Consider the following 141261-nt stretch of genomic DNA (forward strand, 5'->3'; position numbering starts at 1 on the left):
GGATAGCACCGAGCCGGAGCGTTAACCCCTCGGCCACCCCACCGGAGCCAGCTGGGGAGGGGGTGTCACGGGAGACACCCCCAGCCCCTCCCCAAACCCCTGATCCATGGGCTGGCGGGGGGCAGCGGGGTCTTCCATGGGGTCCCGAAATCCCAAAAAGCCCTTTCCCGGGGTGGGCACCTCCACGCTCCGGCCGGAGGGTCCCCCCCACCCCGTCCCCGTCGGCACAGGGGTCCCCAAAGGGTGACAGCCACCGCGGCGGCTCCCCCGGGACCCCGGCGTCGTGCGCCGTCATGGTCCCCGGGCCCAGCACGTGCTCCCTGACCCCCCCAAAATACCGGCGGGGGGTGCAGGGCCCGGCTCGCCGGGGTCGCTCCAGTCTCCCACCCGAACCCGGAGTGGGAAAAGCCGGGGTGACACCCACATACACCCCCGCCCCCCAAAAATCATCCAGGCTCCAAATCAGCCTGGAAGAGAGCGATAACGCCTCCGAGGCGATTAACGCCTCAGACCCACGGCGGGGGCTGGGGTGCGGGCAGGGGTCCCACGGCAGGGTTGGGGTGCGGGCAGGGGTCCCACGGCGGGGCTGGGGTGCGGGCAGGGGTCCCGTGGCGGGGCTGGGGTGCGGGCAGGGGTCCCACGGCGGGGTTGGGGTGCGGGCAGGGGTCCCACGGCAGGGCTGGGGTGCGGGCAGGGGTCCCGTGGCGGGGTTGGGGTGCGGGCAGGGGTCCCACGGCGGGGCTGGGGTGCGGGCAGGGGTCCCATGGCGGGGTTGGGGTGCGGGCAGGGGTCCCGTGGCGGGGCTGGGGTGCGGGCAGGGGTGCGGGACCTGTTGCCCAAACCTGCACCCCGCGTCCCCCCAGCACCCCGCCAGCCTCAAGGCACCGGCGCTCGGCCGGGCTGCGGGGCGCCGCCTCCCACCTCGCACCCCAGCAGCGAGGGGACCCCGGTGGGCACCCGAGGGACCCCCCGCCGCCCCCCCCCCTCCAGCAGCTGTGGCCAGATGTTGCAGCCCAGCCCTTGGGGAGCACCCCGGAGGGCTGCGCTGCGGGCAGGGAGCAGGCAGCGGTGCAGGCAGCGGTGCAGGCAGCGGTGCAGACACGGGCAGCGGAGGCGTTCCGGGATTCCCCCCCCCCCCGCCCCCCTCCCCAATTCTCCCCGCCGCTGCCACCCCGGGGTGGGGGGGCCCCGCTCCCGGCCCCCCGGCCCCCACTCACCGGGTGCCTTTGTCTCCCATGGCCCCGCCGATCCCGCCGGGAAGCTCAACCGGGAAGAGTCGATCGGGTTTGGAAAATTACTGGCTGGGTGGTGGAGGGGAGAGGCGGTGCTGGGCTCGGGTGGGCTCGGTGCCGGCTCGGGTGGGCTCGGAACGGCTCCGGTGGGCTCGGTGCTGGGCTCGGTGCCGGCTCGGGTGGGCTCGGAACGGCTCCGGTGGGCTCGGTGCTGGGCTCCGGTGGGCTCGGAACGGCTCCGGTGGGCTCGGTGCTGGGCTCCGGTGGGCTCGGTGCTGGGCTCGGGTGGGCTCGGAGCGGCTCCGGTGGGCTCGGTACCGGCTCCGGTGGGCTCGGGTGGGCTCGCAGCGGCTCGGCTGGGCTCGGTGCTGGGCTCGGGTGGGCTCGGAACGGCTCCGGTGGGCTCGGTGCTGGGCTCGGTACCGGCTCGGGTGGGCTCGGTGCTGGGCTCGGGTGGGCTCGGTACCGGCTCGGGTGGGCTCGGAGCGGCTCGGGTGGGCTCCGGTGGGCTCGGTGCTGGGCTTGGTACCGGCTCCGGTGGGCTCGGGTGGGCTCGCAGCGGCTCGGCTGGGCTCGGTGCTGGGCTCGGGTGGGCTCGGAACGGCTCGGGTGGGCTCGGTGCTGGGCTCGGGTGGGCTCGGTTACCGGCTCGGGTGGGCTCAGGTGGGCTCGGTACCGGCTCGGCTCGGGTGGGCTTGGTGCTGGGGTCGGTACCGGCTCGGGTGGGCTCGGCTCGGCTCGGAACGCCCCGGGTGGGCTCGGCTCGGCTCGGGTGGGCTCGGAACGGCTCGGCTCGGCTCGGGTGGGCTCGGCTCGGCTCGGAACGCCCCGGGTGGGCTCGGAACGGCTCGGGTGGGCTCGGAACGGCTCGGGTGGGCTCGGAACGCCTCGGCTCAGCTCGGCCCGGCCCGGCTCGGCTCCGCTGCAGGCGCTGCCGCTGCCGCCTCCTCCGCCCGCCCCCGAGCGGCGCGGCCCCGGGGGGAGGGGGGGGGCGCTGGGGGGGGCACACACGGGCCGCGCCACGCCACGCGCGGGGCCACACGCGCGGGAGGGGGGACACGGGGGGGGGGGGGGGTGCACCGCCCTGCGCGGGTGGGCGGGGAGGTGGGGATTTGGGGGGGGGGGGAGGGGGCGCACACGCGCATGCGCACACAGACACACGTATGTGCACACAGACACACGTCTGTGCACGCACGCCCCACGTGCACACACACACGTATGTGCGCACCCCCCCCCATGCGCGCACACACGTGTGCGCACACAAACACATGCACACACCCCCATGTGCACACACACACGTGCACACACCCCCATGTGTACACACACACCCCGCAGGTGCACACACACCCATGTACATGCAAACCCCGTGTGCACACACACGTGTACACACACACATGTATGTGCACACACCCCAACATGTGCACACAGACGCGTGTAGACGCAAGCATGTGCACCCACACGTGCACAGCCCCCCATGTGCACACACACCCATGTGTACACAAACCTCACATGCATCCACACACGTGTACACACACCCCTGTGTACACAATCCCCCATGTGCACACACACACGTGCACACACACACGTACATGCAAACCCCGTGTGCACACACACACGTGCACACAGATATATGTGCACACACCCCCACATGTGCGCACACAGACACGTGTAGATGCAAGCATGTGCACACACACGTGCACAGCCCCCCATGTGCACACACACCCATGTGCACACAAACCCCACATGCATGCACACATGTGTACACACACCCCTGTGTGCACATCCCCCATGTGCACACACCCACACAGGTGCACACACGTGAACACACACACGTGCACACACACTCCCCGCAGGTGCACACACCCATGTGCATGCAAACCCCATGTGCACACACACACATGTGTACACACACATATGTGCACACACCTGTGCACACACCCCCACATGTGTGCACACAGACATGTGTAGACGCAAGCATGTGCACACACACGTACACACCCACCCATGTGCACACACACACGTGCACACAAACCCCACGTGCATGCACACACGTGCACACACACACCCATGTGCACATCCCCCATGTGCACACACCCACACACGTGCACACACATACATGTGCATGCACACACACACCCATGTGCACACATCCATGTGCACACATCCCCCCACATGCACACACACACATGCGCGCACACACAACCATGTGCACAGGCGTGCACACCCCTCGTGCACACACACATGCGTGCACGCACACACATGTGCATGCACCGCTCTGCACACACACCAACATGCACACCCCCGTGCACACATATCCCACGTGCACACAAACCCCACATGCATGCACACACATGTGCGCACACACACATGTGCACACACTCACGTGCACACTGCCACGTGCACACCCACCCACCCATGTGCACACACATATATGTCCACACGTGCACACACCCCCACGTGTGCGCACAGACACGTGCACACAAAACCATGTGCACCCTCCCATGTGCACACGCACCCCCACGTGCACACACACCCCCATGTGCACACAGATCCCACGTGCATGCACACACATGTGCACACCCCCATGTGCACACACACACCGTGCACACACCCCCCCATGTGCACACACTCACGTGGACACCCCCCATGTGCACACACCCCCGTGCACACACACCCACACGTGCACACACACACGTGCACACACACCCCATGTGCACACACACGTGCACACACCCCCATGTGCACACACATCCCACGTGCATGCACACACATGCGCACACCCCCATGTGCACACACACACCGTGCACACACCCCCCCATGTGCACACACTCACGTGGACACCCCCCATGTGCACACACCCCCGTGCACACACACCCACACGTGCACACACACACGTGCACACACACCCCATGTGCACACACACGTGCACACACCCCCATGTGCACACACATCCCACGTGCATGCACACACATGTGCACACCCCCATGTGCACACACACACCGTGCACACCCCCCCCCATGTGCACACACTCACGTGGACACCCCCCATGTGCACACACCCCCGTGCACACACACCCACACGTGCACACACACACGTGCACACACACCCCATGTGCACACACACGTGCACACACCCCCATGTGCACACACACCCCACGTGCATGCACACACATGTGCACACCGCCCATGTGCACACACACACCGTGCACACACACCCACACATGCACACACCCCCCATGTGCACACACTCACGTGCACACCCCCCATGTGCACACACATCCCACGTGCATGCACACACATGTGCACACCCCCATGTGCACACACACACCGTGCACACACCCCCCATGTGCACACACTCACGTGGACACCCCCCATGTGCACACACCCACACGCACACACACCCCATGTGCACACACACGTGCACACACCCCCATGTGCACACACATCCCACGTGCATGCACACACATGTGCACACCGCCCATGTGCACACACACACCGTGCACACACCCCCACACGTGCACACACCCCCCATGTGCACACACTCACGTGCACACCCCCCATGTGCACACACATCCCACGTGCATGCACACACGTGCACACCGCCCATGTGCACACACACTCCGTGCACACACACCCACACGTGCACACACTCACGTGCACACCGCCCATGTGCACACACCCCGTGCACACACACACACACGTGCACACACACACGTGCACACACACCCCATGTGCACACACACGTGCACACACCCCCATGTGCACACACATCCCACGTGCATGCACACACATGTGCACACCGCCCATGTGCACACACACTCCGTGCACACACACCCACACGTGCACACACTCACGTGCACACACCCCGTGCACACACACCCACACGTGCACACCCACACGTGCACACACACCCCGTGTGCACACACTCACGTGCACACCCCCCCATGTGCACACCCCCCGAGCCCCTGCGTGCCTGCACACACCCACGTGCCGGCCCACGCCCGTGCACACCAGCTCGCGTGCACGCGTGCACACGCACACACCCCCCCCGTGCACACTCACCCTCTTGCACACTCACCCCCCCCCGCCCCGCCGGCTCTGGGGTGGGAGCCCACGTCCCCCGTGGGGCCCCACCCCCTCCGTGGGGCCCCACCCTGGGGTCCTGGGACCCCCCCGGTGCTGGGCGGGGGCAGGGGACCCCCCGCGAGCGGGCAGGGGACCCCCCGCTTTCCCGCCCCTCCTCCAATGAGGTGCAGCCCTGCCTGCCGGCAGCCCCTGCCCTCCCCTCCTGATTGGCTGCCTCCCCCCCATCCGCCCGCCTCCGGCAACTGAGCAGCCAATCAGAGGCGCTGGGGAAAGGGGAGCCGGGTTATTCCCACGGGTACCCCCAAATCCGTCCTCCCGCCCCCCGCCACCCACGGAGCGTGGGGAAGGGGTCTGTGCCGGGCAGGGGCAGGGGCAGGAGCAGGAGCAGGAGCAGGGGAAGGAGCAGGAGCAGGAGCAGGAGCAGGAGCAGGAGCAGGGGAAGGAGCAGGAGCAGGAGCAGGGGAAGGAGCAGGAGCAGGGGCAGGGGAAGGAGCAGGAGCAGGAGCAGGGGCAGGAGCAGGGGAAGGAGCAGGAGCAGGAGCAGGAGCAGGAGCAGGAGCAGGAGCAGGAGCAGGGGAAGGAGCAGGAGCAGGAGCAGGGGAAGGAGCAGGAGCAGGGGCAGGGGAAGGAGCAGGAGCAGGAGCAGGGGAAGGAGCAGGAGCAGGAGCAGGAGCAGGAGCAGGGGAAGGAGCAGGAGCAGGAGCAGGGGAAGGAGCAGGAGCAGGAGCAGGGGAAGGAGCAGGAGCAGGGGCAGGGGAAGGAGCAGGAGCAGGAGCAGGGGCAGGAGCAGGAGCAGGGGAAGGAGCAGGAGCAGGAGCAGGGGAAGGAGCAGGAGCAGGGGCAGGGGAAGGAGCAGGAGCAGGAGCAGGGGCAGGAGCAGGAGCAGGGGAAGGAGCAGGAGCAGGAGCAGGGGCAGGAGCAGGAGCAGGGGAAGGAGCAGGAGCAGGAGCAGGGGAAGGAGCAGGAGCAGGGGCAGGGGAAGGAGCAGGAGCAGGAGCAGGAGCAGGCAGGGCCGGGCAGGAGCAGGAGCAGGAGCGGGAGCAGGAGCAGGGGAAGGAGCAGGAGCAGGCAGGGCCAGGCAGGAGCAGGAGCAGGGGCAGGGGAAGGAGCAGGAGCAGGAGCAGGAGCAGGCAGGGCCGGGCAGGAGCAGGAGCGGGAGCGGGAGCAGGAGCGGGAGCAGGAGCAGGAGCAGGGGAAGGAGCAGGAGCAGGCAGGGCCAGGCAGGAGCAGGAGCAGGGGCAGGGGAAGGAGCAGGAGCAGGAGCAGGAGCAGGCAGGGCCGGGCAGGAGCAGGAGCGGGAGCGGGAGCAGGAGCAGGCAGGGCCGGGCAGGAGCAGGAGCGGGAGCAGGAGCAGGAACGGGAGCAGGAGCAGGAACGGGAGCGGGAGCAGGAGCAGGGGAAGGAGCAGGAGCAGGAGTGGGAGCGGGAGCAGGGGAAGGAGCAGGAGCAGGGGCAGGAGCAGGGGAAGGAGCAGGGGCAGGGGAAGGAGCAGGAGCAGGGGCAGGAGCGGGAGCGGGAGCAGGGGCAGGAGCAGGAGCAGGAGCAGGGGAAGGAGCAGGAGCAGGAGCAGGAGCAGGGGAAGGAGCAGGAGCAGGGGAAGGAGCAGGAGCAGGAGCAGGGGCAGGAGCAGGGGCAGGGGCAGGGGAAGGAGCAGGAGCAGGGGCAGGGGCAGGAGCAGGGGCAGGAGCAGGCAGGGCCGGGCAGGAGCAGGAGCGGGAGCAGGAGCAGGAGCGGGAGCAGGAGCAGGAGCAGGAGCAGGGGAAGGAGCAGGAGCAGGCAGGGCCGGGCAGGGGCAGGAGCAGGGGAAGGAGCAGGAGCAGGGGCAGGAGCAGGAGCAGGGGCAGGAGCAGGAGCAGGGGCAGGAGCAGGGGCAGGAGCAGGGGAAGGAGCAGGGGCAGGGGAAGGAGCAGGAGCAGGAGCAGGGGCAGGAGCGGGAGCGGGAGCAGGAGCAGGAGCAGGAGCAGGGGAAGGAGCAGGAGCAGGAGCAGGAGCAGGGGAAGGAGCAGGAGCAGGGGAAGGAGCAGGAGCAGGAGCAGGGGCAGGGGCAGGGGAAGGAGCAGGAGCAGGGGCAGGAGCAGGGGCAGGAGCAGGAGCAGGGGCAGGGGCAGGAGCAGGAGCAGGAGCAGGCAGGGCCGGGCAGGAGCAGGAGCGGGAGCAGGAGCAGGAGCGGGAGCAGGAGCAGGAGCAGGAGCAGGGGAAGGAGCAGGAGCAGGCAGGGCCGGGCAGGGGCAGGAGCAGGGGAAGGAGCAGGAGCAGGAGCAGGGGCAGGAGCAGGGGCAGGAGCAGGAGCAGGGGAAGGAGCGGGAGCAGGAGCAGGGGCAGGAGCAGGGGCAGGAGCAGGAGCAGGCAGGGCCGGGCAGGAGTAGGCAGGGCTGGGCAGGAGCAGGAGCGGGAGTGGGAGCAGGAGCAGGGGAAGGAGCAGGAGCAGGAGCAGGCAGGGCCGGGCAGGAGCGGGAGCGGGAGCAGGGGCAGGGCAGGGCAGGGCAGGGCAGGGGCAGGGGAAGGAGAAGGAGCAGGAGCAGGAGCAGGCAGGGCCGGGCAGGAGCGGGAGCAGGGGCAGGAGCAGGGGCAGGAGCAGGGGCAGGAGCAGGAGCGGGAGCAGGGGAAGGAGCAGGAGCAGGCAGGGCCGGGCAGGAGCAGGAGCAGGGGCAGGAGCAGGAGCAGGCAGGGCCGGGCAGGAGCAGGAGCAGGGGCAGGAGCAGCAGCAGGAGCAGCAGCAGGAGCAGGCAGGAGCAGGGGAAGGAGCAGGCAGGGCCGGGCAGGAGCAGGCAGGGCCCCACGCTGGGGAGCGGCGCTTCCCGCCTGCGGCTTCGCAACCACGAGGCCTCCGGGGCGGGCAGCGAGCGCAGGCAGCGGGGGGGGGGGGGGGGGGCCTGCCTGCAGCACGGCAGGGTGAGGCCCCCCCTGCCCTGCCCTGCCCTGCCCCGCCCCCTCCCTGCCGGCCCTGCCTGCACCCGGGGCGGCAGGCAGTGCAGTGCATGCGGTGCAGCGTGGTGGGGTTTGGTGCGGTGCAGTGCAGCGTGGTGCTGTGCAGTGCATGCGGTGCGGTGCAGTGCAGTGTGGTTTGGTGCGGTGCAGTGTGATGCCGCACAGTGCGGTGCAGTGCGGTGTGGTGCAGTGTGGTTTGGTACGGTGCAGTGTGATGCTGCGCAGTGCAGTGTGGTTTGGTACGGTGCATGCAGTGCAGTGTGGTGTGGTTTGGCATGGCGCAGTGCAGTGTGGTGCTGTACTGTGCAGCGCAGTGCATGCAGCGCAGTGCGGCGCAGTGCAGTGTGGTGTGGTACAGTGCAGTGCAATGCTGCACAGTGCGGTGCAGTGCGGCGTGGTGCTGTGCAGCGCATGTGGTGCAGCGTGGTTTGGTACGGTGCAGTGCATTGCAGCGTGGTGCGGTGCAGTGTAGCACAGTGCAGTGCTGCACACTGCAGCGTGGTGCAGCGCGGTGCTGCGTGGCACAGTGCGCTGCTACGTGCTGCAGTGTGGTGCTGTGCGGTGCAGCGCAGCGCGATGCAGTGCAGTGTGGCGCTGTGCAGTGCAGTGTGATGCAGAGTGGTGTGGCGTGGTGCAGCATGGTGCGGTGCAGTGCTGTGCAGTGTGGTCAGGCGCTCAGCACCTCACTGCACAGCTGCGCTGATGGCTGCACAGCACCCTGCTGCAGGATTGCACCCATGGGTGCACAGCACCTCGCTGCAACGCTGCGCTGGTGGGTGAACAGCACCCTGCTGCAGGATTGCACCCATGGGTGCCCCTCACCCCACTACAAGGCTGCACTGGTGGGTGCACAGCACCTTGCTGCAGGATTGCACCCCTGGGTGCACCTCACCTTGCTGCAAGGCTGCGCTGATGGGTGCACAGCACCCTGCTGCAGGACTGCACCCCTGGGTGCACCTCACCTCACTGCAAGGCTGTGCTGGTGGGTGAACAGCACCCTGCTGCAGGATTGCACCCACGACTACAGGATTGACCCCCTGCACCCCACGGCCAGACCCACGGGGACCCACCGTGCCGGGGTGGAGGGACAGAGGCATTTTGGGGGGGGGTTCTGGGGCTGTCCCGGGACATCTGCAGGGTGCAGGGTGCTCCCCGCACCCAGGAGGGAGAGCACGGGCAGGGCCCCTGGCTCTCCGTGCCTGGGGGTCAGGATGCGGCCCCGGAGCCCTGACACAGGCAGAAGGGACAGCAGCTCCTCCGCGCCCGGGGTGGGTCCTTGGGGGGGCCCAGGGACAAGCTGGGGGTGACCCAAATCTCCAGGCAAACCCCACTGGTGCTGTTTTGCGAGGGGGTGCTGAGGCTACCGGGGGGCACCCAGCTGCCAGCCCCCCACCCACCCACCCACCCAAAACACCCCTTTGCAGCCCCACTGGCCGCTGCAGGGAGTCCAGCACTGGGGATACTGGGAGCACTGGGGACACTGGGTTTGCCCACAGTGTGGCCACTGTGCAGGCAGCAGGTGCCATCTAGCGCTGGTGCCAGCCCAGCTGCCTGCTGCAGGCAGGGCCCCCCCACCCTGGGAAGTCAGGGTGCTGAGCAGCTCCCCCTTCCCCCCCCAAAAAAACCCACCCTGGCTCTGGGAAGGGGCTGGCTCGAAGGTGGGGGATGTGCTGGACCCTTCCCTGGGGGGGTCACTTGGGTGGGATGCCCAGGGGACGCCTGCACCCCATGGGGACGATGCCACGTGGGACACGGCCGCCCACCCCAGCACCCTCCCGAGGCCACCCAGGCAGCGGGGACGGGGTGGTGGCAGCCGGACGGGCAGCCAGGGATGGACAGACAGACAGAAAGCGCTGGTTGAGACACTTTGGGGGGCAGCCCCGAGGCCGGGGTGAGGGGCAAGATGGGTGGCGCGTTGGCCGTGGCACCCCGCGTGTTCCCCCGGGAATGTCACCAAGGGCACGGAGCCATCGGGGTCAGAGGCAGGAGGGGGATGTCGTGGCTGGGGACCCCAAATGCTGCTGGTGTCCCCCGGCAGCACCAAACCTTGGTCCGGGATTTGCTCTGCACTAAAGCCGACGCCCAGGATTTAATCCTGGGATTTGCTCTCGGCTCTGCTGCTGGGTTTAACGGTGGCCGTGGAGCACGGTTGCGGGGGACACTGAATGGTTTTTGCGGGTTTTCACCCCAATTTCGGCAACTCGCACAGCGCCGGCACGTGCCAGCGTCGAAGCCTCCAGGGACTTTTCCTCCGGCTCCGCTGCCCGGGATGAAGCCGTCAGGTTGGGCTGGGATGAACTCGCTGCGTGGATCCCGGGTAATAAATTGCTCATTAGCGGGGCGGCTCGTTAGGCTGGGAGCTGGGATGAGAACCACAGCCCTGATGCCAAGGTGATGGGCAGAGCTGAGCAGGGACGGCGGCTGGAGCCAGAGGAGCACCCCAGGGTGGGATCCTGCACCCCACTCCTAGCCCAGGTATGGAGAGGGTGCTATTCCGGGCCGGATCCTGCCCAAATCCCAGCCCAGGTATGGAGGGGGTCCTGTTGTGGGCCGGATCTTGCCCTAATCCCAGCCCAGGCACAGAGGGGTCCCAGCGTGGGCCTTATCCTGCATCCCAGCCCAGGATCCTGCAGCAGTCCCAGATCCTGGCCTGGACCCAGCTCCAGCTGCTGTCCTGGGAATTCGGGGGGGGTCCCAATGCAGCCCCCAACCAAGCATGTGGGGGTCCCCACCTGGCAGCTGGGGGTTGGGACTGGAGGGGCAGAGCATCCCGGGGGGGCTGGAGCATTCCAGGGGGGCAGAGTATCCCAAGGGATTGGTGCATCCTGGGGCGGGGGGGGGGGCATGAATCATCTTGAGGGGTCATCCTGGGAGGTCCAGAGCATCCCAGGGGTCCGGAGCATCCCAGGGGTCCAGAGCATCCTGGGGGGATCGGAGCATCCCTGGGGAATCAGAGCATCCCAGGGGATTAGAGCATCCTGGGGGTCTGGAAATATTCCAGGAGGGAACAGGGCACTGGGGGGACTGGAGCATCCTGGGGGTCTGGAACGTTCCAGGAGGGAAGAGGGCACTGGGAGGACCGGAGCATCCTGGGGGTCTGGAACGTTCCAGGAGGGAAGAGGGCACTGGGGGGACCGGAGCATCCTGGGGGTCTGGAACATTCCAGGAGGGAACAGGGCATTGGGGGAGACTGGAGCATCCTGGGTGTCTGGAACATTCCAGGAGGGAACAGGACACCGGGGGGACCGAGCATCCTGGGGGGCCGGAGCATCCCAGGGCATGGGAACATCCCAGGGGACTGGAGCACCCCCAGGGAGCTGAAGTATCCCAGGGGACCGGAGCATCCCAGGGTGGGTCGGAGCATCCGGGGGGGACCGGAGCACCCCAGGGGGGCTGGAGCCTCCTGGCCTGAGCCAGAGCCCCCCCCCCAAGGGCAGTTTTGGGGTGCGTGAGTCTCAGCTGGAGCCAGCCCGTCCCCACCGGGGCCATGACGGGGGCTGGGGACGGCCTGGGGTCCCCCTTGCAAGGGAACCCCTGCCTGCACCCCCAAAGCCCTGCCTGCACCCCAAAGCCCTGCCTGCACCCCAAAGCATGCTGTCCTCCCACCGGCACAGCCCCGCAGCCTCCCCTGCTGCACACGCCTTGCACGCCGCTGCCCTGCACGCCTTGCACAGCTCATGCACGTCCAGGTGCATCCCCAAATTGTCCCTCCCTGGTGCTGCTGCACATCCTTGAGGATATCCCCCACCCTGCCCGCTCCGGAGCATCCCCCAGGACCCTCGACACGAGGCACCCACCAACCCGCCGCGGGGAGATCGACGTATGAAATTTATTTAGGAAAACCAAAAACCCACCAAAAAAAAAAAAAGAAGAAGGAGGAGGAGGAGAAGAAGGAGAAGGAGAAGAAGGAGGAGGAGGAGGAGAAGGAGGAGGAGGAGGAGAAGGAGAAGAAAGAAGAAGAAGGAGAAGAAAGAAGAAGAAGGAGAAGAAAGAAGAAGAAGGAGAAGAAGAAAGAAGAAGGAGGCGGAGAAGGAGGAGGAGGAGGAGGAGGAGAAAAAGAAGAAGGAGGAGGAGAAGGAAAAGGAGAAGAAGGAGGAGGAGGAGAAGAAGAAGAAGGTGGAGAGGAAGAAATAGAAGGAGAAGAAGAAAGAAGAAAGAGAAGGAGAAGGAGGAGGAGGAGAGAAGAAGGAGAAGGAGGAGGAGAAGAAGAAGAAGGCAGGGAAGGAGAAGAAAGAAGAAGAAGAAAGAAGAAGGAGAAGGAGGCGGAGAAGGAGAAGAAGGAGGAGGAGGAGGAGAAGGAGGAGGAGAAGAAGAAGAAGGAGGAAGAGGAGGAGGAGGAGAAGAAGAAGAATATGAAGAAGAAGAAGAAGGAGGAGAAGAAGAAGAAGGAGGAGAAGAAGAAGAAGAAGGAGTTGTCTCCTCCTCGGGCTCTGTTAGAGCCCAGAACAACCAGTGCCGCGAGAGGGGAGGACAGAAAAGCCAGAGGAGGTTTTGCACGCCCGCGCACGCCCGTGCACACTCATAGGTGAGCCGGGCCGGGTGCTGGCCGCGCTCCCCAGTATCCGTAGGGGTATGTACAGGGGCGGGAGCCGGGAAAGCATCGACCACCTACGCACACCAGCGGCGGGGGCTGGAAAAGTGGGATACAGCTGGGAAACGGGCATCCCTGCCTGTCCCGCCATGGCGTGGTACCCGGGATGCGGCACCGGGATGTGCCCCGCATCCGTCGGCATCGGCTTAGGATGGCGAGACCCCTGCGTCGCCGGGCAGCCCTGGCCTGGCACCAGGCTGGGAGCGGTTGTGCCCGCCGGCACGTTGGTGGCACAGCCGTGCCGGCGTCGCGCCGGGGCTGGAGCCGCCTTCCTCCTCTTGCAGTTTGGGGGTTTGCTGCCTTCTGGGACCATCCCTGTTCCCCCGTGTCCTTGCACGGCAGCGTGGGGAGCGGGGAGAAGGGCTCCAGGGGGTCTCGTAGGCGAAGCCGTGGGCCAGCAGCCAGACGCGGTCACCGGGCAGGTCCTACCGGGGTTTGGGCAAAGCATCTTGCTAAAGGCATCTCCGAGTAGGTAAGGCAAAAGGAATTCAGTTCACTTCGTCCCCGGGGAGCAGCTCGGCTTCAGGGGTCTCCCGTTGCTCCCGCAGACACACGCGCTCTGGGTACCCCGAGGAAACAGGCGAGGCGTTGCTTACGGACGAGACGACGAGAGGAACGGCCACCCCATAGCCCAAATCCGGGAGGGACCCGGCGCACTGGGAGCATCGCCGTGCCACGGGGACCTGCTGCGGCACCGCCGGGGCTCAGCACGGGGATGGTGCCGTGGGATGCTGCGGCGGAGCAGGGATGGGGTGGCAAACGGCCCCATGGCTGCACCCGGGCTGCCCTTGACCCTGACGGGACCAACCCCGGTGGGACCAACCCCGGTGGGACCGATCTCGGCAGCGCCAGGATTTCACTGTGCCACTTCCATCACCTTCGCCTGCCGCGACGGCAAACCCACCGGCTGCCGTAAGCCGGGTGATGCAGCCAGGGGGGCTCAGCGCACCCCAATCCCTCGGGCGCTCAGCATCCACCCTCATCCCCGGCCCCACCTTCGGCTCAACCCCGGCAAGGCGAGCTGCTCGCGGGGGCTCACCCTGCCCTGGGTCCCCTGCTCGTGGGTGTTTCGGGTGGTTTTGGTTGGGGTGACACAGACCTGGGTGACGCACAGCTGGAGGGACACTGCAGGGCTGGTTGAGCAGAGCCCCCAGGGCTGAGGGGGTCCACGCGTGGTGGGTTGTGGCACTGGAGGGACCACGGGGAGGCTGGCAGGGTCCATGCACGGTGGTCAGTAGGACAGGAGGGACCACAGGAGACCATCACCAACCATGCATGGTGGTCAGTGGGACCAGAGGGACGATGGGAGGCCATCACCATCCATGCATGGTGGTCGGTGGGACCAGAAGAACAATGGGAGGCTATCACCATCCATGCACGATGGTCAATAGGACCAGAGGGACAACAGGAGGCCATCACCATCCATGCATGGTGCAAAGTAGGACCAGAAGGACCACAGGAGGCTATCACCATCCATGCATGGTGGTCGGTAGGACCAGAAGAATCATGGGAGGATGGCAGGGTCCATGCAAGGCAGTCAGCAGGGCAGAGGGATGGTGGGAGACCAGTAGGGTCCGTGCATGGCCAGAGGGACCGCAGGGAGGCCGGCAGGATTCATGCATGGTGCAAAGTCAGACTGGAGGGACCACAGGAGACCATCACTGTCCATGCATGGTGGCCTACAGGACCAGAGGGTCTATGGGAGGATGATAAGGTCCATGCATGGCAGTCAGTGGGACCAGAGGGACCACAGGAGGATGGCAGGGCCCATGCATGGCAGTCGATGGAATCAGAAGGACTGCAGGAGACCATCAGGGTCCATGCGTGGTGGTCTGCAGGACCAGAGGGACCATGGGACACTGGCAGAGTCCATGCACAGCAGTCAATGGGACCAGAGGGACCACAGGAGACCATCAGGGTCCATGCATGGTGGTCTGCAGGACCGGAGGGACCATGGGACACCGGTGGGGTCCATGCACGGTGGTCAGTACGGCAGGAGTTGTGACGCCACTGCAAGCTGGGGATGCTCATGGACACATGTTGGTCACCGGTGCAGCTGCTTGCAGAGACGAGCATCCCGGGTGGGCACCACGGTGCCAAGCCAGAGAAACACCCACGTGCTGGGGACACGGTGGGGACCAGACCCTCTGTGGTGTCCCTATGGGAGCACAGCCCCCCCAATGCGTGCAAACCAGGAGCAGGAGCCCCCCCCCAGCCCTGGCACGTGTGTAGCCCTTGCTGAGTGGGACCAGGCTGGGCGAAGGACACGAGTCCTTCCACGGGTGAGTGGGTGCGGGGGTCTTTTAGCCAACGGATGCTCAGCAGCCGCTGGGAAGAGGCAGGAGCTGGTTCTGCAGCGTGGTGGGGCAGGGGATGCAGGCAGAGCATCCCCATGGCCATGGCCATCCCGCTCCGGGTGCCTCTTCCCTCCTCCAGCCTCCTTCCATGGGCCTGATCCTGACTCTTCCGTCCTCAGGCCTCCCAGCCCCGCTCCCACAGCCCCTCTCTGGGGTCCACGGGGATCCTCGCCGGGCTCTGCAGCCCCGCCACCAGCACTCCCGCTGCCCCTCGCCCTCCTGCCCCACGCCGTCCCCCTCTATCCCGCAGACCCACAGCCCCATTTCAGGGGGACGACCCCTCGGGGGGTGCTTCCACTGAGGACATCATCCTCATTGTCACCCTGTGGGGACAGGACCTGCAGCCTTAAGGCAGTTTAAAGCACATCCATCCCCCAGCCCCACGGTGTCCCCCCCGGTGTCCCCGGCTACCGAGGCAGAGTCCCAGCAAAGAGGGGTCCAGGGACCACCGGCTGGAGGGGACACCTGAATACCTGCCCCGGAGGGAGGGGACAGTCACCCACCGGCAGGGAAGGACCTCACCGTGGTGGTCCGGAGTCACTCATGTCCCCCCAAACCTCCTCCCGACGGGCTGGGGGATGAGGGTTGGGGATGCTCCCGGCCCCCAGCCCCATCCCGGCCCCCCCCCATCACCCCCCTCACTCGGCCCCCGCCTCCGGCTGCCCCGCTTCGGGCTCCAGGCAGCCGTTGAGCTGGGGGTCGGGGGCCTGCGGGTCGTATTCCTCATCCAGAAAGTCCAGGGAGTTGTTACTGGGCAAACCCCGGATGGTGAATTTGTGGGAGACCTTGGTCCACTGCTCCCGGTTGCTGGCCACCCTCTCGTAGAGCTCCGCCGCCTTGGGGAAGAGGTCCTGCAGCAACCTGGGGTGGGAGGTGGGGGGACATGCCATCAGCATGGGGTTGCACCCTCTTAGATGGGTGCAGCCCCGCTCTCCCCATCCCTGCTGCTTGGAACCCCCCCTAACACCTGCAAGACCCCCTGCCCTGTCCCACCCTGGCATGGCAAGGGATTGGGAGAGCCCCCCCCCCCCCCGCCCCGACCCCGGCATCAGCCCTGGGGGCTCACTTGTAGATGGGCATGGCGATGTGCTCCATGAAGCTGATCTGCAGCTCGGGGATGTAGGCTTTCTCCCGGTCCATCATCTCCAGTGGGCGGTTGCCCATGGCCTTCTCCTGCAGCCGGCGGCAAGGGGAGGTCAATGCCGGTGGCCATCCCCTCCCCATTCCCGGGCAAGGCCTCCCTGTCCACCCCCCCCCTCCTCATCCGAGCCCGCTTTGGTGCTTGGCAAGAGCGTTGGCCAAGCCCAACCTTGCACCGAGCCCTGGTGCTACCTACCAGGTCACCCTGGGAGAAGAACTCCTTGTAGATCAGCTCCTGCAAGGGACAGGCTGTCAGCACAGCGGGGTGCATGCGTGGGGTGACCCCCCACCCCGCCTGCCCACCACGGCCGCAGGGGAACGGCTCTGCATTGGGCAGGGACACGCTCCCGGCATGGGCTGCGTGATCCGGGGGTCCCTGGCACGGAGGGAGACCCTCCATCCATGGGGCACGATGCCACTGTGAGGGGCAGGCCGGTCCCCGGCGCTTGGGGACGTGCGGGTGGGATGGCATTCAGGGGGTCGGCCCCCCCATGGCGCGGCACTCACCGCGATCTTCCTGGTGGTCTTCCAGCCCTTGGTCTGGTCGGAGAGGTCGCAGGAGGTCATGAGCAGGCAGAGCAGGAGGCTGCGGTGCTGCTTGTTCTTGGGGTCGTAGCCCACTGCCGGGCAGGGAGCGGGGCAAGGGTTGGGGTGGGGGGCTCAGGAAGGAGCCCCACAACCCCCATCCCCCCCCACACGAGGACTTTGGGGACAGCCGGGACCTGCCGTGCCACCTCCCAGCCGTGGTGGGATGAGTTCCCATCACCCCCCCCACCCCCCCCCCCCCGCCCCAACCCCAAGCACAGGAGCTTCACCTTCTGCCATCTTCTGGAGGTCCTTGAAGATGCGCAGGTGGTGGGCCAGGTCGGTGGCCAAAATGATGTCCCTCATGAGGTCCAGCATGCGCTGGTAGTCCTGCAGAAGCCACCCAAGGCAGCTGCCGTGACCGGCTCCGTGCCCCTGCCAGCCCCTGCACCCCAAGGGCCGGATCCAGGGATGGGGAGCTGGGGCGGGAGCTGGGGGGGGGGGGGGTCCAGAGGGGATGAGGTGCCAAAGGTTGGGGGGGGGGGGCTCACCTTGCGGGAGAAGTGGTCGAAGATGTTGCAGCCCTGGCTGTTGAGGATGGCGATGGCTTGGGCGAAGTGATGCCTCTGCGGGAGAAGCCGGGGCGGTGGGAGCAGGCAGGGTGCAGGCAGGGGTGCTGCCACACAGCCAGGCAGGGGGAGATTTGGGGGGCGGGGGGGGGACACCTTACCTCCATGACGGAGCCCTCCGAGCTGTACAGCGCAGCCAGGACTGATTTCTGCAAGGCAGAGCGGCCGCAGTCACAGAGCTGTGGGCGTGAAGACCCCCTCCCCCCCCCGCCGCGCCCCGAGCTCTGTCCCCGTCCCCCCCCACCCATGCACGTCCCAGCGCTGGGCTCGGCTCACCGAGGCCACCTGGAAGGAGTTATTGGTGCCTCTGTGGTCCAGGTCGTGGCACATGCAGGAGATGAAGAGGGCAAAGATCTCGATGTCTCTGGTTGCGGGGGGGAAGGAGGGAAACTGAGGCAGGCAGGAGGGCAGGGGGAGCCCCGGCCGGGCCAGGGCATGGGGACATGGACGGGGACAGTCCCTGGCCTTACTCCAGGTAGTTGACGAGCTCCAGGTTCTTGTAGAGCAGGTAGCAGAAGTGGGAGACGGAGAAGGCGTGCATCCAGTTGTGGTAGGGGGGATCGCGGTAGCCCTTCTTCACCATCAAGCAGAATCTGGCAGGGGGGACAGGGCCATGAGGATTGGCGGGTCTTCACCCCACCCCCGGGGACCCCCCGCTTGCCCAAGGGGTCCCACAGGTGGGCATGGGGACGGGGACAAGGATGGGGCCCCAACCTGGTGAGCGTCTGACGGTCCATCTTGTAGTTGTTGATGAAGTTCATGTCCTGCAGCATGCTCAGGATGGCCTGCGGAGGGGACAGGGTGGGTGGCAGGGGGTGACAACGCCTGGCAGGCAGGGAGATCCTCAAGGGTGCAGCCCCCCAGCACCCCGGGGTTGGGGTACGTGACCTGACCGAGGGCAGGCGGAGGTTGGTGGCAGCTGGGGACCGTCCCCGTGGTCCTCACCATGGAGGTGTCGTCCTCGGGCAGCGAGCGGGGCGTGTAGGTGAAGCTGGCGAAGTTGGGGTCGATGGTGGACACGGGCTGGATGCCCTCGCTCAGCAGCTTGGTGTACTCGTCGTCCGACACCTACGGGACCCATTGCCGGTGGCCCGCGCTGTGACCGGGTCCCCAGGGTGTCCCCAAGCTGTCCCCAAGCTGTCCCCTGGGTCCCATCAGCCCCAGCGAGAGCAGAGAGCCCCGGGCTGTCCCCGCCGCCCCGTCCCCGTTGCCACCGCCTCGGGGTGCAGCGTGGGGGCACCGCGCTGGCGGCGGGGGTCCCAGCTCGTGTCCCCGTCCCCGGGCCACCTCACCTTCATGTGGTACATCATCATCTCGTTGGCCAGGTGGCTGCGGTACTGCGCCTCGTTCACCTTCTTGTACAGCAGCGACTGCGGGGCGGGAGGGGGGTACGGGAGCTCTGGGGGTGCGCAGACCCCCCCAAATCCCCCCCAACACCCCCCGCAGCCCATCCTCGCTCCCCACAGGTGCCATCCCCATCCCATTGCCACCACCGCTTGTCCCCAAGGAGCGGGGACCACACGCCCGTCCCCGTCCCGCTGCGCTGTGGCCAGCTCTGGGGCGGAGCGGAGGGGTCCCCTTGCCCCCCACTCCAGGTTGGGGACCCCCCCCCCCCCAGCCCCGGGCGCGTACGTGGGCGATGCTGATGCCGCAGTAGATGGAGAAGGCGGTGGCCAGGTCCTCGTCGAACTTGCTGAACCAGGGGCCGTTGATCTTGTTGACCAGCTCCGCCACCCCGATGACCTCTGGGAGCAAGGGGGACAAGGGATAGGATGGTGCCCAGGTGCCGGGGACAGGATCACACCCACGTGCCAGGGACGGGATCACACCCACGTGCCAGGGACGGGATCGTCTTGACGTGATGGGGACAGGATCACACCCACGTGCCAGGGACCAGATCACACCCACGTGCTGGGGACAGGATCGTCCCCATGTGCTGGGGACAGGATCATGCCCACGTGCTGGGGACAGGATCACACCCACGTGCCAGGGACGGGATCACACCCACGTGCCAGGGATGGGATTGTCCTGACATGATGGGGACAGGATCACACCCACATGCCAGGGACAGGATCACACCCACGTGCCAGGGACAGGATCACACCCACGTGCCGGGGACAGGATCATCCCCACGTGCTGGGGACAGGATCGTGCCCAGGTGCCAGGGACAGCGCTGTGCCCATGTGCCGGGGACAGCGTCATCCTGATGTGTTGGGGACAGGATCGTGCCCACCTGCTGGGGACAGTGCTGTGCCCACGTGCTGGGGACAGGATCACACCCACGTGCCAGGGACAGGATCGTCCTGACATGATGGGGACAGGATCGTGCCCAGGTGCTGGGGACAGGATCACACCCACGTGCTGGGGACAGGATCATGCCCACAAACTGGGGACAGCGCTGTGCCCACGTGCCGGAGACAGGATCATGCCCACGTGCCAGGGACAGGATCACACCCACATGCTGAGGACAGGATTGTCCCCACATGCTGGGGACAGGACGGTGCCCAGGAGCCGGGGACAGGATCACACCCCCGTGCCGGGGACAGGATGGTGCCCAGGTGCTGGGGACAGGATGGTGCCCAGGTGCCGGGGGCAGGATCACCCCCCCGTGCCGGGGACAGGATCGTGCCCAGGTGCCGGGGACAGGATGGTGCCCAGGTGCCGGGGGCAGGATCACACCCCCGTGCCGGGGACAGGATGGTGCCCAGGTGCCAGGGACAGGATCACACCCCCGTGCCGGGGACAGGATCGTGCCCAGGTGCCGGGGACAGGATGGTGCCCAGGTGCTGGGGACAGGATCACACCCCCGTGCCGGGGACAGGATGGTGCCCAGGTGCCGGGGACAGGATGGTGCCCAGGTGCTGGGGGCAGGATCACACCCCCGTGCCGGGGACAGGATGGTGCCCAGGTGCCAGGGACAGGATCACACCCCTGTGCCGGGGACAGGATGGTGCCCAGGTGCCGGGGACAGGATCACCCCCCCGTGCCGGGGACAGGATGGTGCCCAGGTGCCGGGGACAGGATGGTGCCCAGGTGCTGGGGACAGGATCACCCCCCCGTGCCGGGGACAGGATGGTGCCCAGGTGCCGGGGACAGGATGGTGCCCAGGTGCCGGGGGCAGGATCACCCCCCCGTGCCGGGGACAGGATGGTGCCCAGGTGCCGGGGGCAGGATCACACCCCCGTGCCAGGGACAGGATGGTGCCCAGGTGCCGGGGACAGGATGGTGCCCAGGTGCCGGGGGCAGGATCACACCCCCGTGCTGGGGACAGGATGGTGCCCAGGTGCCGGGGGCAGGATCACACCCCCGTGCCGGGGACAGGATGGTGCCCAGGTGCCGGGGACAGGATCACACCCCCGTGCCAGGGACAGGATCGTGCCCAGGTGCCAGGGACAGGATGGTGCCCAGGCGCCGGGGACAGGATGGTGCCCAGGTGCCGGGGACAGGATCACCCCCCCGTGCCGGGGACAGGATGGTGCCCAGGTGCCGGGGACAGGATGGTGCCCAGGCGCCGGGGACAGGATCACACCCCCGTGCCGGGGACAGGATGGTGCCCAGGCGCCGGGGGCATCACCGTGCCCCCCGCTCACCCTGGCTCTCGTTCTTGATGGGGAAGCAGAGGATGTTCCTGGTGCGGAAGCCGGTGCTGTCGTCCACGCCGCGGTAGAAGAGCGGGTGGGAGTAGGCGTCCTTGATGTTGAGGATCTTGCCCGTGGTGGCCACGTGCCCGGCGATGCCCTGGTCCGCGGGGATGCGGATCTCGTAGCTCTGCGGGCAGAGAGCGGGGGGGGTCACCAGCACGGCTCGGGGTGGTCCCCCCCAAAAAAAATAAAAACCCTCCATCCTCGCACCCCCACGCTCACCTCGTCGTCCACCACGCCGCCGTCAAACACCTTGGCCACCAGCTCGTGGCTGAGCCGGTCCAGCAGGAACACGGAGCATCTGCAAGAGACGCCGCAGCCGCTGGCACCCGTGGGGGGGGTCCTGGTCCCCGTCCCCTCCCCTCTTGTGCCCACCCGTGTCCCCCCGTCCCCCCCAACACCCAGGGCGCACTCACATCTCAGCGTTGCTGAGGTTTCGGGCCTCGGTGATGATCTCCTGGAGCAGAACAGAGACGTCATCTGCGGAGCGGGGAGGGGGGGAAAGGGTCAGGGACCCCCCCGGCCAGGCAGGGGCTGCCCCCCGCCCCCTTCATCTCCCCACTCGTGCAACGAAAGGGGGGGTCCTCAGCTCGGCCTGCACCAAGAGGGCAGGGGGCACAGCAGAAAGGCCCGGGGAGCACAGAGGGATGGGGTCCGCGCGCGTGTGCATGCGTGCGCACGCGCGCGTGTGCGCGCCGAAGGGTGACGCAGCCCGTGCAAGTGGGCAGCGGCGGATGCAACGCAGCAGAGTGCCTGCGTGAAGCGTGAACTGCAGCTGCGCCGCACTGCACGTGTGCCTGCAGCAGCACGCGTGCCTGCAGCGGGGCGTGGGGGCGTGCAGCAGCGTGTGTTTGCCTGCAGCGGGGTGTGGGCGTGCAGCAACGCGCGTGTGCAGCAACGCGTGGGCGTGCAGCAACGCGTGGGCGTGCAGCGGGGCGGGTGTGCACGCCGCAGTGTGCACGTGTGCATGCAATGTGTGTGCGTGCAACAGTGCGTGTGCATGCAGCGACACGTGGGCGTGCAGCAGTGCGCGTGTGGATGCAATGTGTGCACGTGTACATGCAATGCATGGGCGTGCAGCAGTGCGTGGGCGTGCAGCAGTGCGTGGGCATGCAGCAGTGCGCGTGTGCATGTATGCATGCAGTGTGTATGCATGCAGCAGTGTGTGTGCATGCAGCAATGCATGGGCGTGCAGCAATGCATGGACGTGCAGCAGTGCACATGTGGATGCAATGTGTGCACACAATGTGTGTGCATGCAATGTGTGTGTGCAGCAATGTGTGTGCAGCAGCAGCGTGTGTGTGTGCAGCAATGTGTGTGCATGCAGCAGTGTGTGTGCATGCAACTGCACATGTGCATGCAGCAGTGTGCGTGCAGCAGTGTAAGTGTGCACGCAGCAGTGCATGTGTGCATGCAACTGCATGCGTGCATGCAGCAGCGTGTGCATGCAGCAGCGCGTGTGTGCGTGCAACTGCATGTGTGCGTGCAGCAGTGTGTGCGCATGCAGCAGCGCGTGTGCATGCAGCAGTGCGTGTGCATACAGCGATGTTTGTGCGTGCAGCAGTGCGTGTGTGCCTGCAACTGCATGTGTGTGCCTGCAACTGCACGCGTGCATGCAGCAGTGTGTGTGTACATACAGCAATGCATGTGTGCGTGCAACTGCACGGGTGCACGCAGCAGTGTGCGTGCGTGCAGCAGGACATACCTGCTGCAGCACGCGGGCGCACGCGCGTTTCTAAGCGCACCCAGCGCTCTGCGCTCACGCAACGCGCATGCATGCAGCCATGCAGCGCCAGCGCAAGCAAGGCTCTGCGCACGCTCATCGCCTGCGACCGCCACCTTGGCCAGGCCAAGGTCCCCCCCAGGCTGGGGACAGGGGACCCCCAGGTGCCACCGTCCCCCGGCGCTGTGCATGGGGGGGTGTCCGCCCCCAACCCGCCGCACGGGTGCTCCCCGCAGCGTGCACCTACCCAAATGCGTGAAGAGGTTCTTCGCCACCTGCAGCAGGGCCTGGCGGGGGGCGGGGGGGGGACACAAGAGGGGGGGGCCGTCAGTCACCGGCGTGACGTGGGACACGCGTGTGCGCATGCGTACCGCGGCCCCGCTCACCTGGCACTCGCACTTGAGTTTCTGCTCCTTCTGGAAGGCCAAGGTGCTGGTGAGCACCGTGGAGGTGTAGCAGAAGCAGTGCTGGATCTTGTGCTCGTCTGCTTCCGTGTAGCTGGCGGAGCAGACCCCCCCCACGGCGGGGAGGGGGCACCTCAGCCCCCCCGTCCCCGCTGGTCCCCGCGCCACGCCGGCTCCACCGCCCCCAAAAGCAACCCCAGCTCGGGGAAGGGGGGAGGGTCCCGCTCCCCCCCCCCAAACCCCCGCCGCTCACCTCTCCCCGCTCAGCTTGTTGAAGGCGCAGGCCAATGCCACCACCTGGGAGGTGGCCCGGCTGGTGACGGGGACGCAGAGCATGGAGGTGACCTGGCAGCCCAGCATGCTGCTCAGCTGCTTGTGCTCCTCCTGCGGGGAGGGGGCGAGGTGGGGGGGGTCACCGAATCATGGAATTGCGGGATGCTTTGGGTGGGAAGGGACTTTTAGGGATCATCCAGCCCAACCCCCTGCAGTGACAGGGACAGCTTTAACCAGAGCAGGGTGCTCAGAGCCCCGTCCAACCTGGCCTGGGATGTTTCCAGGGATGGGGCATCGACCACCTCTCTGGGCAACCCCTTCCAGTGCTTCACCACCCTCAGCGTAAAGAATTTCTTCCTTATATCCAGTCTAAATCTATTCTTCTTTAGTTTAAATCCATTATTCCTTGTCCTGTCACAACAGACCTTGCTAAAAAGTCTGTCCCCATCTTTCTTACAAGCCCCCTTTCAGCACTGCAAGGCTGCACCAAGGTCTCCCCGCAGCCTTCTCCTCTCCAGGCTGAACAACCCCAACTCCCCCAGCCTGGCCTCGGAGCAGAGGGGCTCCAGCCCTCGGATCATTTTGGTGGCCTCCTCTGGACCCGCTCCAACAGCTCCGTGCCCTCCTTGTGCTGAGGGCCCCAGAGCTGGGCGCAGGGCTGCAGGTGGGGTCTGCCCAGAGCGGAGCAGAGGGGCAGAATCCCCTCCCTCGCCCCGCTGCCCACGCTGCTGGGGATGCAGCCCAGGATGGGGTTGGCTTGCTGGGCTGCCAGCGCACGTTGTCACCTCCAACCCCCTCCCACCCCCCCAAAGAACCCCCACGGGACAGCGGGGAGGGGCCAACCGTGTCCGCAGGGTGCAGGGGGACACACGCAGAGTCCCCCAGCCGAGGCAGGAGCGCTGGCACCCACCTCGCTGATGTCCTTCAAGGTGATGGACTTCTTGTCCTCCACCACCTGCCCCAGGCGCCCGAAGGTGAGCTGTGGGTGGAGGGGACGGGTGAGGCCATGGGGCACCCGCTGCCCCCCACCCCGTTGTGTCCCCCCCTCCCCCAACCCCTTTCACCCCGCTCACCGAAAAGCTGATCTCCTCCTCGAGGACGCGGTCCCCCACCACCTGGAAGAGATGGGGAGTTGGGGCGAGCTGCCAGGGGATGGTGGCCGAGCCCCAGGGAGCTGTGCCCGGGGGGGGGGGTGCAACGGGACCCCCTGGCCCCACGTTGGGGCGGGGGGACCGGCCCGGTGGCACCCACCTGGCAGAAGAGCTGGTGGTTGTCCTCGGAGACGAGCAGGAGGCAGCAGCAGAGCGACTGGGTCTCCTGCTTCAGCTGGCGGCGGGGGGGGACACGGGGGTCAGCACCCCAATATGCCCCAAGCCCCCCCTCCCCAGGTTAGGATGTGGCCCCCTCCTCTGCCTCCCTGTGCCCTGGGCACCCACACGTGCCACAGACAGCAGGGTGCCCCCCCCCCCCGATCCTCTCCCCCATGTCTGATCAGGTTCACTCTGGAGACTACTGATGGCGAGGGCAAGGCTGTTCACTCTGGACACTACTGAGGGCTGTGCAGAGGACGCTAGCGAGCGGGAGGGGGACCCCCAGATTCAGAGTTTCTGTGGTTAGGGTGGCACCGTTCGCTCTGGAGACTACTGATGGCAAGGGCAAGGCTGTTCACTCTGGACACTACTGAGGGCTGTGCAGAGGACGCTAGCGAGCGGGAGGGGGACCCCCAGATTCAGAGCTTCTGTGGTTAGGGTGGCACCGTTCACTCTGGAGACTACTGATGGCGAGGGCAAGGCTGTTCACTCTGGACACTACTGAGGGCTGTGCAGAGGACGCTAGCGAGCGGGAGGGGGACCCCCAGATTCAGAGTTTCTGTGGTTAGGGTGGCACCGTTCACTCTGGAGACTACTGATGGCGAGGGCAAGGCTGTTCACTCTGGACACTACTGAGGGCTGTGCAGAGGACGCTAGCGAGCGGGAGGGGGACCCCCAGATTCAGAGTTTCTGTGGTTAGGGTGGCACCGTTCACTCTGGAGACTACTGATGGCGAGGGCAAGGCTGTTCACTCTGGACACTACTGAGGGCTGTGCAGAGGACGCTAGCGAGCGGGAGGGGGACCCCCAGATTCAGAGTTTCTGTGGTTAGGGTGGCACCGTTCGCTCTGGAGACTACTGATGGCAAGGGCAAGGCTGTTCACTCTGGACACTACTGAGGGCTGTGCAGAGGACGCTAGCGAGCGGGAGGGGGACCCCCAGATTCAGAGTTTCTGTGGTTAGGGTGGCACCGTTCGCTCTGGAGACTACTGATGGCAAGGGCAAGGCTGTTCACTCTGGACACTACTGAGGGCTGTGCAGAGGACGCTAGCGAGCGGGAGGGGGACCCCCAGATTCAGAGTTTCTGTGGTTAGGGTGGCACCGTTCGCTCTGGAGACTACTGATGGCAAGGGCAAGGCTGTTCACTCTGGACACTACTGAGGGCTGTGCAGAGGACGCTAGCGAGCGGGAGGGGGACCCCCAGATTCAGAGTTTCTGTGGTTAGGGTGGCACCGTTCGCTCTGGAGACTACTGATGGCAAGGGCAAGGCTGTTCACTCTGGACACTACTGAGGGCTGTGCAGAGGACGCTAGCGAGCGGGAGGGGGACCCCCAGATTCAGAGTTTCTGTGGTTAGGGTGGCACCGTTCGCTCTGGAGACTACTGATGGCAAGGGCAAGGCTGTTCACTCTGGACACTACTGAGGGCTGTGCAGAGGACGCTAGCGAGCGGGAGGGGGACCCCCAGATTCAGAGTTTCTGTGGTTAGGGTGGCACCGTTCACTCTGGAGACTACTGATGGCGAGGGCAAGGCTGTTCACTCTGGACACTACTGAGGGCTGTGCAGCTGATGCTTGAGGCTTTTCTTTGCTTTGGGGGATATTTTTGTTTTTTGGAAAGAAAACGGGGTTCCCCAGTGTGCCCTTGGGCGGGGGGCAAAGGGGGGGGCCGGCGGGGCGACTACTCACGTAGTTGACGACCTTGAGCTGGAGCGAGGCGGCATCCAGGTCGTACAGCTCACCTGCACGAGGGGCGAGAGCGCCGCGAGGGGCTCAGCACCCCGGCTTCACCCTGCCCCGCGCACCCACCCCGGTGCCCCCGCCCGGCCTCACCGCAGAGCTGCAGGATCTTGCAGTCCAGGTCAGTGTAGCCGCTGTCGGGCGCCTTCTCGGGTTTGGCCAGGGAGTTCTGGGAGGAGCTGGTGGAGAGGCTGACCTGGGGCCAGGGCTGCAGCTTCTGCAGGGCTTGCAGGCGCCGGTACGCGACCAGGGTCTGCAAGACGGGGCGTGAGGGACAGCGGGGCTGAGGGACGGGGGTGGTGGGTCCCCAAGTGCCAGCTCCCCCGGCCGAGCCGGGGTCACTCACGTGTCTCTCCAGCGCGCGCAGGTTCTGCTCGTCCGAGTCGCTCAGCTGGCCGCAGTGTACCTGGGGGTGGGGGGTTGTGGTGTGAGGACCCCCACGTCCGGGCCCTGTCCCTGTCCCCCCCGAGCCCTGCCCACGTCCCCGCGCTCACCAGGATGACGCACACCACGGCCCCGCTGTCCTTGTCCACCAGCGGGATGACGAGCACTGCAAGCCGAGAGAGCGTCGGTCCTGAGCGGGCACCGAGGGCAGCCCGGGGCTGTGGCGCTGAGCCCTCAGGGTGCCGTGTCCCCCCCCCCCGTGTCCCCATGCATCACCCACCCGGCTGTCCTTCCATCCATCCATGCACCCGTCCAGCTGTCCACCTCCATGCCTACGTGTCCCCCCCGGCACCCATCAGCCCCAATGCCCACCAGTCCCTCACCCCCCACCTGCTTCCATCCACCTGTACGTGCACCCACCACCCACCGGTACGCCGCCTTGTCCTCTCTGCTTCCCCACCCACCCACCCGTCAATCCAGCCGCCCATTTATGCACCCACCCATCCATCCAACCACTCATCCACCCATTTATCCCACCATCCATCCATCCATCCAACCACCTGCATGCCCACCCATCCAGCCCCCACCCATCCACCCACCTACCAACTGTCCCACCCATCCACTGACCAATCCACCCATCCACCAACCCTCTCACCCACCAACTCTCCCATCCATCCATCCATCCATCCATCCATCCATCCATCCATCCACCCACCCAGCCATCCATCCATCCTAATATCCATCCATCCATCCATCCATCCATCCATCCATCCATCCATCCATCCATCCATCCATCCACTCACCCAGCCAGCCAGCCAGCCATCCTAATATCCATCCATCCATCCATCCATCCATCCATCCATCCATCCACCCACCCACCCACCCACCCACTGACTCTCCCATCCATCCACCCATCCACCCATCCATCTATCCACCCAGCCATCCACCTGCTGAGTCTCCCATCCGCCCACCCACCCACCCATCCATCCATCTCTCCACCCACCCATCCACCCATTTACGCACCCACCCATCCATCCATCTCTTCACCCATCCGTCCATCCACTCATCCACCTGCCCACCCACCCATCCGTCACCCATCCACGACTCACCCATCCATCTCTCCATCCATCCACTCATCCACCCACCCACCCATTTACCCACCCACCCATCTCTCCACCCACCCATCCACTCATCCACCCACCCACCCACCCACCCATTCGCCTACCCATCCATCCACCCACCCACCCACCCATTTACCCACCCACCCATCCACCCACCCATTTACCCACCCACCCACCCATCCACCCATTTACGCACCCACCCACCCACCCATTCACCTACCCATCCATCCACCCACCCACCCATCCATCTCTCCACCCACCCATCTACCCACCCATCCACCCATTTACGCACCCACCCACCCACCCATTCACCTACTCATCCATCCACCCACCCACCCACCCATTTACCCAACCACCCATCCAACCACCCACCCATCCATCTCTCCATGTATCCACCCACCCACCCACCCATTTACCCACCCACCCATCCAACCACCCACCCACCCATCCATCTCTCCATCCATCCACCCACCCACCCACCCATTCACCTACTCATCCATCCACCCACCCACCCACCCATTTACCCACCCACCCATCCAACCACCCACCCATCCATCTCTCCATCCATCCACCCACCCACCCATCCAACCACCCACCCACCCATCCATCTCTCCATCCATCCACCCACCCACCCACCCATTCACCTACTCATCCATCCACCCACCCACCCACCCACCCATTTACCCACCCACCCATCCAACCACCCACCCATCCATCTCTCCATCCATCCACCCACCCACCCATCCAACCACCCACCCATCCATCTCTCCATCCATCCACCCACCCACCCACCCATTTACCCACCCACCCATCCAACCACCCACCCACCCATCCATCTCTCCATCCATCCACCCACCCACCCACCCATTTACCCACCCACCCAATCCATCTCCCTATCCATCCACCCACCCACCCACCCACCCATCCATCTCTCCATCCATCCACCCACCCATTTACCCACCCACCCATCCAACCACCCACCCATCCATCTCTCCATGTATCCACCCACCCACCCACCCATTTACCCACTCACCCATCCATCTCTCCATCCATCCACCCACCCACCCATTTACCCACCCACCCATCCAACCACCCACCCATCCATCTCTCCATCCATCCACCCACCCACCCACCCACCCATTTACCCAACCACCCATCCAACCACCCACCCACCCATCTCTCCACCCACCCATCTCTCCACCCACCCACCCACTCACCCGCCCACCCATCTCTCTGCCCACCCATCCACCCACCCATCCTTCAACCCACCCACCCAACAACTCATCCACCCACCCATCTCCACCCATCCATTTACCCACCCACCCATCCACCCACTCACCTCCTCATCCATCTCTTCACCCACCCCCCGACCCCCTCCGCACCACCCTGCACCCTTGCCCACCCCCGCCCCACCCCCCGCACCCCACCTTGCATGCCGGGGGCCAGGGGCGCTGCCAGGGGCCCCAGCTGTGGGCCGGGGAGTTCGGAGGGGGGCAGCCCCCCGCACTCCAGCCGCTTCTGCCTCCGCACCGCATCCCTGCAGCCACGGGGACCCCCTCAGCCCCTGCCCGGGGACCCAACGGCACCCCCCGGGCAGGGGCACCCCCCTGGGGAAGGGGCACCCAGGGGCAGGGGCACCCCCCGGGGAAGGGGCACCCATGGGCAGGGGCACCCCATGGGGCAGGGACACCCCCCGGGGAAGGGGCACCCGCGGGCAGGGGCACCCCCCAGGGAAGGGGCACCCATGGGCAGGGGCACCCCCCGGCGCAGGGGACCTGTGTGCTCAGGGAGGGGACAGGCCACAGGACCGCACAGCACGCGTGGGCACGCGTGCCTCATGCATGCACACGGTGCCTGTGCACACCTGAGTGTCCCTGTGCACGTGTGTGTGTGTCCCTCTGCATGCACACGTGTCCCTGTGCTCGCGCATGTGTCCCTCTGCTCACGTGTGTCGGTCTGCATGCGTCCCTGTGCTCGCATGCGTGGCCCTGCACTCTCACGTGTGTCCCCGTGCTCGCATGTGTCCCTGTGCTCGTGCGTGTGGCCCTGTACTCACACGTGTGTCCCTGTGCTCATGTGTGTGTCCCTCCACATGCGTGTCCATCTGCACACATGGCCCTGTGCTCGTGTGTGTCCCTCTGCATGTACATGTGTTCCTGTGCTCACACGTGTGTCCGTCTGCACACGTGTGTGTCCCTGTGCTCACATGTATCCCTGTGCTTGCACATGTCCCTGTACTCATGCATGTGTCCCTCTGCTCACATGTCACTGTGCTCACGTGTGTGTCCCTGTGCTTGCATGTGTCCCTCTGCACGTGTGTCCCTGTGCTTGCGCATGTCCCTGTGCTCGCGTGTGTATCCCTGTGCATGTGTGTGTATTCCTGTACTCACGTGTGTGTCCCTCTGCACGTGTGTCCCTGTGCTTGCGCATGTCCCTGTGCTCGCGTGTGTATCCCTGTGCATGCGTGTGTATCCCTGTACTCACGCGTGTGTCCCTCTGCACGTGTGTCCCTGTGCTTGCTCATGTCCCTGTGCTCGCGTGTGTATCCCTGTGCACGCGTGTGTATCCCTGTACTCACGCATGTGTCCCTCTGCACGTGTGTGTGTCCCCCTGTGCACACGCGTGTGTCCCTCTGCACACACAGCACCCTGCATGCCCTCCGTCATGCCGGTGCCCAGCTCCCAGGGAGCTCCCTGGGGGTCGATGCCCGACCCAGGGATGGGGATGGGATGGGGACAGGATGGGGATGGGGACCGGATGAGGATGAGGATGGGGATGGGGATGGGGATGGGATGGGGACAGGATGGGGATGGGGACTGGATGAGGATGGGGATGGGGATGGGGATGGGGAAAGGGAAGGGGATGGGATGGGGACAGGGACAGAATGAGGATGGGGACAGGGATAGGGATGGGATGGGGACAGGATGGGGATGGGGTATGGATGGGACAGGATGGGGATGGGATGAGGATGTGGATGGGGATGGGAAAAGGGAAGGGGATGGGGACGGGGACAGGGATGGGATGGGGACAGGATGGGGATTGGGATGGGGAAAGGGAAGGGGATGGGGACAGGGATGGAATGAGGATGGGGATGGGGACAGGATGGGGATTGGGATGGGATGTGGGATAGGGACAGGATGGGGATGGGAGGGTATGAGGATGAGGATGGGGATGGGATGGGGACAGGGATGGGATGAGGATGGGGATGGGGACAGGATGGGGTATGGGATAGGGACCGGATAGGGATGGGATGGGATGAGGATGGGAATGGGGAAGGGGATGGAAATGGGGACAGGGATGGAATGAGGATGGGGACAAGGATGGGAATGGGGACAGGATGGGGATGGGATGGGATGAGGATGAGGATGGGGACAAGGATGGGAATGGGGATGGGGACGGGGACGGAATGAGGATGGGGACAGGGACGAGGATGGGGACGGGGACAAGATGGGGATTGGGATGGGGTATGGGATGGGGACAGGATGGGGATGGGAGGATGGGATGAGGATGAGGATGGGGAAAGGGAAGGGGATGGGGATGTGGCCGGGGCCAGGGATGGGCGCAGGGCTGGGGACACCTCGCTGCCGCCGGCTGTGGGGGCTCCCTGACCTCCCTCACCCCAGCGGGGTCCGACCTTCGCAGCAGGGCGCCGCACCCCCCGAGCAACCTCGCTCCCTCCGCGCACACGCGTGTGCGTGCAGGCCGGCCGAGCCACACGCGTGTGCGTGCACGTGGAGGCCGGGCTCACCTGAGCTTCCCCTCGGGCGGCAGCTCGTGGCGGGGGTCGTCGCAGATCAGCCGGGCTTCCCCCTCCAGCAGGTAGACGTAGACGTGCTCCTGGGGGGACAGCGGGCAGCGCTGGGGCACGTGTGCGTAAACATGTGTGCGTAACCGCATGTGCGTAAACACATGGGCACAGCCACACGTGTGTGTAAACACACAGGCACACCCACACGTGTGTGTAAACATACATACCCACACATGTACGTAAACACGTGTGCACACCCACACATGTGCATAAACACACATGAACACCCTCACATGTGCATAAACATACGTGCACACCCACACGTGTGCATAAACATGTGCGTAACCACACATGTGCGTAAACACACGTACATACCCACACTTGTATGTAAACACATGTGCACAAACATACATGCACACCCACACATGTGTGTAAACACAAATGTGCGTAAACACACATACATACCCACACATGTGCATAAACACACGTGCACACCCACACATGTACATAAACACCCACACATGTGCGTAAACACACGGGCACACCCACACACGTACATAAACACACATGAACACCCACACATGTGTGTAAACATGTGTACGTAACCACACGTGCATAAACACACGTGCACACCCACACATGCACATAAACACGCATGAACACCAACGCATGTAGGTAAACACATGTGCACACCCACACATGTGCGTAAACACACATACATACCTACACATGTATGTAAAAGCACGTGCAGATGCATATACGTAAACACACGGGCACACCCACACGTGCATAAACACACATGCACAGCCACACATGTACGTAAATATGTGTATGTAATCACACATGTGTCTAAACACAGGTGCACACCCACACATGTACACAAACACACATGCACACCCACACGTGCATAAACATATGTACATACCTACACATGTACATAAACACGTGCACGCCCACACATGCACATAACACACGTGCACACCCACACATGTATATAATTACATATGCACACCCACAATGTGCGTAAACACACGTGCACAACCACACGTGGACACCCACACATGTAAGTAAACACATGTGCACACCCACACGTGCACACCCACACGCTCATGCACACGCACCCGAATACACACGTGTGCACACGCGCGCACACTCACCTGCACACATATGCACCACACACACCTGCGTGTACACATGCATATACACCCCTGCATGCTTGCACATGCATGCATAGAGCCCTGCACGTGTGTTTGCACACACGTGTATGTGCACCCCTGTGCATGCTCACACCTGCACGTGCACACTCGCACACACAGGCCTGCTCACACACACACACGCATGCTCATTCACCAGCACCCTGGGGCCACCATCAGCACCAGGGCCACCAGCACCCCAAGGCCACCAGCACCCCAGGGCCACCAACACCCCAGGGGCCACCAGCAGCACCAGGGCCACCAGCACCCCAGGGGCCACCATGAGCACCAGGGCCACCAGCACCCCAGGGCCATCAGCAGCACCAGGGCCAACAGCACCCCAAGGCCACCACAAACACCAGGGCCACCAGCACCCCAGGGCCACCAGCACCCCAGGGGCCACCAGAAGCACCAGGGCCACCACCAGCACCAGGGTCACCAGCACCCCAGGGGCCACCAGCACTCCAGGGCCACCATGAGCACCAGGGTCACCAGCACCCCAGGGCCACCAGCAGCACCAGGGCCACCAGCACCCGAGGCGCCATCAGCACCCCAGGGGCCACCAGCACCCCAGGGCCACCATGAGCACCAGGGCCACCAGCACCAGGGCCACCAGCACCCCAGGGCCACCACGAGCACCAGGGCCACCAGCACTCCAGGGGCCACCAGCAGCACCAGGGCCACCAGCACCCCAGGGCCACAATGAGCACCAGGGCCACCAGCACCCGAGGGGCCACCATGAGCACCAGGGCCACCATGAGCACCAGGGTCACCAGCACCCCAGGGCCACCAGCACCCCAGGGACCATCAGCAGCACCAGGGCCACCAGCAGCACCAGGGCCACCAGCACCCCAGGGCCACCAGCAGCACCAGGGCCACCGGCACCAGGGCCACCATCACCCCAGGGCCATCAGCAGCACCAGGGTCACCAGCAGCACCAGGGCCACCAGCACCAGGGTCACCAGCACCCCAGGGTCACCAGCACCCCAGGGCCACCATGAGCACCAGGGCCACCAGCACCCCAGGGGCCACCATGAGCACCAGGGTCACCAGCACCCCAGGGCCACCAGCACCAGGGTCACAAGCACCCCAGGGCCACCATGAGCACCAGGGCCACCAGCACCCCAGGGTCACCAGCACCCCAGGGCCACCAGCAGCACCAGGGTCACCAGCAGCACCAGGGCCACCAGCACCAGGGTCACCAGCACCCCAGGGTCACCAGCACCCCAGGGGCCACCATGAGCACCAGGGCCACCAGCACCCCAGGGGCCACCATGAGCACCAGGGTCACCAGCACCCCAGGGCCACCAGCACCAGGGTCACAAGCACCCCAGGGCCACCAGCAGCACCAGGGCCACCAGCACCAGGGCCACCATCACCCCAGGGCCATCAGCAGCACCAGGGTCACCAGCAGCACCAGGGCCACCAGCACCAGGGTCACCAGCACCCTAGGGTCACCAGCACCCCAGGGCCACCATGAGCACCAGGGCCACCAGCACCCCAGGGGCCACCATGAGCACCAGGGTCACCAGCACCCCAGGGCCACCATGAGCACCAGGGCCACCAGCACCCCAGGGCCACCATGAGCACCAGGGCCACCAGCACCCCAGGGGCCACCATGAGCACCAGGGTCACCAGCACCCCAGGGCCACCATGAGCACCAGGGCCACCAGCACCAGGGCCACCACGAGCACCAGGGCCACCAGCACCCCAGGGGCCACCAGCAGCACCAGGGCCACCAGCACCCCAGGGCCACCAGCACCAGGGCCACCAGCATCCCAGGGCCACCACCAGCACCAGGGCCACCAGCAGCACCAGGGCCACCAGCACCAGGGTCACCAGCACCCCAGGGCCACCACCAGCACCAGGGCCACCAGCAGCACCAGGGCCACCAGCACCCCAGGGCCACCACGAGCACCGGGGGTCAAGGCCACTCAGGTCCCCGCAGCTCCCGGTGGGGTCCGTGCCCGCTACACGGCGTGGCCGGCGAGCAGCAGGGCGTGCCACTCCACGAGGCCACCCCAAGAGCCATTTTACACTGAGAATGGCAACCGGGGGACGGGTGGCCCGTGGGGAGGACACTGAGGTGGGCTGGGGGGGGGGGTGGGCGGAGAGCCCACCCCGCGCTCAACCTCCGTATCAGCACCCGCAGACCTCCCCGCACCCCGGGGTGGGGTCTGACACCCACCAAATCCCCCCCCCGCGCCCCCCCGCCCAGGGCACAGCACCCTCCCGCCGCCCTGGGGTGGGGGGTCCGGGTGGGTGTCGTTGCCCCCCGCCCGCCCCCCGGTCCCGTCCCCACCTACCACTGTGGGCAGCAGGGAGGCGAGGGCATGGCGGAGGGCGTCCCGCAGGCCTGAGACGTCGATGACGGCCCCCAGGCCGAGCAGGGCGTCCTGCGGAGAGAGCACAGTGGCCACGGCGGCGTTAAGGTGGCCCAAAGGCACGGTGAGGGGCAGCGGGCAACCGGGGTGTCCCCCCCACCCCCGTCACGTCCCCAACGCCCCCAAAACCTCCCCACCGCCCCCATGGCACGGGTGCTCGTGTCCCCAGGCATCCCCCGCCCCGGGAGTGGCCGGTGCGCACAGCACCATACGAGCCACACCAGCGTCTGCACGAGCCACGCCGGTGCCTGCGTGAGCCACGGCACTTCCTGCACCAGCGGTGCCAGTGCCTGTGCCGGGGGTGCCATTGCCAGCGTTAGCCACGCCGCCCACGGTGCTAGTCACGGCAATGCCTGCACTGGCTATGTCAATGCCTCCACTAGCCATGTCAACGCCTCCACTAGCCACACCACCCCCAGGGCTAGACACACCAATGCCTGCAACTAGCCACACCAATGCCTGCACTAGCCATGTCAACGCCTCCACTAGCCACACCACCCCCATGGCTAGACACACCAATGCCTGCAACTAGCCACACCAATGCCTGCAGTAGCCATGTCAACGCCTCCACTAGCCACACCACCCCCAGGGCTAGACACACCAATGCCTGCAACTAGCCACACCAATGCCTGCACTGACCACACCAATGCCTCCACTAGCCGCACCACCCCCAGGGCTAGACACACCAATGCCTGCACTGGCCACACCAATGCCTCCACTAGCCACACCACCCCCAGGGCTAGACACACCAATGCCTGCAAATAGCCACACCAATGCCTGCAGTAGCCATGTCAACGCCTCCACTAGCCGCACCACCCCCAGGGCTAGACACACCAATGCCTGCAACTAGCCACACCAATGCCTGCACTGACCACACCAATGCCTCCACTAGCCGCACCACCCCCAGGGCTAGACACACCAATGCCTGCACTGGCCACACCAATGCCTCCACTAGCCACACCACCCCCAGGGCTAGACACACCAATGCCTGCAAATAGCCACACCAATGCCTGCAGTAGCCATGTCAACACCTCCACTAGCCATGCCACCTCCAGTGCTAGCTACACCAATGTCTGCACGAGCCCCACCACCCCCTGCACTAGCCATGTCAATGCCTCCACTAGCCACACCAGCCCCAGCACTAGCCACGCCAATGCCAGCACTGGCCACGTCAATGCCTCCACTAGCCACACCACCCCCAGGGCTAGACACACCAATGCCTGCAACTAGCCATGTCAATGCCTCCACTAGCCACACCACCCCCAGGGCTAGACACACCAATGCCTGCAAATAGCCACACCAATGCCTGCAGTAGCCATGTCAACGCCTCCACTAGCCACACCACCCCCAGCACTAGCCACGCCAATGCCTGCAACTAGCCACACCAATGCCTGCAGTAGCCATGTCAACGCCTCCACTAGCCGCACCACCCCCAGGGCTAGACACACCAATGCCTGCAACTAGCCACACCAATGCCTGCACTAGCCATGTCAATGCCTCCACTAGCCATACCACCCCCAGCACTAGCCACACCAATGCCAGCATTAGCCATGCCACCTCCAGTGCTAGCTACACCAATGTCTGCACGAGCCCCACCACCCCCTGCACTAGCCATGTCAATGCCTCCACTAGCCGCACCACCCCCAGCACTAGCCACGCCAATGCCTGCACTGGCCATGTCAACGCCTCCACTAGCCACACCACCCCCAGGGCTAGACACACCAATGCCTGCAACTAGCCACACCAATGCCTGCACTGGCCACACCAATGCCTCCACTAGCCACACCACCCCCAGGGCTAGACACACCAATGCCTGCAACTAGCCACACCAATGCCTGCACTGGCCACACCAATGCCTCCACTAGCCACACCACCCCCAGGGCTAGACACACCAACGCCTGCACTAGCCATGTCAATGCCTCCACTAGCCACACCACCCCCAGCACTAGCCACACCAATGCCAGCACTAGCCATGCCACCTCCAGTGCTAGCTACACCAATGTCTGCACGAGCCCCACCACCCCCTGCACTAGCCATGTCAATGCCTCCACTAGCCACACCAGCCCCAGCACTAGCCACGCCAATGCCAGCACTGGCCACGTCAATGCCTCCACTAGCCACACCACCCCCAGGGCTAGACACACCAATGCCTGCAACTAGCCACACCAATGCCTGCACTGGCCACACCAATGCCTCCACTAGCCACACCACCCCCAGGGCTAGACACACCAATGCCTGCAACTAGCCACACCAATGCCTGCACTGGCCACACCAATGCCTCCACTAGCCACACCACCCCCAGGGCTAGACACACCAACGCCTGCACTAGCCATGTCAATGCCTCCACTAGCCACACCACCCCCAGCACTAGCCACACCAATGCCAGCACTAGCCATGCCACCTCCAGTGCTAGCTACACCAATGTCTGCACGAGCCCCACCACCCCCTGCACTAGCCATGTCAATGCCTCCACTAGCCACACCACCCCCAGCACTAGCCACGCCAATGCCAGCACTGGCCACGTCAATGCCTCCACTAGCCACACCACCCCCAGGGCTAGACACACCAATGCCTGCAACTAGCCACACCAATGCCTGCACTGGCCACACCAATGCCTCCACTAGCCACACCACCCCCAGGGCTAGACACACCAATGCCTGCAACTAGCCACACCAATGCCTGCACTGGCCACACCAATGCCTCCACTAGCCACACCACCCCCAGGGCTAGACACACCAATGCCTGCAAATAGCCACACCAATGCCTGCACTGGCCACACCAATGCCTCCACTAGCCACACCACCCCCAGGGCTAGACACACCAATGCCTGCAACTAGCCACACCAATGCCTGCACTGACCACACCAATGCCTCCACTAGCCACACCACCCCCAGGGCTAGACACACCAATGCCTGCAAATAGCCACACCAATGCCTGCAGTAGCCATGTCAACGCCTCCACTAGCCACACCACCCCCAGGGCTAGACACACCAATGCCTGCAACTAGCCACACCAATGCCTGCACTGGCCACACCAATGCCTCCACTAGCCACACCACCCCCAGGGCTAGACACACCAATGCCTGCAACTAGCCACACCAATGCCTGCACTGGCCACACCAATGCCTCCACTAGCCGCACCACCCCCAGCACTAGCCACGCCAATGCCAGCACTGGCCATGTCAACGCCTCCACTAGCCACACCACCCCCAGGGCTAGACACACCAATGCCTGCAACTAGCCACACCAATGCCTGCACTGGCCACACCAATGCCTCCACTAGTCACACCACCCCCAGGGCTAGACACACCAATGCCTGCAACTAGCCACACCAATGCCTGCACTGGCCACACCAATGCCTCCACTAGCCACACCACCCCCAGGGCTAGACACACCAATGCCTGCAACTAGCCACACCAATGCCTGCACTGACCACACCAATGCCTCCACTAGCCGCACCACCCCCAGGGCTAGACACACCAACGCCTGCACTAGCCATGTCAATGCCTCCACTAGCCACACCACCCCCAGCACTAGCCACACCAATGCCAGCACTAGCCATGCCACCTCCAGTGCTAGCTACACCAATGTCTGCACGAGCCCCACCACCCCCTGCACTAGCCATGTCAATGCCTCCACTAGCCACACCAGCCCCAGCACTAGCCACGCCAATGCCAGCACTGGCCACGTCAATGCCTCCACTAGCCACACCACCCCCAGGGCTAGACACACCAATGCCTGCAACTAGCCACACCAATGCCTGCACTGGCCACACCAATGCCTCCACTAGCCACACCACCCCCAGGGCTAGACACACCAATGCCTGCAAATAGCCACACCAATGCCTGCACTGGCCACACCAATGCCTCCACTAGCCACACCACCCCCAGGGCTAGACACACCAATGCCTGCAACTAGCCACACCAATGCCTGCACTGACCACACCAATGCCTCCACTAGCCGCACCACCCCCAGGGCTAGACACACCAACGCCTGCACTAGCCATGTCAATGCCTCCACTAGCCACACCACCCCCAGCACTAGCCACACCAATGCCAGCACTAGCCATGCCACCTCCAGTGCTAGCTACACCAATGTCTGCACGAGCCCCACCACCCCCTGCACTAGCCATGTCAATGCCTCCACTAGCCACACCAGCCCCAGCACTAGCCACGCCAATGCCAGCACTGGCCACGTCAATGCCTCCACTAGCCACACCACCCCCAGGGCTAGACACACCAATGCCTGCAACTAGCCACACCAATGCCTGCACTGGCCACACCAATGCCTCCACTAGCCACACCACCCCCAGGGCTAGACACACCAATGCCTGCAACTAGCCACACCAATGCCTGCACTGGCCACACCAATGCCTCCACTAGCCACACCACCCCCAGGGCTAGACACACCAATGCCTGCAACTAGCCACACCAATGCCTGCACTGACCACACCAATGCCTCCACTAGCCGCACCACCCCCAGGGCTAGACACACCAACGCCTGCACTAGCCATGTCAATGCCTCCACTAGCCACACCACCCCCAGCACTAGCCACACCAATGCCAGCATTAGCCATGCCTCCTCCAGTGCTAGCTACACCAATGTCTGCACGAGCCCCACCAATGCCTGCACTAGCCATGTCAATGCCTCCACTAGCCACACCACCCCCAGCACTAGCCACGCCAATGCCAGCACTGGCCACGTCAATGCCTCCACTAGCCACACCACCCCCAGGGCTAGACACACCAATGCCTGCAACTAGCCACACCAATGCCTGCACTAGCCATGTCAATGCCTCCACTAGCCGCACCACCCCCAGGGCTAGACACACCAATGCCTGCAACTAGCCACACCAATGCCTGCACTGACCACACCAATGCCTCCACTAGCCACACCACCCCCAGGGCTAGACACACCAATGCCTGCAACTAGCCACACCAATGCCTGCACTGGCCACACCAATGCCTCCACTAGCCACACCACCCCCAGGGCTAGACACACCAATGCCTGCAACTAGCCACACCAATGCCTGCACTGACCACACCAATGCCTCCACTAGCCGCACCACCCCCAGGGCTAGACACACCAACGCCTGCACTAGCCATGCCACCTCCAGTGCTAGCTACACCAATGTCTGCACAAGCCCCACCACCCCCTGCACTAGCCATGTCAATGCCTCCACTAGCCACACCACCCCCAGCACTAGCCACGCCAATGCCAGCACTGGCCACATCAATGCCTCCACTAGCCACACCACCCCCAGGGCTAGACACACCAATGCCTGCAACTAGCCACACCAATGCCTCCACTAGCCACACCACCCCCAGGGCTAGACACACCAACGCCTGCACTAGCCATGTTAATGCCTCCACTAGCCACACCACCCCCAGCACTAGCCACGCCAATGCCAGCACTGGCCACGTCAATGCCTCCACTAGCCACACCACCCCCAGGGCTAGACACACCAATGCCTGCAACTAGCCACACCAATGCCTGCACTGACCACACCAATGCCTCCACTAGCCGCACCACCCCCAGGGCTAGACACACCAATGCCTGCAACTAGCCATGTCAATGCCTCCACTAGCCACACCACCCCCAGGGCTAGACACACCAATGCCTGCAAATAGCCACACCAATGCCTGCAGTAGCCATGTCAACGCCTCCACTAGCCACACCACCCCCAGCACTAGCCACGCCAATGCCTGCAACTAGCCACACCAATGCCTGCAGTAGCCATGTCAACGCCTCCACTAGCCACACCACCCCCAGGGCTAGACACACCAATGCCTGCAACTAGCCACACCAATGCCTGCACTAGCCATGTCAATGCCTCCACTAGCCATACCACCCCCAGCACTAGCCACACCAATGCCAGCACTAGCCATGCCACCTCCAGTGCTAGCTACACCAATGTCTGCACGAGCCCCACCACCCCCTGCACTAGCCATGTCAATGCCTCCACTAGCCACACCAGCCCCAGCACTAGCCACGCCAATGCCAGCACTGGCCACGTCAATGCCTCCACTAGCCACACCACCCCCAGGGCTAGACACACCAATGCCTGCAACTAGCCACACCAATGCCTGCACTGGCCACACCAATGCCTCCACTAGCCACACCACCCCCAGGGCTAGACACACCAATGCCTGCAACTAGCCACACCAATGCCTGCACTGACCACACCAATGCCTCCACTAGCCGCACCACCCCCAGGGCTAGACACACCAACGCCTGCACTAGCCATGTCAATGCCTCCACTAGCCACACCACCCCCAGGGCTAGACACACCAATGCCTGCAACTAGCCACACCAGTGCCTGCACTGACCACACCAATGCCTCCACTAGCCGCACCACCCCCAGGGCTAGACACACCAACGCCTGCACTAGCCATGTCAATGCCTCCACTAGCCACACCACCCCCAGGGCTAGCCACACCAATGCCAGCACTAGCCATGCCACCTCCAGTGCTAGCTACACCAATGTCTGCACGAGCCCCACCAATGCCTGCACTAGCCATGTCAATGCCTCCACTAGCCACACCACCCCCAGCACTAGCCACGCCAATGCCTGCACTGGCCACGTCAATGCCGCCACTAGCCACACCACCCCCAGGGCTAGACACACCAATGCCTGCAACTAGCCACACCAATGCCTGCACTGGCCACACCAATGCCTCCACTAGCCACACCACCCCCAGGGCTAGACACACCAATGCCTGCAACTAGCCACACCAATGCCTGCACTGGCCACACCAATGCCTCCACTAGCCACACCACCCCCAGGGCTAGACACACCAATGCCTGCAACTAGCCACACCAATGCCTGCACTGACCACACCAATGCCTCCACTAGCCGCACCACCCCCAGGGCTAGACACACCAACGCCTGCACTAGCCATGCCACCTCCAGTGCTAGCTACACCAATGTCTGCACAAGCCCCACCACCCCCTGCACTAGCCATGTCAATGCCTCCACTAGCCACACCACCCCCAGCACTAGCCACGCCAATGCCAGCACTGGCCACATCAATGCCTCCACTAGCCACACCACCCCCAGGGCTAGACACACCAATGCCTGCAACTAGCCACACCAATGCCTCCACTAGCCACACCACCCCCAGGGCTAGACACACCAACGCCTGCACTAGCCATGTTAATGCCTCCACTAGCCACACCACCCCCAGCACTAGCCACGCCAATGCCAGCACTGGCCACGTCAATGCCTCCACTAGCCACACCACCCCCAGGGCTAGACACACCAATGCCTGCAACTAGCCACACCAATGCCTGCACTGACCACACCAATGCCTCCACTAGCCGCACCACCCCCAGGGCTAGACACACCAATGCCTGCAACTAGCCATGTCAATGCCTCCACTAGCCACACCACCCCCAGGGCTAGACACACCAATGCCTGCAAATAGCCACACCAATGCCTGCAGTAGCCATGTCAACGCCTCCACTAGCCACACCACCCCCAGCACTAGCCACGCCAATGCCTGCAACTAGCCACACCAATGCCTGCAGTAGCCATGTCAACGCCTCCACTAGCCACACCACCCCCAGGGCTAGACACACCAATGCCTGCAACTAGCCACACCAATGCCTGCACTAGCCATGTCAATGCCTCCACTAGCCATACCACCCCCAGCACTAGCCACACCAATGCCAGCACTAGCCATGCCACCTCCAGTGCTAGCTACACCAATGTCTGCACGAGCCCCACCACCCCCTGCACTAGCCATGTCAATGCCTCCACTAGCCACACCAGCCCCAGCACTAGCCACGCCAATGCCAGCACTGGCCACGTCAATGCCTCCACTAGCCACACCACCCCCAGGGCTAGACACACCAATGCCTGCAACTAGCCACACCAATGCCTGCACTGGCCACACCAATGCCTCCACTAGCCACACCACCCCCAGGGCTAGACACACCAATGCCTGCAACTAGCCACACCAATGCCTGCACTGACCACACCAATGCCTCCACTAGCCGCACCACCCCCAGGGCTAGACACACCAACGCCTGCACTAGCCATGTCAATGCCTCCACTAGCCACACCACCCCCAGGGCTAGACACACCAATGCCTGCAACTAGCCACACCAATGCCTGCACTGACCACACCAATGCCTCCACTAGCCGCACCACCCCCAGGGCTAGACACACCAACGCCTGCACTAGCCATGTCAATGCCTCCACTAGCCACACCACCCCCAGGGCTAGCCACACCAATGCCAGCACTAGCCATGCCACCTCCAGTGCTAGCTACACCAATGTCTGCACGAGCCCCACCAATGCCTGCACTAGCCATGTCAATGCCTCCACTAGCCACACCACCCCCAGCACTAGCCACGCCAATGCCTGCACTGGCCACGTCAATGCCGCCACTAGCCACACCACCCCCAGGGCTAGACACACCAATGCCTGCAACTAGCCACACCAATGCCTGCACTGGCCACACCAATGCCTCCACTAGCCACACCACCCCCAGGGCTAGACACACCAATGCCTGCAACTAGCCACACCAATGCCTGCACTGGCCACACCAATGCCTCCACTAGCCACACCACCCCCAGGGCTAGACACACCAATGCCTGCAACTAGCCACACCAATGCCTGCACTGACCACACCAATGCCTCCACTAGCCGCACCATCCCCAGGGCTAGACACACCAACGCCTGTACTAGCCATGTCAATGCCTCCACTAGCCACACCACCCCCAGGGCTAGCCACACCAATGCCAGCACTAGCCACACCAATGTCAGCACTAGCCACGCCACCTCCAGCCCTAGCCACACCACTTCCAGCCCTAGCCACGCCAATGCCTGCACTAGCTCCCGTGCGCCGGGAGCACCCTCGGCTGCCGGGCCGGATTCCGGGCGGCGGGTGGGAGCGTGGCCGGCGGCGGCGAGGCCGCTTCCAGCTGAAGACATCGGCGCTGGCTGTTATTCCAACAGGGCTGCATCTCCAGTCGCTTACTCACACTGGAGACACATGCACTGTAGAATACAGCCAGGCCTCGGCCGGCTGTCCGTCCTGCCGTCCCTCTGTCCCTCCGCGGTGGCTCAGCGTCCCCGCCGTGTGCAGGGGGAGATGGGGGGCAGCCCCAGCGGGACCCCCGGGGCCGCTCGGAGCATCAAATGCCGGCGGCACGCTCGGCGCGGGGATGGACAGGTGGCAGCTGGGTGCGGGTGATGGCTTTAATAGGGCCGGGAATCCGGGTCCGTCCGCGGAGCGGGTGGCAAAAGCTGCAGGAGCTAAAAAAAAACACTCCCAAGATGAGGAGAGAGCGGCGGAGGCAGGCGGGAGGGTTTGGGGGGTGGCGGGGGGAGTGAGGCTGGCCTGGGAAAGGCATCCCGCTCATCCCACTCATCCCGCTCATCCCACTTGTCCCACTCGTCCCGCTCATCCTGCTTATCCCGCTCGTCCCACTCGTCCCACTCGTCCCACTCGTCCCGCTCATCCCGCTCGTCCCACTCGTCCCACTCATCCCGCTCATCCCGCTCATCCCGCTCGTCCCACTCAATCTGCTCATCCCACTCATCCCACTCATCCCGCTTGTCCCACTCGTCCCGCTCATCCCGCTTGTCCCGCTCATCCCACTTGTCCCACTCGTCCCACTTGTCCCACTTGTTCTGCATATCCCACTCATCCCACTCGTCCCAGTAGTCCCGCTCATCCCGCTCGTCCCGCTCATCTCACTCGTCCCACTTGTCCCACTCATCCCACTCGTCCCACTCGTCCCGCTCATCCCGCTCGTCCCACTCAATCTGTTCATCCCACTTGTCCCACTCATCCCACTTGTCCCGCTCATCCCACTCGTCCCACTCGTTCTGCACATCCCACTCATCCCACTCGTCCCAGTCGTCCCGCTCATCCTGCTTGTCCCACTCGTCCCACTCATCCCGCCCGTCCCACTCTTCCCGCTCATCCCACTCGTCCCACTCATGCCGCTCATCCCACTCATCCCATTCGTCCCACTTGTCCCGCTCATCCCACTTGTCCCACTCGTCCCACTCAATCTGCTCATCCCACTCATCCCGCTCATCCCGCTCATCCCACTCGTCCCACTCATGCCGCTCATCTCACTCATCCCACTCGTCCCACTCAATCTGCTCATCCCACTCATCCCACTCATCCCGCTCGTCCCGCTCATCCCACTCATCCCGCTCGTCCCGCTCGTCCCGCTCATCCCACTCGTCCCACTCATCCCACTCATCCCGCTCGTCCCACTCAATCTGTTCATCCCACTTGTCCCACTCATCCCACTTGTCCCGCTCATCCCACTCGTCCCACTCGTTCTGCACATCCCACTCATCCCACTCGTCCCAGTCGTCCCGCTCATCCTGCTTGTCCCACTCGTCCCACTCATCCCGCCCGTCCCACTCTTCCCGCTCATCCCACTCGTCCCACTCATGCCGCTCATCCCACTCATCCCATTCGTCCCACTTGTCCCGCTCATCCCACTTGTCCCACTCGTCCCACTCAATCTGCTCATCCCACTCATCCCGCTCATCCCGCTCATCCCACTCGTCCCACTCATGCCGCTCATCTCACTCATCCCACTCGTCCCACTCAATCTGCTCATCCCACTCATCCCACTCATCCCGCTTGTCCCGCTCATCCCACTTGTCCCACTTGTCCCACTTGTCCCACTCGTTCTGCACATCCCACTCATCCCACTCATCCCACTCATCCCACTCATCCCGCTCGTCCCGCTCATCCCACTCATCCTGCTCGTCCCGCTCGTCCCGCTCATCCCACTCGTCCCGCGCATCCCGCTCATCCCGCTCATCCCACTCGTCCCGTGCATCCCGCTCATCCCTCTCATCCCGCTCCCAGCCCAGCTCCTCCAACCCGGAGCGGGAGTTTTTGCCAGACGCCCCTCGCCCCGGCGCCGCTCAGCCCCGGGGACGCCGCGGAGCCGTGGCCGGGGGCTCAGCACCCTTTGGCTACCGGGATGCGGCCCTGCTCCGCGCTGGGCAAGGAGCCAGCCTGCGGCCGGTGCCACCAGCCCGGCCACCATTTTTTGCCATAAATAGTATTCCCTGACGGCCTCGGCTCCGGCCGATCCCGCCGCAGGCTCAGCCCGGCTGGGGCCCCGCTGTCAGCTCTGTTTATTACTTTTATTTAATGATCCCGCTTGGGAGCCGAAGCAGCGAATCCAGGGTACTGGGAGAGCTCGGAGCCATGCGGCGAGGCGCGGTGGCCGCCAAATTCCTCCCCCTGATGGGGAAGGGGGTCCCTCCTCCAGCGGGATGCGGCGACGTGCCGGCTCCCTGCGTTTGCCGGGGCAGCCTGGGGCTGTCGCGTAAAGCGGAGCAGAATCCATCCCCTCGCACCCCCAAACTGGGCAGGGAGCACCCCCCCCGAGCGCCAGCTCTCCGCACCCCTGCCAGTTTGCTAATTAAGGGGTTAATTAGCCTCCCAAAGCCGGGCACTTGCCTGGCGAGCCGAGCTTGCTTCAGCATCCCTTGGGATGCTGCGGTCGGCAGCGAGGGGAACAGGGTCCCCCATGCCTGGCTCCTGGCACTCTGCACCATGGGCCCCATCCAGGCACCCCCCCAAGTTTTGGGGGGCTGCAGTGGGGAGCTGCAGTGGGGAGCGCTTCTCCGGATCCTTCTCCGGATCCGTCCCCGGTGGACACTTGGCCAGGCCGGGGTGTTTGGATGAGGCCGTGTCGGGCCCCACATCCCCAGCGCAATGGGATGCTCCGGCGTTTGGCGGGGAGACGAAGCCATCGTCCGCCCCATCCCCGTCACTGGGGATGTCACCGGGATCCACCAAGCTGGGCTCACCGCAGCCCCGGACCTGCATCCATCTCGGCAGGCGGACAAAAAAAAAATTCCCGGGAGATGCTTCCCCATCCACCGCTGCCAGTGCTTGCTCCGCATCCCGGCTCTCCTGGAGAGCAGAGGAATAATAATGCTTCCCGGCGGAGCACGGAGGGTTAATTAACTTCAACGAAGCGCGGAGGGATTGCATTTCCCAGCTGTCAGAGCAGAGCCAGACACCCTCATCCCGAGGTCTTTGTGCCAAGCAGCTCCGTAGGAAAAGGCTGCGTGGAAATGGGATGCCTGGAGACGGGCGCTGGGAGGGATTTGGGGCCAGCGGGCAGGGGGGAGGCAGCCACTCCTGGTACCCATCCAGACTCGGGGGACATGGGACACAGGACATGGGGCATGGGACATGGGATATGGGACACGGGACATGGGGCATGGGACATGGGACATGGGACACGGCGCTGGGCATCACTGACAACCCCAGGAGCTGAGGACACTGCTCCTGCAGAGCAGGCTGGAGGAGGGGAGCAGCGCCTGTCCCCATCCCTGTCCCCATCCCCGTCCCCATCCCCATCCCTGTCCCCATCCCCGTCCCCATCCCCATCCCTGTCCCCATCCCTGTCCCCATCCCTGCCCTCATCCCTGTCCCCATCCCCATCCCTGTCCCCATCCCTGTCCCCATCCCTGCCCTCATCCCTGTCCCCATCCCCATCCCTGTCCCCGTCCCTGTCCCCATCCCTGTCCCCGTCCCCATCCCTGTCCCCATCCCCATCCCTGTCCCCATCCCTGCCCTCATCCCTGTCCCCATCCCTGTCCCCATCCCTGCCCTCATCCCCGTCCCCATCCCCATCCCTGTCCCCGTCCCTGTCCCCATCCCTGTCCCCATCCCTGCCCTCATCCCCGTCCCCATCCCCATCCCTGTCCCCATCCCTGCCCTCATCCCTGTCCCCATCCCTGCCCTCATCCCTGTCCCCATCCCTGTCCCCATCCCCATCCCTGTCCCCATCCCCATCCCTGTCCCCATCCCTGCCCTCATCCCTGTCCCCATCCCTGTCCCCATCCCTGCCCTCATCCCCGTCCCCATCCCCATCCCTGTCCCCATCCCTGTCCCCATCCCTGTCCCCATCCCCATCCCTGTCCCCATCCCTGTCCCCGTCTCTGCCCCCATCCCTGTCCCCATCCCTGCCCTCATCCCTGTCCCCATCCCTGTCCCCATCCCTGCCCTCATCCCTGTCCCCATCCCCATCCCTGTCCCCATCCCTGTCCCCATCCCTGCCCTCATCCCTGTCCCCATCCCCATCCCTGTCCCCATCCCTGTCCCCATCCCCATCCCTGTCCCCATCCCTTCCCTCATCCCCATCCCCATCCCCGTCCCCGTGGTGATCCCTGCGGCGCAGCCAGCAGCCGTGGCCCCATGGGACCACCCTTCTGGGACCGGTGTCACCTCCCCTCTGGCCCGGGAGGAGGGGGACGCTGGCCTTGCTCTGCCAGACCCCCAAACCGCCGAGCTGCCACGTGCCGGCGCCGACCATCCCGGCGCCCCGTGGGACCACGGTGCCGGCGGGGATTTTGCCGGCTCCCGCTCGGCTGGCACGCCGGCATTCCCCCGGCGCGGCGCAACGCCGGAGCCATAGCTGCCTCAATATTTCCCGACGGAGTCACGGCGTGATTAATGAAGCCATTAATCTCATTAGAGTAAGCAATTTGTCTTTGCTCCGACAGGAGCCGGGGCACGGCACGGCACAAAACCCCCGCGGCTTCGGCAAAGCCAAACCGCGCCGCGGCCCAGCCGTCCGGACCACCATCCGCTCTCCTCCCCGTGGAAAACAGCACCCTATTTTCCCCCTATTTTTTTTTTTTTTCCCCCTCTTTTTCCTTTCGGAGAGCGGTGGCAGCATCCCGTGCCCCACCATGGAAGGGTGGGGACCCCCAGCGCATCCCCCCCCCGCCTCATCCCAGGCTCCGGCGGACTCTGCCAGGATGGCAAAACATCTTTTCCAGCGGAAGGGAATTCACTGGCAGCAAAAACGTGGCTTTTTTTGGGGGGGCGGGGAGGGATGGCCACACACCTGGTAGGGATTTCTGGGATGGATCGCACCCCCTGCTCACCCCCGCCAGCCGGCCGCGGCAGCTGGATTTGGCCCCCCCCGGCCCCCCCTCCGGCTCCTCTGGATGTTTATAGAATAGAGAAGTCCCATCCTGGCCAGCTTCCTCTCCGGAAAGGCTCCTCTCACGCCTGCCACGGGATGGGAAGGGGACCGGGGGCGGGGGGGGGGTCCCGCACCCCCCCCCTCCCAACCCCAGCACCTGCGCTCGCCGGCTCTCACGCCTCGGGGCGTGCGCCCATCCCCCTGGCATCGCTCCTGGGTGATGGCCGGAGTTGGGTTTTCCCTGCGGAGCTGGGGGTGATGCTCCCCTGCCCGAAGCCCCCGCAGGGGGAAGGTGAGCCCCCCCCGGAGCGGGCAGAGGATAATCCGCAGCCCGGATGGATCCCGCCGTCGCTGCGGGAGCACCCAGGGGTGCTGGCTCCAAGGCGGGGGATGCGGTGGGAACATCGCCTCACCGCCGAGCTTCCAGCCCGGCTTTGCCGGAAAAGCTGCAAGTCAATTATTTGACCCACACGACCCTTCGAGCTTAGAGGCGTCCGTCTCCCCGCGAACCCTCGGAGCCCAGCTCCTGCCCCTCCCGCCGGATTTCATCCACCTGGGAACGTGAGGGAAATGATCCCAATTAATTCTGTAAGCGGATTAGCGCATTAGCCCCCGGCGTGAGCGATCGCCTTCGGGATGAGGCCGGGCATCGCTCCGTCTGGACGACTTCACTCCCCGAGCTGAGGCACCCCAATTAAATTAGCGCATCCGAGACGCTGAGTACACGGATCTCCGTGCCCACGGGCATCGCATCCCCCCGCCGGTACCCACATCCCGCCGGCACCATCCCCACCGGCTTTGCTTGCCGGGATTGCTGGCTCGGGATGCAAAAGGATGGGGATGCTGGAGAGCGGGGAGCCCGGCCGGGGCGGTTGCCCCATCGCGGTCCCACAAAGCCGGGGCTGAAGCTCCCGGCTCCCTCCCACCCTTGGGCGCATCCCGCCGGATGCGTTTTTAGCCCACGCTGGCTCAGCCGCAGCCGCCAGCCTCTGGATCTCGTTACGCTCTTGACAGGCAAAAAAGCAAATCGCATTTTGTATTCCTGCCGCCGCTCGCTGCCAGCTGGGAGGCCGCCCGCCGCCGCCGCCGGCACGGCCCTTCGCCGGTGCCCGTGTCCCCAGCTTGGGGACAGCCAGGGGTTTGGGTCACCTCCCCCGGGCACGGCAGCCCCAGGGGCTCCCTGCCTGCCCCCAAAACTGCAGGGAGGGTCGGCGCCCGCAGGCAGGGACACCCCGGTCCTCTCCCGTGCCGCGGCTCTGGCGTTCGCCATCACTTTCCCCTCTCCAGGGGCACTTTCTCCCCTCCCGCCTCCTCCTCGCGGAGGAAGGCGCTGGGCCAGGACCCCCTTCTGCCCTCCACCCAGCCTCGCCTCCCAGGGCACGGGGACACACGTCCCTGCCTTTGCCGCCTCTCCAAGGCCTGGCAGCAGGGTGACAACACCACGCTCGCGCCCGGGGATCCCAGGGGAGCAGCTGACCCCCCCCACCCCCCCCACCCCCCGCTAAGGAAGCCCCCTCCCAAGGACCCCCAAGCCGAGCCCCAACAGCCGGCGGCTGCAAGCAAACACAGCCCCGGCGCCCGCGCCGCCCTGCCCAAGCATTTGCTGAGCAATCTGGCGGCGTTAAAAATATCCTGGAGCCGTGATTCATCCTCCTCTCCCGCCTCCCCCCTCGCCTCCGGCAATGCCGAGCCCCCCAGCCCCGCTCCCCTCTCTCGGGGGGCTGCTCCGGCCAGAGCGGTTAAATATAGCCAAGCTCCGTGCGTTAGCAACGCGGAGCCGACGACAAGCAGGCAGGGTCAGGCAGGAGCCCAGTGCGGGCAGAGAGCATCGCCGGGCTAAAACGCTGCAGCGCAAGCTGGGGAAACTGAGGCACGGAGCAGGGAAGCGACTCCCGAAGGCAGGAGGTGCCACCGCGGGCAGGAGCTTTGCTGTCGCCAGCTCTGCCGTGGGCTGAGTGACGCCGCTGATGTCCCCGTCCCCCCCGTCCCCGCGCTGCTCCAGGGTCCTTCCCCCAGCCCTGGAGCCACAGTTCCCCAGGGAATCCTCTCCGTAGGGGCGGGGATGTAGAATCATGGAATGGTTTAGGTTGGAAAAGAGCTTTAAGATCACCCAGTCCAACCAGTAACCCAGCGCTGCCAAGGCCACCGCTGAACCAATTCAGGGCAGAGGAATAATTCCATCTTTCCTGCCTTGGGGGATGGATTATTTTTGAATTAAAGTAAAAACTGGGAATCACTAAGGTTGGAAAGGATCTCTGAGATCATCAGTCCAACCATCAACCCAACACCACTGTGCCCACTAAACCATGTCCCAAAGTGCCACCTCTGCCCGTTTTTTGAACCCCTCCAGGGATGGGGACTCCCCCGCCTCTCTGGGCAGCCTGGTCCAACGCTTGACCACTCTTTCCGTGAGGAAATTTCTCCCAATATCCAATCTAAGCCTCCCCTGGCACAGCATCCCTGCACATGGAGGCAGCATCCCTGATTACCCCCCCACCCCCAGCAGCATCCCCGGGGCAAGCGCTGCGCAAGGTCCAGGGCAGCAGAGGACGGACGGACGGACGGACAGAGAGACGGAGAAGAGAGCGGGCAGTTCTGCCCAACCCCAGCCGGGAAGACATCCATCCCTTCCGAGCCTGCCCATCCCAGATTAGCGCACTGCTTTGGGTCCCAAATTACATTGCTTTAATCTAATCAGGCAGCAACAACCTGTAACCAGAGGTAGCTCCTTAATTACCTCATCTTTTATAAGGGGATAATGAGCGTAAACGGGAAGGAAACACTTCTGGGATATCTCTTCCCTCCCCGCGGTCGTTTGCCCGGGGTCCTGTTGCCGCGGATGGATGAGGAGCTGGACCCCAGCGATGCCGGGCTGAGGCATCCCAGGGCCGGAGGATGCAAACCGGTGGCACGGACCACCCGAAAAAAGCACGCCAGCAGCCCCGCGCGCCCCACGCCTGCCTCAGTTTCCCCGGCTGCGCGGGGTCGCAGCCGTGCCAGGACCGGCTCGGCGCGCCGCTGGCGTTGGGTCGGGATGGGAAGGGATGCGCTGAGCCCAGCGTCCACCCTGGAGCTCAGCGCATCCCTGCGCCCCGTTCTCCTCGCCCGTGCGCCGGCCTGGCAGCCTTCACCACCGGCGCAAAGAGCGGCCTCACTTCTCCTTCTTCCGCCGTAGAATCACCGTGGAGCGGCGGCTGGGGTGGCGTCGCCCTGCCAGGCACAGGGCGGGCAGCCGGGCTCGCCAGCCACGGCGGTTGGCGCAGGGGGGGCTTCACGGGGCGTTTGCAGAGGGTGGGCTTCATGGGGCAATCTGCACAAGGCCGTTTGCACAAGAGAGTTTGCCACGGGGCGTTTGCACAGGGCGGTTTGCATGGGGCAATCTGCACAAGGCCCTTTGCATAAGAGAGTTTGCACAAGAGAGTTTGCCACGGGGCGTTTGCACAGGGCGGTTTGCATGGGGCAATCTGCACAAGGCCCTTTGCACAAGAGAGTTTGCACGGGGCGTTTGCACAGGGCGGTTTGCATCGGGCAATCTGCACAAGGCCCTTTGCATAAGAGAGTTTGCACGGGGCTTTTGCATGGGGCGGTTTGCACAGGGCATTTGCACAAGACAGTTTGCACAAGGCTTTTGCACAGGGCATTTGCACAGGCCTGTTGCATGGTGCATTTGCACAGGGCCATTTGCACAGGGCCCTTTGCACAGGGCATTTGCACAGGCCTCCTGCATGGGGCATTTGCACAGGCCTGTTTGCACGGGGCCATTTGCACGGGGCCCTTTGCACAGGGCATTTGCACAGGTCTGTTGCATGGGGCATTTGCACGGGTCTTTTTGCATGGGGCCGTTTGCACAGGGCCCTTTGCACGGGTCATTTGCACAGGTCTGTTGCATGGGGCATTTGCACGGGACTGTTTGCACGGGGCTGTTTGCACGGGGCCCTTTGTATGGGGCATTTGCACAGGCCTGTTGCATGGGGCATTTGCACAGGCCTGTTGCATGGGGCATTTGCACGGGACTGTTTGCACAGGGCCATTTGCACGGGCATTTGCATAGGCCTGTTGCATGGGGCATTTGCACGGGTCTTTTTGCATGGGGCCGTTTGCACGGGGCCGTTTGCACGGGGCCATTTGCACAGGCCTGTTGCATGGCGCATTTGCACGGGTCTTTTTGCACGGGGCCATTTGCACAGGCCTGTTGCATGGCGCATTTGCACGGGTCTTTTTGCACGGGGCCGTTTGCACGGGGCCATTTGCACAGGCCTGTTGCATGGCGCATTTGCACGGGTCTTTTTGCACGGGGCCGTTTGCACAGGCCTGTTGCATGGGGCATTTGCACGGGTCTTTTTGCATGGGGCCGTTTGCACAGGCCTGTTGCATGGCGCATTTGCACGGGTCTTTTTGCACGGGGCCATTTGCACGGGGCCATTTGCACAGGCCTGTTGCATGGCGCATTTGCACGGGTCTTTTTGCACGGGGCCATTTGCACGGGGCATTTGCACAGGCCTGTTGCATGGCGCATTTGCACGGGTCTTTTTGCACGGGGCCGTTTGCACAGGCCTGTTGCATGGGGCATTTGCACGGGTCTTTTTGCATGGGGCCGTTTGCACAGGCCTGTTGCATGGCGCATTTGCACGGGTCTTTTTGCACGGGGTCGTTTGCACGGGGCCGTTTGCACGGGGCCATTTGCACGGAGCCTTTGCACAGCCTGGGACCGGGTGGACCGACGCTCCCTGGGGACAGTCTCTGAGCAGGGCTGGTTTTTTTTTTTTTTTTTCATTTTGCAAGCAAATTTTCCAACCTCCACCATCCCCCCGAGACCTTCGGGGATGCTCCCCAGGTTGTCCCCCCGCATCCCGGCCTCGCCTCCTGGGGCTGATGGAAGCGGGGCCGGAGTCAAGGTCGCTTCCTGTTGATGTCCCTTTGTCGGGCAGGACAAACGGCTGGGACCGCGGCCGTCCTCCTCAAGGATTTCCCGTCCTCAAGAACATCGCGGCCTTCTTGGAACAGCAGTCCCCGGCCGGGCTGGCCAAACGATTTGCCGCTAATTAGTTGTTGATAAGAGCAAAAGCGGAGCTGGGAAGGGCTGGTGGTGGGGTCTCTCCGGCCGGGATAGGGAATGGAAGTTGTTATTTCGGTGGGAAAAGGAATGGCGAGGAGCGGGCAAATGGCTGAGCCGCCGGCCCTGCCCGCCCGCGGGGTCCGCTGCACCCCGGGGACCCCCCTGCACCTTGCAGCCAGGGCAGGGCGGCTGCTGCCTGCGCCGCTGCATGCGCCGCTGCCTGCGCCGCTGCCTGCGCCCCGCTCAGCCCCGCATCACTTGTCCCTGACCCCCATCCCGTGGCGGGGAGGGGGACACGGACCCCTCGAGCCCACCGCCTCCTGCCCCAGCCCGTTTTTGGGGGGTGCAGCGGTGCTGCGCTGACGCCCCGACGTCCCCGGGAAGGGACTTGACCCGGCTGCCCTTCTGTTCCCGGCACGGAGCTGCCCGCCCTGCAAGGCTGCGGTGACGATAAATAACGTGCCGGAGGGTGGACAGGCGGGGATGGGACGGGGGGAACGGGCTCGCCTGTGGGGTACACGGGGCCAGGGGGGTGCCCGGACCCACCCATGGGTGGGCTGAGGGGGTTCCATCCTGCAAACCCAGAGCTCAGGGCAGAAAATGGTCCTGCATGAGCTCGGACCGCCGGGCGCATCCCGGCAGACGGTGCCAGCCCCCTGCCAGGGCTCGGGGGCCAGCTGGGGAGAAAGAGGGTGAAGCCACGCCGGTCCCTAAAATCCTCCCCTCGCCCCACGGGCACCGCGCACCCTCCCCGTGCCACGGCTGTGGCCCCGGAGCCCTCTCCATCCTCCCGAGGCAGCCGCAGGGAAACTCCCCCATCGTTAGGAGCATCCCTGGTACCCAAGGAGCCTCCGCCCCGAGGGACGCGGACATTTCCAGCAGCCACCGTGCCCACCCTGGCACCCAGCTGCGGAGGGTGGCCAGTGCCGACCCTTCGGCGCTGGCACCGGCGGCAGAGCCGGGCACGGGGCCGAGCGTCATTGCCGCAGGGCCCCGGCTGCGGGCAGCGCTGGCAGGGAGCTGGCATCAACACACATCTCTGGGATGCGGCATTCCTGGAAGGCTTTCCCTGGCACACCATCCCCTTCCTGTCCCCGCTGGCCACCAGCACCTCCCGGCTGGGTTTTAAGGACTTTTCCTAGATATTTTCTGGCGGATTAGCTGTGCCGAAGCTCCCCTGGCCTGGCTCTGCTCCGGAGCATCGCGGCAAAGCTCCAGGGATGCAGCCGGAGAGGGGCTCGGGGGGGGACGGGAACAGCCGGGTCCTATGGAGGGGACTTGGAGCAGTGGGATGGGAAGGGGAGATGCGGCGTTCCTGCATCTCCCCGCCGGCGTGGCCGGCGCTAATGGGATCTGCGCGGTGATTAGGGAGCTCATTTATCAGCCTCTGATGGGATCTGGGAAAATTGAATTCCCAGCCATCTGCAGCTGGGGAGGAATTCAATCTGGGGCAGCGCTCTGGAGCAGGGCTCGGGCAGCCGGGGGCTGGCAGAGCCGCCTCCCTCGGGGGGTTTTGCTCCGTATGCACAGGGACCTCTTTTATTTTCCACATATAAGAGGATTTAGTTACGGGATCCAGCTCTCAGCTGCCACGGAGGGGTCTGGGAATTGCGGGGGTCTCGCTACTCAGATGGGGAAACTGAGGCAAGGGCCAGGGGAAGCCCAAAGCCACCATTAAATGGCTCCGCATGCGGGAAGGTTTACAGCGCTGGCGTTTAATGGATCAGCACCCAGCTGGGGGTCCGGTCTCCAATCCCCTTGTCTAGGGCTGGTCCCAAAGCCATGCCCAGAGCACCCAAAGGTGCCCGGCACCAGGCACCCACCAGATCCGTGGGCACCAGCCTGCCCGGGACATGGGTGGCAGAGGGATGCGCCGGCGGGGACCTGCCCAAGCCACAAAGCAGAGAGAAAATCCCCGCTCTGGCTGACACGCAGCTGCCAGGGAGGATTTGCTTCTGGGTTTGGCAGCATCCCGAAGGAGCCGGGCTGGGAGCCGCGATCCCTTCTCCTGCGCCAAGAACAGGGAGTCTCAGGAACCAGCCCTGGCTCCCCATCTGCTCCCCTCCGCATCCCCCCGGCATCTCCCTCCCCACGCGTCCTCCTCAGGGCAGGTGCCCAGCATCCTCTCCTCCACGCCCATGGAGCAGCCGGGGGTAGGGATGCGACCGGATCTGGCTGCGAAGATCCAGCAGCAGCTCCAGATCCCAGCCCTGTCCGCAAGTCCACGGACCCAATTCCGAGAGGGTCGGCCGGGAGCTGGTTTGGCTCCTCGGCCCCGGAGCCCATTTTAGGGATGAGCCTTCCCATGGCTGTAGATGCTCAGGGGGGGGCTCAAGTGAGACCCAGATTCGGCCCTCCCCAGTAACACCCCGATCGCCGCGTCGGAGCGGGATGGACGAGAAGACGCCGCTGAATTCACCCCTCTCTCCTCCCTGCGCTGCCAAGGATGTCACCGTCCCCGCAGCGAGCCCCCCCGGGCGCCGGAGCCACCCTGCAACGGCCTCGCAGGCAGCGGGCAAGGAGGTCTCTGCCATCACCTCCCCGCAAAATGTCTCAGCTCGGCCCCAAAAAGCCAAGGTCGGCCACGGTGCCCGTCGCGGTGCTGCTGGACCCGGCGCGAGAAATTCCTCCCCTCCGGGAAACAGCAAAGGTCAAAGCTTCCCCAGCGCCAGCTGCACCCAACCCAGCTCCGCATCTCCCGGTGCCGATGCCTGCACGCAGCCCCCCTGCCCGGGGTGCAGCAGGAGCACCCACACCCCAGCTCCTCCATCCCTGGGGTGCAGCAGGAGCACCCACTCCCCAGCTCCTCCATCTCTGGGGTGCAACAGGAGCACCCACAGCCCAGCTCCCCCTGCTCAGGATGCAGCAGGAGCACCCACACCCCAGCTCCTCCATCTTTGGGGTGCCTCAGGAGCACCCACAGCCCAGCTCCTCCATCCCTGGGGCGCACACCCCAGCTCCTCCATCTCTGGGGTGCAGCAGGAGCACCCACACCCCAGCTCTTCCATCTTTGGGGTGCAACAGGAGCACCCACACCCCAGCTCCCCCTGCTCAGAGTGCAGCAGGAGCACCCATACCTCAGCTCCATCATCTCCGGGATGCAGCAGGAGCACCCACAGCCCAGCTCCTCCATCTCCGGGGTGCAGCAGGAGCACCCACTCCCCAGCTCTTCCATCTTTGGGGTGCAGCAGGAGCACCCACAGCCCAGCTCCTCCATCTCCGGGGTGCAGCAGGAGCACCCACAGCCCAACTCTTCCACCTTTGGGGTGCAGCAGGAGCACCCACACCCCAGCTCTTCCATCCCTGGGGTGCAGCAGGAGCACCCACTCCCCAGCTCTTCCATCCCTGGGATGCAGCAGGAGCACCCACACCCCAGCTCCTCCATCCCTGGGGTGCAGCAGGAGCACCCACACCCCAGCTCTTCCATCTTTGGGGGGCAGCAGGAGCACCCACACCCCAGCTCCTCCATGCTTGGGGTGCAACAGGAGCACCCACACCCCAGCTTCCCCTGCTCAGGGTGCAGCAGGAGCACCCACACTTCAGCTTGTCCATCTTTGGGGTGCAGCAGGAGCACCCACACCCCAGCTCCCCCTGCTCAGGATGCAGCAGGAGCATCCACACCCTAACTCTTCCATCTCCGGGGTGCAGCAGGAGCACCCACAGCCCAACTCTTCCATCCCTGGGATGCAGCAGGAGCACCCACACCCCAGCTCCTCCATCTTTGGGGTGCAACAGGAGCACCCACAGCCCAGCTCGTCCATCCCTGGGATGCAGCAGGAGCACCCACACCCCAGCTCCTCCATCCCTGGGGTGCAGCAGGAGCACCCACTCCCCAGCTCCTCCATCTCTGGGGTGCAACAGGAGCACCCACAGCCCAGCTACACCTGCTCAGGATGCAGCAGGAGCACCCACAGCCCAGCTCCTCCATCTCCGGGGTGCAGCAGGAGCACCCACACCCCAGCTCCTCCATCCCTGGGGTGCAGCAGGAGCACCCACTCCCCAGCTCTTCCACCTTTGGGGTGCAGCAGGAGCACCCACTCCCCAGCTCTTCCATCCCTGGGATGCAGCAGGAGCACCCACACCCCAGCTCCTCCATCCCTGGGGTGCAGCAGGAGCACCCACACCCCAGCTCCTCCATGCCCGGGGTGCAACAGGAGCACCCACAGCCCAGCTTCCCCTGCTCAGGGTGCAGCAGGAGCACCCACACCCCAGCTCCCCCTGCTCAGGATGCAGCAGGAGCACCCACACCCTAACTCTTCCATCTTTGGGGTGCAGCAGGAGCACCCACAGCCCAACTCTTCCACCTTTGGGGTGCAGCAGGTGCACCCACACCCCAGCCAGGCTCTGGGCTTGCCGTGCAGCCCCTCAGCCTGTGCATGGCTGTGCCACCATGGCCGCGCCATTTCTGCACCCAAACCTGGTTTCCTCGTGCCTGGAGGTGACCACAAGCCCGCTGTGACGCCGTGGGGCACGAGAGGGCTGGGACCCACAGGCTGAGCCCCACAGCCCCCCAAAAACGATTAATGATTCCTAATTTCTACTGTCATTCAAAGATAATCCAGCCCCCAAGGCAGGAAACATGAAATTATGACTCTGCCCTTAACTGGTTTAGTGGTGGCCTTGGTAGCGTTAGGTTAATGGTTGGACTGGATGATCTTAAAGCTCTTTTCCAACCTAAACGATTCCATGATTCCATGAAAAACCAGCGCCAGGGCACATGCAACGCCGGCACGGGCTGATCCTGCACCCGCGTGCAGTCGCTCCTTGGAGCGGCCATACAGAAAGAGCTTTTCCCAGCGGGGACCCCCAGGCCGGCGATCACTGGGGTGCACCCACCCACACCCTGCTCTGGGGGTCCCGCTCTGCCCCCCGGCCCTGCGGCTCGGCGGGGTGGGGGAGGAAGCCGGCCCTGCCCCGCGTCATGGAAAGAAGCGCTCCCGCCGCATTGTGCGCCGCGGCCTTTTCCTCCCCTTTATTGCCCTGCTGATGTGTTTGTGTCCGCCGGAGGAAACGCCGGCAGCGCCGGCATAGACGCCCGCAACACGCATGTCCCCCCACCGCCCTCGACGGGGTCCCCCCCGCCGTGAGCCCACGCGTGGGGAAACTGAGGCAGGAGCAGCCCCACGCTGCCGGCCGAGGCACCCCGAGCCCTGGCAGGTTGGCAAAGGCACCCAGGGGGGTCGGACGGGGAGCGGGGGGACGCAGCACCCGAGCGTGCCCCCCCACCCAGGGCACGGCATGGCCCCCCCACACACCCCCCCAGCTCCTTCCTGCCTCGCCAGGCTGCGAACGCGTTATCAATTAGGGTTTGATTCATGGGCCCGCCAGCGGGTAATCGCATTGGGGCCGGCGGCTGGGAGGCAGAGGAGGCACAGGCATCTTCAGCCTCACCCCACGGCGGGGTGCTCAGGGGGGAGGCTGGCGTGGGGGGAGCAATAAAGCCCCCAGCTCTAGATACCCCTTATATACCCCTTATATACCCCCTATATACCCCTTATACCCCTATATACCCCTTATATACCCCTTATATACCCCTATATGCCCCCTTATACCCCTTATATACGTCCTATATACCCCCTATATACCCCCTTATGCCCCTATATACCCCTTATATACCCCCTTATACACCCCTTATGCCCTTATATACCCCTTATATACCCTCTTATATACCCCCTTATACCCCTTATATACCCCTATATACCCCCTTATACCCCTTACATACCCCCTATATACCCCTTATATACACCCATATACCCCTTATATACCCCCATATACCCCCATATACCCCCTATATACCCCCTATATACACCCCTTATGCCCCTATATACCCCCTTATATACCCCCTTATACCCCTTATATACCCCTATATACCCCTTATATACCCCTATATACCCCCTTATACCCCTTATATACGTCCTATATACCCCCTATATACCCCCTTATGCCCCTATATACCCCTTATATACCCCTATATACCCCCTTATACCCCTTATATACCCCTTATATACCCTCTTATATACCCCCTTATACCCCTTATATACCCCTATATACCCCCTTATACTCCTATATACCCCTATATACCCCCTTATACCCCTTACATACCCCCTATATACCCCTTATATACACCCATATACCCCTTATATACCCCCATATACCCCCATATACCCCCTTATACACCCCTTATGCCCCTATATACCCCCTTATATACCCCCTTATACCCGTTATATACCCCTATATACTCCTTATATACCCCCTTATACTCCTATATATCCCTATATACCCCCTTATACCCCTTACATACCCCTATATACCCCTTATATACCCCCATATACCCCCTATATACCCCTTATATACCCCCTTATACCCCCTATATACCCTTTATATACCCCCTATATACCCCCTTATACCCCTTATATACCCCCTATGTACCCCCTATGTACCCCAGGCCCAGGGATGGGGGTCCCAAATGCAACCAGCACCCAGGGCACCGACAAGGACTGGGGTCCCAGAGCATTTTGGGGGGGGGTGGGGTGGATGAGCTTTTTCCTCTGCCCCATCACGCGTCCCCCCGCTCCTCCTCCTCGGTGCCGCCCCAGCAGCCCCCAAACCAGGCTGGTGGTCCGGGTTAAAACCAGCCTCCCCCCCCCCCCCCCACCCAGGACCAGGGGCTGTGGCTCCCCTCCAGGTCCCCCCCCCCAACACCTGCGGGTCCCCTCGGGGGGCTGCAGCGGGGGCTCGAGGCCCACCCAGCTGCGAGCACCCTCCTGGGACAGGGTTATTTGGGTGCTGGGGGTCCGGGACAGAGGGGTCACAGGGACCCCTGCACCGCAGAGTGCCGCTTGCCCTGGCCAGTAAGGGGTCACACGTCCTGTCCCCATGCCGGGTGACAATTTTAATGTCCCCAAGCTTCATCCTGTCCCTCCCGGGGGGCTGAGTGCACCCCACGGTGAGCACCGGCCCCCCTCGGGCGCAGGCCAGCCCAGCTCCGCTCCTTTCCCTCCGTCAGCAGCTTTCGGCTGTTTCCCGGAGAGCGTTTCCTTCCCTTCATTTCGGCTCCCCGCCTCGCTCCGGCCTTGAACCCGGAGCCCCCCCGGGTGCCCCCCCAAAAGCCGCTGCCCAGCCCAAGCCCACCCGGAGCGGGGCAGAGGGGCTGCGTCACCGGGCAGGCATTCGGGGACCGCGGCCACGGCTCTCGCACCCAAAACCATCGGCACTGCCTGGCGCTGGGGTCAGGGAGCCGGTACGGCGGACAGACGGACGGCGAGGCGGGGGTGGGAGCGCTCCCGGCTGGGGTGAATCCCTCCAGGCTGCCCCTTCCCCAAATTCGGATGCGTTTGAAGGCGCGGGAGCACAGCGGACCATTTTCCCCGCCACGTACTGGGGCGCAGCCTTCCCCCAGCCCCCCAAAATGTGCAACTCCCGCAAGGAGGGAGGGGAGGGCTCCGGCCTGGGTGCTGCTGGGGGGGCTGGTGGGGCTCCCCCCGCTTCCCAACACACCCCCCGAGGACCGACACCCCCCCCCCCCTTGCCCAGGCAGGGCTGCCCGCAGCCCAGCCCTTGGGGCTCCCACTGCCAGCAGAGCGCGGGGTGGGGTGGGGTGGGGTGGGGGGGCAACGACGACACGGGGGAGGGGGGACCCCAACTCCAGCACCCCAATACCCCCAGACGCACGGGACCCGCATTCCCAGGCGCTCCCGAAACGCGTCACATCCCCAAACCCTCAGCACACGAGGGACCCCCGGACGCACGGGACCCCCGGACGCACGGGACCCCCAGGCCACCGGCCCCCGGGACCCCCATTTCCATGGGTGGCTGGGTAAAGCCCCCCCCCCCCCAAAAGCCCCGGGGTCGCTTACAGCGTCCTGGAGGGTGCCCATGGCGTGGCCCCCCGCTCCCGGGGGTGGCTGTGGGTGGGTGCTGGGGGGGCCCACCGGGACCGGGACCGGAGCCGGGACCGCCCGCCCGGTCCAGCCCATTTCCTCCGGCCCGGCGGGATCCGCGCCCCCCCCCCGCCACCTCCTTCCTGCGTGGGGGGGGGGACACACGGAGCCCAGCGTGTCCCCAAACCCCGAGGAGCGGGGGGGACGGACACACAGACACAGCTGCCCCCCCACACACCTCACCCCGGGAGCCCCCTCCCCGCCACGGCGCTCCCGTGGGACCCCCCCACCCCACTCCGGGAAAGGGGGGGGGACACGAATGCTCTTCCACGGCCGCCCCGCAGCTCCGTGCCTCAGTTTCCCCGCCGGGCAGGAGCCCTCCGCCGGGGGAGGGGGGGAGATGAGCGGGGTTCTCAGCCCCGGCGTGGCGTGGGGGGGGGTCCCGCAGCCCCCCGGTCCCGCCGCACCCCCCACGCCGTGCAGCGCCGAGCACCGCGGAGCCCGGGCTCCTCCGCGCCCCCCACCCCCAGCGCTCCCGGGGGTTCCCCCCCCCCCCCAAATAAACCCGGGGACCCCCAGCACCCCCGGGAATGGGTGGGGAGGGGGCTTCCCCCGGTCCCGGGTGGGAGGGGAGGTGGGTCGGGGGTCTCGGGTGGGAGGGGAGGCGGTTGCGATGGGGGGTCCCGAGGCGGGTCGGGGGTCCTGGGTGGGCGGGGAGATGGGTCGGGGGTCCCGGGTGGGCGGGGAGGGGGGGGTCGAGGGTCTCGGGTGGGAGGGGAGGCGGTTGCGATCGAGGTCCCGGGTGGGAGGGGAGGTAGTTTGGGGGTCCCGGGTGAGAGAGGGGGTGAGTTGGGGGTCTCGGGTGGGAGAGGGGGTGAGTTGGGGGTCTCGGGTGGGAGGGGAGGTGAGTTGGGGGTCCCGGGTGGGAGGGGAGGTAGGTCGGGGGTCCCGGGTGGGAGAGGGGGTGAGTTGGGGGTCTCGGGTGGGAGGGGAGGTGGGTTGGGGGTCCCGGGTGAGCGGGGAGGGGGGTCGGGGGGTCCCGGGTGGGAGAGGGGGTGGGTTGGGCGTCCCGGGTGGGAAGGGAGGCAGTTGCCACGGGGGTCCCGGCTGAGAGGGGAGTACGGGGGGGGGGGGGACCCGAAGGGGGAGCGGGGGTCCCACCGTCCCTACCTGTAGCACCTCGGAGCCGGGCACGGCGTCCTCCACCTTCAAGAAAACCTGCTGGCCCCGTCTGAAAAAGTGCAGGAGGGCGGTGAGGAGATGCTGCAGCCCCGGCACCATGCCGGCTCCCGGCTCGGCTCGGCCCGGCCCGGCTCCCCGCCCCCGGGCAGGGGCTGCCGGCCCCGCCGCTCCCCGCCCCGCTCCCCGCCCCGCTCCGCTCCGCTCCGCACCTGCTGCGCCCCGGAGCCGCGGGGGCCGGGGGGGGCGGGGGGTCCCCGGGGGGGTGGGGGCAGGGGCATCGCTGCGTCTCCCCCCCCCCGGCCATGTTAAACCCTCCCCTTGGTGGGTCTGGGGGCGAGGGTTCGGGTTGGGAGGTGCCCCCCCCCCCCGCTGCCCCACCGTACCCGCTTCCTAGGGTGTCCCCCCCCCTTCGAGCCGGCCTGCCCCGATTGGGTTGGCGCCCCCCCCACACGCCTCCATCTCCGTCGGTGAGTGGGTCCCCATGGGGGGGGGGGCCTGCCCACCCCTGGCTCTGGGGCAGGGCGGGGGGTGCGGCCCCCCCCCCTAATCCCGGGTTGGCTGGGAGAGGACCACCCCTCTCTCCTGTCCCCCAACATCGGGGGACATCCCCGCCACCCCAAAAAGCCCTGCATCGGAAGAGCACCCCCCTCCCTATTTTTGGACAGGGAGGCACCCCCATCTTACATGGAGGAGAAGACCCCACTTGGGGACCCCCCCCGAGGGATGCAGGGGCTTCGCCCCCAGCCTCCTACAAACCCCCCCGTCACCTGCGGGGTGATGACTTTGGGAAGATAACCCCCACCCCGAGTCCCCCATCCTCTCCCAGCAACCGGGATTTCGGGGGCGCCGCTCCCCCCGCCCTGCACAGCCTGCGCCACGCAGGGACCCCCCCCCGGGGACCACCTCACCGCGGAGAAGGGGCGCTCTGGGGCACGGGCGCACCCCAAATCGAGGGGCGGCGGCTCGACGCCGCGGGAGGCAAGGAGCGGGTACGGATGGGTGCAAGCGGGGGGAGGGGGCCGCGACACGGCAGCCCCATGCCACGGCTGCGAGAGGGGCGCAGGCGGCGTGACCGAAGGGAAAAAGACAAATAAATGGGAAAAAAAAAAAAAGGAGGCGGGAGAGAGAAAGAGAGATGCGCAATCGAAGAAGATATTATTTGCCAAAACCCACAAAGGCAGAGCCTGCCAGGGCTTGGCATCCCGCCTCCGTCTCCTCCGGGCACAGGAGGAAGGTTTCGGGTTGGGGGAGGAAGGCCTCCCGCTCTTCCTCCAAACCCCGGGAACCCTTCGGCTCGCCCGCTCTTTCCTCATCGCCCAGCTCAGCCAAATGGGAGCCAAAGTGGCCCGAGCCGCCCGGAGCAGGCGGTTCAGTGCCCCTCAGGCCCTCGTCCTCGCCCGAGGGCTGCTCGGCGGCTGACGCCTGCGGGATCTTAAGGCAATTCCTCAGCCCGGCTTGCGGAGAGGCTGGATGGGGTGGGAAATGTGCCGGGTGCAGGGCCCTTTGCGGGGTGCAGGGCCCTTCATAGGGTGCAGGACCCCTTTTGCAGGGTGCAGGGCCCTTTGCGGGGTGCAGGGCCCCTTTGCGGGGTGCAGGGCCCTTTTGTGGGGTGCAGGGCCCCTTTGCAGGGTGCAGGACCCCTTTGCGGGGTGCAAGGCCCTTTGCATGGTGCAGGACCCCTTTGCAGGGTGCAGGGCCCTTTTGTGGGGTGCAAGGCCCTTTGCATGGAGCAGGACCCCTTTGCAGGGTGCAGGGCCCTTTTCCAGGGTGCAGGGCCCTTTGTGGGGTGCAGGGTCCTTTTGCAGGGTGCAGGACCCCTTTGCAGAGTGCAGGACCCCTTTGCATGGTGCAGGGCCCTTTGCGGGGTGCAGGACCCCTTTGCGGGGTGCAGGACCCCTTTGAGGGGTGCAAGGCTCTTTGCATGGTGCAGGACCCCTTTGCAGGGTGCAGGGCCCTTTTGTGGGCTGCAGGGCCCTTTGCATGGTGCAGGACCCTTTGCAGGGTGCAGGACCCCTTTGCGGGGTGCAAGGCCCTTTGCATGGTGCAGGACCCCTTTGCAGGGTGCAGGGCCCTTTTGTGGGGTGCAAGGCCCTTTGCATGGTGCAGGACCCCTTTGCAGGGTGCAGGGCCCTTTTGTGGGCTGCAGGGCCCTTTGCATGGTGCAGGACCCTTTGCAGGGTGCAGGACCCCTTTGCGGGGTGCAAGGCCCTTTGCATGGTGCAGGACCCCTTTGCAGGGTGCAGGGCCCTTTTGTGGGCTGCAGGGCCCTTTGCATGGTGCAGGACCCCTTTGCAGGGTGCAGGGCCCTTTTGTGGGGTGCAGGGCCCCTTTGCAGGGTGCAGGGCCCTTTTGTGGGGTGCAAGGCCCTTTGCATGGTGCAGGACCCCTTTGCGGGGTGCAGGACCCCTTTGAGGGGTGCAAGGCTCTTTGCATGGTGCAGGACCCCTTTGCAGGGTGCAGGGCCCTTTTGTGGGCTGCAGGGCCCCTTTGCATGGTGCAGGGCCCTTTTGTGGGGTGCAAGGCCCTTTGCATGGTGCAGGACCCCTTTGCGGGGTGCAGGACCCCTTTGAGGGGTGCAAGGCTCTTTGCATGGTGCAGGACCCCTTTGCAGGGTGCAGGGCCCTTTTGTGGGCTGCAGGGCCCCTTTGCATGGTGCAGGGCCCTTTTGTGGGGTGCAAGGCCCTTTGCATGGTGCAGGACCCTTTGCAGGGTGCAGGACCCCTTTGCGGGGTGCAAGGCCCTTTGCATGGTGCAGGACCCCTTTGCAGGGTGCAGGGCCCTTTTGTGGGGTGCAGGGCCCCTTTGCATGGTGCAGGGCCCCTTTTGCAGAGTGCAGGGCCCTTTTCCAGGGTGCAGGGCCCTTTGTGGGGTGCAGGGTCCTTTTGCAGGGTGCAGGACCCCTTTGCAGAGTGCAGGGCCCCTTTGCATGGTGCAGGGCCCTTTTGTGGGGTGCAGGGCCCCTTTGCAGGGTGCAGGACCCCTTTGCGGGGTGCAGGGCCCTTTTGCAGGGTGCAGGGCCCTTCATAGGGTGCAGGGCCCTTTTGCAGGGTGCAGGACCCCTTTGCAGGGTGCAGGACCCCTTTGCGGGGTGCAGGGCCCTTTCGCGGGGTGCAGGGCCCTTTCGCGAGGTGCAGGGCTCTTTTGCGTCCTGTGGGGACGTGGGGTGACAGGGAAATGCCCCGGGGCCAGGCCTCCTCAGGGCAGTGGGTGACAGTTTGGGGGCTATGGAGCAGCCCCCCCAGGTAGCCCCATCCCGCAGCGGCTCCGGGAAGGCTTCATGCCTGCTGCTGCAGCCCCAAAGCACCCTTGGGTGGCTGGGCCGGGATCCCTGGGGAGGTGGCAGCCTGGCAGCAGGAGCCTCCCGACTGCAGCCTGCACCCTGCGTGCTGCACCCTGCGCCCCAAACCCTGCACCCCAAACCCTGCACCCCAAACCCTGCTCCCTGCGTGATGCAACCTGCACCTTGCACGCTGCACCCCGCACCCTGCTTTGTGATGCACCTTGCGCCTCACATGCTGCACCTCACGCCCTGCATGCTGCACCCACCATCCTGCACCCAACACCCTGCACCCCACTCCCTGCAGCCTGCACCCTGCTCCCTGCATGCTGCACCCAACACCCTGCGTGCTGCACCCCGCACACCTTGCATGCTGCACCCTGCTCCCTGCATGCTGTGCTCAGGTGCAGGTGTCCCCTGCAGCCCACACCCTGCTCCCTGCACCCCGCTCCCTGCATGCTGCACCCTCCAACCTGCACCCTGCATGCTGCACCCTGCACACCTTGCATGCTGCACCCCGCTCCCTGCATGCTGCACCCTCCAACCTGCACCCTGCATGATACACCCTGCACACCTTGCATGCTGCACCCCGCTCCCTGCATGCTGCACTCACCATCCTGCACCCCACACCCTGCATGCTGCAGCCTCCAACCTGCACCCCACACCCTGCACCTTGCACCCCACTCCCTGCAGCTTGCACCCTCCCCACCTACACCCTACACCCCACACCCTGCACCTTGCACCCCACTCCCTGCAGCCTGCACCCTCCCACCTACACCCTACACCCCTGTCCTGGTTTCGGCTGGGATAGAGTTAATTTTCTTCCTAGTAGCAGACATAGTGCTGTGTTTTGGATTTAGGATGAGAAGAATGTTGATAACACGCTGATGTTTTAGTTGTTGCTGAGTACTGCTTGTGCCAGTCAAGGACTTTTCAGCTTCCCATGCTCTGCCAGGGGCACAAGAAACTGGGAGGGGGCACAGCCAGGATAGCTCTGATCCCAACTGCCCCAAGGGCCATTCCATACCATATGACGTCATGGGCAGTATAGAAACTGGGGGGGGTTGGCTGGGGAGCAGCGATCGCTGCTCGGGGTCTGGCTGGGTATCGGTCGTCGGGTGGTGAGCAATTGCATTGTGCATCACTTGCTTTGGATATTATTATTACTATTATTACTATATTGTTATTATTATTATTTTACTTTATTTTATTTCAATTATTAAACTGTTCTTAGCTCAACCCAGGAGTGTTTCTCACTCTTACCCCCATCCCACCGGGGTAGGGGGAGTGAGCGAGCGGCTGCGTGGTGCTGAGTTGCTGGCTGGGGTTAAACCACGACAACCCCACACCCTGCACCTTGCACCCCGCTCCCTGCACCCTGCACACCCTGCATGCTGCACCCACCATCCTGCACCCCACACCTTGCATGCTGCACCCACCATCCTGCATCCCACACCCTGCTCCCTGCACCCCACTCCCTGCTCCCTGCACCCCAATCCCTGCTCCCTGCACCCCACACTCTGCTCCCTGCACCCCACACCCTGCTCCCCGCACCCCACACCCCGCTCCCTGCACCCCGCTCCCTGCTCCCTGCACCCCACACCCTGCTCCCTGCACACCTTGCATGCTGCACCCACCATCCTGCATCCCACTCCCTGCACCCCACTCCCTGCACCCCAATCCCTGCTCCTTGCACCCCACACTCTGCTCCCCGCACGCCACACCCCGCTCCCTGCACCCCGCTCCCTGCACCCCACACCCTGCTCCCTGCACACCCTGCATGCTGCACCCACCATCCTGCACCCCACTCCCTGCTCCCTGCACCCCACTCCCTGCTCCCTGCACACCCTGCATGCTGCACCCACCATCCTGCACCCCACTCCCTGCTCCCTGCACCCCACTCCCTGCTCCCTGCACACCCTGCATGCTGCACCCACCATCCTGCACCCCACTCCCTGCTCCCTGCACCCCAATCCCTGCTCCCTGCACACCCTGCATGCTGCACCCACCATCCTGCACCCCACTCCCTGCTCCCCGCACCCCAATCCCTGCTCCCTGCACACCCTGCATGCTGCACCCACCATCCTGCACCCCACTCCCCCCGCTCCCTGCACCCCAATCCCTGCTCCTTGCACCCCGCTCCCTGCTCCCTGCACCCCACTCCCTGCTCCCTGCACACCCTGCATGCTGCACCCACCATCCTGCACCCCAATCCCTGCTCCCCGCACCCCAATCCCTGCTCCCTGCACACCCTGCATGCTGCACCCACCATCCTGCACCCCACTCCCCCCGCTCCCTGCACCCCAATCCCTGCTCCTTGCACCCCGCTCCCTGCTCCCTGCACCCCACACCCTGCTCCCTGCACCCCCTGCATGCTGCACCCACCATCCTGCACCCCACTCCCTGCTCCCTGCACCCCACTCCCTGCTCCCTGCACACCCTGCATGCTGCACCCACCATCCTGCACCCCAATCCCTGCTCCCCGCACCCCAATCCCTGCTCCCTGCACCCCCTGCATGCTGCACCCACCATCCTGCATCCCACTCCCTGCTCCCTGCACCCCACACCCTGCTCCCTGCACCCCAATCCCTGCTCCTTGCACCCCGCTCCCTGCTCCCTGCACCCCACTCCCTGCTCCCTGCACACCCTGCATGCTGCACCCACCATCCTGCACCCCAATCCCTGCTCCCCGCACCCCAATCCCTGCTCCCTGCACACCCTGCATGCTGCACCCACCATCCTGCACCCCACTCCCTGCTCCCTGCACCCCACTCCCTGCTCCCCGCACCCCAATCCCTGCTCCCTGCACACCCTGCATGCTGCACCCACCATCCTGCACCCCACTCCCTGCTCCCTGCACCCCACACCCTGCTCCCTGCACACCCTGCATGCTGCACCCACCATCCTGCACCCCACTCCCCCCGCTCCCTGCACCCCAATCCCTGCTCCTTGCACCCCGCTCCCTGCTCCCTGCACCCCACACCCTGCTCCCTGCACCCCCTGCATGCTGCACCCACCATCCTGCATCCCACTCCCTGCTCCCTGCACCCCACTCCCTGCTCCCTGCACCCCAATCCCTGCTCCTTGCACCCCGCTCCCTGCTCCCTGCACCCCACTCCCTGCTCCCTGCACACCCTGCATGCTGCACCCACCATCCTGCACCCCAATCCCTGCTCCCTGCACCCCCTGCATGCTGCACCCACCATCCTGCACCCCACTTCCCCCGCTCCCTGCACCCCACACCCACCATCCTGCACCCCACGCCCCGCTCCCTGCACCCCGCAGCCCCCGGGCGGTGCCGGGGCTAGTGGCGGGGGGGGGGGGGTGGCGGTGGCCGGCGGAGCCGCAGGGCCATCTAGTGGCCACCGCCACCGGGGCCACCCCGGCCACCCCGGGGGGCTCATCCCGGCCAGCCCCCGCCGTCCCCCGGGCACCCACCGGCCCCCCACGGCTTTGCAGGGGTGTCCTGTCCCGGGGGGTGGGGGGCGAGCAGCCCCCCGATGGGGCACAGCCCCCGCCCCAGCTGGAGGGTCCCCGGCCCGCAGCGCTGTGCTGGTGTCACGCCGGGACCGAAGGGTGACGCGGACACCGGTGCAGGGAGGTGGGCACCTCGCCCTGGGTGGTGGCACAAGGCCATGGGCACCTTGTCCCGGGTGATGGCACAAGGCCATGGGCACCTCACCCTGGGTGGTGGCACAAGGTCACGGGCACCTCACCCTGGGTGGTGGCACAAGGCCATGGGCACCTTGTCCCAGGTGATGGCACATGGCTATGGGCACCTCACCCTGGGTGGTGGCACGAGGTCATGGGCACCTCACCCTACCTGATGGGATGAGGCCACGGGCATCTCACCCCAGGTGATGGCACACGGCCATGGGCACCTTGTCCCGGGTGGTGGCACCAGGCCATGGGCACCTCACCCTGGGTGGTGGCACAAGGTCACGGGCACCTCACCCCAGGTGATGGCACACGGCCATGGGCACCTCACCCTATGCAATGGGATGAAGCCATGGGCACCTCACCCCAGGTGATGGCACAAGGCCTTGGGCACCTCACCGCACGCAATGGCACAAGGCCATGGGCACCTCACCCTGGGTCATGGCACAAGGCCATGGGCACCTCACCCCGGGTGATGGCACACAGCGATGGGCACCTCACCCCGCGCAATGGCACAAGGCCATGGGCACCTCACCCTGGGTCATGGCACAAGGTCATGGGCACCTCACCCTGGGTCATGGCACAAGGTCATGGGCACCTCACCCCAGGCACCGGCACAAGGCCATGGGCACCTCACCCTGGGTCATGGCACAAGGTCATGGGCACCTCACCCTGGGTCATGGCACAAGGTCATGGGCACCTCACCCCAGGCACTGGCACAAGGCCATGGGCACCTCACCCTGGGTCATGGCACAAGGTCATGGGCACTTCACCCTGGGTCATGGCACAAGGTCATGGGCACCTCACCCCAGGCACCGGCACAAGGCCATGGGCACCTCACCCTGGGTTCATGGCACAAGGCCATGGGCACCTCACCCTGGGTCATGGCACAAGGTCATGGGCACCTCACCCTGGGTCATGGCACAAGGTCATGGGCACTTCACCCTGGGTCATGGCACAAGGTCATGGGCACCTCACCCCAGGCACCGGCACAAGGCCTTGGGCACCTCACCGCACGCAATGGCACAAGGCCATGGGCACCTCACCCTGGGTCATGGCACAAGGCCATGGGCACCTCACCCCGGGTGATGGCACACAGCGATGGGCACCTCACCCCGCGCAATGGCACAAGGCCATGGGCACCTCACCCTGGGTCATGGCACAAGGTCATGGGCACCTCACCCTGGGTCATGGCACAAGGTCATGGGCACCTCACCCCAGGCACCGGCACAAGGCCATGGGCACCTCACCCTGGGTCATGGCACAAGGTCATGGGCACCTCACCCTGGGTCATGGCACAAGGTCATGGGCACTTCACCCTGGGTCATGGCACAAGGTCATGGGCACCTCACCCCAGGCACTGGCACAAGGCCATGGGCACCTCACCCTGGGTCATGGCACAAGGTCATGGGCACTTCACCCTGGGTCATGGCACAAGGTCATGGGCACCTCACCCCAGGCACCGGCACAAGGCCATGGGCACCTCACCCTGGGTCATGGCACAAGGCCATGGGCACCTCACCCTGGGTCATGGCACAAGGTCATGGGCACCTCACCCTGGGTCATGGCACAAGGTCATGGGCACTTCACCCTGGGTCATGGCACAAGGTCATGGGCACCTCACCCCAGGCACCGGCACAAGGCCATGGGCACCTCACCCTGGGTCATGGCACAAGGCCATGGGCACCTCACCCTGGGTCATGGCACAAGGTCATGGGCACCTCACCCCACACAATGGCACAAGGCCATGGGCACCTCACCCCAGGCACCGGCACAAGGCCATGGGCACCTCACCCTGGGTCATGGCACAAGGTCATGGGCACCTCACCCCACACAATGGCACAAGGCCATGGGCACCTCACCCCACGCAATGGCACAAGGCCATGGGCACCTCACCCTGGGTCATGGCACAAGGCCATGGGCACCTCACCCCACGCAATGGCACAAGGCCATGGGCACCTCACCCCAGGCACTGGCACAAGGCCATGGGCACCTCACCCTGGGTCATGGCACAAGGTCATGGGCACCTCACCCTGGGTCATGGCACAAGGTCATGGGCACTTCACCCTGGGTCATGGCACAAGGCCATGGGCACCTCACCCTGGGTCATGGCACAAGGCCATGGGCACCTCACCCCAGGCACTGGCACAAGGCCATGGGCACCTCACCCTGGGTCATGGCACAAGGTCATGGGCACCTCACCCTGGGTCATGGCACAAGGCCATGGGCACCTCACCCGCATGCTGCCTGCACCCCCTGCCCGCTCCCCTGCCCGCCTCATGCCTCGCCGGCTGCTTTGCTCTCGGCTCCCATCCCCGGCAGCGGCCGCGTGCGCTCCGGTCCTTCGCCACCCACCAAAGAGAGGTCAGCCGCTTGCCGGCCCTCGCAGCCGATGAGGAAAAACCCTTGGGAAAGGCTCTCGCTCCACTCCAGCCTCAGTTTCCCCCCTCGCCGAGTGGGAATCGGCCGGATCCGGGCGCTGGCAGGATTTGTTTCTACGGCAATGGGGATAAGCGGCGCCGAGATGGGCGCGGATACCGCAAACAGCTTTGGAGCCGCGGCTGCCAACCACCCTGGGGTTTGGGGTGAGGTGGGGAGCACCCAAAGGCGCTGGGTGGGGAAGGACCCCGCCATCCCCACCCCATCCCCAAGTGGGTCCTGGAGAGCGGATCCCGGAGATGGGGTCCCTACGAGGGGATCAGGCAAGGGGCAGGGGTCCAGCTCCAGCGGGTGCATCGCCCCGCCATGTCCATGCGAGGATCCCCCGGGATGGCTACGGGCGCCGGGAACGCCGCCGTGCCCTGCCTTAGCCTGGATCCGGCTCCGGTGTTTTGCACCCAGGGCCACGGGAGCGAGGTGGGACTCCAGGGCTGGGTGCTGAAGCCTTGCACCCCGAGTCAGCTCCCGTGGGGCAGGGTCTCACCGTGCCCATCACCCTGAGCAGGCCACTGCAGAACTCACCGGGTCCCCAAGATCAAGCCCCGGGGTCCCTGGATTTAGGGACACCCCGCTGCAAGGGGACCCCAGCGTCACCTCAGCCTGACAGCTCTGCCCAGCCAGGATGGATCCTGCCGGCTCGGGCGCGGGTCCCGTGCTCCGTGCACGAAGCAGATTCCCTGGGGGGCTGGCAGCCAGCAATCACCCCCCGAAGAGCCGGGTGCCCTGCGGCAGCTCCCGGGCTGGCGGGACCCGTGCCCAGCCTGGCACGTCACCGTCGCCAGAGCCGCGCGCGGAGCGGGTCACCGGCCCGGCACAGCTGCCCGGAGGACAGAGAGCCATTGCTGAGCCCGCACAAGGGCACAGTGTGGGGCTGGGCACCGCGTCCCGGGCCCCAGCTGCTCGCCCACGGGAGCCCGGGGACGGGGCGGTGGGACACAGGGGTGCAGGGATGCAGGGCTGCAGGGACACAGGGATGCAGGGACGCAGGGATGCAGGGACGCAGGGCTGCAGGGACACAGGGATGCAGGGACGCAGGGATGCAGGGACACAGGGCTGCAGGGACGCAGGGCTGCAGGGTCACAGGGATGCAGGGACACAGGGATGCAGGGACGCAGGGATGCAGGGACGCAGGGATGCAGGGACGCAGGGATGCAGGGACGCAGGGATGCAGGGACGCAGGGATGCAGGGTCACAGGGATGCAGGGACACAGGGGTGCCTGGGGATGGGACAGTGGGATGCAGGGATGCAGGGACACAGGGGTGCCTGGGGACGGGACAGTGGGATGCAGGGGTGGGGGGACACAGGGGTGCAGGGGATGGGACAATGGGACGCAGGGGTGCGAGCACACAGGGGTGCAGGGACAGAGGGATGCAGGGACACAGGGGTGCCTGGGGACAGGGCAGTGGGATGCAGGGGTGAGGGGACACAGGGATGCAGGGGTGCAGGGATGCAGGGACAAAGGGGTGCCTGGGGACAGGGCAGTGGGATGCAGGGACAAAGGGGTGCAGGGACGCAGGGATGCAGGGACAAAGGGGTGCCTGGGGACAGGGCAGTGGGATGCAGGGACACAGGGGTGCCTGGGGGTGGGACAGTGGGATGCAGGGGTACGGGGACACAGGGATGCAGGGGTGCAGGGACGCAAGGCTGCAGGGACTCAGGGATGCAGGGGATGGGACACAGGGACGCAGGGACGCAGGGGTGCCTGGGGACAGGGCATTGGGATGCAGGGGTGTGGGGACGCAGGGGTGTGGGGACGCAGGGCTGCAGGGACACAGGGCTGCAGGGATGCAGGGGTGCAGGGACGCAGGGGTGCCTGGGGACACAGGGGTGCAGGGGATGGGACAATGGGACACAGGGGTGCAGAGATGCAGGGGTGCCTGGGGACAGGGCAGTGGGACGCAGGGCTGCAGGGGTGCCTGGGGACAGGGCAGTGGGATGCAGCACTGCAGGGACACAGGGATACAGGGATGCAGGGACACAGGGGTGCCTGGGGATGGGGCATTGGGATGCTGGGACACAGGGGTACAGGGACACAGGGCAGCAGGGACACAGGGCAGCAGGGACGCAGGGCTGCAGGGGTGCCTGGGGATGAGACAGTGGGACGCAGGGCTGCAGGGACACCGGGGTGCAGGGATGCAGGGGTGCCTGGGAACAGGGCAGTGGGACACAGGGACACAGGGGTGCGGGGATGCAGGGGTGCCTGGGGACAGGGCAGTGGGCTGCAGGGACGCAGGGCTGCAGGGACACAGGGCTGCAGCACCGCGGTTGCATGCAGGCGCTGCTTCTTAGCCAGTATGCATGCAACAGAGCTCATCTCCCCGGCTGGCTTGTTAACGACCCGGTGTAATTATGAGCTGCTCCGGCTCACTGGCTCATGCAGCTCCCGGGAACGGCGTCCCTCGGAGGGGAATGTCACAGTCGGATGGGGGACATCCAGCACCGGCCCCCAGCCCCGAATAAACCCAGGTGCCGGGGAGAGGCGAAGGAGCGCATTTCCCGGCCACGCTTCCTACATTTCCCTTTTGCCTGTGGTTTTTTCCCCCTCTTTCCAACCTGGGGTCGAGAGATCGGCGCTGCCCATCCCGCCTCTCCCCAGGGACTCGGGGCGGCAGCCTGCCAGGCATCGCAGCCCTGCTTCAGCCGGAGGGTGTTTAATGGCGTAGGAGAGAGCAAAGTTCATGCAGGCTAGTAAATATTAACGCTTCCTTCACACAAAAGATGCCGGGAGAAACCCCCTTTCGGTGTTTTAAGACCCACAGGCTCAGTTTTTCCCTCGGAGAGCGGGAGGTGCCGGCAGCGAACGGCAGCAAAGCACCAAAGCCGAGGGATTTTGGGGCGGGGGGGATTAAGAAGCAAGGCTGAGCCTTCGAAGCCCGTGTAGCCCCAAAAGATTGGCAGCACTTTTCTCCCAGGCCCCTTTGCAGGTCGTACGGAGGAGGGGAAGCTGCAGAAACCTGCCGCCAGCGCAGTATCTTTGGGTATACTGGGTATACTGGGAGCACTGGGATGCCGGGTGCTGCCTTGCACGGGGAGCCGGGCAGGAGGGGAGCGTGTCCCGGCGGTTACCAGCTGTGCCAGCGTTGCTGTAAATCATGTCAGATCAGTGAAGCTTCATTAAGCCGCGGCGGCGGAGCCGGGATGGATTGCAGGGCCGGATCCTGGCTCCGGCAAAGCGGCTCCGGGGCCAGGACGGTGCCACCTCCCTGAGCATCCCTGCAGCATCCCTGCCCCGCAGCTCGCCAGGAGGGAGGCGACGCGCGGCGTGGCCGGGCACGGGGACACGGCGCACGTGGCCGTGCGAAGCCACGGGGAAGCAAGGCGGGATGCCGGGGGGCCGCGGCAAAGCCTCCAGCGCTGGAAACACCGCGCTGCACCCCGGGGCGCGTGGCGGGGGACCGGCGAGTGGGGAAACTGAGGCTGCGGGGTCGCTGCCCGGGCTCTGCCGCAGAGGCGACCCGCATTGGCAAGCCGGAGCAGAGCTCTGGGGACGCGGCCGCTAATCGAGCTGCTGTATCTACCGATAAATTGAGGTGTTATTTCTCCGGCGCTGCTAATCTGGGGTCCTCTGCCAGCTCTAAATTCAGGCGGAAATAAATCCATCTGTTCTCCCGCTCGGCCGATAATCCCCCCGGCCGGGGGCTCTCCGCAGCAGCCAAGCCTCGCCGCTCGCACGGCGGGGATGTAGCCCGGCGCTGGACGCGGCTGTAAATCGATATCTCATTTGCTGCTCGCAGAGGAAGGCGGCGATGGTTTCTTCACCGACAAATCCTACCCGGCACCACGGCCCTGGCTGGCAGTGGCCAAAATGCGGCTGCACGGCGGGAGGGTTGCATCGCCCGGCTGGAGCAGGGGATGCTGCAGCGTCCCCTCCCCGGGGCGATGCTCGGGGTCAGCCGGTGCCGAGCCCTGGGGATGTGGCTCCGGGCGCCACGAGGCTCTGTGGGCCCAGCCGGTCGATAACACCGGCTGGCGCAGCCAGACCGCTTCGGAGCAGCAGGGAAAAGCCGCTGGCTCCTTCCCTTCCCATTAAAGATGACATCTGTGCACGGGCAGGAGCGGGCAGGGAGAGCTGTGCATGGGCAGGGAGAGCTGTGCATGGGCAGGGAGAGGGCAGGGAGAGCTGTGCACGGGCAGGGAGAGCTGTGCATGGGCAGGAACGGGCAGGGAGAGCTGTGCATGGGCAGGGAGAGCTGTGCATGGGCAGGGAGAGGGCAGGGAGAGCTGTGCATGGGCAGGGAGAGCTGTGCATGGGCAGGGAGAGGGCAGGGAGAGCTGTGCATGGGCAGGGAGAGCTGTGCATGGGCAGGAGCGGGCAGGGAGAGCTGTGCATGGGCAGGGAGAGCTGTGCATGGGCAGGGAGAGGGCAGGGAGAGCTGTGCACGGGCAGGGAGAGCTGTGCATGGGCAGGGAGAGGGCAGGGAGAGCTGTGCATGGGCAGGGAGAGCTGTGCATGGGCAGGGAGAGGGCAGGGAGAGCTGTGCATGGGCAGGGAGAGCTGTGCACGGGCAGGAGCGGGCAGGGAGAGCTGTGCATGGGCAGGGAGAGCTGTGCACGGGCAGGAGCGGGCAGGGAGAGCTGTGCATGGGCAGGAGCGGGCAGGGAGAGCTGTGCATGGGCAGGGAGAGCTGTGCACGGGCAGGGAGAGGGCAGGGAGAGCTGTGCATGGGCAGGGAGAGCTGTGCACGGGCAGGGAGAGGGCAGGGAGAGCTGTGCATGGGCAGGAGCGGGCAGGGAGAGCTGTGCATGGGCAGGAAGAGGGCAGGGAGAGCTGTGCATGGGCAGGAGCGGGCAGGAGTGGGCAGAGAGAGCTGTGCATGGGCAGGGAGAGCTGTGTATGGGCAGGAGTGGGCAGGGAGAGCTGTGCATGGGCAGGAGCGGGCAGGAGCGGGCAGGGAGAGCTGTGCACGAGCAGGAGCGGGCAGGGAGAGCTGTGCATGGGCAGGAGCGGGCAGGGAGAGCTGTGCATGGGCAGGAGCGAGGAAGACCTGCAGCAGGGCAGGAAGAGCGGGGGGAGAGGCATCGCTGCTGCTCCTGCAGCTGCCGACTGCTAGGACACCCCCTCCGAACGCATAAGCACGCGCGTGCACCAGCATGTGTGCACGGGGTTGCATGTTAGCTGTGTGCACGTGTGCACGCGTGGCCGGGGGCGAGCACGCGTGGGGGTGTGCGTGCAAGGGGGTGTGTGCACTTGGGATGCACCGGGGTGTGCTTGTGCGCGTGAGCGTGCACGCGGGGCGTGCACGGATGGGGCAGTGCATGCACGGGGGGTGCGTGCACACAGGGTTGCAGGAGGGCGTGCTTGCGCGTGTGCACGTGGGAGGTGTGAGCGTGGGGGCACATGCATGCAGCGTGCACAAGAGATGTGCATGCGTGGGTGTGTTTGTGCAAGCGTGGGGTGCGTAATGCACGGGGGGGTTGCGCATGCGCTTGGGGGGCACGTGCACGCTGATGAGTGGGGGGTGCATGCATGGGGGGTGCACACGTGTGTGGGGGGGTGTCTGTCTGCATCGGATGTACGTGCATGGGGTGTGCATGCGTGCGAGTGTGAGCACACACACACACACGCTCCCCACCTTTCCTGCTGCCCCGCCGTTCCATAGCCCCACATTTGCACCCTGTGCACCCCAGTGTTTGCACCCCGTTCAGCCCCACATCTGCACCCTGTGCACCCCAGTGTTTGCACCCCATGCAGCCCCACATCTGCATCCTGTGCACCCCAGTGTTTGCACCCCGTGCAGCCCCACATTTGCACCCTGTGCAGCCCCACTCTTGCACCCTGTGCAGCCCCACATTTGCACCCTGTGCACCCCAGTGTTTGCACCCCGTGCAGCCCCACATTTGCACCCTGTGCAGCCCCACTCTTGCACCCTGTGCAGCCCCACATTTGCACCCTGTGCACCCCAGTGTTTGCACCCCGTGCAGCCCCACATTTGCACCCTGCGCACCCCAGAGTTTGCACCCTGTTCAGCCCCACATCTGCACCCTGTGCACCCCCACATTTGCACCCTGTGCGCCCCAGTGTTTGGACCCCGTGCAGCCCCACATTTGCACCCTGTGCACCCCAGTGTTTGCACCCCGTGCAGCCCCACATTTGCACCCTGTGCAGCCCCACATTTGCACCCTGTGCACCCCAGTGTTTGCACCCCGTGCAGCCCCACATTTTTATCCTGTGCACCCGTGTTTGCACTCCTTGCAGCCCCGCATTTGCACCCCGTGCACCCCCACTCTTGCACCCTGTGCACCCCAGTGTTTGCACCCTGTGCAGCCCCACACATTTACCCTGTGCACCCCAGCATTTGCACCCCGTGCAGCCCCACACATTTACCCTGTGCACCCCAGTGTTTGCACCCCGTGCAGCCCCACATTTTTATCCTGTACACTCCAGTATTTGCACTCCTTGCAGCCCCACACTTGCACCCTCTGCAGCCCCACTCTTGCACCCTGTGCACCCCAGTGTTTGCACCCTGTGCAGCCCCACATTTGCAGCCTGTGCAGCCTCACTCTTGCACCCTGTGCACCCCAGTGTTTGCACCCTGTGCAGCCCCACATTTTTATCCTGTGCACCCCAGTGTTTGCACCCCATGCAGCCCCACATTTTTATCCTGTACACCCCAGTATTTGCACTCCTTGCAGCCCCACACTTGCACCCTCTGCAGCCCCACTCTTGCACCCTGTGCACCCCAGTGTTTGCACCCTGTGCAGCCCCACATTTGCAGCCTGTGCAGCCCCACATTTGCACCCTGTGCACCCCAGTGTTTGCACCCTGTGCAGCCCCACATCTGCATCCTGTGCACCCCAGTGTTTGCACCCCGTGCAGCCCCACATTTTTATCCTGTACACTCCAGTATTTGCACTCCTTGCAGCCCCACACTTGCACCCTCTGCAGCCCCACTCTTGCACCCTGTGCACCCCAGTGTTTGCACCCTGTGCAGCCCCACATTTTTATCCTGTGCACTCCAGTGTTTGCACCCCGTGCAGCCCCACACTTGCACCCTCTGCAGCCCCACTCTTGCACCCTGTGCACCCCAGTGTTTGCACCCTGTGCAGCCCCACACATTTACCCTGTGCACCCCAGCATTTGCACCCCGTGCAGCCCCACACATTTACCCTGTGCACCCCAGTGTTTGCACCCCGTGCAGCCCCACATTTTTATCCTGTACACCCCAGTATTTGCACTCCTTGCAGCCCCACACTTGCACCCTCTGCAGCCCCACTCTTGCACCCTGTGCACCCCAGTGTTTGCACCCTGTGCAGCCCCACATTTGCAGCCTGTGCAGCCCCACATTTGCACCCTGTGCACCCCAGTGTTTGCACCCTGTGCAGCCCCACATTTTTATCCTGTGCACTCCAGTGTTTGCACCCCGTGCAGCCCCACATTTTTATCCTGTACACCCCAGTGTTTGCACTCCTTGCAGCCCCACACTTGCACCCTCTGCAGCCCCACTCTTGCACCCTGTGCACCCCAGTGTTTGCACCCCGTGCAGCTCAGTGCTTGCACCCTGTGCACCCCGGTGTTTGCTCTGCCCGGGCTGGGGACACCCCTTCCCTTTCCAGCGCGGGCCAGGGGGCCGCCGGCTTACCCTGAGCCACGCCAAGGGGTCACCGACTCGCCCCGTCCCCATCACTGGGGCCGCTCCTGCCATCGCCGCCACCCCAAGAGCCGACAGCACCCCTGTCCCCCCCGGGCGCACCGCGAGCCCCGCAGACACCCAGCACCCAAAGGGTTGCGACTGCAGGAACCCAGGCAGGGCGCGAACGGGGGGGCCAGGCAGGGACGCCGGGGTCCTGGCACCCGGCCCCTTTGCAGGGACATCCCCGGGAGATGCCAGCTGCAGGGACCTGGTGGCAGCACGTCCCGGTTGCGGGCAGGGAAGGTTTTGCTGCTGTTGTTGCTGCCGTCGTTAACTATCGCTGGATTTCGAGCTGGATAACGAAGGGGCCCAGCTGAGCGAGCCATAGCCGGTGATGAATAAGTGATGGAGCCCTCGGAGGGTCTCTATGGAGACAGCTCGGAGCGTGCCGGGTGCCGGGGGGCCGCCGGCAAGCCCCCGCATCCCAAAGCCGTGGCCATAGAGCCAGGGCTAATTAGGGGGACGAGCACGATGGCAGAGGCCTCTCTGCTCCCCGGCAGCTGATTTCCCATCCCAAGAAGGTGGCTGGGCCCCCGCGGGGCCGGCTGGTAGGGGTTTAAATGGCTGTTTGCTCCGTTTCCATCCCTCTCCCCCCGGCAGCAGCTTCCTCCTGTTCCTCGACTGCTTTCCCCACATAGAGCCAGCTCGGTCAGTCCCCGGGCACGAGCAAGCCCCGGCCGTGGTGGCCACGGGCATCTGCAGCTTGGCTTGCAAGGGCTTTTGCAGCCTGGGTGGCTCAGCCCCCGCTGTCACACACAGCCTGTCCCCTGGGAGCGTCCTGCACGCGTGGGGTCAGAGCACACAGGCGCTGCATGCTCAAAGGGACGAGGGGCAGAGGACATCCATGGGGACAGCAGGCGTGCAGGGGGACAGCACGCATCCAGGGGGACAGTGTGTGTGCAGAGGGACAGCATGTGTGCAGAGGGACAGCATGCATCCATGGGGACAGCATGTGTGCAGAGGGACAGCATGTGTGCAGAGGGACAGCGTGCATCCATGGGGACAGCATGTGTGCAGAGGTACAGCATGTGCAGGGGGACAGCATGTGTGCAGGGGGACAGCATGCATCCGTGGGGACAGCATGTGTGCAGGGGGACAGCATGTGTGCAGAGGGACAGCATGCATCCGTGGGGACAGCATGCATCCAGGGGGACAGCATGCATGCAGAGGGACAGCATGCGTGCAGAGGGACAGCATGTGTGCAGAGGGACAGCATGTGTGCAGGGGGACAGCATTCATGCGGAGGGACAGCATGTGTGCAGGGGGACAGCGTGCATCCAGACGGACAGCATGCATCCATGGGGACAGCATGCATGCAGAGGGACAGCATGCATGCAGAGGGACAGCATGTGTGCAGAGGGACAGCCTGCATCCATGGGGACAGCATGTGTGCAGAAGGACAGCATGCATCCATGGGGACAGCATGTGTGCAGGGGGACAGCATGTGTGCAGAGGGACAGCATGCATCCATGGGGACAGCATGCGTCCAGAGGGACAGCCTGCATCTGGAGCAACATGCCTGTGGGGGACAACACGTATCTGGAAGGACACCACACACCTGGGGCCAGCGTGTGTCTTAAGGGACAGCACGTGTTCCTGAGGGACAGTAGGTGCCTGCAGGGACAGCGTGTGTCTAGAGGCACAGCGTGTGCCCAGAGGGACAGCGCGTGTCTCAGGGGACAGCACGTGTCTGGAGGGACAGCAGTTGCCTGAAGGGACAGCGTGTGTCTGAAGGGACAGCGTGTCTGGAGAGAGAGCATGCATCAGGAGGGACAGCGTGCATTCAGGGGACAGCATGCATCGGGGGTGACTGCATGCACTGAGGGGACTGCATGCATTCAGGAGAGACAGCATGCATCGGGGGGACTGCATGCACTGAGGGGACTGCATGCATTCAGGAGAGACAGCATGCATCGGGGGGACTGCATGCACTGAGGGGACTGCATGCATTCAGGAGAGACAGCATGCATCGGGGGGACTGCATGCACTGAGGGGACTGCATGCATTCAGGAGAGACAGCATGCATCGGGGGGACTGCATGCACTGAGGGGACTGCATGCATTCAGGAGAGACAGCATGCATCGGGGGGACTGCATGCACTGAGGGGACTGCATGCATTCAGGAGAGACAGCATGCATCGGGGGGACTGCATGCACTGAGGGGACTGCATGCATTCAGGAGAGACAGCATGCATCGGGGGGACTGCATGCACTGAGGGGACTGCATGCATTCAGGAGAGACAGCATGCATCGGGGGGACTGCATGCACTGAGGGGACTGCATGCATTCAGGAGAGACAGCATGCATCGGGGGGACTGCATGCACTGAGGGGACTGCATGCATTCAGGAGAGACAGCATGCATCGGGGGGACTGCATGCACTGAGGGGACTGCATGCATTCAGGAGAGACAGCATGCATCGGGGGGACTGCATGCACTGAGGGGACTGCATGCATTCAGGAGAGACAGCATGCATCGGGGGGACTGCATGCACTGAGGGGACTGCATGCATTCAGGAGAGACAGCATGCACTGGGGGACAGCATGCACTGAGGGGACTGCATGCATTCAGGAGACAGCATGCACTGGGGGACAGCATGCACTGGGGGGATTGCATGCACTGGGAGGACAGCATGCATCGGGGGGCAGCATGCATTCAGGAGACAGCATGCACAGGGGGACAGCAGGCACTGGGGGACAGCATGCATCAGGGGGGACTGCATGCATCAGAGGGGACTGCATGCACTGGGGGACAGCATGCATCAGGGGGGACTGCATGCATCATGGGGGACTGCATGCATTGGGGGGACTGCATGCACTGGGGGACAGCATGCATTAGGAGGGACATCATGCACTGAGGGACTGCACGCACTGCGGGGACCGCATGCACTGGGGGACAGCATGCATCAGAGGGACAGCATGCAGCGGGGGAACAGCATGCAATGAGGGGACAGCAAGATCCTGGGGGCCCAGCAGCCCCCAGACACAGCCCCCCGGCACTGCGTGCAGCAGGGTGCGGGCTCGCCCCCCGCCCCGCAAGTCCCCGCTGCGAGTTATTCCGCCGCAGACAACGCGCTGGGCCTCCGGCGAGCGAAGCTCAGAGCCTGGCCTGCCTCCAACGCCCTCCGTGCCTCAGTTTCCCCTAGAGAAAACAGCCCTGAACACCCCCCCCGAGCCCCCCAGCGCTGCCCCAGGCACCGGGGTGCATTCTGACCCAGCCCGGCGCGACAGGAGCCTCATTTAGCAGCTTCATTTGGTTTTGCCTCGGGTTTATCCCCCCCCCCCCCCCCTTTATCACTGTAAATTTCTCTTCTGCTACATCCTAGGCGAAAAATAAATTAAGCATCCGAGCCAGGCGGGCAATGTTCTTCCAGAAGTACTTACGCAAATCGTTAGCGCGTTAATGATTGTGCCACGCCGGCTATTCCAGGTGGCCGAGAGGCAATAAGGAAGACCCCAGACCGGCCCAGGCATACGGAGGACGTGAATTTATTGCCGGATTAAATAAAAGAATAATTGGCGATATCCGTCAGCGACGGGGCTGTGTCGCTCCGTGCTGGCCCCGCTCCAGCTGCGGGACGCGGGGACTTCTGCCACCCGCTCCCGGCCGTCCCCTCCGCTCGTTTTTTCCACGGGTTCGCTTCCAAGTGACAACAGATTGAGGTGCCACCGCCAGCACCCGGGCTTTTGAGACACCCCCGCCCCGCCCCGAGAAATTTGGCGCGCAGGGAACGGGGTCCCCGTCCCCACGCTTGAGCTGACGGAGGATGCCGGGATGCAGGGATGCTCCTGGGCAGGACCCAGGTGTTGCTCCTCGCTCGCAGCAACGCGCTAACGCAAATCCCAGGGGCACCGAGCCGCCCGTCCGGAGGTCGGCAGGGAATGCGGACGTCAAGGCATGGCGGGGAAGGTTTGAGCAAAGCCAAGTGGGAAGGAGTGTGGCTCAGCACGGTCCAGCAGTGAGGCCGGGGCGCCGGGGAGAACGGCGGGGCAGGGATGCCGGTTCCAGGGAGCAGGACCAAGGCCCGCACATGAACATCATAATTATAGAATAGAATCATGGAATCGTTTAGGTTGGAAAAGACTTTTAAGATCCCCAGTCCAACCAGTAACCTAACACTACCAAGCCCAGCACTAAACCAGTTCGGGGTAGACTAGAGTAAACCATGTCCCAAAGACTAAACCATGTCCCAAAAATCCCACGGGCTTTTCAAAAGCAGAGCTGAACGATAACATCACTGACCTGGGGATGCTCTGAGTCCTGAATCCAGGGATGCTCTGAGCCCCGAATCCAGGGATGCTCTGAGCCCTGACCTGGGGATGCTCTGAGCCCCAACCCTGGGGATGCTCTGAGACCTGAATCCAGGGATGCTCTGAGCCCCAACCCTGGGGATGCTCTGAGACCTGAATCCAGGGATGCTCTGAGCCCCGAATCCAGGGATGCTCTGAGCCCTGACCTGGGGATGCTCTGAGACCTGAATCCAGGGATGCTCTGAGCCCCGAATCCAGGGATGCTCCAAGCCCTGACCTGAGGATGCTCTGAGCCCTGACCTGGGGATGCTCTGAGACCTGAATCCAGGGATGCTCCAAGCCCTGACCTGAGGATGCTCTGAGCCCCGAATCCAGGGATGTTCTGAGCCCCAAATCCAGGGATGCTCCGAGCCCTGACCTGAGGATGCTCTGAGCCCTGAATCCAGGGATGTTCTGAGCCCCAAATCCAGGGATGCTCCGGGCCCTGACCTGAGGATGCTCTGAGATCCAAATCCAGGGATGTTCTGAGCCCCAAATCCAGGGATGCTCTGGGCTCTGACCTGGGGATGCTCTGAGCCCCAAATCCAGGGATGCTCTGAACCCCAACCCTGGGGATGCTCTGAGCCCCAAATCCAGGGATGCTCTGGGCCCTGACCTGGGGATGCTCTGAGCGGATGCTCTGAGCCCCGAATCCAGGGATGCTCTGAGCCCCAAATCCAGGGATGCTCCAAGCCCTGACCTGGGGATGCTCTGAGCCCCAAATCCAGGGATGTTCTGAGCCCCAAATCCAGGGATGCTCTGGGCCCTGACCTGGGGATGCTCTGAGATCCAAATCCAGGGATGCTCTGAGCCCTGACCTGGGGATGCTCTGAGCGGATGCTCTGAGACCCAACCTCGGGAATGCTCTGAGCCCCAACCCTGGGGATGCTCTGAGCCCCAAATCCAGGGATGCTCTGAGCCCTGACCTGGGGATGCTCTGAGCGGATGCTCTGAGACCCGACCTCGGGAATGCTCTGAACCCCAACCCTGGGGATGCTCTGAGCCCCAAATCCAGGGATGCTCTGGGCCCTGACCTGGGGATGCTCTGAGACCCAAATCCAGGGATGCTCTGGGCCCTGACCTGTGGATGCTCTGAGCCCTGTGGATGCTCTGAGCCCCGAATCCAGGGATGCTCTGAGATCCAAATTCAGGCATGCTCTGAGCCCCAACCCCGGGGATGCTCTGAGCCCTGACCTGCGGATGCTCTGAGCCCCGAATCCAGGGATGCTCTGAGCCCCGAATCCAGGGATGCTCTGAGCCCTGACCTGGGGATGCTCTGAGCTCTGACCTGGGGATACTCTGAGACCTGAATCCAGGGATGCTCCGAGCCCTGACCTGGGGATGCTCTGAGACCCAGATCCAGGGATGCTCTGAGCCCTGACCTGGGGATGCTCCGAGCCCCAACTCGGGGATGCTCCGCACCCCGTTGACACCATCCCAGCCCGGGTGCCTGTGGCCAGCACAGCTCTCTGTGCCCATGACCCCCCAAACCTGCCCATCCCCTCCCGGCAGGACAGCAGGGCAGATTTGGGTGGTTTACAGACTCCTCCTTCCCAAGGGCACCCACTGGGCGCCCGCTTCAGCCTCCCCTCGCTCCAGGACACGAGCGCACACATCTCAGCCTCCGTTTCCCCCAAATGTTCCCTCGCTGGCAGGACCCCCTCATATGCCTGGGGAGGGACAGCTCTGTCCCCAAGGGCACCACGGATGCCCGGGCACTATATCCTGCTCTGACAGTGCTTTGAAACACGCTGTGCCTCAGTTTCCCCTTCTAGAGCCGAGACCCATCTGATAGAAGGGGAACAAAAGGAGACCCCAGCCCTTCCCTAGCGCCTTCAGGCACTTCCCAGCCTCTTCCCAATGGCAATCTCCTCCTTGGAAGCAAAGCAGGCCACGAGGATGCTCCACTCCGGCACAGGGATGAGCTGGGATGTGGGCAGCGCCGGGCGGAGCCTGGCAGGACCGTCCCCAAGACCCCCCTGCAGCGACCCTGATGTGGGGGTGACCCCCAGCTCTCGCTCCCCTTCCTCCTGCAGATTCCCACTAGTGTCCCCAGGATTTTCCCCCCCTCTCTCAGGACAACTCTCCGTGGGCATCCCTTGGCATCGCCTGCTGCCACCCTCTCGCCTGGCACCTGCCTGCCCCAATTCCCCCTCGTTATCTCTCTTTCGTTAACGACGCATCCACTCACCAATTTAACCTGGATTAAAACTGGCTGGCTCGCTCGCTTGTTCTCCTCCAATTAATTTGCTCATCGCTCCTATTTCCAAATTAATTCATCAGGCTCTTTGGCAGGGACAAAACGGCGGCGCCCGGGGTCTGCGCTGCTCAGGAAGGGATCAGGGTTAATTATCCCGGTGGGAATGACCGGGAGGGGAAGCGGAGCAGGGGCTCATCCCAGGATGGGAACCCGGATTCGGGGCGAGCAGCATCCCCTGGACCACCCGCAAGCATCCCACCGCGGGGGGCCCGTGGGATGGGGGACCCACGGTTTGGCCGCGCCGGCTCCATCACTTCCATGCTCCCTCGGGAACACGTCACGGGGATAAAATCCTTACGGAACAAAATGTGGCACCTCCGGGGGTCCGTGGTGGGGGCGAGGTGGCGGGGGGGCCAGGCTGCACCCTGCAAGGGTTAACGCCGGGTACAGCACGGGGTGTTCGAGCTAAAAATACGTGGTGACTTTTTCTGTATTTGCTCTAATGAGTCATTCTCTTTAAGTAATTTATTGCTCGTTACATAATCACTTTCATTTTCAGCTCGAGAAAAATGGAAATTTTTTTTTTCCTTTTTTTTTTCTTTTTTTTTTCTTTTTTTTTTTTTTTAATGAAAAGGGCATTCAGCAAACCCTGCAGGCGCACGAGCATCGGCCATTTTCGCAACTCTTCCCTGCATTTTTCCGGCGACAGGCCAGGATGCTGCCGCCGCCGGCTCCTCGGCTCCTTTCGCATCCTCCAGCGAGAGGCTTTCGGGAGCCCGGCGGGCGCCGGGGTGATGCCAAAGGGGGTCCTGTGGGTGCAGGGGGGGGTCTGGGTGCCTGGGAGGGGGGCAGAGCACCCTGGGGCCGGCTCGGTGGGGACGGTGGCACCGAGAAGGCTCCGGGATGGGCTTAAGGAGCTGGATCCAAGGCGTCCAGCCCTGGCACATCTCGCCCGTGTCCCAGCAAGCCCAGTATGGTGTCCAAGCAATTCCAGCGCTGCATCCCAGCAAGCTCAGTGCTGCGTCCCAGCAAACACAACGCCACGTCCCAGCTAACCCAGTGCTGTGTCCCAGCAAGCCCAGTATGGGGCCACAGCAATTCCAGCGCCGCGTCCCAACAAACCGAGCGTCGTGTCCCACCAAGCTCAGTGTCGTGTCTTAACAAGCCCAGTGCTGCATCCCAGCAAACCCGGTATGGTGTCCCAGCAAGCCCAGTATGGTGTCCCAGCAAACCCAGTATGGTGTCCCAGCAAGCCCAGTATGGTGTCTCAGCAAGCCCAGTGCTGCATCCCAGCGAACCCAGTGCTGTGCCCCAGCAAGCCCAGTGCCATGTCCTAACGGTGCAGCGCCATATCCTAGCAATCCCAACGCTGCATCCCAGCAAACTCAGTATGGTGTCCCAGCAAACCCAGTATGGTGTCCCAGCAAGCCCAGCGCTGCATCCCAGCAAGCCCAGAGCTGCGTCCCAGCAATCGCAGTATGGTGTCCCAGAAATCCCAGTGCTGTGTCCCACCAAGCACAGTACAGTGCCCCAGCAAGCCCAGTGCCGTATCCTAATGGTGCAGTGCTGTATCCTAGCAATCCCAGTGCTGCATCCCAGCAAGCCCAGTTCTGCGTCCCAGCAAACACAACGCCACGTCCCAGCTAACCCAGTGCTGTGTCCCAGCAAGCCCAGTATGGGGCCACAGCAATTCCAGCGCCGCGTCCCAACAAACCGAGCGTCGTGTCCCACCAAGCTCAGTGTCGTGTCTTAACAAGCCCAGTGCTGCATCCCAGCAAACCCGGTATGGTGTCCCAGCAAGCCCAGTATGGTGTCCCAGCAAACCCAGTATGGTGTCCCAGCAAGCCCAGTATGGTGTCTCAGCAAGCCCAGTGCTGCATCCCAGCGAACCCAGTGCTGTGCCCCAGCAAGCCCAGTGCCATGTCCTAACGGTGCAGCGCCATATCCTAGCAATCCCAACGCTGCATCCCAGCAAACTCAGTATGGTGTCCCAGCAAACCCGGTATGGTGTCCCAGCAAGCCCAGTGCTGCATCCCAGCAAACCCAGTATGGTGTCCCAGCAAGCCCAGTGCTGCATCCCAGCGAACCCAGTGCTGTGCCCCAGCAAGCCCAGTGCCATGTCCTAACGGTGCAGCGCCATATCCTAGCAATCCCAACGCTGCATCCCAGCAAACCCGGTATGGTGTCCCAGCAAGCCCAGTGCTGCATCCCAGCAAGCCCAGTGCTGTGTCCTAACGGTGCAGTGCCATATCCCAGCAATCCCAATGCTGCATCCCAGAAATGCCAGTTCTGTGTCCCAGCAAGCCCAGTACTGATCCCCAGCAAGCCCAGTGCCGTGTCCTAACGGTGCAGTGCCATACCCCAGCAATCCCAACGCTGCATCCCAGAAATCCCAGTACTGATCCCCAGCAAGCCCAGTGCCGCATCCTAACAGTGCAGTGCCGTATCCCAGCAATCCCAATGCTGCATCCCAGAAATGCCAGTTCTGTGTCCCAGCAAGCCCAGTACTGATCCCCAGCAAGCCCAGTGCCGTGTCCTACCAAGTCAAAGGGAAGCCACAGGGACGGGGACCCCAGCCGCCCTCGGCTCTGGGGGGATAATGGGGGGCTCCGGCTCAGTCCCCATGGGACTCGGGGGGATCCACCGGCCGGGGGGGAGTGGGGACCCCTGCCAGCCCTCGCTGCCGGCAGCTGCCCGCTCCCTGCCACCGAGGTGGAGGGAAAAGTCTGGGGTTTTGGAGCTGCAGACTAGGAATTAATGACGCCAAATGTTTTATTTGTGTAGAAACGCAATTATGCTAATTAAAGCATATCTGTAATTACAGCACTTAGTGGCCCGTAAGTGCACGAGTGACTCCGGTGACTTCGGAGGAGCTGGAAGCCTGGAGGGTGGCTTGGCCCCGGCGCCAGCGAGGCCCTCGGCAGGGCGAGAGCCGGTGTCCCCGTGGGAGGTGACAACGGTGACCTCGGTGCCTGCAGAGCTGGCGGCTGCCCGGGCTCTGCCGGGAAAAGCCGGCGGCGATTTTGGGCAGGGTGCGGGAGCGAGCTGGGGCTCGGCGCAGAGGATGCTCGGATGGCGGGACGGATCGGTAGCCGGTGCCTCGCGCCGGGTGCGAAGGCAAATGGCAGGCGATGCCTCCAGCGCCCGAGGGATGAGGGAGCGGGAGGAGAATTGGGATCAGGGGTGGGCATCACCCCGGCTGCAAGGGGGGCACAGCCCGGGGTGGGCACCAGTGCCCGCGCAAAGGGAGAGGCTGGTGTGAGCGAGGCGGATGCGGGGAGCAAGGCTCGGAGCCCCGAGGCTCCAGAGCGTATCTGGAAGGGAGAAATAAACGGGAAGCAGAGGAACACGACAGCCGGAGCAGCGGCCAGATGGACCCGCCGGCTGGCTGGGATCAGATAACTCAGTCTCCAGGCAAAGGCAAGGGGGGAGATCGCGTCTGCCCCCGCCTCAATAAAGCCCTCGCTGCGGGCAGCGTGTGATGGGGGGGACAAGGACCACGGTGGGGGGACAAAACGGGGCAGAGGGGAGATGCTAAGGGGGCACGGGACAGCCCCGGGGCAGGGGGAGCAGCAAACTCGGGGTGCTTGGGGGCTGGTGGAGCAGCAGGCATCGACGGGGAGCCCCGGGGTCCCCGCACACCCAGGAGACCTCTCCTCCACCCTGCAGCGGCGAAGAGCACCCGGAGGCAGCCAACCTCCCACGCTGGCACCTGCCCACACGGCTTTCATCTTCCCCAGCCTCAAGCAGCGACGGAAAATTGCCTGCTCCCCGCGCTCGCCGAGCCGAAGGATTTCGCCACGCGCATCCGAGGAAGGGATCACGGCGCGGGCATGGGGTGCCCGCTGGTTAAGCATCGCCATGGCATCCAGGGATGGCTGCTGAGCTCCCGTGTTTAATTTGGAGCCATCAGCAGCTCCGGGTAATTCCAGGCATATTAATGGGCAGGTGCTGCAGGATGCCGGGCGGTGACACACCAGCTGGCGGGAGCGCGGGAGGGAAGGGGAACGGTGTCACCGAAGCTTTGCCGGGTGCGATTTATTTGCTTAACAAACTCGTGGAGCCCTAAGTGCCTTCGATAAGCCTGCAGAAGGGCCGAGCAATGTTTGCACGGCAAACGCACTTCCCCGGGCGCTGCCTGGCCCTTAAGCATTCGGTCCCGTGCAGGCAGCTGCCTGCGCTGCCAGGTTGGAAGAGCAGTTTTCCCGGGGGCTTCGAGGAGCCGCAGGAATGCAGCCCAGCCCCATCTGACAGGGCTGGAAAGCCTGGCAGCCCCCCAAGCCTGCGCATCCCCATTGCACGGCAGCCCTGCAAGCCTGCAAATCCCCATCCCGGGTGCACAGCAGCCCTGCAAGCCTGCAAATCCTCATCCCGGGTGCACGGCAGCCCTGCAAGCCTGCAAATCCCCGTTGCACGGCAGCCTTGCAAGCCTGCAAATCCCCATTCCTGGTGTACGGCAGCCCTGCAAGCCTGCAAATCCCCATCCCTGGTGCATGGCAGCCCTCCAAGCCTGCAAATCCCCGTTGCACGGCAGCCCTGCAAGCCTGCAAATCCCCATCCCTGGTGCATGGCAGTCCCACAAGCCTGCAAATCCCCATTGCACGGCAGCCCTGCAAGCCTGCAAATCCCCATCCCTGGTGCATGGCAGCCCTGCAAGCCTGCAAATCCCCATTGCACAGCAGCCCTGCAAGCCTGCAAATCCCCATCACCATTGCACGGCAGCCCTGCAAGCCTGCAAATCCCCGTTGCACGGTAGCCTTGCAAGCCTGCAAATCCCCATCCCTGGTGCATGGCAGCCCTCCAAGCCTGCAAATCCCCATTGCACGGCAGCCCTGCAAGCCTGCAAATCCCCATCCCTGGTGCATGGCAGCCCTGCAAGCCTGCAAATCCCCGTTGCACGGCAGCCTGGCAAGCCTGCAAATCCCCATCCCTGGTGCATGGCAGCCCTGCAAGCCTGCAAATCCCCGTTGCACGGCAGCCTTGCAAGCCTGCAAATCCCCATCCCTGGTGTACGGCAGCCCTGCAAGCCTGCAAATCCCCATCCCTGGTGCATGGCAGCCCTGCAAGCCTGCAAATCCCCATTGCACAGCAGCCCTGCAAGCCTGCAAATCCCCATCACCATTGCACGGCAGCCCTGCAAGCCTGCAAATCCCCGTTGCACGGTAGCCTTGCAAGCCTGCAAATCCCCATCCCTGGTGCATGGCAGCCCTCCAAGCCTGCAAATCCCCGTTGCACGGCAGCCCTGCAAGCCTGCAAATCCCCATCCCTGGTGCACGGCAGCCCTGCAAGCCTGCAAATCCCCATCCCTGGTGCATGGCAGCCCTGCAAGCCTGTAAATCCCCGTTGCACAGCAGCCCTGCAAGCCTGCAAATCCCCATCCCCATTGCATTACACCCCAAGACACCAGGACCCAGCTCACTGGAAGCAGGAGGGCGGCCCTGAGCCCCCCAGCAAGCTGTCCCCAAGGGGGGACACTGGGAACGCCGGGGGACATGAGGAGCTTTGCCCGGCGGCACGGGAACGGGGAGGAGAGGAAAGCAGGAGTGCCACCACCTCGGGAACCTCCAAGCGAGGCCAGTGGCACCCCGAGGGAGCCGTGCCCGCGTCGCAGCCCCGGCACCAAACCAGGCAGGAGCAGCGCCGGGTGCGGCGAGGGTGGAGGAAACACACGGGAATAGAGCAGGACCCCAGCATCCCGCCTCTGCCCCATCCCTCCCTGGGAACCACAGCCCCTCCCGCAGCAGGGATCCTCTCCCGGGCTGCAAGAGCCTGGATTTCTCACCGAAACCTCTATGTCCGACCACGGTGCAAGTGGCAGCCGCTCACCGGGCCGGCCTCCCCTCCGCAACGAGCCGCATCTCAACGCCGAGGAAATAAATGCAGCACGTTCCCCTCGCAGGCACCAGGCGAACACAAAATATTAACATTAGCAAGAGCAAGCCCGGGGATCTGGACCGTCAGAGGCAGGAAGGGAAAGGGCACGGCTAAAAGATGCTCGTATCTTTGGGGATGGGGGGGCACCAGGGCTGGCGTGGGCATCGGCGGGGGGACGGGGCTGGCAGAGAGATGCAAGGGCACGCTAGCCCCCCCGGGACCGGGGGTGTACCGCCGGCCGCTGCAATGCCCCGGGGGGACGGCAGCGCATCTTGTTCCTTAATCAAGCGATGAAGCGGTTTTTATGTCTGACCAAGCCTCCTACGCGAGGAGCAGACGCTGCCCCGCCGTGTCTCTCTCCCCCCATCTCTCTCGGGGCGGGGTGATGGGGGGCAGCGGTGGGGCGAGGGAGAGACCCCTCCTTCGGTGGGGCACCGGCAGCCGTCCCCAGCCCCGCAGCTTCCCCTTGCAGAGGGGACACGGGTCCTGACGCCGATGGGAAGGCCAGGAAGGCGGGCAGCTCAGCCCCAGGACGGGCACGGAGGTGCCGCAGCCGCCGGCGATGGTCCCCAGTGCTGCCAAAACCCCCTCAGCACCAGCTCTCCAGCAATGAACTTCAATCAGCTTCAGCAGGGCGGCCAGATCCTGCTGTCGGTGCAACCGGCGCTGGAGCGGGTCAGGCTATTAACGCTGGGTTGCACTTTCTATGAATTAATGGTTTTTCGGCTCTTTCTGCCGCGCCGTGCCCGGCCGGGGCGCTTGCAGGATGGCTGGCAGCTGGGTGTCCCCCAGCAAGTGTCCCCAGCCCTGTCCCCTTCCCTTTGGCGGGGTCCCCATCGCAGGGTCTGCTTCGCTGCGGTGCAGGAGCAGCGGTGGCAGGATCCGAGCGAGCTGCACAGCGGGGAGGGACGAAACGGGGTCCCCGGGGGTAACACCTTGGTCCCACGGTCCTCTTGGTAGCACCGTGCCTCCCTGCTGCGCCCGCAGATTTGGGGGTGCAGGAGGGAGGGGAGTGGGGGGGGGCACGGCTGGGGTCCCCCCTGCCCACGCCGGTGTCCAGCACAGGCTCTCTTCACGCTGGGCTCGAGCACGGAGTTCGCTCGCCGGCACGCTCCCGGCTCCCGTGCACAAGCGCGCCTGACTTTGCACTTCCCGCGGAGCCGCGGGCTCGCCAGCCCACGGACCTGCTGTCCCATCTCCCTGCCAGCGCGGTGACAAGGAGGGGGGGGGGGTCCCCAGCAGCACGGCGGGCCCCTGCCAAGCCCCCACCTCCGCAGAGCCCCTCCGTCCTCACTGAAACAGCCGCGGCCGCAGCCCACCCGCACGCCCCCGGAGCCGGCTCCCACGCTCTCCCCAGGAGGAAGAGACTCCCTTTCCATCCCCGCATTCCCATGGGAGCAGTGCGGTGGGACAGCCTGCGCCGGCTCCGTGAAAAGGGGGTGCTGATCACAGCTGGACCTGGGGGGGGGGGGGGCCAAAGCGTCCTCCCGAGGTTTTGGGAGGGCACGTGCGGAGCCGCTGGCACCGGTGCCCTCTCCACCCAGCCCCCGGCATGGCACGCATCCTGCCAACGCTCCGCCGGGCAGCCCCAGGGGTATCCTATCCCTCTGGCAGGGGCAGGATCGGAGCCGGGTGCCTGGCAGGGAGCCGCAGCCGTTCCCGGGAGCGTCATTTGCCTGGGGACAGCCAGCCCCGACAGCAGCCCCCCTCAAACCTCTCCCCAAGCCCCCCCGCCATGGGTGCAGCAAGCCCGGCTCCCACCGCCAGCATCTCCCTTTTCCCCGCAGCATCCTCCAGAGCGGGTGCTCGCTCGGATCCGCGACCGCCTCCGCTCCGCATCCCGGGTTTGGCCAAGGGAAACCAGCACCCAAAGGGCGCCTTAGTGCGCTCGAGCTTAATTTTGGGGGACGCTCGACCCTCCGCAGCTGGGCTGGGGTTTCCTTTGGGGCAGGAGCCTCGCCGACCCCGAGCATCCCCCGTGTGAAATCCCCCGCTAGTATCTCATGGCTTCCTCGTGACGGGCGACTGCGCCGAGAAGCGCATCTGCACAGCCAGACCGAGCCCGAACCCGCCGTCCCGGGGGGTACGGCAGGGTGGCAGCGCCCACGGTGCGGGCAGGCGATACCGGGCTTGGAAGAAACCCCCTAATTAACACGTTGCAGCGCTGCGTTGGAGGTGCCCGAGCCTCTGACGGCGCAGAGCGCAGGAGGGAAGCAGGGGATGGAAAAGAGCAAAAATTTAATTAACAAAGGTCACGATGCTCCTGGCTCACACCGCTGAGCTGCGGCGCTGGCTGAGCCTGCCCCGACCTTCTCCCACCCAAGGGACCCCCGGGATGCCCTGCAGCCGAAGGCAGCGGCGGGAGGCGATGGGGAGAGGAGCCGGTGCATGCACGCAGCCGCGGGGCTCTGCCGTCGGTGCCAGCGGCTGCAGGCGTGGGCTGGAGCAACCAGAAGCTTCTGCGAGTAAATGCCGTGCGCCCAGGTGCCCATCACCCCGGCGTCTGACACCGAGACGGTCCCGCAGCCGGCTCTTGGGCTCGCTGCAACTTCTCACACCTTGAAATCTGCTTTATCCGCAGGCTGTCGCACTGTGTCCCCAGCCCGGCGCTGTCATTCCTGGCTGGGGCTTTAGCGAAACACTCAAGTTTTGGGGGTTTCACCCACGAGCGTTTGCTGACTCAGCATCGGTCCCGTTCCCCGGAGAGGCCGGGAAGGGTGGGAGGTGAAGCCTCAGGTCCCCTATCCTGGGAACCCCAGCCCTAACCCTAGTCCTAGCTCTAACCCTAACCCTAGGCCTAAACCTAACCTTAGACCTAACCCTGACCTTAGACCTTGCCCAAACCCTAGTCCTAGCCCTGACCTTCACCTTAGTCCTAGCCCTGACCCAGACCCTAAACTTAACCTTAGCCCTAGCCCAAACCCCAGCCCTAGCTCAAACCCTAGCCCTAGCCCAAACCTTAGCCCTAACCCTAACACTGGCCCTGACCTTAACCTTAGCCCTAGCTCAAAACGTAGCTTTAGCCCTAGCCCTGACCCTGATGTTAACCTTAGCCCTAGCCCAAACCTCAGCTCTAGCCCTAGCCCTGACCCTGACCCTGACCTTAACCTTAGCCCTAGCCCAAACCTCAGCTCTAGCCCTAGCCCTGACCCTGACCTTGACCTTAACCTTAGCCCTAGCCCTAGCCCTGACCCTGACCTTAACCTTAGCCCTAGCCCAAACCTTAGCTCTAGCCCTAGCCCTGACCCTGAAGTTAACCTTAGCTTTAGCCCTAACCCTAACCCTAGGCCTTAACCTTAGCCCTAGCCCAAACCCCAGCCCTAGCTCAAACCCTAGCCCTAGCCCAAACCTTAGCCCTAACCCTAACACTGGCCCTGACCTTAACCTTAGCCCTAGCTCAAAACGTAGCTTTAGCCCTAGCCCAAACCTTAGCTTTAGCCCTAGTCCTGACCCTGACCTTAACCTTAGCCCTAGCCCAAACCTTAGCTTTAGCCCTAGTCCTGACCCTGACCTTAACCTTAGCCCTAGCCCAAACCTCAGCTCTAGCCCTGACCCTGACCCTGACCTTAACCTTAGCCCTAGCTCAAACCTCAGCTCTAGCCCTGACCCTGACCCTGACCTTAACCTTAGCCCTAGCTCAAACCTTAGCTTTAGCCCTAACCCTAACCCTGACCTTAACCTTAGCCCTAGCTCAAACCCTAGCCCTAGCCCAAACCCTAGCCCTAGCCCAAACCTTAGCCCTGACCCTGGCCCTGACCTTAACCTTAGCCGCAGCCCCACAGCAGCCGGAGGGAGGCCAAGCCCGTCTGCCGTGCACCAGAACCGCAGCCCCGAGCATCCCCGCACCCCAATTTCCCACCTGACCAGAACCCCAAGGTGCCACAGAAGGACCGGGGCGGGGGGGGGGTCCCCATGTCCCGCAGCTCCCCTGGACGATCGTGCTCGGGACCAAAGAGCCTCCCCCAGCCCCTGGCTGAGCCGCAGATCCCACCCCTGGCACCCGGCAGCCCGTCCGGCAGCGGGAGCTCCCGGCTCGCCGGCAGTGACAGGGCAGAGATTTCTTGCCTGGAGCAGCTGACAATAAAATCATTAGGGGAGGTATCATCGCCCTGCTTGAGCCGGGAGTTTAACGACTTTGCTGGTACCGACACCTCTCCCCGTTGCCGGAGCCGCCTTGCTCTGGCACTGATTTTAGATTGGATATTAGGAAAAATTTCTCCATGGAAAGGGTGGTCAAGCATTGGACCAGGCTGCCCAGAGAGGTGGGGGAGTCCCCATCCCTGGAGGGGTTAAAAAACCAGGCAGACGTGGCACTGTGGGACATGGTTTAGTCTAGTCTACCCTTAATTGGTTTAGTGTGGACTTGGTAATGTTAGGTTAATGGTTGGACTGGATGATCTTAAAGGTCTTTTCCAACCTAAACATGATTCTATAATATTCTAATAATTCTAATAATAATTCTAAATATGATCCTATGATTTCTTATTTAAAGGCTGCATGGCTCCCACCTGCTTTTTCCACGCGGGAAGGATGCTGCCATCGGCCTGGCTGTGTTACCACTAGCAAAAAAACCTGGGAAAAGGCCACATTTTTTTGGAGAGCAGGGAAAAACACGGCAGCACCCATGGTTTGTGTCCTTCCAGCCAGGCTCCAGCTGGGTATCGGCTCAAGGATGGGGCTGTGGACCCATCCTGGCTGTGGGACCAGGGACACGGGGCAGCCCCGGGCATTATCCCCTTGCAGAGAATAAACCCCAGCCTGCAAACTCCTGCAAAGCCGTACGGATGTCCCAGCTCCACGCGGAAGGGAGCAGAGGCTCCGGCTAGGGATGGCGCATCACCTCCCAGTGCCGAGCAGCCGCTGGCCTCGTCCCCAAACGCACGCTGGCTCCATCAGCGCGACGTCCTCGCCGGGCGGATCAATCCCACCGCTTGGCAGGGCTTCACGCCCTCGGAGCCAGGCTGGGTGCCATCCAGGCCAGCTCAGTGACCCAGGCAGGAGCAGATTCCGGCAGCCCTGCCTGTACCTCGCCCCCGCAGGCAGGAGCATTTCGGGCTCTGCCGCAGCGGGGTGAGGTTCGGGGTGCCCAGCAGCGAGCAGGGGTTTGCACGGAGGCTTTGCACGCCAGGCAGAGGGGAGCATCAGCGTCTTCACCCCGTAGCAACCAGACCCTGAACCTCAGGGGACGGGGTCGGGTCCCCTTCCAGACCCGCCTGCCCCAGGGCCACATCTGCCCGCAGCCAAGGGGAGCGCAGCCGGCGACAGCTCCAGGAAAGAGGTGGGGGGAAAAAAAAAAAGCCCTCCACTGGTCTTTGCCTTTCAAATGCTCATTATAAATAGCTCCTCGGTGTCTTCTGAGTCACCCAGCTGAAACGTGCAAGCTAATAACGAACTGGGAAGGGGCTGGGAAGCGATTACAAGCCGGGGAGGCTTTCTGGCTAAGTCATCACTTCTCTGACGGGGCTGCACCGGCAGCTGCTGTTTGCTTTTTCCCTCCTCGGGTGCAACGGTCCTCCAGCGCATCTGGCGAGCAGAGGGCTTTGGGGATGCTGAAACACGCTGCGAGGCTGTCCTCAACACCCGGGCCGAGCCCTGAACCCCGCCTATTCCCAGCCAAAAAAAAAAATCAGGTTTTAATATTTTCTGCGGGAAATGCACCCATCCGAAACCACCTCCTTTTTCCCATTGATTTATTATAGAAAACACAAACTGACAAAGACCCAGAAGGTTTGAACCCACCCAAAATGCTTCCCGCAAGATCTCGGGTCGTCCTTTCCCCTCTGCCTCCCCACGCTGGCGTTGCAGGCAGGGCTCTGCCCAGGCTGTGCCAGGGCAGGCAGGGCACGGATTTGGGGACGGGAGCAGGACCAAGGGCTGCTGCTGCCAAATAACCAGCCCCCGGGACATTTCTGAGCCGACACTCAGCGAGCCCCGCGGGCTGCTGTGCTAGTCCATCCCTCGAGGATGCGACGTGGGTGACAAGGTTTGGGGACACCTTCCTGCTGCCTGGGGATGCCACAACATCGTGGACCGCCATCGACCGGGAACGGCTGCCCAAGGACCGGCCGCAGACCCCCGACCCAGGCTCCAACCCTGCCGAAGCAGCAAATCTTGGGGTCATCACCCATTGCTGCAAGGCAGGCGAGACCCCCCGCCCACCCTCGACACCGTGGTGGGGGGGATCCGAGCTGCCAGGCTGCCCGTTGCCTGCGCTCTGCCTGCTCTCCATCGCCTAACCCCCGCCTGCTGCCGTGCGGATGGAGCCGAAGCAGCAGACAAAGCATCTCCCAGCGCTCTCCATCCCCCTCGCTCCCCCCTCCAGCCATTAAGAGGACAGCTCAGCCCTTTGTAGGAGAAAGCTGGACAGGCAGAAAGTCCCAGGCAGCTCCGGCCCTGCCTGCATTTCTGGCTGCAGCCCAACGCAGCTCTCGGCGAGCCACGTGGGAGCCGGGAAAGAGACAAAAGCGAAAGCGGGGACCGGGGTCGGAGGAGAGCGGGAGGCAGGAGGGATTCCCAGAAAGGGCTGCTGCATCCACCGCTGCCCCGGGGAATCCTGCATGGAGGAGCTGCCGGAGGGCTGGCTGCCCACCCCGGAGGGATGCTCATCCTCCCGGAGCCGATGGAGCAGCGCAGCTCCCGAAGGAATGCGCAGGGGCTGGGTTGGAGACGATGGCCAGGGCACGCTCGGTGCAGCCCCTCGCTGGCAGAGCCGCCGGCGCTGCCGCCCTGGGCCACCGGCCAGCCCCACGGTGTGCCGGTCTGCCCGGCGGAGCGGAGGTCGCCCTGATTGCCTGCATCTGCACTAGCATCTGGCCGGCAGCCGGCAAACACCGGAGGTTAATTCCCCGACACTTTAAAACCACTCGCTGCTCCGAAGATGAGGATGCTCAGGGGGACGCCCCGGGGCGATGAAGGGGAAGCTCCTGGCTGGGGTCCCCCCCCATCCAGGGGACCTCCCCGGGCGTGGAGACGTGCAGGGTGCCAGGAAGCTCGCAGCCAGGAGCTTCCCCTCCGTCCTCTGAGCTCCAGGGCCTGGCGCCCAGGCGGGTGGGTGATGCCGAAGTTCCCCCAGACACCTCCCCGCTGACGTGCCGGCACCAGGCTGCGCGAAAGGCAGAGGCACGAACAGCCTGAGGTTTTGCAAAAGCCCGGAGAACATCACACGCAACCGCTTGCAGATCCCCAGGAGCCCAGCAATGGGGCACCGGGCTGCCCTCACCCCACTGAACCCCTTGGCCCTGGTAAGCAGGTGCCCGGCAGGGAGCGGAGCCGCCCCGGCCACGCTGGAAAGGGCGACAGGAGTGGGTATTTCCACAGCACTTTAAACGTGCAACGCGGCGGCTGGCAATAACCACGAGGCAGAGGTTTGGGGCAGGCTCTGGCAGGCTCGGCAGCCTGCCCTCGGCTTTGCGGATGCTCAGAGACCTCCAAAAGGTGTCTGAACTGCTTCGCCAGGCAGCTTGTGCCCGCCGCGTCCCAGCCGGCGCTGCTCCCTGGGTACCTGCAGAGTTAGTGCCACCGGAGCAAGCGATCACGGAATGGTTTGGGTTGGAAGGGACCTTTAAAGGTCATCTGGTCCAACCCCCATGGACGCCACGTCTCTGCTGCCAGCGCTGCCCTTCGGGCCGTGCTCTGGGAGAGAAGCGGGAGTAACGGCGAGGATGCCCGAGGTGGGGAGGGACCCGGATTTCCCTCTGATGTGTGCCCGAGCCGCAGCGGCAGGTAGGGACATCAGCAGCATCATGAATGTCACCTCATGCCATCAGCCCCTCCAGCTGCTCCCCTGGGCATCCCTCGGGCTGGGATCCCGGATGAAGCGGCTCCCAGGTGTCTGCGTCAGGGAGGTAACACGGGGATGGTGCATTACACATGGCCCTTACGCGAGCCTTGATGGGGACACACCGTCCGGGTGCTGGTGTTGACCTGAGGACACATGGTCCAGGTCATGGCATTGACCTGGGGACACACGGTCCAGGTGCTGGTGTTGACCTGGGGACACATGGTCCAGGTCATGGCATTGACCTGGGGACACACGTTCCAGGTCCTGGCATTGACCTGGGGACACACCGTCTGGGTGCTGGCGTTGACCTGGGGACACACGGTCCAGGTCCTGGCATTGACCTGGGGACACACGGTCCAGGTCCTGGCATTGACCTGGGACACACGGTCCAGGTCCTGGCATTGACCTGGGGACACACGGTCCAGGTGCTGCCATTGACCTGGGACACACGGTCCAGGTCCTGGCATTGACCTGGGGACACACGGTCCGGGTGCTGGCATTGACCTGGGGACACACGGTCCGGGTGCTGCCATTGACCTGGGACACACGGTCCAGGTCCTGGCATTGACCTGGGGACACACCGTCTGGGTGCTGGCGTTGACCTGGGGACACACCGTCCGGGTGCTGGCGTTGACCTGGGGACACACGGTCCGGGTGCTGGCATTGACCTGGGGACACACGGTCCAGGTGCTGCCATTGACCTGGGACACACCGTCCGGGTGCTGGCATTGACCTGGGGACACACGGTCCAGGTGCTGCCTTTGACCTGGGGACACACGGTCCAGGTGCTGCCTTTGACCTGGGGACACACGTTCCAGGTCCTGGCATTGACCTGGGGACACACAGTCCAGGTCCTGGCATTGACCTGGGGACACACAGTCCAGGTGCTGCCATTGACCTGGGACACACCGTCCGGGTGCTGGCATTGACCTGGGACACACGGTCTGGGTGCTGGCATTGACCTGGGACACACAGTCTGGGTGCTGGCATTGACCTGGGGACACACGGTCCAGGTCCTGGCATTGACCTGGGGACACACGGTCCGGGTCCTGGCATTGACCTGGAATAACCGGCACAGAGACTAACGCACTCCTGGAAAGAGGCAAAGGTGGAAATAACCATCTTTGTCCACTCGCAGGACACCGGGCCCTTCCCTCTGCCAGTGCCCGCCGGCTCCCGGCCGCTTGGCCCACCGTGCCGTGGGCAGGATGGAGCCGCTCGTCCCAGCTGCTGCCGCAGCCGCGGTCCCTCCTCCATCACACGCCTGGCACCGACCCCGTCACCGGACCAGCGCTGAGCACGGTGACGCTCGGCCAGTTCACACGTCCCCGCGTCTGCTCCTGCCCAGGCAGCTGCCAGAAGCAGGCAGCGGGGAGAGCTGGAGGGGGAGCAGGCAGCCCTGCCCGCTCCCCGAAAGAAGCCCTGACCTCTCCCCAGCCTCCGCTGAGCCGGGTCCTTCCCTGCAGGGATGCTGAGAGCATCGTCTCCTCCTCCGTGTTTTCAATCCGCAGAGCTCGGCTGCTTCTCCCCCAGCCCCGGCTGCTGTCAGATGCTGTGAAAGCCGCAGCTCCGGGCACCCCGGCATCCCACCCGCCGCTAACCGGGTCAGGAGCCGCCCACCCGGGAACACGCTTCCCACCGGGGGGAAAAGGAGGAGGAAATGGGTTAAAACGTGACCTGGATAACGCAAAATGGCACTTGACTGGCTGCCACCCGACCTTCCCCTGCGATAAATCAGAGCTTATCAACCGCTCACGTGGGAGACCTGGCCCACCGATGGATCTGGGCCCCACGCAGCATCCCCAGCCGGGCAGCAGCGCTCTGCGAGGGCGGGCATCGGCGTCGCTGAGATCTGCCGGCGGCACGCAAGGCCAGCCAGCATTAAAGAACGCGGGGCTCGAGCGGAGGCAGAGAGCAGGCAGCATCACCCCGCAGCGCTGGCCTCGCCGGGGACACCCGCTCCAGCCGAGCGCTGAAGGGGCAGCCGGCTGCACGGGCAAAGGGCATCGTCTGAAAGCTCTTGGGAAGCTTTTCCACCTCTCTATATCCCCTGGGGCGTACGGGAACAGGGACAAACACCTCCTAGGAAGGACGTGAGGTTATATCCCGGGTAAAAGGGGAAAGCATCTTGGCTCGCCATTCCTGCCTCTCCTGCCCTGGGCGGCTCGAGGGGCGCAGCCAGGCCGGCTACGCCAAGTTTTTATAGCATCTACCTTTCTTAAAAGCCATTAAACAGCAGCTGCAAGTCAGCAGAGGCATTCCAGCCGGAGGAAACGTGGGGATAGCGCGGCATTTCAAGACCTTTGTGTGCTGCGCTTGAAGAAAAGGACACGGGCACATGTTCTGGTGGCAGCATGAAAGGATGTCTGCAGGGAACAAAGCGCTCACAACACCGGAGAGCGAGCCAGGAGAGCTGGGGGGGGGAAGGATGCTGCCCGCAGAGGAGATTGGACCCAGCACCCACGGCAGCGTAGGGGGATCAGCAGCTCTCGGTGCCTCTGGAAGGTCTGAGCCCCACACCACGTGTAGGCAGGAGAGATGCTGGAGGCTATTTTCTACAGCGAGACCTTCTCACCTGAAGGTCACCTCATGAAGGTGCGAAAACCTGGCGATGCCGGAGGGAAACGCGTGGGGCTGGGGCGGGAGCGGGCGGCAGCTTCCCTCGCGCCCCGATGGTCCTGTAATCACCTAAAGCACCTGCTCCGGGAGAGCTGAGGCTGCTCCGGGGCACGTCCCCATGCAGCGAGGCGGCCCCTGGGAGCGGTGGTCCCGGCGTAAGCTGCCGAGCCAGGCAGATCGGCCGGTGCCTGAGCACGTGGAGCTGGCACCGCCAGACAAAGGAATCCAAGCACCGAGCAGCCTTCCTCCTCATCCCCTTACACCCGCATCCCTTCCCCGCCGGCTCAGCTTACCCCTCTGGCAACGTGGGGTCTGATCCCAGCAACCGCCATGGGGGCAAGGGATTGGGAGCACCCAAGATCTCCCGGTACCCGGGAGGCAGAGCACCCACAGACTGCAAATCGCCTGTGCACAGCAGCTGTGGAGCCTCGTGAGCGCTACACACGCGCGCGCGCAGAGCCGGGGGGTCTCCGCCATCCCTTAGCCGAGCCCGTGGGCGATGGGAATTCAGGCGCTGCATGCTTCCCGTTCGCCAGCTCAGCCCCTCTTCCCACGTGGGCTCTCCGGAGCATCACCCTTGCCGCTTCCAGGGAGCACTGTCATCCCTCAGCAAGGTCACCCCACTGCTCGCACGCAAAGCCCCTCGTGCCTGCGCCGCGGAATGAGATCCCCGCGACCCCCGGAGCCCCTTCCCCAGCTCGCTGCATGCAAAGAGGCGCAGCGACACCGGGACCCCCAGACCTGTTGCGTGGGTGGGGGGGTGTGCGGGGGGGGGGGGGTGGCTTCTCTTGCCCTGCGTGGAGCTGCCGAAACCACGACTCAGAGGCCCGACCTGTATTTCACAAAGTCACCCGGGGCCCCCGCAGCCCACTGCCGGGCCGGGAGCCTTCCGCCCCCGTGGGAAGCCGCCGCGGGGCGAGGGTGGTTTGAGAAATGGGGAGATGCTGTTCGCACCGGCCCTCCGGCGCGGAGCCCTTCACTCAGCTCCCAGCGATGACCTGCCCTGGGCTAGCACAGGTGGCTAGCGGGGCAACGGCGGGGGGGAGGTGGGGGGTCACAGCCGCTTCTCATTGCCCCGCCACCCCCTCCCCGCCAGCTGGCAGGCAGGAGGAACTTTTTCCTGCCTCCCCTCTCCCCAGTGGCTCCCTGACTCCTTCACCCAGCATCACCCCCGGAGCATCCCTCCCTGGCGCGGTCCCCCCCCATCCCCGGCGCCGGCGGGAGGGGACTCACAGGTCAGACGCGGCCCGCCTGGTAGGGCTGGCTCCGGCAGAGGATGGAGTGTCCGCAGCCCTGGCCCATGGCTCCGCATGCTTCGGCAGCCCTGCCAGGCGAGGAGCCGCCGCTGCGCCCGGTTCTGGCCGCTGGCTGGAAGCGGAGCCTCCCGCCGCGCTCGGCGAGGGTGTCTCCAGCCCGCTGCTGTCACCGAGCCCGATGCAGCGCGCCGAGGCGTGCGGGAGGGGAGGGCGGAGTGGTGGTGCTGATTGGGGGGGGGGGGGGAGCCGCTGATTGACGGCGCCGCTGCGGCTCCGCGGGGCTGGGCGGGGGCCGCGCCGCTCCGGCGGAGGGGCCGAAGGGGTCGGCACCTGCCGCCCGCCGCCGCCCGCCGCGGGCCGCGCCCGGCCTCGCCCGCCGCGCCGAGCCGCCCCCTGGGGCCGCCGCCTTTGTCTGGCGAGGCACGGCCGGCCCTGCCCGCCCTGCCCTCCCCGCGGCGGCAGCCGCCCCGCCGGGCACGGGGGGCCTGCGGGGACCGCAAGCCCGTTCTGTGCGGCCGGAGCCCCGGGGCGTCGGGCAGCACGGGGCAATACTGGGCGGCACTGGTCCCACAGGCTGGTCACTGCCCCGGGGGTACTGGACGGCACTGGTCCCACAAGTGGGTCACTGCCCCAGGGGTACTGGGAAGCACTGGTCCCACAGGCGGGTCACTGCCCCAGGGGTACTGGGAAGCACTGGTCCCACAGGCGGGTCACTGCCCCAGGGGTACTGGGCGGCACTGGTCCACAAGTGGGTCACTGCCCCAGGGGTACTGGGAAGCACTGGTCCCACAGGAGGGTCACTGCCCCAGGGGTACTGGGAAGCACTGGTCCCACAGGAGGGTAACTGTGCCAGGGGTACTGGGCAGACTGGCACACAAGTGGGTCCCTGCCCCAGGGGTACTGGGCGGCACTGGTCCCACAGGCGGGTCACTGCCCCAGGGGTACTGGGCAGACTGGCACACAAGTGGGTCCCTGCCCCAGGGGTACTGGGCAGCACTGGTCCCACAAGTGGGTCCCTGCCCCAGGGGTACTGGGCGGCACTGGTCCCACAAGTGGGTCCCTGCCCCAGGGGTACTGGGCGGCACTGGTCCCACAAGTGGGTCACTGCCCCAGGGGTACTGGGCGGCACTGGTCCCACAGGCGGGTCCCTGCCCCAGGGATACTGGGCGGCACTGGTCCCACAGGCGGGTCACTGCCCCAGGGGTACTGGGCGGCACTGGTCCCACAGGCGGGTCACTGCCCCAGGGGTACTGGGAAGCACTGGTCCCACAGGTGGGTCACTGCCCCAGGGGTACTGGGCGGCACTGGTCCCACAGGCGGGTCACTGCCCCAGGGATACTGGGTGGCACTGGTCCCACAGGCGGGTCACTGCCCCAGGGGTACTGGGAAGCACTGGTCCCACAGGTGGGTCACTGCCCCAGGGGTACTGGGCGGCACTGGTCCCACAGGCGGGTCACTGCCCCAGGGGTACTGGGAAGCACTGGTCCCACAGGAGGGTCACTGCCCCAGGGGTACTGGGAAGCACTGGTCCCACAGGAGGGTAACTGTGCCAGGGGTACTGGGCAGACTGGCACACAAGTGGGTCCCTGCCCCAGGGGTACTGGGCGGCACTGGTCCCACAGGCGGGTCACTGCCCCAGGGGTACTGGGCAGACTGGCACACAAGTGGGTCCCTGCCCCAGGGGTACTGGGCAGCACTGGTCCCACAAGTGGGTCCCTGCCCCAGGGGTACTGGGCGGCACTGGTCCCACAAGTGGGTCACTGCCCCAGGGGTACTGGGCGGCACTGGTCCCACAGGCGGGTCCCTGCCCCAGGGATACTGGGCGGCACTGGTCCCACAGGCGGGTCACTGCCCCAGGGGTACTGGGCGGCACTGGTCCCACAGGCGGGTCACTGCCCCAGGGGTACTGGGCGGCACTGGTCCCACAGGCGGGTCACTGCCCCAGGGGTACTGGGAAGCACTGGTCCCACAGGCGGGTCACTGCCCCAGGGGTACTGGGCGGCACTGGTCCCACAGGCGGGTCACTGCCCCAGGGATACTGGGTGGCACTGGTCCCACAGGCGGGTCACTGCCCCAGGGGTACTGGGAAGCACTGGTCCCACAAGTGGGTCACTGCCCCAGGGGTACTGGGCGGCACTGGTCCCACAGGAGGGTCCCTGCCCCAGGGGTACTGGGCGGCACTGGTCCCACAGGCGGGTCCCTGCCCCAGGGGTACTGGGCGGCACTGGTCCCACAGGTGGGTCCCTGCCCCAGGGGTACTGGGTGGCACTGGTCCCACAGGCTGGTCCCTGCCCCAGGGGTACTGGGCAGCACCACTTCCAGAACCAGCAGGCAGTTTCCTTTCCCAAGGGTACTGGGTGGCATCGAGCAATATCGGACAGCACTAGCCCCCGGGCATCTCCCCCCAGGGCAGTACCCTCCTGCGAGCAGGTCCCAGCCCAGTGAACACAGGGCTGGCTGTGCCCCCCTGCCCCCAAAAGCTCCCCCCCCGGGCCATCTGGGCGCTCTGGCTGCGGGATGCTGCCCACCGCGACGCTCAGGAGCAGGGAGGGGATGCTGAGGCCTCGGCCAACCCGCATGGGTGAGCCCCCAGCTTGAACCTGCCCCCAGGCCCCAGCCCACCCCCAGGCAGGGCTGCGCTGGAGGAGCTGGAGCCCCCCAGGTGCCTGCAGCACCGCCCCATGCCTGCGCCCATGCTGTCGCCTCCCGAATTAGCGCAGCTTCCCTCTGGGAGCCTTGCTGAGCGCGCAGCCCTTTGCACGGGAGCACCACCGCAGCTTGTCTTGGCTGGGTTGGAGGAGCTGCTGCGCTGTCCGTCGGGGTTTGCAGGACATCGGGTGGGTTTGTCCCCCACAGCCACCCCAGGATCTCCTGCTCTGGACCTCCCTGGGCCGTGTCGGGGGGAGCTGTCACCGGGGTGGGACGGTGGCACAGAGTGGCTGGAGAAGGGCAAGAGTTGCTGCAGTGCCAGCCCCGGCCGTGCTCTCCCGTCGGGGCCGATTTGCCGCAGCCGAAGACATGGAGCACGGGAGCTGCGCTCCCAGGAGCCACCCTGGGGAAGGGCATCCATGCTGTGCTGAGTCGGGGTCAGAGCAGGCTTTGCCTGCTACGAAACCCCACATCTCCTGGCACAAAGGGAGTGGATGAAGAAGGAGCGGGAGCAGCCTGGACTTTTAAAGATATTTAAGCGTTTCGGCTCCTTCCAGTGCAAGCACTTGAGACGCCAGGTGAAGCTAACAGGAACCGGGGTCCCGAGCAAAGAGCGGGAGGAGATCATGGTTGGGCTGGATGATCTTAAAGGTCTTTTCCAACCTAAACGAGTCTATCCCGCGGGTGAAGGTGAGGAGCAGAACTCCTTGCCCTCAGGATGTTGTGGACGCGAAAAGTTCACACGGCTTCAGGGCAGCCCTTTCCCGTACGCGACGATACAGCATCTGTCAGCAGCTCGGGACATCCCCGAGCACCGCATGGTCAGAGGGCAGGAGAGACCTCGGGAAAGTTTTGCGGGTACTTGCCCTGCTCTTACACTCGCCCTCGGCATCTCTCGGCCACTGGCCATGCGGGGCGATGGACCTTTGGTTTGAGAAGGTCCAGCCGCCCCGCTGTTAGCCTGGCGAGCCCAGGAGCATCTCCGGGGTCCGCAGGCTTTGCAGCATCTCTCCACAGGCTTTGCAGCATCTCCGGGGTCCGCAGGCTTTGCAGCATCTCTCCGCAGGCTTTGCAGCATCTCCAGGGTCCGCAGGCTTTGCAGCATCTCTCCGCAGGCTTTGCAGCATCTCCGGGGTCCGCAGGCTTTGCAGCATCTCTCCGCAGGCTTTGCAGCATCTCCGGGGTCCGCAGGCTTTGCAGCATCTCTCCACAGGCTTTGCAGCATCTCCGGGGTCCGCAGGCTTTGCAGCATCTCTCCGCAGGCTTTGCAGCATCTCTCTGCAGGTACCTGCGTCCTCCACGCGCTCTCCATGTGCTGCACAGCGGTGCCGACCCACGCTCCCAAACCGGGAGCTAGGCTTCGTGTAATGGTGATTTTTTGCACCGAAAGGAGCTATTTTGGTTGCTCCTCACCAGCCTTGTGGATCTCCATCCCTCCGGGGTCGCTTTTTGCGGGGAGAGGGGAGGAACGTGCTTTAAAATCAACGCTGCCGCTCCCCTGCTCCATCGTGAACCCACCAGCTGGGACTTGAAGAGCAGCAACAGGTACGAAGAGATTAGCACTCAGATCACATCGGTCCCTGACAAATTCACCAGGATTAATATCCCCGTGGTCTACATAAATAGGCAGTCTGTAGTATCAGCTACGTGAGATCCTCTGCCTGCGTTGTCCGGAGCGGGGAAACTGAGGCCCAGACCTGTGATGACTTGCCCAAATTTTCTCCCACGAGCTGACAGTAGAGGCAGGGCTAATTTGAGATTATTTTAAGGACCATCACTGTAATCTAATCCCTATTTCCATCCCGAGTCTCAGGTTTAACGACATTTTCATCCTCTGGCTGAGCTCACCTGGGTTTTTGGAGCACGTCCGAGCTCCTTTGGGGGGGGACCTGCTGTGGGACACCATGGGGTGCCCTGGGGACCGGGAGCCATCCCAGTGCTCACCCATCTTCTCCCACCAAAGGCGCTGGTGCCAGCCCAAGGGTGAGCAAAGCCTCAGAAGGCTCGAACATTCAACTCGGTAACTCGGTGACTTTATTTATCGCTCTCACTCTTTTTTTTTTTTTTTTTTTTTTTTTCCCCATGTTGTTGTTATTTGATTTCCTCCCAGCAGCCTGGATCCTGGGGGAAAACAGCTGCGCGATGCTTCTCATTTCTGCCCGGGCAGGTTGAGCAGGCTGTCGCTGCACGGTTGCACTTAGCGTCGGTATTAATGCATCCAGACTGCAGCGGCTTTCGATCTTTCTCAGTTTCTGGGCTCCGGCGGAGGTGTGGACTGCGCGGGAGGACTGGCGCTGCCTTGCTTTCTGCTCTTGCTTCTCGCAGGCTTTCTAGACCCCAAGACCTCAGGCTGACCTCGAGTCCACGATGCCGGGGTTGTGCTCGGAGACCTGCACGCATGCCGTGGGGCCGAATTGGTCCCTACACCCTGCGGCGGCGGCGATGGGTGCGGGGAGCAAGGCGGGTGCTGCGTACGGGCCACGCAACGCCCACCGAGCCTGCGAACCCCCACGTGACGGAGCCGCCTTTCCACATCATCTTGGCACGAAGGCATCTATGGGGAGTTCCCTCCTTCCTGGAAAAGCTGGTTCCCGTGGTTGTTTATCCCAGCTTTTCTTATTCCCAGGAGCCGTGTTCGTCTGGCAGCGCTCCCCAGCCAGAAGCAGCTGAGAAGATCGGAGCGGCTCCGAGTGCAAGGCCCCCCAGAAGGAACCATCCGTCCCCAAATGCGAGGCAGGGACCCCCACAGCCGCGTATTCCCGGCACCCAACCTGCTCTCAACCCCCTGCGAATCCCTCCCGTGCAGCCGGCGTGATGCCTGGCCCTCTCCCCTATCCAGATGTTATTCCTGGTATTTAAAAGACATGTTTTTCTCTCCTCCACGTCGCTCTGTACTATTTTCTCCTCAGGAGAAAACTCAGCCCCGTATCCAAGCAGCTTCTGAGAGTCCTTCTGCAAATGGCAGCGCGGGCGCTCGGGCTCTCTCCCTAGGAGATGCAGTTCCTCCTTTCACCGTGTGCAGCCCTGGGAGTTTCACAAATGCTGAGAAATTTAAATAGCCAGATGGAACGCTTCCACTGCTTTGAAAATATTTTGATGCATTTCATTAAAAATGCTCAGGTTTGGGGTTTGGTGGTGGTTTTTTTTTTTTTTGAGATAAATCCCTGCTCACCTTTGCTTGGAAGCACCCAGGAGGGCTGGACTGGCGCTTTGAGGACCCAGGGGAATTCTGGCTTGGTTTCGTAAGCGCCCAAGGACTACGGGATCCCTCCCAGGGTGAGGGACATCGCACAGACGTCAGGAGGATGTGACCTTCTGGTGGATGCCATGAAAACGGGCGGCTGCTTCGGAGATGCCGAAGGCAGAGGATCCTGAAGCACCGAGCTTTGGCTTTCATGCCACGTCTTGAGGTGGTTTCTCAGCAGGTTTCTCCGCCAGCCTCAAGCAAAGAGGTCCGTGCCTCTGCTGCAGCTTCCCATCACCGCGATGGAGACATCCAAGAGGCTACGATGCACCCATCAAAGCTTCTTTTCCTCCAGGTGCTGCACTTTCTGGGCAGACACTTCTCCACCAAAGCAACCGGTCCCTACCTGCTCCCTTCAGATGGTGTTGATCCATCACCTGCCAGCCCGCGCCTCACCGAGAAGCTGCCGTTTGGAGAAGGCAAGGATTTCTACAGCAAACCCCCTTGGTGTTTGCAAGCATCCCCGGGTTTCTGACCTCCCAGAGCAAAACCTGAAGCGCCACAGGCATATGGAGCACAGGCGCTGGGTGGGCATCGCTGGGTGGGCATCGCTGGGTGGGCATTGCTGGGTGGGCATTGCTGGGTGGGCATTGCTAGGTAGCCCTTCCGGCATGCGGGGAGTAGGAGGGATGTCTCCATTGGACCAGGCTGCCCAGAGAGGTGGGGGAGTCAAAAAGGTGTTCAAAAAACGGGCAGAGGTGGCACTTTGGGACATGGTTTAGTGGGCATGGCGGTGTTGGGTTGATGGTTGGACTGATGATCTTAGAGCTCCTTTCCAACCTTAATGATTCCCAGTTTGACTTTCATTAGAAATAATCCAGCCACCAATCCAGGAAAAATGAAATTATGACTCTCCCCTTAACTGGTTTAGTGTGGACTTGGTAGTGTTGGGTTACTGGTTGGACTGGATGATCTTAAAGGTCTTTTCCAACCTAAACAATTTGACGATTCTATGATGTGCCTGGGCTGGTGTGGTGTGGGTGCTGGCTGCAGTGGCGCGTGCCCGTGATCCCCCCGGTCTAGCAGAGTTGCTGCAGGGTAGGGTCTTCAGGTCTCCGGTCTAACCTCCTGCTCAAAGGTGGGTCAGGCCAAGGCTTCATCTGATCCATCTCCAAGGCTGGAGACCACACGACCTCTTTGGGCCACCTTTTCCGCTGTGAACGGCGGAAAGATTTCTCCATACACCCAGCGTGAACGTCTGCGCTCGCTGTGGACACCCACCTGAGCTGCTCCGTGGGTTGCTCACGGCCCCTGGCCCACGTTAGGACCCCGTCATTAGAAACGCGGCACCCTCCAAGCCCTCCAACACCTGAGCAGCTCCGGAGCCACCTCCACCTCCTCCGCACGCTGCCCTGCGCCCGCCAAAGTCCCACAGGGCTCGTACCCCACGGAGCTGGTGCTGAGCCTGGATGCTGGAGGGCAGACAGGGATGTTAGACCTGGGCCGTGGTGCAGGAGCAGCCCGGTGACGGCCAGCAAGATCCACCGAGAAACCTTCTCCAGGAAATCTCACCCTTCGGATGCACCTTGCCCTGCCCTCCCAGCTGGAGGGAGAAGGTCCCAGGAGGGTCCGACTCGGCATCTCCTACAAATCCCTCTCGTGTCTCCATGCGATTCTGCATTAGATGCAGCAAACACCCTTTTAACGGAGTTCATGGCAATCCTCGCTCTCAGTGCTGACACGGGCTGTGTATCTTTATTTATTGCCAGGAAGACGAAGCGCTGCCGGTGTTTCAAAGGCATCGTTAGAGTTACGTGCCCTCGTACCAATATTTTTGGCGTGAATATGAAACAAGCCTTGCTTTCGACTTCTGCGGAGCCTCCTTAGCTACAGGATTGAATTTTCCGAGCTCTGAATAGCCGTGCATTGTCCTCGAATGCTCATTGTGCAGGATACCAATTCCACCGCTAATGGAGATGTATTTGCTGATACAAAGCAATTTGCTCTGCAGATACTTTCCCTACAAAAGGGCTCGGCATCGCTGCTGCCCTGCGCTCAGAGCTGCAGGCTTCCAGAGAGCAATTTGCGCCCTTGCCGTGCACGCAAGCGTCGCTTCCTCCGGAGGTACCCCGGCAGCTCAGCCCAGCATCCCGGGATAATCCCGGAGACCAAGCCACGCTCTGCTTTCCTACTGCCAGGGTTTCCTTATGGCTGTCCCTCCAGCATCCCTCTGCGTGCATCCACCGCCCCGCGCACCCCAAATAAATGCCAGCCAGCCACGGCCGGGCAGGGAGGAGGTGGGGGCTGAATGCTGGGTGCTCCCGGTGGCGCCAGCACAAGAGGGAGGAATTTGGGGAAGCCGCGGTGCTTTTGCACGATGAGCATGCGAGCCCTGCACTGCCCAAGTGCCTGCTTAGGAAGGATGCGACCCTACGGGACATGACTAATATCATCGGTATTCCCACCAAAGGAAGCGCTGGTGCTGTCGCGCCTGTAGAAATATCTGTGAGAAAGTTCAATTTCAGCAAGTTGGGGTTTTTTTTTCCCCACCGTTTTCTCCCGCACGCTCAAAAAAGCTGAGGAGTCTTTCAGGGAAGGAAGAAAACGGCGAAACGGAGAAAAGCTTTTCCATTTTCACTGACATTTATCCTGGGAACAGAAAAAGAACAGAAAACAACACCCAGAGGAACCCGGAGCCTTGTTTTTATCGCAAGGTCGGTACAAGCTGTTCTCAAAAAAAAAAAAAAAAAAAGGAAAGAAATCCTCAATGATTGGGAAAATGATTTCCCACGTCTGCAGGTACAACAGCTCTGCCGTGGCGTGGGCAGAGTGGGGAGAAGCCCCCCCCCCCCCCCCCCAGGTATTTTGGGGCAGGGGTGGGGCTCCCGGGGAGCTGTTTGGAAGTTGTTTGGGGGCTGTAGCGTCCCGCTGCATCCCGGTCCCCGCGCCGGGGAAGATGCTGCAGGGAGAGGTGAGATGCGGTGCTGGCTCTCGCCGGTGCCCACCCACCCCATCCCGTGCCCAAGCCGGTTGCCTTCCCCAAAAGCAACCAGAATCAAAGGGGCATGGGGCGGGGGGGGGTGCTTGGGGGGGTCTCGGCATCCCCTGCCCCATCAGCAGGGGGGCAATCGGAGCAGCGCGGCGGCCGGCAGCCGAGGAAGCTGCTGCTGAAAAGATCCTTTGACCAGATGAGGGAAGGGAAATGAAACCCAGCGTCGCAGCGATCTGCTCGCCGGCTCACATGGAACAAGGACAAGGCGTTGGTGGGAGCGTCCTTGGTGGGGGGGGCTCCGATGGGTGCCCCTGTTGCGGCCAGCAGCCCCGTTCCCTTCCCAGCAACCCCTCGGTAAATGCCCCACCTCTATTTTATCCTTTCTTTCCCCCATTTTTAGCTGTCATTCTGTTGCCCAGCAGCAGAAATGAGAGCAGAAGGCCATGCTCATCTGACCATCCAGAACTGCTGTTGCATTTTCCAGCGCCTGCCCTGGGCCAGCTCCCAGTTCGGTGCCGCTTGCCAGGACGGTGCCGGGGCTCTGCGGCCACGGTAGTGGCCCTGGGACAGCCCACGGCCACAGTGCCGGGATCTGGCCAGCTCGGCTGGGGATGGAGAGCCCCAAAAGCCCCAGGAAGGGGCTTGGGCAGCCTGGAGTGGGCAAGGACTTTCCCTGGCTTTGTGAAAGTGCTTTGGAGGGGGAAGAGGAAGGGGAAAGGGAAGAATGGGGAAGGGGAGAGAGGGAAGGGGAAAGAAGAGGAAGGGAGAAGGGGAAGGAGAAGGGGAAGAGAGAAGGGGAAGGGGGAGAGAGGGAACGGGAAAGGGGAAGGGGAAAGAAGGGGAAGGAAGAAGGGGAAAGGGAAGAGGGAAGGGAAAGGGGAAGGGAAAAAAGAAAGGGAAGGGGAAGAGAGAAGAGGAAGGGGAAGGGAGAAGGGGAAGAGCGAAGGGGAAGGGGAAGGGAGAAGGGGAAGGGGAAGAGAGAAGGGGAAGGGAAAGAGAGAAGGAGAAAGGGAAGGGGAAGAGAGAAGGGGAAGGGGAAGGGAGAAGGGGAAGAGCGAAGGCGAAGGGGAAGGGAGAAGGGGAAGGGGAAGAGAGAAGGGGAAGGGAAAGAGAGAAGGAGAAAGGGAAGGGGAAGAGAGAAGGGGAAGGAGAAAGGGAAAAGAGAAAGGGAAGGGAAAGAGAGAAGAGGAAGAGGAAGGGGAAGGGAGAAGGGGAAGGGGAAGAGAGAAAGGGAAGAGGAAGAGAAGGAGAAGAGGAAGGGGAAAAGGAAGAGAGAAGGAGAAGGGGAAGGGAAAAGGGAAAAGAGAAAGGGAAGGGGAAGAGAGAAGAGGAAGGGGAAGGGAGAAGGGGAAGGGGAAGAGAGAAGGAGAAGGGGAAGGGAAAAGGGAAAAGAGAAAGGGAAGGGGAAGAGAGAAGAGGAAGGAGAAGAGAGAAAGGGAAGAGAGAAAGGGAAGGGGAAAAGGAAGAGAGAAGGAGAAAGGGAAAGGGAAAAGGGAAATGAGGAAGGGAAGGGGAAGAGGGAAGGGGAAGGGAGAAGGGGAAGGGGAAGAGAGAAGGAGAAGGGGAAGGGGAAAAGGAAGAGAGAAGGAGAAGGGGAAAAGGGAAAAGAGAAAGGGAAGGGGAAGAGAGAAGGGGAAGGGAAAGGGAGAAGGGGAAGGGGAAGAGAGAAGGAGAAGTGGAAGGGGAAAAGGAAGAGAGAAGGAGAAGGGGAAGGGAAAAGGGAAACGAGGAAGGGACGGGGAAGAGAGAAGAGGCAGGGGAAGGGAGAAGGGGAAGGGGTCTGAGCCAGCCGCCGTCTCCAGGGTGGTTTCCCCCCCTTGCAGGCTGCAGGCTGGTGCCAGCCCCCCCGCAGCCCCCCTCGCATGACAGGGGCAGCAGAAGGGCAGCTGGTCCCGGGTCCTGCGGCCGCGGCCAGCACTTGTCACTGAGCCTGCCCTCCAGCCTCTCCTGCCGTCCCCTGCCTGGTCGCATCTGTCAGCCGGGGAGCAGGGAGGGGACGGGGACCCGCCGGCTTCATCGCGCCGAGGACTTCACACGGGTGCCCTTGCCCAGCGCCGGCCCGGGGAGACGAGGCGCTCGTGGCCGGGGGGATCCTCTGCTCCCCACCCCCCCACTTTCCAACCTCCATTTTCATCACCCAGCAAACGCTTCCCGCATCCCGTGGTCAGATGTGTCCACGAGACCGAAGTCTGGAGCAAAATCCCCGCCGGACCAATTCACCGGGCAGCAGCATCCGTCCCCGGGCTGTGCCCAGGGGGGTGACACCCGTCATATGGGCTCAGGCTGCGCCAGGGGAGGTTTAGATCGGATATTAGGAAAAATTTCTTCATAGAAAGGGTTGGACCAGGCTTCCCAGAGAGGTGGTGGAGTCACCATCCCTGGAATTGTTCAAAAAACGGGCAGAGGTGGCACTTGGGGACATGGTTTAGTCTACTCTCCCCTTGATTGGTGTAGTGCGGACTTGGTAGTGTAGGTTACTGGTTGGACTGGATGATCTTAAAGGGCTTTGCCAACCTAAACGATTCCATGATTCTATGATAGGTGGTGGGAAACAGGAATTTAAGCAGGGAATCATCAGGAATCGCTGGGTGGCTCACAGGGTGCTCCCAGCCTCCTCCCGGGGCTCTGCCGGGTACCACGGTTTGGGCACCGTCCCCCGTAGCCCTCCACCATCCCACGGACCCCAGCTCTGTCCCCCTCCAGCCGTTCCCCATCCTGAAGCTGTTTCAGGGTTTGGAGATCCTCGTTGCCACCCCTGATCCCTTCCCAGCTCTCACATCGCTGCCCGTGGCGGGGGGAGCACAAGGACACCCGGCGAACCCAGTCCTGGGGTGGCAATGGGGTGCGGGCTGAGCCCACAAGTCCCAAATCCCCGCTGCCCATCACCCAGAGGCGGGGGTCCCTCCCCTGATTTGGGGGTGATGGGAGTTGGGGGGGCTTTTCCTCTCCACCCAACACCCCCCAGCCCCCAGGGTGGGTTGCAGATGAGGCTGGGAAGGGCTGGGGACAGGGCAGGGACCGGGCACCCCGGGGACACAGGAGGAGCAGGATGGGGGGCTCCGTGCTCCCGGGAAGGGGTGTCCTGGCGGCGTGCACCCCAACAGTTGTGGGGCAGTGGAGAGGAGGTGTCCCTGCACCCTCAGCATCCCCTTGGCATGTCCCTGGGTGCCCCAGGGTGCAGGATGGGACCGTGAGCTTCTCCCTCCCGGCGGCCCCATCCATGCAGCAGGGAGAAAACAAGGGCTAAAAAGCATGACGGGTGGCTGCTGGGGAAAAATCAGGAAGGGGAAAAAAAAAAAAAAAAAGAAAGAAAAATCAAATTAAATAACCTCCTTGCCCAGCCAGACGCGGGGCCGTGGAAATTAGCAGCATTACCGCCCGCCTCCTTCACGCGCGGGTTGGCTCCCACAAAAGGGAGCAGAGAGGGATTAAACACGCAGAAGGCAGTAATGGATTGCACAAAATCAATGCCAGGCGGCGGCGGGGGCTTTTGTCGGGCGATGATTAGGCGACGTGCTACACGGAGCGGTGCAAATAATCGTCTTGTCGCTGAACAAGCCCCGCGGGAGTGCGGGGTCGGTGGCACCCACGCGCTTGGGCACGGGTTTGCTCGCTGTCCCCTCTCCCAGCCGGGCCACCCTCTGCACCGGGGACCCCCTGTCCCGGCAGCGGGGATGGGGGTCCCATGGGACGGGGGCTACATTTGGGATGATCCTCGGGGGCCATGGATGGGATAAAACCCATTGCCTGGGGTTTGGGACATCCAGAAGGTCAGCCCTTTGCTTCAGCGGGGTCTGGAAAATGTCCCCTCCGCCTCCTGCTCCCCGCCCCCCGGCAGCGTCCCCAGCCCTGAAGCGAGCCCAAGCGAGCGCTGAGCTGGGCAACCCGCTCGCTCCTGCACGTCATCCCCCCGAAGCCAGCAGGAGCATCCCGGAGGGACGGCACGAGGCGCCGAGAGCTGCTTTCCAAGGGTCCGCTTTCATAGAATCATAGAATCATGGAATCGTTTAGGTTGGAAAAGACCTTCAAGATCATCCAGTCCAACCAGTAACCTACACTACCAAGTCTACTCTAAGCCAATCAAGGGTAGACTAGACTAAACCATGTCCCAAAGTGCCACATCTACCTGTTTTTTAAACACTTCCAGGGATGGGGACTCCCCCACCTCTCTGGGCAGCCTGTTCCAATTCTTGACCACCCTTTCCGTAAAGAAATTTTTCCTAATTTCCAACCTAAACCTCCCCTGGCGCAGCTTAAGCCCAACCCGTCTGCCTCGAAGCACAGCCTGCGAGCGGGGAGGAGAGAGCTCAGCGCCCACGGGGCAGCGAAAGCGTGTCCCCTGGGTGACAGCCCCGCTCCCCGCCGTGCTCCGGGGCTTCTTGCGGTGGGGAAAAGCTGGGCTGAGGTTGCCAGGAGGACTCTGTGACCAGCTGGGCTGCAGAAGGGACCTGTAGCCTTGCAGCATCCCCGGAGCATCCCTCCCTGGGTGGCGGCTTGGCTCTGCCCCCCGCCGCCCACGCTGCAAACAAGCTCTCAGCCGTTTCTTCCCGGCAGGTTGAGGCAGTGAAATCCCTGTGGAAGCAATCAGTGTCACACAGAATCACAGAATCACGGAAGGGTTTGGGTGGGAAGGGAGCTTTCAAGGCCATCTGGTCCAACCCCCTGCCATGGGCAGGGACATCTTCCACCGGATCCCATTGCTCAGAGCCCCGTCCAACCTGGCCTGGGATGTTTCCAGGGATGGGGCATTGACCACCTCTGGGAAACCCCTTCCAGTGCTTCACCACCCTCAGTGTAAAGGATTTCTTCCTTAGATCCAGTCTGGATCTCCCCTCTTTTCGTTTAAAGCCATTACCCCTTGTCCTATCGCAACAGTTCCTACTAAAATGTCTTTCCAAATCTTTCCTATCGTCCCCCTTTCAGCACTGCAAGGCTGCACCAAGGTCTCCCCGCAGCCTTCTCCTCTCCAGGCTGAACAACCCCAACTCCCCCAGCCTGGCCTCGGAGCAGAGGGGCTCCAGCCCTCGGATCATTTTGGTGGCCTCCTCCGGACCCGCTCCAACAGCTCCGTGCCCTCCTTGTGCTGCGGACCCCGGAGCTGGACGCGGTCACCTGGAGCCCAGGGATGTAATGACCATGCAGCCTGCATTGCTGGCTCTTCTTCCAGGGCTCGGAGCAGGGATGCGGACGCGCACCGCATCCTCCGGGCCGGGCACGCGTGCCCAGCTCTGCACCCCGATGCACCAAGCCGCGGGTTATTGCTGCGGGGTTTCACATCCCCCAGCAAACGGCGACACGGGGACGGGCACGCTGGGCTCTCCCCCCATGGCTGGGAAGGACAGGGATGTCCGCAGGGATAACCCTGGACATCCCCTGCCCCCAGGCTGGGCGCCGCATCCCGCCGCAGCCGTGCCAGCGCGTGGGGGGCTCTGCAAGGGCTCCTCCTTCCCGGGGTGCCTCCCCGCTGCCTCCCAACGCCAGCCCGCGATCCCTTGGGATGCCCAGCGGCATCTCGCCAAGGCGGGTATCCCAACCCTCGGGATCCGGGCAGCGGGGTCGGCACCCCGCGCCGGGGCTGAGGTCAACGGAGTTCGCCGAGCGCCGCGGCAGCAAGCGCCGGTGCGGCGCGAAGGTTTGTCGCCGGCGGGGCCGCGGGGACACGCGGCGTGGCACATGGGGCTGGCACGCTGCCACCCCAGCAGCGGGCTGCCAGGCCTCGCCGGTAGCCATGGAAACCTCCCGGCGGGATGCTGCACCGATAAATAGCCAATTTAAAGTGATTCTCCTCAAAGAGCTTTTTTTTTTTTTAACGTGTGCATGTGTGTATGAGAGCAAGTCCCACTGGTTTTTAAGGTTTTCCTCTTTTCTTTTTTTTTTTGTTTTCTTCTTTTTTCTTTTACGTCGCATTCACGGTCTGAGCGTTGCCGTGCGAGGGTGACTCGCGATGCTTCTTTGCATTAAATGAAGCAAAGCGGGTTGATCCCGGTGGCAGCGAATATGGAAGCGGGGTGAGTCTGTTCAGCGGGTGCTGGGCCGTGCGTGCGCAGAGCCGCTTCTTACCCCGGCACTGATCCAGCCGTGCACGCTTGGATAAATAAACGCGTGTGCATCTGCGTGCGTGCACGTGCTAGGACGCGCGGGCACGCCTCCCGCCTCTTCGCCTCCGCGCTCCACGCGTGCATGGGATGGCGGGCGCGCGTGCAGATGCGCGCGCGCCGTGTCGGTGCGAGCATCGCCGCAGCAGCGTGCGCCAGCCGGGTTGCCCGTGCACACGCGTGTGCGTGTGCTAGGGCAGGCACAGCCCAGCGTGGGTTCTTCTTCAGCTCTGTCCCTCCGGGGAGTCTCCCAAGGGATGAATCAAAGGGAAATGGGGATTTTCGAGTCCCGGGGACCCCAGTCTGCTGCAGGAGGTGACAGCCACCCCCGGCGGCAGGAGCTCGGTCCCCAGCCAGAAGCCACCTGGGCTTCATTCTCCGTGGGTGGAAAATGCTGCTCCTCTACGGCTGCAAACCAGGTTTGGCTGCAGGATCAAGCCAGGGCCACGCCGAGTCAGTCATTACATATATCTGTAATGTCCCATGTTGCACGCATGTCCCTGCGGATCCCATCCTGCTCCTTTGGCGCTGCTCCCAGCTCCGTGCCCAGCCCCGGCCAGGGAAGGAGCAGGGAATTCTCCCGGCTGACAACCCAGGAGCATCACCGCGGGGCGGCCGGGGATACTAACAGAGAGATTGAAAGCTCTGTTATTTTTAAATAAATGCAAATTGATGTCGGCTTAATGGAGAAAGACAAGCCCAGCTCCTCGCAGCGAGCGCGACGAGGAGGGGGTGAGAAACAGCCCGGCGCCGCTGCCGCCGGCGGGGTGAGGAGCCGGGGCTCTGCGCCGGCACCCCGGGGCTTTGCCGAAATCAGCCCGCTGCGCCCCGAATAGCGACAGCACCCGGGACGGCCGGAGCATCCTTCCCCGCGTGCCGGACCCAAAAGTCTCCTGGATGTAATGGCCCCGTTTGCATCTGCGGACGCTGCCCGCTCTGCTCCCACCATGCCCCCGGCATCACCGAAGCGCCATGGCAGCGCTTCCCTCCTGCCCCCACCCCGCTCCCAAAAAGAGCGCTGGCCTTGGGACAGGCCCTCGGCGCGGAGCGGGGTCCCTCCGACTGGGAAAAATCCCGGTTTGGCTCCTGCCTCCGCCAGCCCCCATCAGCTGGCGTTGGCCGCGACGCCTTGCCCAGCTCTGCTCGTGCCAAGGGCGGCCACCCCTCCCCAAACGCCTCCTGCTCCATCTCCCCCCGGCGCCGAGCCCCCGACGCCCATCACCGGCACCCGGCCTCCCGGCACTGCCGGCACCCCGCGGGACTCGGGGAGAGGCGGATCCCCGAATCCCACGGGACCCCGGCGCCCTGCCTGCGGGCGGCATTTCCCCAGGGCGCAACCCGCCTCTGCACCCCCTTCCTCCCCCACGCCCGCTCGACGTTTATTTAGATATTTAAATTTCCTTTATTTTTCCTATTAAGCCAGGAGCGGCGAGTGGGAGGCTGCTGGGGAGGGAGGAGGGGAGCAGCGGGGAGCACAGGGATGGATAAAATCCTTCAAGCAGCAGCGTCCATCCCCTGCCCCATCCCTTTAAGCTCTTAAAACCCCCCGAGCGGCTCCTCTCCCCCTTCCCCGCCATCGTGAGCCCCTTCCCACCGCGCTGGCTGGGCTGGAAGGCAGCGGAGCCGCCGGCTGGCTGGGAGACCCCGGATACCCACAGCGGGTCAGGGAGCGGAGCTGGCTTCTGAAAAGAAGGTTTCCCCAAATCCTTCCCCGGCTTGAGCCCATTTTATGGATGGGTAAACTGAGAGCGGAGGGAGGTGGCGATTCTCCATCCCTCGTCACCCCTTGGTTGCATCCCGAGCGGGGAGGCAGCCCCACGCTCCGATAAAAAAAAAAAAAAACCAAACCAGCGATGGGGAAAAGGGAAAGAAAAGGGGAAAACAAAAAAAAAAAATAAAATAAAATAAAAAAAATGCGCGAGAGCCTGAGAAAAGCCAGTGACAGCTTAATGGGGCTGCTGATGAAATAATGACTGTTTTAAAGTCTGCTGGAGTGTGGCTGCGCCGCTGCTCGATCTGGGAGCCGATCATCTGCCGAGTTCATTGCCACGGTGGGGGAAAAGCAGCTCGGCGGGACGCGGCGCCGGGGGCTGAGCTGCCCGGGGTGCAGGATGCATGTGGGGGGCACGGCTGGCACGGCGTGGGGGCACCCATGGGGGCAACCCGTGCCGGAGGATGGCTGCGGCATCGCGCCGGGCGGCCGGCGTTGCCCGGCTCCTCCTTAGGGTACCCGAGATGAGGAGGGTGAATTTGGGGCGACCCCTCCACCCGCGCCAAGAGGCGGCAGCGCTCGTCTGGGTGCACGAAGCCTCCCCCTTCCTGGCAGTCCCCGGGGGGCTTTGGGGCTGTTGGATGCGGAGCCAAACCTGGCCGGGGCCCCCGAGCGGCTTCTCGACTGGGGGGTTCCCCGGGAGTTCCTAAAAGGGATGGGGCATAGCACCCAGGGCATGCAGCACCCAGGGCAGGCAGCACCCAGGGTAAGCAGCACCCAGGGCATGCAGCACCCAGGGCATGCAGCACCCAGGGCATGCAGCACCCAGGGCAGGCAGCACCCAGGGTAAGCAGCACCCAGGGCATGCAGCACCCAGGGCATGCAGCACCCAGGGTAAGCAGCACCCAGGGCAGGCAGCACCCAGGGTAAGCAGCACCCGGGGTAAGCAGCACCCAGGGCATGCAGCACCCAGGGTAAGCAGCACCCAGGGTAAGCAGTGCCCAGGGCATGCAGCACCCAGGGCAGGCAGCACCCAGGGTAAGCAGCACCCAGGGTAAGCAGCACCCAGGGTAAGCAGCACCCAGGGCAGGCAGCACCCAGGGTAAGCAGCACCCAGGGCAGGCAGCACCCAGGGTAAGCAGCACCCGGGGTAAGCAGCACCCAGGGTAAGCAGCACCCAGGGCAGGCAGCACCCATGGCAGGCAGCACCCAGGGTAAGCAGCACCCAGGGTAAGCAGCACCCAGGGCATGCAGCACCCAGGGCAGGCAGCACCCAGGGTAAGCAGTGCCCAGGGCAGGCAGCACCCAGGGCAGGCAGCACCCAGGGCATGCAGCACCCAGGGTAAGCAGCACCCAGGGCAGGCAGCACCCAGGGCAGGCAGCACCCAGGGTAAGCAGCACCCAGGGCAGGCAGCACCCAGGGTAAGCAGCACCCGGGGTAAGCAGCACCCAGGGCATGCAGCACCCAGGGTAAGCAGCACCCAGGGTAAGCAGTGCCCAGGGCAGGCAGCACCCAGGGTAAGCAGCACCCGGGGTAAGCAGCACCCAGGGCATGCAGCACCCAGGGTAAGCAGCACCCAGGGTAAGCAGTGCCCAGGGCATGCAGCACCCAGGGCAGGCAGCACCCAGGGTAAGCAGCACCCAGGGTAAGCAGCACCCAGGGCAGGCAGCACCCAGGGTAAGCAGTGCCCAGGGTAAGCAGCACCCAGGGTAAGCAGCACCCAGGGTAAGCAGTGCCCAGGGCATGCAGCACCCAGGGTAAGCAGCACCCAGGGCAGGCAGCACCCAGGGTAAGCAGCACCCAGGGCAGGCAGCACCCAGGGTAAGCAGTGCCCAGGGCATGCAGCACCCAGGGCAGGCAGCACCCAGGGTAAGCAGCACCCAGGGCAGGCAGCACCCAGGGCAGGCAGCACCCAGGGCAAGCAGCACCCAGGGCAGGCAGCACCCAGGGCAGGCAGCACCCAGGGTAAGCAGTGCCCAGGGCATGCAGCACCCAGGGTAAGCAGCACCCAGGGTAAGCAGCACCCAGGGCAGGCAGCACCCAGGGTAAGCAGTGCCCAGGGTAAGCAGCGCCCAGGGTAAGCAGCACCCAGGGTAAGCAGCACCCAGGGCAGGCAGCACCCAGGGTAAGCAGTGCCCAGGGCATGCAGCACCCAGGGTAAGCAGCACCCGGGGTAAGCAGCACCCAGGGTAAGCAGCACCCAGGGCAGGCAGCACCCAGGGTAAGCAGCACCCAGGGTAAGCAGCACCCAGGGCAGGCAGCACCCAGGGTAAGCAGCACCCAGGGTAAGCAGCACCCAGGGTAAGCAGCAAACAGTGTAAGCAGTACCCGTGGCAGGCAGCACCCCGGGCAGGCAGCACCTCGGGCAGGCAGCACCCCAGTTAGGCAGCACCCCAAGCAGGCAGCACCCCAGGCAGGCAGCACCCCGGGCAGGCAGCGTGTCCCTGCAGCCCTCACATCTCCAGCCCAGGGCCCGTGGGAGGCAGCTGGGGCTGTTTCAGGAGGGGCCGGGGCCGTGGCACAGCCCTGGGGAGCAGGAGGGGCTGTTGCTCAGAAAAGCAAATACTCAGTTAGAATACACCCGTAGCGTTGTATTTGATATACCCGGCGTATCACGGGGCTGTGCGGTGCCCCGTGCCTCAGTTTCCCCCTCCAGAAAGGGATGAGCCCTTGGGGACTTGCCCTCTGCCAGCCAAGGGCGGAGGAAAGCCGGGGGCTGCTTTTGAGCCCCCCAGCATCGTCCTTGGTGGCACGCAAGTTCCTGGCGTGTGCTCTGGGCCGCCCCGGCGGCGACTCTCGCCTGGCATTTACCTAATCCATGCGTTTGACACTGACGCTCCCGCCAGACCACGGGCACGGGCAGGGATGCTGCTGGCTCTGCCCCGTGGCCGAGGGCTCCCGCACCCTGGGAAGAGGCAGCGGGTTCCAGCCCGTGGCTGCGGAGGGGCTAGAAATCACCCTCACGTGCTAAAACGCCGCCGCTGTCGGGAATTTATTAAGTTGTTTGTAAATGACTCCACAATTAATCGCTTTGTCTGTGCAAGGTATCACATGGTGCTCGCCTCCGCAGCTCTATATATAGAGGGGAGGTGTAGGTAGGCTCCATCCATCCCGCTCTTGAGAGACAGGCTCTTGGCTGGGCTTCTCCCGCGGCAGGGCCGAGGCTGAGCACGCACCAGCTCGGTGCAGCTGTGGGGCTGCTGCTGCAACGCGCCCTGGCTCCTTCGTGCCTTCCCTGGGCTGGGGGACGTTAGGGCAGGGGGTCCCCAGCATCACTGCTGCATCCCGGCGGCTCCTGCCTGCTCCCAGCTCCCCTCGGACGGTCCATCGGGAGCTCCCCGTCCGTCCTTTCCCCAAGGAACCGGGATGGAGATGAAGGGAACCCCAAATTTCATGCTGGCGCGACCCAGGCCACTATGGAATCCATAGGTATCGACGCTGGCGTCAGCCCCAGCCCAAGCCATGGCTCAAGGCTCAGAGCATCTTCTCCGTGCGGCGTCAGCCAGGCTGCAGCGCAGCCCCGCGGGCACGCCACAGGAACCCGGCGTGCATGTGGAGGCCGAGCGCGTGTGCGAGGCCCGTGCATGCCGCAAACGCCCCGTGCACGCGCAGGTGACAAGCGTGCGTGCGCAAACTGGGGGTGCGCAAGCACGTGCAGGCACCCAGGGTGTTGCAGGTGAGCGCGGGTGCAGGCCGAGTGCACAGGCAGCGCTGAGCAGGCGTTGCAGACGTTGAGAGCGTGCGCAAAAATGCAGGCGCTGAGCACGTGTTGCAGGCGCTGAGCAGGTGTTGCGCACATTGAGCGCGTGTTGCAGGCGCTGAGCACGTGTTGCGCACATTGAGCGCGTGTTGCAGGCGCTGAGCACGTGTTGCGCACGTTGAGAGCGTGTTGCAGGCGCTGAGCACGTGTTGCGCACGTTGAGAGCGTGTTGCAGGCGCTGAGCACGTGTTGCGCACATTGAGCGCGTTGCAGGCGCTGAGCACGTGTTGCGCACATTGAGCGCGTGTTGCAGGCGCTGAGCACGTGTTGCGCACATTGAGCACGTGTTGCAGGCACCGAGCACATGTTGCACACATTGAGCACATTACAGACACTGGGCACATGTTGCAGACCCTCAGCACGCGTTGCAGTCACCCAGCACACATTGCAGATGCTGAGCACGTGTTGCAGGCGCTGAGCACGTGTTGCGCACGTTGAGCGCGTGTTGCAGGCGCCGAGCACGTGTTGCGCACATTGAGTGCGTGTTGCAGGCACTGAGCACATGTTGCAGACCCTCAGCATGCGTTGCAGTCACCCAGCACACATTGCAGATGCTGAGTGCGTGTTGCAGGCACTGAGCACATGTTGCATACATTGAGCACGTTACAGACACTGGGCACGTGTTGCAGACCCTTGGCATGCGTTGCAGTCACCAAGCACACATTCCAGATGCTGAGCGCGTGTTGCAGGCGCTGAGCACGTGTTGCGCACATTGAACGCGTGTTGCAGGCACTGAGCACGTGTTGTGCACATTGAGCGTGTGTTGCAGGCACTGAGCACATGTTGCAGACCCTCAGCATGCGTTGCAGTCACCCAGCACACATTGCAGATGCTGAGCACGTCTTGCAGGCGCTGAGCATGTGTTGCATACACTGAGCACGTGTTGCAGACGCTGAGCACGTGTTGCGCACGTTGAGTGCGTGTTGCAGGCGCTGAGCATGTGTTGCATACATTGAGCACGTTACAGACACTGGGCACGTGTTGCAGACCCTCAGCATGCATTGCAGTCACCCAGCACACATTGCAGATGCTGAGCACGTCTTGCAGGCGCTGAGCACGTGTTGCGCACATTGAGCGCGTTGCAGGTGCTGAGCACGTGTTGCACACATTGAGCGCGTGTTGCAGGCGCTGAGCACGTGTTGCGCACGTTGAGCGCGTGTTGCAGGCGCTGAGCACGTGTTGCGCACATTGAGAGCGTGTTGCAGGTGCTGAGCACGTGTTGCGCACGTTGAGCGCGTGTTGCAGGAGCTGAGCACGTGTTGCGCACGTTGAGCGCGTGTTGCAGGCGCTGAGCACGTGTTGCGCACGTTGAGAGCGTGTTGCAGGCGCTGAGCACGTGTTGCGCACATTGAGCGCGTGTTGCAGGCGCTGAGCACGTGTTGCGCACATTGAGAGCGTGTTGCAGGCGCTGAGCACGTGTTGCGCACATTGAGCGCGTGTTGCAGGCGCTGAGCACGTGTTGCGCACGTTAAGCGCGTGTTGCAGGCGCTGAGCACGTGTTGCGCACATTGAGAGCGTGTTGCAGGCACTGAGCACATGTTGCACACATTGAGCACATTACAGACACTGGGCACATGTTGCAGACCCTCAGCATGCGTTGCAGTCACCCAGCACACATTGCAGATGCTGAGCACGTGTTGCAGGCGCTGAGCACGTGTTGTGCATGTTGAGCGCGCGTTGCAGGCACTGAGCACGTGTTGCGCACATTGAGCGCGTGTTGCAGGCGCTGAGCACGTGTTGCGCACATTGAGCACGTGTTGCAGGCACTGAGCACATGTTGCACACATTGAGCACATTACAGACACTGGGCACATGTTGCAGACCCTCAGCACGCGTTGCAGTCACCCAGCACACATTGCAGATGCTGAGCACGTGTTGCAGGCGCTGAGCACGTGTTGCGCACATTGAGCGCGTGTTGCAGGCGCCGAGCACATGTTGTGCACATTGAGCGCGTGTTGCAGGCACTGAGCACATGTTGCAGACCCTCAGCATGCGTTGCAGTCACCCAGCACACATTGCAGATGCTGAGCACGTCTTGCAGGCGCTGAGCATGTGTTGCATACACTGAGCACGTGTTGCAGACGCTGAGCACGTGTTGCGCACGTTGAGCGCGTGTTGCAGGCACTGAGCGCGTGTTGCACACATTGAGCACATTACAGACACTGGGCACGTGTTGCAGACCCTCAGCATGCATTGCAGTCACCCAGCACACATTGCAGATGCTGAGCACGTGTTGCAGGCGCTGAGCACGTGTTGCGCACATTGAGTGCGTGTTGCAGGCGCTGAGCACATGTTGCACACATTGAGCACATTACAGACACTGGGCACGTGTTGCAGACCCTCAGCATGCGTTGCAGTCACCCAGCACACATTGCAGATGCTGAGCACGTGTTGCAGGCGCTGAGCACGTGTTGCGCACATTGAGCGCGTGTTGCAGGCGCTGAGCACGTGTTGCGCACATTGAGTGCGTGTTGCAGGCGCTGAGCACATGTTGCACACATTGAGCACATTACAGACACTGGGCACGTGTTGCAGACCCTCAGCATGCATTGCAGTCACCCAGCACACATTGCAGATGCTGAAAACATGTTGCAGACACTGAGCATGCATTGCATGCGCTTGAGCACGTGTTGCATGCACTGAGCACCCATTGCATGCACCTGAGCACGTGTTGCAGACACTGAGCTTGCATTACATGCACTGAGCATGCGTTGCATACACTGAGTACATGTTGCAGATGCTGAGCGCGCATTGCAGACACCAAGCACGCATTGCAGACAGCACACTGCAGACACTGAGCACTCATTGCATGCACTGAGCATGTGTTGCATGCACTGAGCATGTGTTGCATGTTGCAGACATTGAGCATGCATTGCAGACACTGAGAATGTGTTGCATGCACTGAGCACGTTGCAGACACTGAGCACACATTGCAGACACCGAGCATGCATTGCAGACAGTGAGCACACACTGCAGACACTAGGCACGTGTTGCATGCGCTGAGCATGCATTGCATACGCTGAGCACACATTGCATGCATTGAGCACGTGTTGCAGACACCGAGCATGCATTGCAGACACCGAGCATGCATTGCAGACAGTGAGAATGCATTGCATCTGCTGAGCACACATTGCAGACACTGAGCACGTTGCATGCACTGAGCATGTTGCAGACACCAAGCACGCATTGCAGACAGTGAGCACACGTTGCAGACACCGAGCATGCATTGCAGACAGTGAGCACATTGCAGACATTGAGCACTCATTGCAGACACCGAGCATGCATTGCAGACAGTGAGCATGTTGCAGACACTAGGCACGTGTTGCATGCACGGAGCATGCATTGCATACGCTGAGCACACATTGCATGCACTGAGCGCATGTTGCAGATGCTGAGCACGTGTTGCATGCACTGAGCACGTGTTGAAGACATCGAGAACACGTTGCAGACACCGAGCATGCGTTGCAGACAGTGAGCACGTTGCAGACTCTAGGCACATGTTGCATGCACTGAGCATGCATTGCATACGCTGAGCACGCATTCCGGACCTCAAGCCCACATGCAGACACCACGCATGCACAGACACGCACAGACACCGCGTGACATGCACCAACAGGCACTGCAGACGCCGAGCACACACGTGGGCTCCAAGCACCCGTGCCGTGCCTATGCTGAGCCCACGTGTCCGTCAGCGCGTGGTACCGCCATCGTTGGCACCCCCGGCACACTGCAGCTCTGCACCCACAGCTGGGCTTTCTGCAGGGAGACGCCAGCTCTGGGACGGGATTTGCACCCTCCCTTGCATACAGCGAAGGCTCTGGGCTGCTGTGCTGGCATCATCTCACCTGCCTGCACCTCCACCCAAGGCGCCGCAGCAGAAACCTGCAGGCTCTCATTGCCCAAAGGGTTTTGGGGGTCCAGCAAGAGGTGAGACCCAAATCTGGCTGGTGAGTTCAGGCGTGGACGGCCAGACTGGTGCAGAGAAAGCCAAGCACAGGCGGTAGAAACAACCTTAAACGGCAGCTCTGCTGGTTTGGGGGCTGAGAAGAGCTTGCTTGGCTGCTGGAACGGGGCAGGGCGAGGGTGGTTGGATGTCCTGGTGAGGAAAGGATGGGAAGAGGGAGGACAGATGGACAAGGGCGTGACTGGAGGGACGGATAGGCTGCTGATGGGTGGGTGGATGGAGGGATGGGTGGATTGATGGGTGGGTGGGTGGATTGATGGGTGGGTGGTGGGATGGGTGGGTGGATGGAGGGATGGGTGGGTGGGTGGTGGGATGGGTGGGTGCGTGGTGGGATGGGTGGATGGGTGATGGGATGGGTGGGTGGGTGATGGGATGGGTGGAGGGATAGAGGGAAGGATGGATGGGTGGTGGGATGGGCGAGGGGCCGGATTGGGGAATGGGTAGGGGGATGGATGGGGGATGGATGGATGAGTATCTGCACAAAGCTGAGCGCAAACGGCATTTCATGGCACAGCGCTGGGGTTTGGTGCCGGGCAGCCGCTTCTCTGCCTGCAGAGCCCTGGCCACCAGCAGCCCCATGGGACCACCGGGCACAGCAGAAAGGGAGAGGGGTCATGGAGCCAGGGGTGGCGGAGGCTCTTTCCCCTCTCCCCGACACCCGGCTCCTCGCCCAGGCACGGCGACGAGGGGCCCGAGCCGCATGCAGGGGCTGTGTTGGGGGGCGGTGGGGATGCGGGTGCCTCCCCTCCGTCCCCATCTCGATGCTTCCACCGCCCTTTCCAGCGCCGCGGGTGACTCCGCAGGCACCGCCGCCGCCGCAAACCCGCAGCCCCGGCAGCGCCTGTGGGTGATTGACAGCCTTCTCCCACGCCTGACTCACCGCCTGGCCCCCCCCGGGGGGGCTCAGCGCGAGGAGGGGGCGGTGGGACACCCCCACCCAGCGCCACCACAGGCAGCTCAGCAGCGGGAGCGATGCTCCCAGCTCTGCAGTCGCGCCCGCCACGTCTCGCTGCCCAGCCAGCCCCCTGCATCCCTGCGTCCTTGCATCCCTGCATCCTTACGTCCCTGCATCCTTGCATCCCTGCATCTTTGCATCCTTGCATCCCTGCGTCCCTGCATCCTTGCATCACTGCGTCCCTGCATCCTTATGTCCCTGCATCTTTGCATCCTTGCATCCTTGCATCCCTGCATCCTTGCATCCCTGCGTCCCTGCATCCTTGCATCCCTGCATCTTTGCATCCTTGCATCCTTGCATCCCTGCGTCCCTGCATCCTTATGTCCCTGCATCTTTGCATCCTTGCATCCTTGCATCCTTGCATCCTTGCACCCCTGCATCCTTGCATCCCTGCGTCCCTGCATCCTTGCATCCCTGCATCTTTGCATCCTTGCATCCTTGCATCACTGCGTCCCTGCATCCTTATGTCCCTGCATCCTTGCATCCCTGCATCTTTGCATCCTTGCACCCCTGCATCCTTGCATCCCTGTGTCCCTGCATCCTTACATCCCTGCATCTTTGCATCCTTGCATCCTTGCATCCCTGCGTCCCTGCATCCTTGCATCCCTGCATCTTTGCATCCTTGCATCCCTGCATCCTTGTATCCCTGTGTCCCTGCATCCGTGTCCCTGCATCCCTGCATCCTTGCACCACTGTGTCCCTACATCCTTGCATCCCTGCATCCCTGCATCCCTGCATCCTTGCATCCCTGCGTCCCTGCATCCTTGCATCCCTGTGTCCCTGCATCTTTGCGTCTCTGTAGCCATGCATCCTTGCATCGCTGCATCCTTGCATCCCTGCATATTTGCATCCTTGCATCCTTGCATCGCTGCATCCCTGCACCTTTGCATTCTTGCGACCCTGCATCCTTGCATTGCTGCATCCTTGCATCCCTGTGTCCCTGCATCCTTGCATCCCTGCATCCTTGCATCCTTGCATCCCTGCATCCCTGGGGACATGGACCAGGCAGAGGGACAGCCACCTCCTGCCACCAAGGCTGAGCTCCAAGGACATTCCCAGCAAGGACGGCTGCGAGGTGGAGCTCGAACGGTTTTCACGGGCAGGACCAAGGTCATGGACACTGGCAGGCAGCGGTCACGCGTGGCATCAGCCACGCGCTGCAGGGCTGACATGGGAATTCCCGGGGCTGCCGTGCTCCAAGGAGCAGCCTGCTCTGCCGGCGCAGAGTGTAAATAGCAGGCGGCTCCTTACCTCTGGCTTTAAAACGCCCATCGTGCCTCGCGCTGCAGGGCACCGCTCCCTGAAGCACCCCTGCAGACCTGTTCTTCTGCGTGCACGTGCACACGTGTGCTGGCACATGCACCTTCGTGCATGCACACGCGTGCTCCCCGGCGCAGCAGCTGTTATGGAGCAGCACCAAGCGGCTGTGGGTTTAACGTGGGTTTGCCCAGGGGTTTAGGGTGGGCTTGGCCATGGGTTTGGGGTGGGCTTGGCCATGGGTTTGGGGTGGGCTTGGCCTTGAGTTTAGGGTGGCCTTGGCCATGGGTTTGGGGTGGGCTTGGTCATGGGTTTGGGGTAGGCTTGGCCATGGGTTTGGGGTGGGCTTGGCCATGAGTTTGGGGTGGGCTTGGCCATGGGTTTAGGGTGGGCTTGGCCATGAGTTTGGGGTGGGCTTGGCCATGGGTTTAGGGTGGGCTTGGCCTTGAGTTTAGGGTGTCCTTGGTCATGGGTTTGGGGTGGCCTTGGTCATGGGTTTGGGGTAGGCTTGGCCATGGGTTTGGGGTGGGCTTGGCCATGGGTTTGGGGTGGGCTTGGCCATGGGTTTAGGGTGGCCTTGGTCATGGGTTTGGGGTGGCCTTGGTTGTGGGTTTGGGGTGGGCTTGGCCATGGGTTTGGGGTGGCCTTGGTCGTGGGTTTAGGGTGGCCTTGGTCGTGGGTTTAGGGTGGCCTTGGTCGTGGGTTTAGGGTGGGCTTGGCCATGGGTTTAGGGTGGCCTTGGCCGTGAGTTTAGGGTGGCCTTGGTCGTGGGTTTGGGGTGGCCTTGGTCGTGGGTTTGGGGTGGGCTTGGCCATGGGTTTGGGGTGGCCTTGGCCGTGAGTTTAGGGTGGCCTTGGCCGTGAGTTTAGGGTGGCCTTGGTCGTGGGTTCAGGGTGGCCTTGGTTGTGGGTTTAGGGTGGCCTTGGTCGTGGGTTTAGGGTGGCCTTGGTCGTGGGTTTAGGGTGGGCTTGGCCATGGGTTTAGGGTGGGCTTGGCCATGGGTTTGGGGTGGGCTTGGCCATGGGTTTGGGGTGGGCTTGGCCATGGGTTTGGGGTGGCCTTGGCTGTAGGTTTAGGGTGGGCTTGGCTGTGAGTTTAGGGCGGTCTTGGCCATGAGTTTAGGGTGGCCTTGGCCATGGGTTTAGGGTGGCCTTGGCCATGGGTTTAGGGTGGCCTTGGCCACTGTCCCCAGGGCAGTGCCCATCTCACAACCCCCTCCTCCCCCAGCCCTGGTGACCCACGGTGGCAGTGCAGCACAGATCCCAACCCACCGCCCATCCCTCCTGCCCCCCAGCACCCCTTCTTCTGCCCCCCATCTCCCTGTGAAGGAATAAGCCACCGCTCCCAGGGCCACGCTGGCCCTTTGCTGGCACCCGGCGAGGCAGAGCCGTGCTGCGAGCAGCGAGTGGGATGCCATGGGAAGGTGGGTGCAAGCAGGGGAACGGCAAACGCTTGCCCACCGTGGGATCCACCTTCCATCCCGGTGTGCCAATGTTCCGGACAGGGCTCGGCAAAGGACCGTCAGACCAGGGTGCCACTGCTCTTTCCCCAAAAGCAGCTTGGCAGCTCGCTGCCCGCTCTGTGGCATCACCCATCATCTCGTGAGCACCCATGGGTGCATCCGGGGCCGTCCCGCTGCACCCACGGGCTCGCCAGCTCCCGATGTCCCCCGTCCCGGCCACCTGCTCCGCGTGGCCGGCACAGACCCGGACACCTCCGTGCTGTTTCCCCAAGATGTTTAATGTTGTTGAGAAACGGTGGCGGGAAGCAGGGGCAGCTCCTGCCACCCCCCACCCTGTCATGCCCGCCCCCAGCAGAGGCTGGAGCTGGGGGTGGGGGGCAGAGGCTGGATGCACCCCCTCCCCGATTTGGGGGGATCCAGAGGCCCTTGACGCCCTGCCCAGCATGGAGGGGACCCCGGGGATGGGGCACCCCCTCCCTAAAATTGATGGGAGCACGTGGGATGCCGGTGCCAGGGGAAGGGCTGCTCCCGCCTACCTTGTCATTTTAAAGTCGAGAGACTTAAAATAGAGGAAAAAGGAGGAAAAGCAAGAGCCCCCGGCCGCAGCCCCCCGCCCGCGGCTGTGCCGGGGCGCCTGGCCGGGCTCTGTCTCTCCGCCTGGAGCTCGGAGCAGAAGCGGCAGCCGAAAGCAGCCGGGGCGTGGGGTGCGGGGTTGGGTGGGCTGGCACTGCCCGGTCCCCGTGGGCTGCCTGGCCGTGGCCCCCGAGACCTGCTCCGTCGGCGGGTGGGTGGCCTCGCTGCCGTTTCCCCTCCTGGCTATCCGTGGGTCACCGTGGGGGGATGGCGAGAGGGCTCGGTGGAGGCTCCGGAGCCGGCGGGACCCCCGGCGGGTGCTGGGGTGCGGGGCTGGTGCGGGTCCCCGAAGGCTGCCCCGCTTGCGGACGAACCTGCGGCGCAAGCGGAGAGCAAAGGGTCGGCGAAGGGGAGGGGGCTGCCACCTCCGTCCCCCTCCCACCTTGCAGGGGGACACGCGTGGCGGGGGGTGGGCACCACCCTGCATGCGTGCGTTTGCCCGTGTCCCCAAGCTGGGGTGGCACCGGGACAGGCAGAGCCATCGGCTCCCACCTCCCGCTGCCTCCCCTGCCTGCACGCCGGGGTTGGGGCAGGGGGTGCGGGCAGGGGGTGCGGGCAGGGAGGGAGACTCACCCTGCGTGTCAGGCCTCCAGCTCAGACGTTTCGCAGGAGCTGGGGACAGAGAGCAGACAGGTCCCCGTTAAGTCCTCAGCCTCCTCCGCGTCCGGGCATCACCGGCAGCGCAGCACCCGGGGGGAGCGCACCAAAAATTGGGGGAGAAAACGCTGTCCCCTCGGCACGTCCCCCCCGAGCAGCCGGGATGCTGCGGTCCCAGCCACTCCATCCCACCCAGGACCACCCAGCACGGCACCGGTGGGGTGCAGAGACCCCCTGCCAGGGGTGGGGATCCGAGCCCGGACCAGAGGAGCGGGCAGAGACGGCCGTGCCTCGCACGCCGGCACACACACACCACGAAGCGCAGCCCGCGGCGAAGCCCCGCAGGAGCTTCCCCGCTGCCCCCCGCCCCCGTTATAAACCTGAGCCTGGGCGGGGGTCCCGGGGCAGGGCTCCCCCGCAGACCCGGTCCCGGGGGACGGGCACGAAGCGGGGGGCACCGGGGCAGTGACCATGCCGCTCCCCGCTCTTGGGGCACCCTCGGGCACCCATCGAGCGATGCACAATCGATGCCGGCAGCGGGACCCCCGCCCTCTCCCCCGGCACAGCCACGTCCTCAGGTTTATAACAGCAATGAGAGCCCGTGGGATCGGCTCGGGCACGGTGGAACCGGAGCAGCTCTGCCCCACCGCCGGCCGGCAGCACCAGCGGGCCCCATGGCTGAGCAAGGCTCCGACACCCACGGCCAGCACCGGCGTGGGTGGAGGATGCCCGGCGTGCGACAGCCCCCGTGCAGGATGGCTGTTGCACAGACAGACGGCAGGACAACGGGACGGGGGGGCTGATTTAGGACCAGGACAGCGTTTCAGAGAAACCACCCCTGTTATAGGGAAAATCAGGAGCCTGGCAGCATCCCTTCTTCTTGCATCACACGGTTTGGGACCCCCCTGCACCCCAGAGAACACCCACCAGCCCGAATGCCGGACAGGGCACCCAAAGGATCAGCCCCCCGCCGCCAGCGCTCTCCAGGGTGACTGGAGGCTGATGCTGGTACACAAGGAATGGGAGCGGGGACCTCCCCCCAGGTTTGGGGACCGGGACCCCCCGGCGTGTGATGCAGGGGAGATGCGGCCCCACGCAGAGGGCACACACCCCCCCCCCCCGGCACCCCCGGCTCACTCACGGTTAGCGGGTCAGTAGCAAAAGCAGCCACACTGTTCCTCATCTCGCTCTCATTGCCCCGCAGCGGGATGAGGGAGATGTTACCCAACCTGGAGTCCTGCTGCGACCGCGACGCCCGCACCTTGGAGGTCTCTGAGGGCCACAGGGCCCCGCCGTTCTGGGGACAAGAGGGGACAGGGGGTGGAGGAGGGCTGGAGACCCCGGCTCTTCGGTGCTCAGCCACCCAGAGACCTCTCCTCCACCCTGGGATGCTGGTATTTAGGGATGCTTGGATACCCCAACGGGTTTCGGCTAGGGCGACCTGCCCCGCAGCCCTGCTTTTGGAGCACGGCGCGTGCTGCCCCGTCCCCGCTGCCCGCTCCCTACCTGCACGTGGAGGAAGGCGGCGAACCACTCCCGCAGATCGGCCTGGGTGTCGCAGCACAGGTACCTGCGGGGACACGGCGTCAGCGGCCGGAGGGGACGGCGGGGAGGGATGCGCCTCTGCCCGCTTTTGGGGACGCGGGGGCACCCGGCTGCTCCAGGCACCGCTGGGGACGGAGCCGGGACCCGAGCCGCTGCTTTGCACAAGCTCTTGTAGACCCCAGGGGACCGAAGGGGACAGAGGTGACAGCCATGGACCCCAGCGGTACCCCGAGCGGGTCCGCGGGCGCCCAGCCGGGGTCTGCCCACAGAAATCCCCACATCTACATCCCCACGGCGAACGCACGCCAGCTCCGGAGAGCAGCCGCCCCGGCAGCGTGTCCGTCTGTCCCGGGGAATGAGTTCAGCGTCCCCGTGTCCACCCCTTCCCTTACCATTGCTGTTTCTCGTGCTTCTCGTTTTCATAGAAGACCGTAAAGCCCCAGCTGGAAGGGGAGAAGTGAAAACATGAAGACCAACGTCCCAGGCTGCCCTGCCCTCTGCTCCAGCACTCCAGGTGTCAAAGTCAAACCCGCTGTCCCTGCAACCCCCCCCGGCCCTGCAAACAACCCCTGTTTTGTGTGTTGCAGTAGGTGTAACACGTGTGAACATCCCTGTCCCTGCAAACCCCTCCTGTCCCTGCAAACCCCTCCTGTCCCTGCAAACCCGTGTCCTTGCAAACCCCTGTCCCTGCAAACCCCTCCTGTCCCTGCAAACCCGTGTCCTTGCAAACCCCTGTCCCTGCAAACCCGTGTCCCTGCAAACGCCCTGTCCCTGCAAACCCCTCCTGTCCCTGCAAACGGCTCCTGTGCCTGCAAACCCCCGTGCCTGCAAACCCGTCCCTGCAAACGCCCTGTCCCTGCAAACCCCTCCTGTCCTGCAAACCTGTGTCCTTGCAAACCCCCGTGCCTGCAAACCCCTCCTGTCCCTGCAAACCCCCGTCCCTGCAAACCCCTGCTCCTGCAAACCCGTGTCCCTGCAAACTGCTCCTGTCCCTGCAAACCCCTCCTGTTCCTGCAAACCCCTGTCCCTGCAAACCCCTCCTGTTCCTGCAAACCCCTGTCCCTGCAAAACCCTCCTGTGCCTGCAAATGCCCTGTCCCTGCAAACCGCTCCTGTCCTTGCAAACCCCTGTCCCTGCAAACCGCTCCTGTCCCTGCAAACCGCTCCTGTCCCTGCAAACCCCTCCTGCCCCTGCAAACACTCCCTGTCCCTACAAACTGCTCCTGTCTCTGCAAACCGCTCCTGTCCCTGCCAACGCCCCATCCCTGCAAACCCCTGTCCCTGCAAACCCCTCCTACCCCTGCAAATGGCTCCTGCCCCTGCAAACCCCCCGTCCCTGCAAACCCCTCCTGTCCCTGCAAACCCCTCTTGTCCCTGCAAACACCCCCTGTTCCTGCAAACACCCCATCCCTGCAAACACCTCCTGTCCCTGCAAACCCCTGTCCCTGCAAACACCCCCTGTTCCTGCAAACTCCTGTCCCTGCGAACACCCCTGTTCCTGCAAACCCCTGTCCCTGCAAACACCTCCTGTCCCTGCAAACGCCCCCTGTTCCTGCAAACACCTCGTCCCTGCAAACCCCTGTCCCTGCAAACCCCTCTTGTCCCTGCAAACCCCTGTTCCTGCAAACACCCCATCCCTGCAAACCCCTGTTCCTGCAAACACCCCTGTTCCTGCAAACACCCCATCCCTGCAAACACCTCCTGTCCCTGCAAACCCCCTGTTCCTGCAAACATCCCTGTTCCTGCAAACCCCTGTCCCTGCGAGCACTCCCTGTTCCTGCAAACCCGTCCCTGCGAACAATCACTGTTCCTGCAAACCCCGTTCCTGCAAACCCCCTGTTCCTGCAAACTCCTCCTGTCCCTGCAAACACCCCCATCCCTGCAAACCCCTGTCCCTGCAAACAATCCCTGTCCCTGCAAATCCCCCGTTCCTGCAAACACCCCCATCTCTGCAAACCCCCCGTGTCTGCAAACAACCTCCGCTCCTGCAACCACCCGCATCCCTGCACGCCACCCTCCTCCTTGCAAGCCACCAGCACCTCTGCGAGCCACCTGCATCCCTGCAAGCTGCCTCCACCCCTGCAAACCACCCCCGGCTCTGCAAGCCGCCGCAGCCCTGCGCTGCTGGGCGCCCAGGACAGGTTCCCAGCCCGTTTAGCAGCTCGACGCAACGCTACGCAGCGACTCAGGGCCAGTAAAGCAGCCGGCGATGGCCCCCAGTCCTTCCCAGTTTGCACCAGTTTGCAGTCCAGCGGGCGAGGCGCAGGCACGGCTATCTGAGCAGGCCCTTTTGATGGTGGTATTTCTTCCGTGGCCATGCTCTGCCTCCTCTCAGCCCCTGCCTGGCCTCAGCCATGCCCCAACGTCGCTGCGACGCCTGGCCAGGGCACTGACCTCCCCCCGGGGCTGGGGGGAGCCCCCCGGGGCCCCAGCCCCGACCGAAAGCCCCGGCCGCTGCAAACCCACCCTGAGACCTGCAGCAACGCTGCCCGGTGCCGCAGCACACACCCAAATCCCTGGGGTGTCAGGGGTTTGCACAACCTTGCACACTCGCATGCGTACGCATGCACGTACGCATGCATGTACGCATGCATGTACGCACGCGCTTCCTGCCCCCGCAGCGCAGGGTGGCCCCGGAGCACGTGGATTTGAAGCCTTCCAGCAAGGCTGCGTGGTTCATCACACACGCTCACGTGCACCCACAGACACGCACTCGTGTGCACGCACACGCTCACACGTACGCATTTGCACGCGTTGCGCGCACACACCCATAGGCACGCGCTCCCGTGCATGCACGCAGGCGCTGACATGCGTGTGCACACACGGAGGCAAACTCACATGCACGCCCACGAGCACCCTCGCACGCATCCACCCTCACGCGCCCACGGTTCCCCTCCCACCCCGGGTCCCCGTTAGGCACCGGCACCCGCAGCATCCCCGGAGCTGCGCCCACCGCCCGCCCCGCAGCCCAGCCCTGCACTGCGGGCCAGGGGACTGGCATGGGGACAGATCCTGTCCCATGTGCTGGCACCAAGCTGCAGAAGTGTCCTGCGAGGCTGCTCTGACATCTGGTGGCAAGAAGCACGGCCAGCAGGAGACATGTCCCAGCAGCCGAAACTGTCCCTGCCCCTGTCCCCATCCCTATCGCTGTCCCTGTCCCCATCCCCATCCCTGTCCCTGTCCCCACCCCCATCCCATCCCCATCCCCATCCCATCCCCATCTCCATCCTCATCCCTGTCCCTGTCCCTGTCCCCATCGCCGTCCCTATCTCCATCTCCATCCCCATCCCCATCCCTGTCCCTATCTCCATCTCCATCCCTATCTCCGTCCTCATCCCTGTCCCCGTCCCCCATCTCCATCCCATCCCCGTCCCCACCCCCGTCCCCATCTCCATCTCCATCCTCATCCCTGTCCCCATCCCTATCTCCATCCCTATCTCCATCCTCATCCCTGTCCCCATCCCCAACCTTATCTCCATCCTCATCCCTGTCCCCGTCCCAACCCCATCCCCATCTCCATCTCCATCTCCAACCCCATCCCTATCCCTATCCCCATCCTCATCCTCGTCCCTGTCCCCGTCCCCATCTCCATCTCCATCTCCATCTCCATCTCCATCTCCATCTCCATCCCCATCTGCATCCCTAACTCCATCCTCATCCCTGTCCCCATCCTTGTCCCCATCCCCGTCCCCATCTCCATCTCCATCTCCATCCCCATCCCCATCCCCATCCCCGTCCCCATCCCCATCCCCATCCCCGTCCCCATCCCCATCCCCATCCCCATCCCCATCCCCATCCCCATCCCCGTCCCCATCTCCATCTCCATCCCCATCCCCATCTCCATCCCCATCCCCATCACTGTCCCCGTCCCCAGCCCAGCAGGACACCATGTTGTTGCTCACCATGTCGGGGGCCGAAGCTTCTTCTAATGCCCAAGTAGACCTTCAGATTCCGGATGGGCCATTCCTTCTCCGGCTTGTGGCTCTGGGGGAGAGGGACCCAGCACCACGTTGGGGGCTGCCAGACCCTTTGCCACCCATGCCCACCTGCTGTAGCCCACATCGATGCCAGGATGGGCTTTGTCCCCCCGGCAGGCAGGGAGGAGAAGCCGTAGGGATGCGGTGATGGGGAAGGGGCTCAGCCCAGGTCTGGGCTTGCCAAGGATGAGGGTGAAGCCCGGGATGGTGCGAAGGGCAGAGCGGGTGCCCATCACCCATGGCAGAGACCAAGAGACCACAGGTACAGAGGAGGGGATGCGGGAGGCCTGTCCCTGCGGCGGGGTCCCCCAAAGATGCGATGGGGTCTCAAGAGCCTGGCACTAGACATCCCCGATGGGAACACCCACGTCACACCCTTCTTCAGCATCACAGCCGTGGCAGCAGTGGCCCCAGCAGCCAAAACTGTCCCTGTCCCCATCCCTATCCCTGTCCCCATCCCCGTCCCTGTCCCCATCCCTGTCCCTATCCCTGTCCCCATCCCGTCCCTGTCCCCATCCCCGTCCCTGTCCCCATCCCTGTCCCTATCCCTGTCCCCATCTCCATCCCTGTCTCCATCCTCATCCCTGTACCTGTCCCCATCTCCATCTCCATCCCCATCCCCATCCCTGTCCCTATCTCCATCTCCATCCCTATCTCCATCCTCATCCCATCCCCGTCCCCATCTCCATCTCCATCTCCATCTCCATCTCCATCTCCTTCTCCATCTCCATCCCTATCTCTCCATCCTCATCCCTGTCCCGTCCCATCTCCATCTCCATCCCTATCTCCATCCTCATCCCGTCCCGTCCCATCCCTGTCCCCTCTGCTAGCATCTCTCTCTGCCCTGACCACATCCCCAGACATCCCACCACTGGCACGGCACGGCAAGGCACGGCAGGCACCTCTCGTGGCGGGTGAAGAGGGGTGCCCTAACTCCCCGGTCCCACCTAGGCTGTGCTGAGCTCCCCCCTGCATCGGAGCATCCTTCGGGATGCTGGTTGCAAGCTGCACCCTCCCATACCGAGCAGCATCCCAAGAGGAGGGATGAGGGAAAGCAGGATGTCCTGGCATAGCCAGGGCACTGCCAGCAGCAGCCAGCTCCTTCCCCGTGGTCTGCACCGCGGCAGCAAGCTGGTCCTGGCGTCACCCTTTGCCGACAGACGTTTCAAAGTGGCAAAGCCCGTGGCTCCCTCCCGGTTCGCCCAGGACCTCGCCGGTGCCGGCTGCATCTCGCCATGCCGCACAAGCCATGCACCGGCAACGGGTGACACGACGGGGACCATGGGGACCCCCCCCCATTTGGCCGCCCGCCTGCGTCCATGTGCAAGCAGCGTGACTTACAAGAGCCCGATCCGATGCCCGCAGGATGGGCGAGCCAGCTCAGCCCATCCCCTGCGTGCAGCAGGTAGCAGGGACCAGCCCTCGCACCCCTTCCCCATCTCCAGCTGCCTGGAGCAAAGGGCAGCGGTACCCTCAAATCGGAGGACGCCGGATAACAGGGGTGCAAGCTGAGGCACCCCCGATGCTGGGGGGGGGGGGGCTAGCGGGGAGGGATGGCAGCACCGGGAAGCAGCTCTGGCACGCACGGCACCCATCGCCTGGGGCTGCCGTGTCCACGAGCGCACGGCGATGGGCACACGCATGCTGCGGGATCGGATTTGGGATTGACCCCGGGCAGCCTTGTAAGGGCAGAGGGTGCGGGAGCCCCTCCGCGCCCCGGCTGAGCCCCCGGGCTCCTCTACTCACGTTGTCCAAGGGGGGGTTCCGCTGCTTCAGGCTCTGTTCAACAGAGGACGGGGTTAAAGCAGATGTGGAGGATGAGCCACAGCGGGAGAGAGGGGACCACCCCCTGCAGACCCTATGCTGCCTAGGGGCAGGGGATGGGGGGCACAGAGGCGGCGATGGGCCGGGGCGCGGAGCCAGACCAGGAGCCGGGGCAGGGGAAGCAGGGACCGGGGAGTGGGGAGCGGATGTCCCAGCACGGCCGGGATGCCAGC

General features: G+C 64.0%; 2 protein-coding genes across 2 annotated transcripts in view; both read right to left on the reverse strand.

The window, feature by feature from the left end:
* Window positions 1-15831: 15831 nt before the first annotated feature.
* PDE2A (phosphodiesterase 2A) lies at window positions 15832-104529 on the reverse strand. The gene is given in 32 exon segments (XM_075707105.1): window positions 15832-16054; window positions 16260-16366; window positions 16530-16568; window positions 16841-16953; window positions 17149-17248; window positions 17410-17484; window positions 17589-17636; window positions 17764-17851; window positions 17958-18080; window positions 18202-18272; window positions 18433-18555; window positions 18780-18857; window positions 19120-19232; window positions 21078-21255; window positions 21351-21429; window positions 21545-21608; window positions 23099-23138; window positions 23238-23349; window positions 23509-23639; window positions 24439-24507; window positions 24602-24643; window positions 24780-24854; window positions 26524-26576; window positions 26668-26827; window positions 26921-26980; window positions 27069-27124; window positions 29507-29616; window positions 31828-31916; window positions 35327-35416; window positions 63451-63511; window positions 104461-104474; window positions 104476-104529. Coding segments are annotated over 32 exon segments (2838 nt in total).
* A 29211-nt stretch (window positions 104530-133740) lies between these two features.
* ARAP1 (ArfGAP with RhoGAP domain, ankyrin repeat and PH domain 1) overlaps window positions 133741-141261 on the reverse strand; it is a 52267-nt gene continuing 44746 nt past the window's right edge. Inside the window, 7 exon segments of the mRNA XM_075716922.1 lie at window positions 133741-133758; window positions 134885-135040; window positions 135250-135313; window positions 135681-135731; window positions 139190-139214; window positions 139217-139271; window positions 141011-141044. Of these exon segments, the coding sequence (XP_075573037.1) occupies window positions 133741-133758; window positions 134885-135040; window positions 135250-135313; window positions 135681-135731; window positions 139190-139214; window positions 139217-139271; window positions 141011-141044 (403 nt within the window).

Source organism: Pelecanus crispus, chromosome 1 (assembly GCF_030463565.1).
Source record: "Pelecanus crispus isolate bPelCri1 chromosome 1, bPelCri1.pri, whole genome shotgun sequence".
NCBI lineage: Eukaryota > Metazoa > Chordata > Aves > Pelecaniformes > Pelecanidae > Pelecanus > Pelecanus crispus.